The sequence below is a fragment of the Pteronotus mesoamericanus genome, unplaced genomic scaffold (genome assembly GCF_021234165.1).
Source record: "Pteronotus mesoamericanus isolate MK-2021 breed Mesoamerican mustached bat unplaced genomic scaffold, CSHL_Meso_final contig_25, whole genome shotgun sequence".
Taxonomy (NCBI): Eukaryota; Metazoa; Chordata; class Mammalia; order Chiroptera; family Mormoopidae; genus Pteronotus; species Pteronotus mesoamericanus.
This window is the reverse complement of record NW_026555105.1, coordinates 29,529,255-29,673,433: the sequence shown is the minus strand read 5'-3', so window position 1 is coordinate 29,673,433 and position 144,179 is coordinate 29,529,255. Positions and strand designations below refer to the sequence as shown.

The 144,179-nt window shown below is 38.3% G+C and overlaps 1 pseudogene; it reads right to left on the bottom strand.

Annotated features, from left to right (window-relative positions):
• Window positions 1-136,076: 136,076 nt before the first annotated feature.
• LOC129070972 (keratin, type I cytoskeletal 18-like) lies at window positions 136,077-143,310 on the bottom strand (annotated as a pseudogene).
• Window positions 143,311-144,179: the final 869 nt, after the last annotated feature.

The window sequence follows — 144,179 nt, the reverse complement described above, 5'->3', positions numbered from 1 at the left end:
AGATGTGTACTGAGGAATATTGGGGTATAATGAGATAACATCTGTAATTTGCTGTAAAATAATTCAGAGGAAAAAAGGAGGGAGGGAAAGAAAAAGATTAAACAAGCATCACAAACCCTCAGTAACTACTGAATCTAGGCTGGGTTAAGGAGAATCGATAACATGCCCTCTCTACTTGTAAAGGTATGTTTGAAAATAAACACAGTAAGAGTTTATTATAAATAGGGAAAAAGAAACGATGACAGACCAAAGAGAAAATTGTTCCTTAAGTAATGTAAAAGCATCTTTTTAGTTTAGGATTTTCTCAAGGCCTGGTCATTGTCAAATAAATTATCTACAAGTCAAAAACATGAGAAATTCATGCTTTCAGGTACTCAGGTCTTAAGAACCTCCTTTTGTCATATGTACATTGGTGGGAGAAAACAGAAGCTTAAGTAAATGGACCAGAAATTGGAAATAGCACATTGTTTTATTTGGTACTTGACTGTTAATTACTGCTCTTAGCAGTGGCCATGTTGGGCATAGACCAAGATGGAGATTCTGAGGTCCCAGGTTCTATAGGAGTTTTTTTCCTCATAAATCCCTGTGTGACTTTCAGTTAACATCTCTATGCTTTCTATGCTTTCGTTTTCTCATCCACAAAATAACATGGTTGCATGATATCAGAGCTAAGGCCTTAATGTATAAATTCAAGATTACTTTAGCAAATCTGCTTCTGTAAAATGGGAGATAAAAAAGGTCAAAGTTCTAGATATAAATTGACAAATCAGTAGAGGGGAAATTTATTAAGCCCTTGTTGAATTCTCAACACAGGAAACCCAAGTGTAGCAACATTGGCTCTTAAGAAAATCTAATTGACAAATGAAATAATATAAAAAAACAAACAGATTCAAAAGAAAATGGCCTTAGCCACAGCATAATTATATTAAGGGGGGAAAAAATGCCTGCTCAAATATTTTGTGTATTTGTTTTTCCTAATACAAGAAAGAATGAAGATAAAGGACCCTTACTTATACATCAAGAAAGTTCTAAAATAATTTGTATTCCCTTCACAATTATTGAAGCCATGTACTTTCAGCGAAATTAAACTGTTTGAAGTGAGAGGGTTGGGAGAGCAGAGCTGGATTTACAAGACCACCCAAACCATTCATTTGCTTATATTCTTCTCTGGAAAGTTTAGCAAATGTTGGTGTTACAAATACATGACTGATTTCAGAAAGATATCCTACCTTGAGGCAGCATTTGATGTACAAAGCTAAAGTCCATTTAATTCTGGGGTTTTGCTTTCTACAACTTGGTGTGTCCAGATTTCTTTCACTTCTGGCTGCTTTATTGGAAACTTGAGGTCTGTGAACCACACATCACCAAGCAGGCAGAACTTCTCTAGTTTTCCCTGAAACAGTTACTGGTAAATCTTATTATGAAAATAATAGTTTTTTAAAAATTCATTGATTATCTTACCCTAAGCTTTATATTATAAAAATACTCAGGCCTCCTGGGGTCTCATGTTTCATTTTAGATTAACCTCTGCATTTCAAATCTTGTCCTTCTTTTCTCATTCAAATCATCCTATCCCTTCTTAAGAATCAGCTATGAAACAGTGAGAAATGGTGACTAAGCTAGGGGGAAAAAAACATATTCCTCTGAGAAATCTCAAAAAAAGGAAGGAGGATTTTACTCATTTTAGTGGGGTCTCTTAACTGTCATTAATATATTATCAAACATAACAAGATAAAATAATGATACTTATATTTGGCACCTATCATTTGCAATGTTAGTCAGAAAAATGGTCACTTTTTTCTTAAAAAAATTTTTTAAAGAATATTTTTGAATTCTATATTGCCACTTTCTGATCTTCTGAGATAACTTTTCTCCAGTCAGAAAATATATCTCCAATTTTATAATGAACATTAGTGAGATTCAACATCCATCCATTTATTTTAAGGTGCTCTTTTGAGAATGTGTACAATTCCATCAAGTACATCGTAATTATGCATAATCCCATGTCGTTTCTCTTTTGAGGCATTCCAAAAAAGTTGTTGAGCTTCAGAAAAATTATTTGTGCTGCCTGATAGAAGGTATTTATTGATTCTCAGCAGTCTTACTAATAACTGTAAAATAAAGAAATAGGGTTGGCTTTCTGTTATTTAAATCAAAGGTTTTCAATATTGAGGCTTTGTCTAAATCACCTAGAGAAATCATGAAAATGCACATTCCACCACTAGAATTTCTGATTTCAAAGTTCTGGGTTGGAACCTTAGAAACCACATTTCTAACAAGTTCCTGGATGATGCTGATACTGATACTGCTGGTCTGGGGATCACACTTTGAAAACAACTGAGCTAATACATGTGGTCAAAAGGTTTAAATAACAGAAAACTATAATTATTCCATTCTGTTCTATAGACCATCAAGCCATCTAAACATTTTGACCATCTACCCATTTTGGAAACCAAAAACTTAATGTAGATCGTCTTTGGTATAAACAGAATCACGATAGGTTTGAACTCATAGGTTCAGCTATAGTAGAGCACTATCAACTCAAAATTAGGGAAGGTATTGCTTAATTTTCAGTAGAAGGAAACTTGTTTGATTACCATGTAATCTTGGCCACTCAAGGTGCAAAAAGAATCAAGAATTTTTGTAGGGGGATAAGGAGGGAGAGTAGAGTATTCAGTTTGCCTCCTCACCCCAACTGTCATTGACTGACAAAGCATCTTTAAAAATCTGAAGTTTCAGAGTGTGATCTAAAGTCCCACCGATGTGACCCAAGGAAGTGAGGTTCACAACTTCAGCTACGACTGCTGACCTCTGTGGATGATCAGTTCTGTCTCTATCACCTCTGGGTCCTGGGACATTTTTGCTGGCCCAGGCCTCTACTTTCGTCACTGGACCCTTTCGTTGTCCCCCATACTGAGGTGATGATGACATCAAGCATAAAGAAGTCTTTCAATAGTGATTTCCTGTATCTCACTTATCCCAGCTCAGAAAAATCTTGCCATTCAAATGAACTGGCGTCACAGAGGGGGTGGAAGAGGGAAGAATTGGGGAGGCGATCTAGGACGGGGGAAGGGTATCCTTTCAAAAGCTCTCCCTGTGAGAAGAGGAGACAAGAGCAGGAAGAGGAGGAGCCCAAGGCTGGCTATTTTTAAATTGAAAGGCAAAGCCCTTTGGTCCCCTCCTCTTTCTCTCAAGCCCCCAAACAACTTTGCCAAAGGCATGAATTGCCTGGGCAATTCATTCTGTCTGCATTTCCTCTGTACTCAAATCAGCCAGCAAGTGCAGCCAAAGCCATGCTGAGAAATGGGGACCTTTCCTTCAAAATCTGCTACCTCCTTTCACAAAGCTGTCACCTCTCTAATGATGTCACTCAGGGAAGGATCCAGGACCAAAGAAGAAGGAAAACTTACAATGGCCTGGGGTGGAAGTTGAGTTTGACACAGAGAACAACTCTAGTTCGTGCCGGAAGGAGCAGCGTCACCACCGTTTGTGGTCCCATGATAAAGGGGCCAGTTCACTGAGGAGGCAGATGGTATTTTAGCAGCTCTCATCCCTGGGGGTGGCGGGAGGGAATCCCAGTAATGACTGTGCCAAGTGAATTGAAGGAAAGAGAAAATTAGCCCTGGTGGTGATATAGAAAAGTCTAGGACAGGACAAAAGCAACTCTCAATTTACCCTCTGGCCTACTTACTCTTGCATAAAAGGGGTGTTATCTGTACCAGGAAAGAGAACTGATGCCTGTGTTAACACTTGTTGCCTCTGTTTTATTTTTAGGCTCTTCCATCATAGAAAGGAGAGCAGGGCCAGTTGGACTTCAGGCGTCAGACCACACTTGGTTTTCTCAGGTTTCCCTGCACACAAAGGCCCCAAATAATTTTCCATCAAGACCTGGCCAGGAGGTACAGCCAGCTCTCAGGGTGGCTGCAGAGCTTGAGTATATGAGCTTGGTTTTCTGTCCCCAGTGGGGTCTATATCATCACCCCACTTGATTTTCCCATCCAGTTGGTGCTCTTTTTTTTTTCTTCCTGCAGAGGCAATGCTTAGGTATAAGGGGAAAAGAGAAATATAATCAAAATGATGTGACCAATCTAAGAAAAAATAAATAGTTCCAAGATCCAAGACATAGTCTCTGGTGAAAATGTTAACACAATGATAGGATATTAACACAGGCTTCCTGGGACATAGCACCTGTGTTTTCTTCATTTTTGTGGAGGAAATGCAGCTGTCAACCTGCAACACCTGGGAAGTCTGGGAATGCCCATGGTTATACATCTGATCAGTTTCATGAAGGGGCCTCCCATTGTGCTGGCCAAAGGGAAGTCCGCCAAATAGTCCTGAGTTCTAGAGAGGGTGACATAGCCAAGGACACTCAAGCACACTGGTTTCCAAATTCTTCAGTCAGTCCCCGGCCCGCTTCAACATTGTTTGCAAGAGATGAACCATTTACCATTTTCTTCTCAACAATTATTTGCTTAAATGAAGTCATTGAAAAATAAAGTCTTCTGGAACAACATGGCAATAGAAACATGTAAACTGAAATATGTGAGACGCTCCAATAGAACATAACAAAAGTCATCCCTGGACTCAGAGCCTGAGGCCTAACTATGTGCCATGGGCTGTGCTAAATTCTTGCATTTAACTTATTTAATCCAAGACTTAGAGAGCAGATGGCAATGTTTTAGGAAGAAATGGAGGTTGACTACCTAATATGAAGAAATAGAAGAGATTGAAAAGGAATATTGCCATGGTTATAATTCAAAGTTATTTATCTCTGTGTCAACATCCCAAATAATATCAAGGAATACCTAAGGCAGTGTTTCTCAACTGTTTTTTCAGCCATGACCTACTAAGAAAGTGAGCTGTATGTCCCAATGTATAAGTACACACTACCCCTCTATATAATTACCCTTACCAAAAGTGAAAGAGTAGTGCATTTTGATACTTTTTGTTCTACTTAATTTTTTAATATACTTGTTGAAACCTATAAGTGTGTTAGTAGCCAGGGTTTTAAAAATACTGCTTTAAATTTTGGGAAATAACAGTTTCCCAAACAGTTAAATATATTTGGGAACACACTCGTGTTCCTAACATTCACTGCAGAAATCTCCACAATCTATAGTTACCCAATAACTGCTCATTCAGGACACTCAATCAACTCTATTAAAATATTCTTCATCATATTCCTTTCTTTCCTGCTAACATCCATAACCTTTTCTCCTGAGCCAAAATCCTGGTACAGATAAACACCCCTTTTATGCTTTTAATCAATGCTTGTAGCTCAGAGAGAATATTCAATGTGCCTTATATTTTATTTCAAAAGATACACCATAAATGTAAAATGACTGAATTTAATTTTGACACATCTGGACATTTGAGAATTTAAATATTTATTTTCAACTTGTGGAAGATGGCGAAGAAGTGAATGGGAGTCACACTGACCTCCTCCTCCCAAGACCAAACTGGAATTGCGACTAAATAGTGGAGTAATCACCTGGAAAACAATGGAACGATAGTGGGAGAGGAGCCTTGGAGCCACGGATAGACAGTGGATTCAACTCTCACACATCCCAACGGGTGAGAAGTATGGTGGAGGCTCGAGAGGGTAGGCTGGGTGCCCACAGGCACCAGCACCAGAGGATCATTGAAACAGCTAGTCAGCTCCCCCCGAGAAGAATGAGGTCTGAATCATAAACAGGGACCTCTAAACTACAGCAGCTAAAACCAGGAAAATACAGACAAAATGCAACCCCAAAAAGCTTAGGGGTGCTCTCTGCCAGGGACACGTGGCTGGGTATGCAGAGACATTTAAAGGGCCAATGCAAAAAATGCAGTGGCAGCCGCCCCCCTTGATCTCTGGGTAGAGGCGGCAGCAGGGTGGGCTGGTGCCTGGGAAAAGATTGGTGAGGAAAACTTTGTAAAGAGACCTGAGACGGGGGCCGGTGGAGCCCCAATGATAACGCACCACCCACTCTGCAGCTACCATCTCGCTCAGGCATGAGGGAATCAATGAACCTGCCTTTTGTGCACTCCACGCACAGCTTACGTGTGTGTGAGCTGGGGTGCTAAGTGCAGACTGGCTGGGAGAGCCTTGAGGAGAGACTGGAGATGGAGGCATTGGTGAAAGAACGGGGAGGAGGAACTGGGGAGTACCGACTCCCTTCCGGGTCCATAGTCTCAATTCTGAGCAGGCAAGGCACGCCCCTAAAGAGGCAGAAGCGGGGGTGCAGGAACCAGATTGCTCACGTTTGAAACGCAGTTTGTACAAATAGTGGATCCTTGGCCGAAAGGATCACAGAGCTGCCCAGAGACCCCTGAGGAGAGACTGGAAATGGAGGCATTGGGGAAAGAACCGAGGAGGAACCGGGGAGTCTCGACTCCTTCTCCTTTCTGTAGTCTCCATTGTGTGGGAAAAGGACACACCCCCAAAAAGCCAAAAGCCGAAAAGCACACACTAGACAGCCCAAAACCACCCAGTGCAGGTGCGCACAATTGTGCCGAGTGGCTGGCGAGGGTTGGTGAGTGTGTATATGAACCTGCGCAGGCTGGCGAGGCCTCCCACAGGTTGGAACCGATGGGACCTTCCAGGGAGTGCACAGATCGGTGAGGGCAGGTGTAAATCGACCCATGTGGGCCCAGAAGTACAGAGCAATCCGCAGAAATAGTGGATCCCGGGCGGAAGGGGTGACAGAGCTGCCCAGAAACCCTGGAGACAGGATTAACCAGAGAGTCCTGGAGCTGACTTCCGGCCATTTCCATAGTCTCCATTTGGCGAGGGCAAGCAATGCACCCAAAGAGCCAAAAGCGGGGAAAATACACAATAGAAGACCCTAAACTGACCAGTGCTGGGGTGCCCGCCAGCCTAGGGGGCCAGACGAGTATGCGAGGTCACGAAGAAGCCCCCTGGGCTGGGGCAAGCATGCGCGAGCCCAGGCTGGTGGGGGATCCAGCCGGGCCAGGAGCACGATCTAGGAGCTGGCAGGAGAGTGCAGAGAAATTCACAGAAATAGTGGATCCCAGGCCCCAAGGAGTCACAAAGCTGCCCAAAGCAGGAGTCAGACACAGACAGTAGACCCCTGAAAAGCTCAAACCAATGACCCAAGGTCATACAGGGTCAACAACTGACATCATCAGAGGAAGGCCCAGAAAGAAAAGTAAAGAAAAAAATAAACAAAAAAACAAACAATTAAATAAATAAATAAAAAGACCCGCCTACTACCATAGAAGTTTAATCCACAAAGTCAGGAAATCTAGAAGGCCCAATTGAAGAGAAAGCAAAAATAAATAAATAAATAAATTACTTAACAGACTCTCACAAAAATGGGAAGAAAAAGAAGTTCCCCCTAAATGAGTGGAAAAGGGGATTCCCCACAGAGAGAGCTAAATAAAATAGAGGAAAGGGAACTATCAGATATTAAATTCAAAACAACGGTTCTAAGGAAGCTCAATGAGCTCAGCCAGCTCAAAGATAACTATGAGAAACTGCAGAGAAACTATCAGGATCTTACAACAAACTATATCAACCTGGAAAAGGACATAGAAACTATCAAGAAGACACAAGAGGATATGAAGAATACCATTTCTGAATTGAAGAACACAGTAGAAGGAATCCAAAGCAGGCAAGATGAAGCCGAGGATCAAATCAGTAAGATGGAGGACAAGGTAGAAAGAAGCTCCCAGAAAGAACAAGAAATGGAAAACGGCTCAAAAAGAATAAAGAGGCATTTAGGGAAATGTAGGACAACCTGAAACATATTAATATCCATATAATAGGGATACCAGAAGGAGAAGAAGAGGAGCAAGGGATAGAGAACCTCCTTGAAAAAGTAATGATGGAAAATTTCCCTAATTTGAGGAGAGAAATGCTCTCATGGATCCAGGAGGCACAGAGGACTCACTCAACAGGGACTCAAAGAGGTCCACTCCAAGATACATCATCATTAAAATGGCAACTATCAAAGACAAAAAGAGAATCCTCAATTAACAAGGGAGAAGGAGAAAGTAACATACAAGCGGGCCCTAATACTCCTAGGAGCTGACTTTTCAACAGAAACACTACAAGCTAGAAGGGAATGGCAACAAATATTCCAAGTAATGAAAAGCAAGGGCCTACAACCAAGGCTGCTCTATCCAGCAAGGCTCTCAATTAAAATAGAAGGGGAAATAAGTTTCCTAGACAAAGGAAGGCTAAAAGAATACATCTCTACCAAACCAGCACTCCAAGATATGCTAAAGGGACTGGATTAAGAAAATGAAGGAAAAGAGTGAGAAAGAGAAAAACACAGGTACAAAGAGAAAAAATGAATAAGTTTCTATCAGAAGTATCTCTCATGTGAATGGACTAAATGCCCCAATCAAAAGACACAGGATAGCTGAATGGATAAGAAAACATGACCCACACACATGCTGCCTACAAGAGACCTGCCTCAGAGCAAGAGACCTACACAGATTGAAAGTAAAGGGATGGAAAAAAATATTCCAAGCAAGTGGGCAAGAGAAAAAGGCCGGGGTTGCCATACTTGTATCAGACAAAGTAGATTTCAAAACAAAGCCCATAAAAAGAGACCCAGAGGGGCAATTTATAATACTTAAAGGAAGAATCTATCAGAAGACATCAACATTGTAAACTAATATGCTCCCAATATAGGAGCCCCCAAGTATACAAGGAAATTGTTGGACGGCTTCAAAAAAAGATATAGACAGCAACACACTGATAGTAGGGGATTTCAACACCCCACTGTCAAAAATGGACAGATCTTCCAAACAAAACATTAATAAACATATTGTGCAGCTGAATGACACACTGAATCAAAGGGACTTAACTGACATATATAGAACCTTACATCCCAAAGAAGAAAAATACACATTCTTTTCAAATGCTCATGGCAGTTTTTCAAAGATAGACCACATGATAGGACACAAAGCAAGCCTCAGCAAATTCAGGAAAATTGAAATAATACCAAACTTTTTCTCAGACCACAAGGCCTTGAAACTCGAAATCAACCTGAAAGAGAAACTTCAAAAACTTGCAAACTCATGGAGACTGAACAGTAAGCTATTAAACAATGAGTGGGTCAATAATGAGATAAGAGAAGAAATCAAAACATTTCTGGAAACAAATGAAAATGAACAGACAACAGTCCAAAACCTATGGGACACAGCAAAAGCAGTCCTGAGAGGGAAGTTCATAGCAATACAGGCTTACCTAAAAAGATAGAAACATTTCAAATAAAAGACCTAACACTACTACTTCAAGAACTAGAGAAACAACAACAAATAAATTCCAGAGCAAAGAGAAGGAAGGAAATAGTCAAGATTAGAGCAGAACTGAATGACATAGAGACAAAAGAACAATTGAGAGGATCAACCAATCCAGAAGCTGGTTCTTTGAAAAGATAAATAAAATTGACAAGCCTTTAAGCAGACTCATCGGAAGAAAAGGGAGAGGACCCGAATTAATAATAACAGAAATGAAAGAGGAGAAATAACAACCGATACCACAGAAATACAAATGATCATCAGAAACTATTATGAACAATTATATGCCAAGGAATTTGAAAACCTTGATGAAATGGGCAAATTTTCAGAAAAGTATAATCTCCCAACACTGAAGAAGGAAGAAACAGAAAGCTTGAACAGACCGATAACAGCTGAGGAAATTGAAGCAGTCATCAAGAAACTCCCGGCACACAAAAGCCCAGGGCCGGATGGTTTCACAGGAGAATTTTACAAAACATTTAAGGAAGAGCTAACCCCGGTCCTTCTCAGACTATTCCAAAAAGTCCAAGAGGAGGGAAAACTCCCAGACTCTTTTTATGAGGCCAGCATCACCCTGATTCCAAAACCAGATAAAGACCCTACAAAGAAAGAAAACTACAGGCCAATTTCACTGATGAACATAGATGCTAAAATCCTCAACAAAATATTGGCAAACCGCATCCAGCAATACATTAAAAAGATTATCCACCACAATCAAGTGGGATTCATCCCAGGGATGCAGGGATGGTTCAATATATGCAAGTGAATAAACGTAATACATCACATAAATAAAAGAAAATACAAAAACCACATGATTATCTCGATAGATGCAGAAAAAGCATTCGATAAGGTACAGCACCCATTTATGATCAAAACACTCAGCAAAATGGGAATAAATGGAGCATTCCTCAATGTAATAAAGGCCATATACGAAAAACCTACAGCCAACATCATACTCAACGGGCAAACACTAAAAGCTTTCCCACTAAGATCGGGAACACAACAAGGATGTCCGCTCTCAACACTTCTTTTCAACATTGTATTGGAAGTTCTAGCCACAGTGGTCAGACAAGAAAAAGAAATAAAAGGCATCCAAATAGGAAAGGAGAAAATAAAGCTCTCATTATTTGCAGATGACATGATAGTGTACATAGAAAACCCTGTAGACTCTATCAAAAAACTCCTCAACCTAATAAGTGAATTTGGCAAAACAGCAGGATACAAGTCAATATTCAGAAATCAAAGGCATTTTTGCACACCAGCAATGAAATAGAAGAAGAAATAAGAAAAAAAATACCATTCGATATAGCAAGAAGAAAAATAAAGTACCTAGGAATAAATTTAACCAAGGTGGTAAAAGACCTGTACGTAGAAAACTATACAACATTGAAGAAAGAAATTAAGGAAGATACAAATAAATGGAAGCATATACCATACTCATGGATTGGAGGAATTAATATCATCAAAATGTCCATACTACCCAAAGCAATTTATAGATTCAATGCAATCCCTATTAAGATACCAATGACGTATTTCACAGAAATAGAACAGACATTTCAAAAATTTATATGGAACCGTAAATGACCTCAAATAGCCGCAGCAATTTTGAGGAAGAAACACAAAGTAGGAGGGATCACAATACCGGACATCAAACTCTACTACAAGGCCACTATTCTCAAAACAATCTGGTACTGGAACAAGACCAGATCCATAGACCAGTGGAACAGAATAGAAAGCCCAGAAATAAGCCCAGGTCTCTATGGGCATCTAATATTTGACAAAGGGGGCAGAAGCATAAAATGGAGCCATAATAGCCTCTTCAACAAATGGTGTTGGGAGAGCTGGACGGCTACATGCAAAACATTGAAATTGGATCATCAGCTGACACCATACACAAAAATAAACTCAAGATGGATAAAAGACTTAAATATAAGTCACAACACCATCAAAGTCCTAGAGGAGAACATTGGCAGGAACCTCTCATATATCCCATGCAGCAATTTTTTCACTGACATGTCTCCTAAAGCAAGGGACATAAAGGAAAGAAGAAACAGGTGGGATCTCATCAAAATAAGAAGCTTCTGCATGGCTAAAGAAAACATCAGCAAAATGAAAAGGGAGCCAACCATATGGAAAAATATATTCGCTAATGATACATCAGATAGAGGTTTGATCTCCAAGATATATAAAAAACTCACTCGACTCCACTCCAAGAAGACAAATGATCCAATCCAAAAATGGGCATAGCACCTGGGCAGGCACTTTTCTAAGGAGGAGATACAGAGGGCCCAGATGCATTTGAAAGGATGCTCAGCATCACTAGCCATCAGAGAAATGCAGATCAAAACCACCATGAGGTACCACCTCACACCGGTCAGAATGGCCATCATAAACAGATCCACAAACAGGTGCTGGCGAGGCTGTGGAGAAAAGGGAACCCTAGTCCACTGTTGGTGGGAATGCAGACTGGTGCAGCCACTGTGGAAGGCGGTGTGGAGCTTCCTCAAAAAGCTGAAAATGAAACTGCCTTTTGATCCAGTGATTCCCCTGCTGGGACTATACCCTAAGAATCCCAAAATGCCAGTTCAAAGAACCTATGCACCCCAATGTTCATAGCAGCACAATTTACAATAGCCAAGTGTTGGAAGCAACCTGAATGCCCATCAGGAGATGATTGGATCTAAAAAGTATGGTAAATTTACGCAATGGAATACTATGCAGCAGAAAGAAAAAAAGAACTACTAAACTTCGCAACAGCATGGATGGCACTCAAGATCATTATGCTTAGTGAAATAAGCTAGGGGACGAAAGACAAATACCATATGATCTCATCTATAAGTGGAACCTAACCAACAATACAAAGATGCAAGGAAAATAAGACCAACAACACTGAAAGGAAAAGAAATCAACAGAGACAAGAGGGAAGGAGGGAAAGAGGGGCAGGGGAAAAGGAAGGGAAGGGGAAAGTCAAGGAACATATAGCAAGGACTCATGGACAAAACCAAAGGGGAAGAGTTGAGGGAGGGAGGGAGGGGAAGGGGGCAAGGGAAAGTGGTGGGGGGTAGGCAGAGACAAATGTATTTGAAAAAAATTAATTAATTAATTTTAAAAAATAAAAAAATAAAAATAAATAAATATTTATTTTCCTATGATTTGGTTCTCACAAATAAAAAAGATAATATAATCAGGGTAAATCCTTTACTTGTGTTTATGACGGACACAGAAGAAGAAATGGCAATTTCCCTTTTCTTACCAGGACATCTTAAATAGAAAGCTTGTCTGTGACAGTAAGTGGCATGATTCCAGATGCACACAGCAGACATTTTGGGTTAGAAGGAGCCATTTATGTAAAGCCAGTACTCTGACCACTTAGCCATATATGGAGAAATCACACCATTTCATAGAACCATTGCTAATAGGACTGAAACTGAGGTATATCCTGAAAAGCAATGACTTTCTTCTGACATAAAATCCTGAGATTAGATCATATCAGTTGTAGTTTTATCACTTGGAGAACAATGTCAGGGAGTTTCATCCGGGGACTCTGGTATTCTGCTTTGTGGAAAAACAAATGTAGTAGAATCTTATTTTTAGATCCTTTTGATCATACACCATTGTTCTTAATTCAGAACTCCAGCCATAAAAGTATATTATGTAAAGGGCAAGACAATGAAATTAATTACAATCCTGGGTTTTATCCCCAAAATAACTTCAAAAACAGTAACTTACATTTTGAAATCTAACTATAAGCCATGGGCTGTGCTAAATTCTTGCTTTTAACTTATTTAATCCTAACATTAACTTTATGAGGAGCTATAATTATTATCACCAGGTTATAGAAGAGGAAATTGAGCCTCAGGGATATGAAGTGAATTTCCAAAGTTCACGCAACACTGTGTCAGAACCACAGCTGGACTTAAAACCAATGCTTTTAAACTCTTTCTGTATTCTAATTCTCCCAAAGTAACTGAACTAAGACCATTATATTGGGATAGAAGAATAGTAACACAGCTCTCATATGAGAACTCAACTACATGGAAAATGCTTCAATAAGCACAGAAGTATAATGTTAAGTAACTGAAAAAGTTTTCATAAAAATCTCCATTTTCCGTATATCATCGCAGGACCCTCGACCAGCTTCTGCCCTCACTCTCCGTTCCCCACAAACAGACATAAACAAGGAAGCTTCCCAATGTTTTAGGAAAGTGGTTCTCAAATGGTGTCCCTAAGATGAATAGCATGAATGTCACCTAAAAAACATGTTAGAAATGAAAATTTTTATATCCCACTTGTTTTGATGGATGGAAGTTTGATAATTACTTAGGTGTGGTAAGACCAATAGATCAGGAGATCATTGCCATTGTAAAAATACTTTAGTATCCTCGTAGACCCTAGAAAAGAGGGGTAGACCAAGTCATTGGCGTACTAGGGTCAGTTAAGAGACAGGGGGAGGTAGAGACAAGAGTCAGTATAGTGGTTGCTGAGGGAAGGAACAGGCGAGGCAGGGGATGCAGGTATCGTATTAGCTAGTTTAAATAACTTCAGCCCTCTCTGGGGCACAAGAACTGTTCCTAGTTGTCAGGTACCTGTCCCCAGATGATTAGGGTAGATGTATAATAGCCCAGAGTGTAAATTCTTAATAAATAAAGTCATGGGGCTTGGTTTTTGGATTGAATCATTTGTATATATGCTCAGGGTTGAGCTATCTTCAGCAATTGGCTAGCACCTGGAGGAAAAGTTCCCCCAGAGTCAGCAAAATCCCAGATATCAAAGCATCAGAATACAGAAAATACAAGACATGTTTAGTACGTTATTCTACACCTAATGATTCAAAAACTCTGAGCATTAGGCCAGAAGTCTCTCTTTTCACAAGCCTTCCTAGTGACTGTGGTTCACATTATAGTGTAAAGTCCACAGTTTTAGGATTTATATGCCTATGTTCCACATAGCACAAGGATCAATAGCATGCGGTGCAGACTTGAATTTTTCCTCATTTCAAAACTTAGTCATTTTAAGTATGGATATTAAATGTATATCTATAGACTACTTGAAGAAACTACCTTTGAAGATATTAAATACACAGGAAGACTTCAAATAATACCATCTACTTTCTTATGACCCTGAAACAGCCATCTGTCCAAATTAGAATAAAGGCAACCATTTACAGCAACAAAAGCACAGAGACGCTCCAGAGATTCCTTTGAAACTTGATGTTTAATCTTTAGAATGATCTGAAAGACAGTTTGGGGGACAAGGGCATTAGTTAGCCTTTAGAGTTTCACCCTAGAAAACTCCTTGTAATTTATTTTTCTAGAATTTTTCATAAACATCTGAAGAAGTTTGACTACCTACAGTTTCTCTTGTGATCAAATATAGAAACTGTGTGTAGTTTAATGTACATTGGGAAGAATAAAGAACCCAACTTGTTACTCCCAAAACTTTTAAGTCTGCGTTTTGAAAACAGATTGATGCGGAAGAAGGGAAAAGGCAGAAGTTTCATGACCCAGACTCACCTATGTTTTTATTAGTCTTATGATCGCAGGCAAATGAATAAGCCTCTGTGGGTTTTCGTTTATCTCATCTGTGGTGCCAAGGTGCTGGATGAGAGGATATTTCAAAGCCATTGTGATGTCATCTATATTTAGAAGCAGAGAGAAACTTCTCAGGAAAAATCTGTGGGAGTTAAGAGAAGTAAAGATTTTTCTCCCACCTTCTAAATCATTCTAGCCAGGCTAATAATCAAATTAACAGACAGATTAACAGAAGAAAATAAAAATTTTTAATACATGCACACAGGGAATTCACATAAGCATGACATTACAAAGATAGTGAGGCAACATTAGGAATATATGACATTTTGGACAAAAGAGAAAGGAGAGTAAGGGTCTGAGATTTCGAAAGTGAGAATGGGCGATTCACAGGTAGTAAGAGTACATGGCAGGCAAATTTTTACTAGGCAGCCCAGAAACCATGAGAGACTGGAGTAATATAGTGAATAGTCCCCTGGTTGATGTCCTCCCATCCATCATACTCAATTCAAATTTGACTAAGGCAAACATTCTAAGGTTCCTTCTTGAAGCAAGTTTTTCCATCTGAATTTCTTAGGCAGGAAAGGAGGGAAAGGGGAGAGTAAAAAATTCTTTCTGAGTCTTTTGTCTCTTAATAACCAACTTAAATCAATATCCAAAAAGGCAAAACTTTTGGTCCCCTTCAGATCCTTTGAAGGCAATAACACTTTTACCATAGTCAAATAGGAATAAACTTTTTACCTACTCTGAGCTCCAAAATATTCACTGCAATTATTACTTGAGATACTCTGGTATACACATCTCTCTATAACAGAAGACCTTAATCTTAGCTACACATCAGAATCATCTGTGGGAAATTTGAAAATGCCAACATTCAGGTATTGTTCATGAGTGTGTGTCTCTTCTATGGCTTCTGTGCATCTTGGGCTCTTTCTGTCTCTAAAATGTGTGCACATATTCTCCATTCTAGCAGTAGAGAGATGCATACCCTATGATTGTAATGCATAAAGAAGAATTTCCAGGTTCAGCCTGCCCTGAAAAAGAATTTTATGATATGTAGAATAACAAATGTAGAATATTTTATACTAAAATATTCCATCTTCACCCAAATGCAGTTGTCCTTGGTATTAATCTAAATTGATTCAAGTCCTTCCTCCACAGGTTAAACTAGCCATCATCTACAGATGACTCCCATAATAGAATAGTTTCTTTAGTTTACAATAAAACACCAGTACTTGGAGTGGGGAGGAACTCTGTACCAATTTTAATGTTGTTGTTGATGGTGGTGAGGATGGTTTTCCCCCCACCACACACACACACCCATCAAAAGGGCTAAAATAAAACCACAGTCAAAATTAGGGCCTGGCAAGGATGTGGAGGAACAGGAATTCTCATACTCTGCTGGTTGACCTGTAAATGGTACAACAACTTTGGAAAACTATTTGTCAGCAAAAGCTGAATACATGCACACCTGAAAAACTAGCAATTATAACTGAGATTCATGTATATATTTACCACAGACTTGTGTAGGAATATTCATAGCAGCACTGTTCATAATAACCAAAACTAAGAAGAACCAAAATTTCCATGGCATTTGAATCAATAAATGTGGCTATTGTGGTTAATTTATTCAATGAAATACTATAGAGCAACTGGAATGAATGAATTTCAAACCACAGACATGACATGAGTGTACCTCATAAATATGTTAAGTAAATGAACCGGACACAAAAAACTATAACCTATATGATTCCATTTGTAGCAAATAAAAAAACACAGGTAAAATTAGTCTAGAAGTCAGGATAGTGGTTATCTTTGGAGAGAAAGGGGTGGTAGTGACTTGAGGGAAACATAAAGAAGTTCTGGGATCCTGGTAATGTTTTCAGTCTGAGTGTTGGCTGCATGAATGTTTAGTTTTTTTAAAATTTATCAAGCTATATATTTAGGCTATGTGTACTTTTCTGTATATGAGTTACATTTTAATAAAAATCTTGTATTTTTTAAAATCACTTTTAATGTGAGAAAGTATCTAATCAGCATAATCTGCTGTAGATCCCTCTTTGGTAACTTCAAGTCCATCTGATCTAAGACTGATGAATACGCTGCTACGGAGACACTACAAAGAAGCAGAGAAATCCTAGTTATATTTCTTCCTTTTCTCCAAATCAACTGCACCTAAATCAAAAGATTGCTGTCTTTGATGTTGAGATATTCACAGGTCACCCACAATACTGTCAGCAAAATTCATGAAAATAGCAGCTTTGATACTGAATTAAGGGTTGTAGGAAACTTTTCCTTATAATGTAATGAGTGGCTCTTTATCATGCCAACATCCCTGAGCAAGGCATTTCCCATTCAGTGTATCATAGCAGTCTGTCACCACCTTCAATGCTTAGACTAGGGAGCGGCATCACAGGCCAGAGTGTTATAGTAGGAAAAGAAAGCAAACCTGGACCTAGCGGAAGCAGTCAATGTGTCAGTGAGCACTTTCCATATTTGACAGCCTTTTGCTGTCCCAGCAACTCCATGAATCTGGAAAATAGTCATTTTTCCCATTTCTCAGTTGAGCAAATATGACCATGGATTTGGCCAGTTACACAGCTGAAGATTGGCATAACTTGGTTAAATACCCACACAATGACTTTCCATCCAATTCTCTTTCTCTTGCCAGACCTTCTCCTATGAGCCAAAGTAAGAATAATATCTACTTTGTTGGGGTCACTCTTGAATAAAAGAGATGATTTTTTTTACAGTATTCTATGACTAAATGTAGTTTACCTGTCCAAGTCACACTTTTATGTTTTCATTTTAGAACTTAAGAGCTAAGTACCTGGAAGCATATCTCCCCTGCCAACCTAAGCAAGGCCTTGCCTTTGCCCTTGGCATACATGAACACAGAACCAGTCATGAGAGGGGTTCCCAATGGTTTAGAATATAAACTTCCTGCATAAGAACTGCTCCAAAACCCAGAGACTTAAAGTTAACATACCAGATTCTATTAAAATGATCTACAATGGATATATTTGATAGGAAGAAGAGAGACCACCAAACAGAGGCTACTGAGGCCCATGGGAGGAAATATTCAATTACATATTAAAGAAGTAGTCCCTTCCCCAACCAGAAACAAAATCAGAAACTCTGGAAGTGGGGCTTGGCCATCTATATTTCAGCAACCCTTTCAGGTAACTCTGCTGTAGCTGAAGTTTGAAAATAACTGTGTTAAAATAGGAAAGCATTAGGAAATATATGAGAACTGTTTTAATCACAGTACAATATGACAACCCAAATTTAAAGAATAAAAGAAAGATGACCATTACCCTCTGAAGTAAAACACAACAAAGCAAAGAAAGCAAAATGTGGGCAATAATTCATGAGGAAGAAGAAATAAGTCCCAAAACCTGAAAGACAAGTTTTTTTTTCTTGAAAACACATTTTTGCTCTCATTTATATTATTGCTAGTTGTGAATACTTGATAACGTGAAAACAAGAATGGAATTATTTGTCAGGGAGATACCTTGAGGGGTAGCTGCAGCTGACATTAGGAGTTATGCACTGCTCCTCCTTCCATTGCATTCCAGATTTAAAAATTTTTTTTAATGTTGTTCAATTACATTTGTCCCCATTTTCTCCCCATTGCTCTCCCTTGCCCTACCCACACTCACCTGCCACATTCAACTCTCCCCCCCAGTTGTCTTTGTCCATGAGTGCTTTAAACATGTTACTTGATTTGGCCCTTTCCCTTTTTTCCCCATTACCCCCCTCCAGATTATATTTTTATTTCCTGCCTTTTAATCATCCTTTTCTTATTCCCCTTAGTGAGGACTAAGACCTGCCTATAGCACCCCAGACCTCATTGACTCCCTTCTAGAAGTCCTGACCTTTAAGGCATTGACATTCCAAATCCTTCAAACCCCATAAGTACAAAATTCCATTTTACTATAGCATTTTAAATAATAGATTTTAACTCAAAGAGTAAATTGCTTTCACACACACATTCTCTGTTTAGAAAGCTGCAATGCTGTCCTTATAATTCTGATGTGATATCTAGTACATGGGAGGCATTCAATAAATAAATCCTTATTCAATAAATATAGGTGATTCTCCCAATTACTCTATAAAGGAAGCACAACAACTATTCTCATTTTGAAGGTAGAAAACAGGGACTGAGAGGATGCAAGTCTTAACTTGTGCTCCAAAGGAATAGTTAACCTGAGCATCTGTGTTCAGGCCTGTGCTCATTACACATGCATCAACACACCACCAGTGACAGCAGTGAAAACCAAATCATTCACAGCAATATTGCGGGAAGTACCAAGCAACTGGTTTCAAATGCCTGAAATGGTTTCCTGAGGCCAGGGAGCAGCATGCTCTGCAATCCAGCTGGGGAGTCTATCTTGCTGACCTCTTGCACCAAGGAATTCCTCTGGTTTCTATTTCCAACTTTTCAATTATGTAACCCTGTCCCTGTGATGGGAGATTTGTTAACATGCTTGAGAATTTGTTGCCCTTCTCTTGAGTTAAATCATCAATCTTTGAACAAGTAACTTTTCACATCAGCAATCTAAGTCCTCTTAAGTCACAATCACAGGACTTAAGTCCTAAGTCACAATCAGTAATCTTTGGGTGGATAGTGAACAGAGGAGTAGGCTAGAACTTCAGAAGGAGAGCATCGCCCATTATCCAGGAGGGAAAAGGAGCAAAGCAAAGCTTGTTCAGGGAGTGATTATCCTGTTTTTAAATTCAAAAGGCTTTATAAACACAAACCTCAGTTACAACATAGAGAGGCATAGATAAACTAGTGGGTCCCACAGTGAAGGCAATGCATTTAGATTTGGTGTGACACCCAAGAATCAGCATGTTGAACTCGCAACACAGCTGTCTCTAATGCAAAGTTTCCACAGACTGCTATTTTAGACAGAGTAAAATTAATAGTATTTTACATGTAGGCCCAGACATAGAAACCAAGCCCAAATCCCCGATATGTGCGGCAAACATAAAGAAGACATTTGACAACTCAAGTTTCTCAGTGTCACCATCTTATTTGACCATGGGACAGTGGTTTTCTTTCTTCCTCACAGTATTGTGCCCATCATTTCATTGTCCTTAGGTCATTCCCAGCTCCATCTCCTGACCACTCTGTCTACCATAGAGAACTCTGCAATCTCTGTGTTCCAGGCTCCCATACCAGCTAGCATGCAGCCAGTTTCATCCAATGGGAGAGTTTGCAGGAGGTCAGTGAGCAGAAGGAAGGGAGAGGTCAGGGTAATTCTCCCATTCTTCTCCTTCATAGGCAGTATCTCAGACAGCAACTGTGCTTTGGTTCCTGCGAGAGAGGCCCACGGTGTCTTAGCTTTTTTAGGTGGCCTCAGCTCAGAGACACTACCTGCTTCCTTGTACTTCTAGCGCTGGAGGTGATAACGGCTTTCTGCTTTTGCTACTCTCTGCATTTCTTCACCAGTCCCTTTTTGGCATCTCAGATCTTTCGTCAGCTGTGTACAATTCCCTTCCTTGTTTTAATTTCCTCTGATTTCAAATTAGATCAATTTCTGTTCTTCTGACTGACCTCTGACTGCTTCCTAGAGTTGCTTTATACCATCCAGCTAGAACAGCAGCCTTGGGTGTCCCACCACAGCATCCCAAGAAGAAGTGGTGGGGCCCTCATCTTGACTTCCAACATCCACTTTTCACTCATTGACTCTAGCTTCCTGGTTGGTCATGCAGGGTCTTTGCCTTCTTTCAACATCTCATTCTTCTTATCTACCCAAAGCTCTGAAATCAGAGACAAAACAGAGCATTGAGTTTTGGCCTGTCTTCTTCCACTGTCTCTTTCTGTTCCTCTTACCTTCAGAATCTGATCTCTGATAGAAATCAGTAAATTAACTAAAATTAAGTAAGTACTAAAGCTGTTACACTTTAATAGGGACCTTCATCGTTCAATACAGAATAAGATTCAAAGGGAAATTTCAGCAGAGGCAAAGGGACAAATATTTTAAAACAATGAAACCCTTCTTAAGGCACCTCAAATCATACTTTGGAAGGAATTGCCTATTTTAATAAGGAAAGATGACCAGTTTAGTTTAGGATAGGGAGAAAGGGAATTTTGAAGGGGATGTGGTAGAAGAATAGAGAAAATTTTTCCAGCCACTTTATAGAAGCTGGCCTTCATTGACTACTTACCGGATACAAGACACTCTCCTAAATATTTTAATTCTGACACCATCCTCTGATATGTATTACTGATATTTTTAAACAAATAGTAGAACAGAGAATAAGAAGTTTAAGTTATTGACCCAAAATTATATAGTTGCTGAATAGAGGGGCCAAGATTCAGGATAACTATAGGAATTCCATGCTCCATCACCTAGTATATGTGAGTCAAACCAAGGAGAAATAAAGTAGACAGTAAGAAAAGCTATCACATTACAAATAATAGAACATAAAACAGGATCTCTCTTTTTTTCTTTCATTTTTTTCCTGAAGTTTTCCTGATTTTGCATTTTGTAGCACATGGTGTATGTGTTTATTCTAGGAAAAGCTAATCACTCAGTGAAGGGGACACTGCAGAGGTGAGTGGCTTTAAAGAGGAGGGGACAACATAATTAGCAACATGGAAGGAATCTGTTGTGTTATCACAGCCTGGTGGTGATTTTTTCAGGCATGATGACTTTGCAAGACTGGAGACATGCTTCCTCAGGAAGAGGGAGAGTGACAGAAACATTTCCTCTCCCTAGAGATGGGACTGAGCCAAAGCATGGTCAGGAGGGAAAGACTTCACCAACACAAAATTTAACCCATGGTCCTAACAATGAAAAACTAATAACTTAAAGTATAGCTGACAAGTTCTATTCTCAGAATGTGAGCAATGATCCATGGAGAAATTTCTGTAGCATTTATTTTTCATGAAAATACTAAGGAAGTTACCAAAAAAAAGTAGTAGTGATAGTAGAAATAAAGAAAATTATCTCAGAAACATTGCTGTGATTCTAGTTTATGTTCTCAAATAAGGATGTTGGAGTGTTTCTGAGGAAGATACATTTGTCCAAATCCATCTGGGAAATTGACCACAAACCCAACTCAACTGTTGTAAGAAAAATAAAAATTTTTATTAACTCAGTACACATGAATTGTTTCAAGAATTATTATACATATCTAAGAATTCAAATGATATCAACAGAACATTCAGGAATTACAGTCTTTCTTGGTAGACTATCAGTTGGGAAAATATGTGAAGTATTTTACAAATAGATTGGAGAAGAATCTATAAGAGCAAATTTTTTTAAATGGAAGTAAAGAGACTTGATGGAAAAGAACCAAGAAAGATTTGTTCATTTGTTCATTCATTCATTCATTCATTCATTCATGTGATAAGCATTTATTTGAGTCTCTAGCAACATCAGATTCCTTCTCCTATGCATGGAAATGCTTTACCTTTTAACTAATTCTAACCCAAAGTTTACATGCAATAAAATTTAATATTTTAAGTTAAAATTGTGAATAATAAACAGTTTAGAGAAGTGTTCTAGTGTGATACTAACTGATTTCAGTTCTCCACATTTCTTCCCCATACTTACACATAGATTTAACAATAGCTTTTGATAAGTATTCTTTTTTCCAGAACCATCCTCCAAATTAACTTATTTTTCTGCCAAGAAAAAAAATTTTTAAATCTGTGGAATTTTTAAAATACTGTTTCACAAGACATTAAAATATCTCAATCTTCTCAGTGTTATTCAATTAGTATCAGAAATATTTATATATATATATATATTTCAAGCATACTTTTCTTCATTGAGTCAAAGAGAGTAAAGTAGATGGCAAAAGAAACAGGGCAAAAAGGAAATACACAGTCTTTATTCTGCATTTTTCTTTTGCATCATATCATTTGTGTCTTCAAACATTAAGCAGCTCCAGACAGATGTGCATCTATTTATTTTGGCACTGCCAGAGTTATTGTATGAGCCACTTTTGCTTGGTAAGTTTAAGGAACAATAAATAATAATAATGGGAAAGAGCAGTTTGATAACGACACAGTGGAAGGTTGGAGGTCATGTGGCAGTTGACCCCCAATTGTAAAACTCACATTTCACATCAATTACAGAACTAGATGTAGATTAAACAAGAAGGGAGACCCCACTTCTTTTTTTAAATATAATTTGAATACATTGTGACGCCTCAAAAGAGAAAAGCACAGTGTTTTCTGTCTGCCCATATAGTGGGGATGGCAATGCCAAATTTGCCATAAGTTTCTGCTGTCAGAAAACTGTGCAGCCAGAATCAATCATAGGAAATTATGTTCAGCTGAAAACATGTTCCCTGTCATGTTACCTTAGCATCCTTCTGATTCATAAACAGCTAATTCTACCTATGATGCAGGATTTGAAATGACACTTTCCTGATAAAGAAAACTTGATATTGAGCAAGATTTACTAATTTTCTTAATAAATCCCCAGTCTTATGCAATTCCAAGTGAGAACCCCACTCCTTCAAAATAAAGCATCAAAAGTTATAAGAATTTTACCATCCCCCCCTTTAATAGACTTGCCTCACCCATCTCTGCTGCAGGTTTCTCTAATGAGGTCTTTTAGTGAGTAATAAGGATGTTAATGAAGAAGTTCGTTGCCCATACTGCTAAGGATTTGGCCTCTTTCAATAGACAATAGAAGTGATCAGTATTTCTTTATTATGTGGATAGTGATGGGGATGTTTAACTTGAGGAAGGTAGAAATTTAAGGTAGAAGTGCCACACTTCTGTTCCAGCTAAAGAAGGATTAGCCATTAGCCAGGGATCATGCCATTGCTAATGAGCTTTTAAACATGGTCAATTTTTTTTTAATCCTCGCCCAATGAAATGCCCATTGACTTTAGAGAGAGGGGCAGAAAGGGAGAGAGAGAGAAGGAGAGAAACATTGATTGGTTGCCTCTCACACATCCCCCAAGACCAGGGACCAAATCTGCAACTTAGGCATGTGCCCTGACTGGGAATTGAACCCACGAGCCTTCGATTTTCAGGATGATGCTCTAACCAGCTAAGCCACACTGACCAGAGATAAACTTGATCAGTTTAAAAATTAATTTTATATTTGATACCTCATTGGCAGGAGGGTGACTCAATGTCCAATGAGTTTCTAATATATGCAGAGTCCCATAATAATCAGCTATGGCTATAAATGGCTGCTTAGCAGAAAAGGCCCACGGTTTGATGCAGGTGATCATAGTTATACAGATATGTTATGACTGGACTGGTTCATGGGTTTTCTCCAGAGGTTCCCAGGTATCAAGGTATCCATCTTCTCAGCCAATATAGAAGACTCCAGGCCAGCTCAGAGACCAGTGCCCTGAGGTGTATCTTTTTGGAGCACAGGATGACTGAAGGAAGGGTCCAATCATGACACTTTCCTTCCAGATGGCCACGTTCCATCCCCCAATGGTGAGGATAATGTCCTTGTAAAAAGGTGACCTCTGAACAGTGTGGATGGAACCATCATGGACAGTGTAGAGGCTCACTGGCTTCTTTGAGTATCACCAGTAAATTAATCCAGCTCCTGTTCTCCTGCCAGAGTGGTTTTCTGATTATTTGGTTGGTCCAGGATAAAGTCACAACAATTAGTAGGACACTTAAGTCTCTTTGCCACTTGGATCTAAATGACCTTCCTGGCCCCTCTCCTGTTGTTGCCTTCTCTATTGCTATGGTTTGGCCATGAGATGTCCCTGTTTCCTCATTGTCCCCTGGTCTCTCAGGCTTCCATGACAGCACAAGAAAATTCTTGAGTAAGAAAAGAAAGAAATGGAGCCTAAGGTAGAGAAGTAAAAAGTTAAAACATATCAGAAGAACAACTGAAGGTTGAGTTGAAAATGGATTGCAAGAGTTATTTGGAACTGGAAAGGACCACCTTCATCAGCCTGGGTCTAATTAAAGCATCAGACATAATGCCATTCATGGAGATGATGTGGGAATCCTTCCTGTAGGGGCATTTTGGGAGCTTCATGGGACCTTATTCTCTTTTTATCCATTATTTTTTATGTAAGGTGAACTAGCAAATTTAACATCAAATAGGCTTATTTATACATAGTAGGCTTTTATTTCATTGTCATTAAATTTTTTTAATTATAACAATTAAAAAGTCATTTTATCCTTAGATGGTAGAATTCCAAGTGTTTTGACTTTGCCATTTTTTCATGGTAGAAATTAGGCAAAACAGAGGCTTGTTTCCCCCAGGTCCTCCTCTACTCCTGTGTTGGATCTGTAGTTCCACCTTAGAGATGTTTCTGATTCCTTCAGCTCTTCCAGATCATTCTATGCTGGCTTGGGGTTGAGTGATTCAGGACTCTTTCCTGAAGTTTTGGGTATATAACTTAGGTGAAGGGACAGTTTGATTTAATAATTTATTGGAGTAAAAATTTCTTAGAGACAGTGTGTTCAAGGAGAGAAGAACTATTGGAGGAAATGGGAAGTTTGCTGCAAAGGCAGTTGGAATTAAAAAGTTAGGAAGCCTTCTTTCAATAAATTAGACAGAAACATATAGCACAATTGTTCCCATATACATAATGCATTCAATAGAACACATTAATTGATTTCCCCTGAGCTAAGCTATGGGTTTAATAGTGCCATATGATAACCCCCAAGAATCAAAACTGTGTCAGAAACAGCTACATTTCAACAAAATCATTTCTTCTACCTCCTGGGTTTACAAACTACTTTTCCCAGCCTCTCCTGCAGTAAGAGTAGCCATGTGACCAAATTCTAGACAATGGAATGAAAGCAGAGATGCTGTATGTTATTTCCAGCCTGGCTGTAAAAGTCTGCCAAGCAATTCTCCAAATTCCTTCATTTCTCTTCTAACATCCAAAAGCAGAAAACTAGCCAATCAAGAGATCCTTTGCAGCAATTCACAAAATAAGAGCCTGGGCCCTTGAATGACTTTGCGAAAGGTCCACTAGTCAGGAATATTTACATTGTACAAAAAAAAAAATACAAAAATTAAATTGTATTATGTTAAGCTGTTGAGATTGTGATGTTGGTGATGTGTGTTATGACAAGCTAGTGCTTCTTACTCTTATCATTTTCCCACAAAAAATACCAGATTTCGAAAATAGAAAAAAAAGTCTACAAAAAGATATTTGCAAGACACAAAAAATAATATATTTCAATGTGAGAACTTCTTACAAAATTATAAGGTGCTAAGCAAATGACAGTGTTTGCTCTTATTATGCTTAACACTCAACTAGGGTGGAACTACTTCCAAAATTACAAAGATTTAATATGATCCCATAGAATTGTCTTAGTAATTTCTCTGAGGTACTAGTTATTTCCAAAGCAACCATGGTTTTATTGACCATACAGAAATTAGAGTCTAGTATTAAGAGTGCAAAAAATAGAATCAGTAGGCTCACAGTTGACAGTAGCAATTTACCAGTTCTAGTTCATGCTTCCTAAAAATTCATGTTCATTTTTCAGAAACAAGATTGAAGATTTAGTATATGACCATTTAACAATCACCATAGCAATAATTGTTTCAGTCAAGAATCTTCAATGGAAGCTAAAACTAGTGAGTAAAAGTTTGTTGAGAAATAGTTCATCAGATAAAATCACCATTAGACAAAGACCACAGTAATAACTATTGCAGGCAAAATCTACCAATGGGTGCTAAACTCAATAGTGAAAGTTTGAGGAGAAACAATATATTTTCACAGTCTCCAATATCTCCCCCAAAATACTGATCAGTTATAATAGGAAAAGTAGTAACTCTACATGAAGAAATCCAGCAGACACCATTTTAACAAGTGATCAAGGTTAACATCACCATCAATAAGACATCAATATGATGATGTTCCCCTGATATCATGCAGTAGGAAGGACACAGTGTCAATTCTGTGGCAGTCTTGACACAAATTAATAACACAATCTAATCAGGAAAATATGGCAGACAAACTGTAACTGAAAGAATCTTAAAATCAAATAACCAGCACTTACTAAAAGTGTTGAGGTCATGAAAGACAAGGGAAAAAAATTAGGAACAATCATACGTTAGAGGAGACTCAGAAGATACAAAAAAATAAAAGCAATATGGTATCCTGGATTGGATCCTGAAACAGAGAAAGAGCATTAGAATAAAAAGCAGGTGAAATTCTAGGAAGATCAATAGTTTAGTTAAGAGAGTTGTACTAATGTTAATTTCCTGATTTTGACCATTGAACTATATTTCTGTATGTTGCTAACATAAGGGGAGGCTGTATACAGGGTATACTGGAACTCTGTATGACTTTTGCAAATTTCTATAAAACTAAAATTATTTCAAAAAAGGGAAAATATATAGTCTCAAGTATTTCTCCATAAAATATTTAACTATAAAGGGAACAACAATAACTTTACAGTAAAGGAAACTGGTAGGTACCATGTGAAGGAAGTAAAGATAATATCACCATTAATGGGACAAATGGAAATTAAATACCTCCAGATGTGATACACTGTGGAGGATTTATCACAAGTTCTATGATATTCTTGCAAAAAAAATTATAACATGAATTTAATCATGAAGGAGCCTCAGAAAAATTCAAGTTGATAGACATTCTACAAAATGGCAGGCTTATACTCTAAAAATGTCAAATTGTGAAAGACAAGAAAAACTGAAGAACTGTTTCAGATTAAAGGGGGCATAAGAGGTATGGCAGCTACATGCATCAAGCAACCCTGAATTAGATCCTGAACAAGATTTCACTTTCTTTGGCTATAAAAGAAATGAATGGGACAATTGATTACATTGGAATAATGTTTGCAGATTAGACAATAGATCTTTATCACTCTCAATATTCTGATCTTGACCATTGTTCTATAGTTATATAAGAGAAAGTCCTTGTTTTTACAAACTCCAATACCTAGTGACATATATAGGAGTGAGATATCATGTAGCAGAGGCTAATTTTTATTACTTATTGGGGATGTACTGATAAATACTATTGTAGTGACATGAAGGGGAGCATATGGAATGGTGGCAAATTGCCTAAGAAATCTTCATGGAAGAAAGGACTTCCTGGGCATTGGATAATGAAGAAACATAACCAACCACAGAGGTAGGGTGTGCAGTTCCTAGGCAGGAACAATGTTTTGGGAGAAAAGAAATGATGGGAATGCCCATGTAAGTTCTCTGAACAAGGAAGGGAACAGGTCTACTAAATCTGTAGTGTTTCTAGGATGTCAGAAATCACATGCAGCTTATCTCTTTGAAGAACATGCTGTCAAAGTCTTTAGGTAAACTGATGAAGAGTCTTGGTTTTTAGGTTTCTTTATCCATAGAAAAATAACGAATGAATGCAAAGGTATTCTTTTTTTTAGATATTAAATGTATCAAGTATTCTATGGGGAATAAATCATCAGTCTACTAAGAATGATTTAAAAGTAGGAAAACTATAGGCACATTTTCACTTGTGTGAAGTACAAATGAGAACAATATATTACTAGAAATAGGGAGGTCATGGAATTAGCATGTATGGAGTGGCATAATAACCTATGGATAAGTCTAACTAAGAGAGCTATTTTCTTTCTATCATATTCAACAAAACTGTCCAGAAATTATTTTAAAGCCTACTGCCTAGATAACTTCCTAGACTCTTATCATTGTGATTTACCTTTCCCAACCAGGAGAGAAGAAAATTTTCTCCAGTAAATGAATGGATAAATAAACATGCTACACCCAGACAATGGAATATTATTCAGTGCTAAAAAGAAATTAGCTATCAAGCTATGAAAAGAAATGGAGGAAATTTAAATGCATATTACAAAATGAAAGAAGACAATCTGAAAAATCTGTATAATTCCAATTCTATGACATTCTGGAAAAATCAAAACTATAAAGACAAAAAAAAGATCAATGATTGCAAGGGTAAGGAGAGAGGTATAAAAAGGAGGAACATGGAGGATGTTTAGGGCAGTAAAACTACTCTGTATGATACTAAAATGGTGGACACTTGTCATTATACCTTTGTCAAAACTCATAAAATGCACACTAAGAGTGAATTCTAATGGACTTTGGGGGATCATGATGAATCAGCTAATGTTCATCAGTTGTGACAAATGTACCACACTGATGGGGAATGTTGGTAACAGGGGAGACTCTGCATGTGTAGCTTGAGGGTTATATAGGAAATCTCTGTACCTTACTCTCAATTGTTTTGTAAACCTAAACTTTCTCTTAAAATTAAAGCCTATTAAAAAAATCGCAGGCACACTTACCCCCAAAAGAATATATTCTCTTAGAAAACATTTGTCTTTTATCACCAAACACTGTTGATTTTTTTTAAGTTATTTAATTATCCTGGATCTTTTGTAAATGCTACACAAGCTTCAAATTCTGAATTTGAAGATTATTTTTGTCATTCTGAAATAAGTTTCAACTATGAAATATGTAATTCTATATAGGAGACACATTGGGCACTTTTAAGACATTCATCTCTGGAAATGTACTCCAAATCCACAAGAGTAAGAAAAACAAGCCTTGACAGGAAGCACTCAAAATCAGAAGAGACCTAAATGATTTCTACTTACTTTTTAACACTTAACAAAGAGGATTGACTACCCAAAAAGGCAGCTCTTGCATTGCTGACACCACCAGTACCCTTCGCTGCTTCCCCTGGCAAGTGACTACAAGAGACCCTGGGCTGCTGGGTTCCAGGAACTCCTTCAGCCTCAGAGCACATGGTGGGACCCAACGGGAAGCTCAGTGAAGCTGGAGCAACAACAGCCATGCTGCAGGACACACCATGGCCCATTGCACAATTACATGGCTGCCCTGGGGTTTTCTCACTTCAGAATCATGGTGCATACCAATGAGGCTGAGCAGGAATGACAGCTAGAGTCCCAGTCTTTGTGTCTGGACCACCAAGCCCTTTGGGCTAAGGCCACAGTGGGCCATGGCCTGCCCCTTGTATCTCCCAGCTGTGCACCCTGGTGAACCAAGGAGCCTCAAACACTGTGCATACCACCCTTCTCTGCAGTGATCATGACAGAAATTCTCCAACCTAATGACACGTGGACTTGACTGAGACCCAGCCACGGCAGAGATGCTCCTGAACCCTGGGAGCTAAGGTCACTTTCCCAGTGAAAATATGGGTCCAAGGCCTCCTGGTTCCAGGGTTTCCCCCTGCTACTCTGTAGCAGTAAGGAACACAGACTGCCTGTCACTAGGCAGGCCAGCTAAGCCAGAAAGACCTGCCCTAGGGCCTAGAACCCAGATTTCGAGAGGACCTAAAATGCCTGCTCCTGGATGTCAGGGACAGAGGCCGGGCCTCCCATAAGAAACTCAGCACCCACGTCAATGTCGTACCTCCAGGCATCCAGTCTCTTTTTCTCTGTTTGAGTTCAAGGGCCTCCTGAATTCTTAGGCTGAACCCCATGCAGCTCTGAGGACAAAGACAAGACAGAGCTCAGACAGAATCACCTTAGTCATGTCTCCCTGTAGACTCCACAAGAACAACTTGATACCCAACACACAGCACTGGAAACTCAAAGTCCCCAGAGAGGCAAGTTTATGCCTCAAAGACCATTTCAACGTGCATTCAACACTTCTTGGTTCTGTCTGTTGTGGGCCCAGCCTCCCCTAGTGCAGTCTTGGCAGAATTTGGCAGGAACAGCATTGCAACCTGAACAAAGACCTGAGCACCACCCGGCCAGTCTCCTGGGCACAGTAAGGCTGAGTGGGCAGGCACAGGCCTGGGTGGGCTTGACAGCGACTCTCCTGAAATGGTGTCACCCAAGAGAGAGAAGCAGCCAGGAGTCAGTGCCAGGCCGCTGGGGGCTGTCAGCAGTTCAGAGTGAGTGGGACACAGCTGCTTCCCAAGTGAAGCAAATGACCACTTGAAGAAAAGTTTCCAAATGTTGCACAAGGACAAAGCAGCTTTCTGGATCCTATTTAATAATCATAGAAATCACAAAATAAAATTTAAAAAGTGCTGCTTTAAGATATGAACATTCTTTCTCCTCTAGGTCTCTTATGCCTTTGAGTAACAGAAGCACTTCCTTACAGTCATAAAACCAAGACTATGGAAACAAAAAGGAAGCCATGGAAGCCCCCCTCATCTGTCAGAAGGAATGTCAGGCATATCATCTTTAGGCTGAACTTTGCCCTCAAGATTCCGCATTCTGAGATTTAATTCCAAAATCACACTGCATCTCTAGGCATTTTCTGAGAAGACTTAGCTGTGTTGAAATTTTTATTCCTGAGGACACAGGTCATGCTATATTCATTTATTCTTTCCACAGATATTTACTGAATGGCTACTAAGTGTCAAGACTTAGTCTGAGGCTGAGAGTATAGCAACAAATAAGGTACATGAGATTTCCTTCACTTGAGATTACATTTGGGTGAGATCAGATCAATAACAAATAAGTAAATATATGTAAAAAATAATGAAGGATATTGTAATAAGTACTGGGAAGAAATTGAACAGTGATAAAATAGAGAGGAACTTGGTAAGGCGACTTTAACTTCAGGATCCAGGAAAGGTCTCTCTGAAGAGTAACATTTAGCTGAGACTTTGAGTAGGAGGTTGCCATGGGCAGGTTAAGCCTGACATGTTTTGAACTATCCAATGGGGAGTTGTCAAGTAGGCAGTCGTACATACATGGAGTTCAGAAGAATAGTAGTTAATGTCATGAAAACAAGATGAGATGATCTGGATTGGTTGTTCAGAGCCTTACGTTCACCTTGGATTCATCTGGTGAACTTTAAAAACAATTCTCAATGCCTCAGCTTTTTCTTAAACTAACTCCATCAGAATCTCTATGGTGAAACTAAGCATCAATACTGTTTAAGGCTCCCCAGTTTATTCCACAGTGCTTCCAAATTTGAGAACCATTGTCATGAATATTCATCTAGAAGAGTAGTCTTAACAGAGTATGATTTACCCTCAGGAGAGATTTGGCAATAGTTTCTGGAGATATTCCAGATTATCACAACTAGAGAGATCGAGTGGGGTATGATACTGGACTGGCATCAGAGAGGTAGAGACCAAGGACTCAAGGCACAGGACATTCCCTACAACAAAGAATTATCTATTCCAAAATGTCAGAGTATCAAGGTTGAGAAACCCAAATTATATTAGGTATAGAATAGTGGTTCTTAAACTTGAGTGTACATCATAAACATCTGAAGGGCTTGTTAATTGCTGGATCCTACCACAGAGTTTTTGATACAGTTATTCTGGAGAGGGACATAAAAATTTGCATTTCTTATAAGTTTCCAGGTGATGCTGATGCTGATGCTCCAAGTACCACACTTTGAGAATCATCGATGCAGGACATTGGTTCTCATACACAGCTACATATTAAAATCACTGGGTGATTTTTAAAAATACTGATGTCTGGGTCCCATCCCTAGAGGTGGTGGTATAATTTATCTGGGGCATGGTCCAGATACTAAGACTCATGTGTAACCAAGGTTGAAACCACTTATCTAGGAAAACAAGGTAGACACAAAAAGACAAAAAAGCCATGGTTGGGCCTCTTTTACTCAAGGATTAGATGAAAAAAGAGTTGGAAAAAACACAGCCAGTAAAGAGGGTGGAAAAGTAGGAGAGTGTGCTGTTGGAGAGCCAAAGGGAAACTCTTCAAGACGGAGAGAATTGCCTGCTTAATCTAATATTTTATATTCTTTTGAATGTCAGCCCTCAAGGTTGGTACTAGCTGTCAGCCTATGATTGGAATTAAAAACTTTCTAAAAAATATCTTTCTTGGCATGTGCCTCAGATTTCAGGTCTCTCACTTAACTCTATTCAAGGACCAACCTGAAAAACTACCCTTGACAGTACTGAATTTCATAGAATTGTGTGCTGTCAGCCCCCAACAAGATACTATAGTTCTGCTTCTTTATTTTACCAGTGATAAAATAAAGGCCTCAAAAAGACAGCACCTTGGCCACAGTCATGCAGTCATGGTGGTAAGAAGGATTCAGGCTTCCTGATTCTCCTCATTACGGCCTTTACAGTCTGCAAAGAAAATCTTAGAAGTAAATGTCTGGAACCAGTGCCTTAAAATCAAAAGATCTCTTCTGTTTGCAAGCTCGGTTCCATTGTTCTGTAGCTTGCTTGTGCCAAGAATTCTCTTAGGCAGAGCCAGGCCAACGTTGGGGTTCCCCTGCTGACTCTCCCAGGAGGAATGTGTTAGCTAACAAGTCAACACTGGTGTCAGGCAGGTAAAGGCCCACGTCCGATGGATCAAGGACCTGGAATCTTTTATTAAGTCATTTGTTTCCTTTGTATCAGGCCCAACTCTTCGACTAGAGTTCTGGACCACGCCTATTACGCCCTTGCTTTGCAGTGACCCTTTTCTTGGTGAGGTCACATCACTATCCAGCAGAGTCCCGCCTAGCGTGAGTTCTGTGACAGACAGGAGTGAGCAGAGCAAGTCTGATAGGAATCCCTCATATGGCCTTTATTTCTCAGGCGGAGCATGGAAAGTACCAGTGAGGGAGTTTTTTTCTTCACTAAGATCCATTTTATGGTGAGAGAATAAAGGAATAGGGGTTTGGCCGAGCACATAATGGTGCAAAGCAGGTACCTCGGTCTTTTTTCATAAATTTTGTCTCTAGTGGGGTGGCAGGCTTGCAAAGTCCTAAAGAATAAACTACCTGAAAAACCCTAGAGGCTCCCATTTACAGTAAAATAAAAATTCACCCAACTTTCTAGTAACCTGAGGATAAATCAATGCAGAATGACCTTAGAAATTATTTGGACTAGTGTCTTTGCAAGTCTATGTCACTTTTCTCTAAACCAGCCCAAAAGTTACAGGCTTAAAATGACAACAATTTATTTAGCTCATCATTCTTTAGGTCAGCTGACATTTCTGGTCTGGAACAGCTTAGCTGATGTGTTTGTTCTTTTGGTCAGCTGGTACATGGTGGATCTGGGATCACCTCGCTCACATGTCTGGCTATTGGCTACAGCAACAGGGATGATTGAGCCAAGTGTCTCTCCTCCTCCAGCAAAGTCCGGACTTCTTCACTGTGTGGTTTCAACATTCCAAAGAGCAGCAAGAAAAAGCCAATCTCAATGCTCAAGCATTTTCAAGTCTCTGTTTTCATCACTCTTGCTACCATCCCATTGGCTGAAGTAAGTCACACCGCTTATTAGAGTCAGAGGCAATTCTATAAGACAATCAGCCCTGCCCAACACGTTTCCCTACATCCTTGTCTTCTAGGATACTCAGATGGCATGAGTTGTTCAGTACTATTAGGAAAGTAGATACAGGTTCTAACTGCATGATTGTGGACACAGCATTCTGGAAAGGATGCAGGAATAGGTAAATCATACTTATGTCTTCGGTTTTTAAAAAAATGAACATGTCAAAAACACCTCATAAATCCAGGCCCCAAACAGAAACAGAATAATAACACATAAAATCAAAAGCTTAATCATATAAAAAATGTAATAAAAAGACTTAAATATTCAATAACTTAAGTAAATTAAGAAATCCACAATGAAGGAAGTCAGGTTGGGATGTTAATGTAACTGCCGTGTTCAGGTTGTATTGCTTTACCCAGTTCTGTGGCTTCTGTATCTCTTGTTGACCTGTTTATCAGGCAGGCTAATGACAGGGAGTTTTTTAATACAGCTGAAATATTTTTAAAATATTTTCCTCCACTTTGCTCTCATGTTCTCTTTTTCCAGATAATCAAAAGAAAATTTCTCTGGAAGTATAAAATAGTTTTAAAGAATACAAAATTGCGTGCCTATTTTCTTTTCTTTCCTATTTTTGTTTTTCTATCTTCTTTCCTTAAATTTATTTCTGGACCTAAAGTAAAATGCAAGCTGTTGGATAAATTTGGCTTTTTCCTCTTTAAATATCTCTACAATTAGTTCATTGCATTAAATATACATTTGAAATGAACAGAGGGGTACTACACTTATTTCTACTGTAAAATACAATATGTGTATTTACCAGATTTCCTTATCCATGCCATAAAACTTTTCTTGTTCACTGGAAATACTATAGCTAATCTGCCTTCATCTGAGATATAAATGCAGCAGTAGCTGATAATAAGCTACAAGCATGTAGGCCACTTGTCGATATCAGGGGCCACCTCACTCCTTAAACACTGGAATTTAAAATCGTGACAAACTGAACACACGGGATTCCATTTCCATTGGTCTTTCATCATAAACCCAAGTATAGGCTCCAAAAGGTCCTAGGAGTGAAACTCACATTAAGGGGAAGAGGTGGAACAGACCCAAGTTGACTGAATCCTCAGCCTGCCTTACCATGTATCAGAAAGGACAAAGAGAGGATTCTCTCTCTTTTCAGCTAATTCTAAGTCAGTAGAGAATGTCTCCTCCAGTCCATTTCCAAAGGTTCAATACAAACCTTCTCCCCATCTCCACTCCAAAGACAAGTCATTGCTCCCATTTCATTCCCTACAGTGAAGATGAATCAAAACCCTGTGGATTAAGCACTAAGGCTTTCAAACTAGGGCCAAATGAGGACCCAGGGTACATAGTTTCATACAGAATAGAAATCTGACACTCTTCAAAAATACAAATTCTTTCATAAACCTTTTTAATACAGTGGTACTTCAGTACCTGGCATTAATTCATTCTGGAACTAGTGACAAGTGCCTAAACCAATGAGTACCAAACGATGAGGTATTTCTTTTGCCAGGCAGCACTGTGACTCATACAAGTTCTAGCAAGTGGGAAGAGTCTGGAGCAAGCACATGGTGTTGAAACATTTTTTTTCTCATCAAAATGTGACAAATACAGGGTTTGATGAGTTCTGAAGCCAGCACATTCCGAGGTATGGCTGTACTCACAACTGGGCTCAAGATATATTTGCAACACATTTGTGATTCCTGGGAATAAGCTTATGTAAACATAATCCTAAATATCCAAGCTAAATATACACATATCCACATACATTCACATGTGTATAACCATATCACAATGCTTGTAGTAAGCACTCTTGACTCTGCACCCTAATTTTCTTTAACAGGCTGGTGTACTATCCAGCTGCTGTAGATATTTCACCATTGTCCCTATTTGGATAATTGCCCTTAGCCAAACCAGATCCACCTTGCCTGCAATGTTACTTTCCCTGCTCCTCAGGAATATGGAGAGGCAACGAAAGAGTTACTGAAAGTAAGTTTTTAAAAAATACCAGTTTTTTTGCTTCAAGATAGGACCAACTATAATGCAATTCATGAAATTGATGAGGCTGAAGCTCAGCTGCGGATGAGACCACTCACTTCCTCAATGCCTTTTCCTTCTCAATTCCTCAATTCCTGGCCCATCCTTCTTGCTTCACTCTCTTTCTCCTGAGAGCACTTCTTCAATAAGTCATGTGAATGAATTCCTGTTTTAGGCTCTGCCTCTAAGGAATCCAACACAAGATAACACCCAATTACTGACCTTGAAAATTTTCAGCATGGATGCTGCTCTTGGTATTAATCCACCTCTATCTTTTACTTTAAAAGCATTTGCTACTGACTATATTCTTGATAACATTTCCTCTCATCTCTCCACCTCAGCCTCTGTCACTCACATAGGCAGCAAAGTCGGTTCCCTTTGCTCCAGCTGCCTGACACACTCCTATAGAAACTCAAAGCTCATTGCTCTCTTTACAACAATGTATAGATCATATTACGTACACCCTGCCAGAAAATAAAAGTCTTTAAAAATGATGCTTTGGAGACAATAATCTCCCTTGAACTTGAAACCCACAGACAACTGTCACAGGAATGGCTGGCCCTGGAAAACTTTCCCATAACAAGACCATTTTGTGAAATCAATGAAGCTGACACAGTCTTTGATAAGCTATCTCTGAAGGGCATAATATGTCAAATATTTCCTTATCATCTTCCCCTGTATGCTTTCAGAGAACATTCAATACTCTTTTCTTTTCCTCCCTCACAAAATTTATTTTCTGCCTTTGTATAGAAGTGTGACCCCCTTAAGCACACTGGGTGTGGAAAAACTTTAAATAAAATAAAATGAAAAAAATTAAGTAACCATGCCCCATACTACATAACCTCAGCTAAACCTCAATACAGAAGGAAGTCTGTCTCTTGGAATTCAATGAATGTGCACAATCACTATGGCTCAATTTCCTGTTAACCCTTTCTCTCTTTTCATCAGACAAAGACATGAACAAATTAGACAATATGGATGTTGGCTCATTTCTTACTATAATGATTATACTTCTCAGAGCTAATGTTTACTGAACACTCTCTGTGTGCCAGAACTGTTCTGTTTGGCACCTATGATTTCAAGCAAATACCACAATTACATTATCAAGGGATACTGTTTGTACACTTTTTACAGATGAGAAAACATTGTATCCCAGGGTTTCATCTGGAAACCCTATGCTGTACTGATCTTTCTTCTCTTATATAATTTTGATGGAAAATGTCCCTTTAAAAATTCTTTCTGATTAGTAGAATACTGTGCTATTTTTATAGTCAGGTTGTACTTTAAGAGTACATTATACTGCTAAAACAAGAACCTTTAATAAGGGCTAACTATGTGCCTTTTAAGTGCATGATCTTTAGTCATAAGAGCAATAATGTATTTTTATTACCTTCATAGAGTTGGGGAAACTGAGGCTTGGAGAGGTTACATAACTTTCCCACTATTAGATTCAGGTCTCCTCCTAATATCTGTGAAGCCAGAGCAAGAGAACAAGTGAGGGCTCTCACCTTTTCTTTCAATCATCTTCAAGGCTACCACAAGGGGCTGAGCATGCAACAGGTAGAGAACTCAGGCCAGCTGTCCAAGCTTTATCCACACCTATTATGCTCTAAACAGTTGGCATGCCTCAGGTCTAAAGGTGCATGCAGTGCCATTCACTCTCAGGAGGACACACTAGGGGAACAGGCCCCTGCAGGCCCTAGAGAGAACTCAGGACAATTTGTCAGGGAATCCTAATACAGGTTACATGGAGCATGGTCTGAAAGAGAGAGTGTGGTCCTAGGTGGGCATATGCTCCAGATCTTTGGATTTCTTGCCTTATGGGAAGAAATGTAATCAAGGAAAACCAGGGTATGGCTTACTATAGCACAGTGCCTAGGGCAAGAATCCTGATGGCCTAACTCTGAGAATGGAACTTGCTCCACAGCTAAGAAATGATTGAGGCAGAGTTTGGCTCGGGATTCTTAGAAGCCCTAATTGTTCAATGGCACCTTTCTACAAGAGCTCCAATTTCTCTGGTCTATGTCTTAGTTCAGTACAAAATAGAATCATGGAGCCATCCCACAGCTTTTCATGATTTAGATAAGAATATCTGTATTTCTTGGATGATTACATGAGCAAATAAAGCTGGCCTTTTAAAAGTTTGAAAGGGTAAGTGATCAATAGGCGATTCTTAGTAGAATTCTTTCCATACTTAGAATGCCTCTCTCAAGAATTCAAGACCCAGGCAAATAATTAACATGATTATGCATGCCTGCCCAACTGTAGTAAAAAGGAGCAGGAAGCAGGGGTTCAAGGCCTTTACCTTAAGGTAAATTAGGAGAGTAGGAATAGCTATTGAGAGTTAGCACCTAGCATGGTGCTTGGAGCATACTAGGTGCTCAATGAATATGCCATAAAAGAATACACAAATTGATGCAGCATAAATTTATGAGTAAAATTTAAGTATTTGACTCTTCTCTTTCTTGGACCAGAATTTGTCTCTTCTTGGTACGATGCATTTAATATATGTTAGCAATGCAATCAATGTCAGTCGGTTTACTTGGTTTTCAATCAAAAATTTCACATCTCTATGTCTTAAAAGAGGCTTGAGTTTCTTTGAGTAAAGCTCCAGTATTTCTTGGAAATCTCAGGTACAAAATCTTTTACCTTAAAACTTTAGCTATTTAAAGACTAGCTGCCTCCCTTCATTACTGTGTGTGTGAGAAACTATCACAAGTCTTCCTCATCTTATTTCCCTCAGCAACCACCCAATCAGCAACTTAGATACAGATCCAGAGATCTAAGACTCACTTTCCTCTCTAAAATGCCTATTTTGTAATATGATGAGTAAAAAGCTGATTATGTGTTCTTAATTTCTGTGAAAAATTATGTTCAAGTACGTGGTATGTGTGTGTGTGTGTGTGTGTGTGTGTGTGTGTGTTTGTGTACATGCACACAGAAAGAGAGAGAGAGAGACAAAGTGAAAAACATCTTTATTTTTACATAATTATTTTTGAAAAATGTAAATAAGGGCAGCATTGCATAGGTCAAACGATACATAATCACAGGCTTCATTCCTCCCTTGGCATCAGGTATGACCTTTACAAATGAAGGCAGCAAGGGACTTGGGCTACCTGAAGGCCTGTCTTTGTTACAACCTACGAATTAAAATATTCTTCAAACTAGCCCATGCACTGACATAGAGTCATCCAGACCTCCCTCATTTGGTTTACTCAGAGGCAAGAACACCCAAGCTCATGGATATATTGCCCACCTCCAAAGGCCCATCTGGTCGTACCCCTTATATGAACAGGCCCTTAAAGGAAGTCCAAATAATTTTATTTTTAGCATCACTGCCCTACTAAACAAAAGTTTGCAGAGACTACAAATGTACCAGTTCCAGATTATCCATTTTGGGGTCATCTGTGTTTATTCCAAGGAAGAGTGAATGGCATCACCTACCCCAAACAGAGAGGACAGTTATGACCCTGGGCAAAAGCAAATATTCTTTCCATGAATATTTAACAAAAAGCTATTACTTACCAGTGTGTGGATCTTTGGGCCCTGGCCAGTGTGGCTCAGTTGGTCGCAATGTCATCTTATAAACCAAAAGGCCATAGGCTCTATTCCAGTCAGCGCCCATGCCTGAGTTGCGGGTTTGGTCCTAGGTTGGGGCATGTATGTGAGGCAACTGATCAATGTTTCTTTCTAACATTGATGTTTCTCTCCTTCTTTCTCTCCTTCCCTTCTTTTCTCTCTAAAATCAATAAGCATGTCCTCAAGTGAAGATGAAAGAACGGAGGAAGGGAGGAAAGGAGGAAAGGAGGAAAGAAGGGAGGCAGGGAGGAAGGGAGGGAGGGAGGAAAGGAGGAAGATCTTTGGGAATTTAAATGAAGGTCTGGTGGTGGTGAATATAGGGTATATTTATTTTAAAAAAAGGAAAAAGAAAGAAGAAAGATAGCATCCAATTGTATCTGCAAACCATACACCTTATACAAACATTTGAAGAATACGCATGCATTTAAAGAATCTTCAAATGTGTGTCTGCCTCTAGCAAAAAGTCCCTGGAAGACTTCTCTTTAGTAACTTGCATGGGTTGATTTATTATATGTAATAAATGTATTACATTATATAAATATATGTATATATATATGTGCACAAACACAAGGAGTTAACATAGTTGGTCAAGAGCTCACATCCCAGTTTCCATCAATGGTCCTGGACTATGTCTGTTGCCTTGGTGTATGATAGTGCCACTTTTCATTATCAAAAACGTTTTTCCAACTTAGACAATGAACTGAACCCTACATTCCCACCAGACATGTCATTCTAGTTCTCTGTATGATTCTACACGTCTTCCACTATGAGAGATCAATATGAAACTTCATTTTCTGAGGTCTAATTCCTTATCTGTAAAGTGAGGATGGTAACAGCTACCTCTCAAGACTGCTGCAAAGATAAAGTGTGATGATAAATTTTAAATGTTTAACCTGCTGCTAACCATTCTTTTTTAAAGGCATGTCGTCTGGGAAAGAGTTTTATAATGGGATTGAACGATTATCATGACAAATCATTTCATCCATCTTTGGATATTTTAAGTAAAATATCATTGACCCCAGAAATAACTTCATCACGGCTTCCACAGTACAACACAGGCACATTCAATGATGGATTTGATCCATGCTATAGTATCCCTCAAAGACCAGGCTGCCAGGAACTCACGAGGTGGGGCAAACCTGCCTCAGGTCTCAGGGAATAGAAGACAGGGAGATACTGCCCTCCAAACTGTGATCATATTTTTAAAATGTTCAAAGATAGATTCTGTTTGGCTCCTCTGCTTCTCTTCTGCCCCATCTCTCGCAGTTGTGAGGGATCAGCCTGTGCCTGACCTGTGGTCAGCGTGGACTTGTGCGTTGGCCACATGTGGAGTTCTGATCCTGCCCCAAACACAGTTAACTTTCCAGGGGACTTTTCCAGCTCCACATTTTTCAAAGTGAAGCTCCCATTTCTTCTCCAGCAGTGGAGGACATGACCAAAATTTAATTTCAATTATGGCAATAACAAATTTATGAGGACCCAGTCCTTGTATTCTGTCTGAGAGTTGTGTCAGACATTTTATTGGTCATGATGAATACATTTCACCAGCCATCTAAACAAATGAGAGAGACCATGGGTTTTCTGCAAAAGACAGAAGATCAAATGAAGATTGGAACTGTCTGACTCCTCAGCACATAGGCAGAGAAAACATATCAGTTGGCATTTGCATAATTCAGTGAGATTCCCCATTTAAAAACTGACAAGGACAACTGAAACAGAGTGTTGATTAGAAACTAGATGGAAGGTTTATAAATTTTAAATTATCAGTCAGTAATAATTCTCAAATTGTAGGGAGAATTACTTGGTATTAGCTGGAGATTGTGGATTTTGTGCGTATGGATAGGTAAATACAATAGCTAATATGTATTAAAGATGTCCCATGCACCAGGAATTATGATAAGCACTGTATTGCATTTAATTTTCTTATTCACTTAATGAATTGTGAATAAGATTTTACAAGTGAGTAAAATTGCACCTACTTTACAAGTGGGGATTTGAAGCTTAAGAGTAAAGAAGTAATTTTTCCAAGGTCATGCAGCTATAAAGCTCCAGTTATGAACTACAAATGTAACTCTAGAATCTATGGTTTAACCATTACTGTACCAGGGACCCTTGCATATACAAGGTCTTTCCAGAAGGTATCCAGCCATGTTATATGAAAAACAGAGATGTTTATTGAAAAGATACAAGATACAAGAAACATTTTACATAGGACAATTATACCTCAGTCCCCTTCAAAGTAGGTACTTTGGGACTTCAAATAGTTCTCTCAGTCCCCATCAGCTGCCCCGTCATATTTTCCTGAATCTCATCCACAGCCTGAAATCTCTTCCTTTTCAAAGGTGATTTTAGTTTTGGGAAAAGCTGGAAATTACAAGGTACCTTATATGGACAGTAGGGGGGCCAAGTCACCTGGGTGATTTGATGTTTCACAAAAGAACTCTATACAAGATATGGTGCATGATTACATGCTTTATGGTGATGAAGCTGCCAGTCACCAGTTGCCCACAGCTGCAGCCTTCTGAATCATCTGAATAGTTTCCATGGAGGAATGTTCAGTCTCAATGGAAATTTGATGTAGATTTGTTGCTCTACTCGCTCAGTCATTCTGAATGTGAAACCCATGCAGCACGCATGCTCACTCAACGGGGTCTACCACCCCCACTTACTAGTACAGTGAAGTCATCATTGTTCAGGCATATGCATTCCAGTCCACTCTCCTTGGCTGCAGGGTACATTGATGTCACAAAAACCATTCTCTTTATATTAACAATGGCTGGACTTTTTCCAGACAGGCCTCGTATACAAATGTACACATAGTGACGTCACATTTCTTATCCTGATGAGAACTGGCCTGTGGCAAATCACCAACCCTCCTCAATAGAAGCAGTGGGAATCTTTGCTGGTCTCAGGAAGAGAAGCCCACTGAGTATGGAGCATAGCAAAATCTGGAACAAACCTGAGTCAAGCAAACAAATAATCTGCTAAGGTATCAAACCACTGGACTAGTCCAGGAATTAAGCTGTGAAGCAGAAATGAAAAAACTAACCCCATTATCAATCTTAAATCTTTATAATAGAACCAATTAACACTATTGACTGCATAATGTGTGCAAGAAACTATCCTAACCATTTAGGCATGAAATCATTCATTTAATTTTCAACATCGTCTCTTATGACCATTTTGCAGATGAAGAAACTGAGACATGGGGATGTGAAGTAACCGGTCCAAGACCACAGAATAATAGGTAACAGAGTTGGTATTTGAACTCAGGAAGTCTAGCTTAGGAAAACAAACTCATAACCTTTCTGTACAGTTATGCTCAAAGCTCTCATTTTAGGGGGGAATATATATTTTTGGTTGAAATTTTGCATGAAATCCAAAAGAAAAGACAGCTCAGAGTCCAGACTATGAGTGCTTTTGATTATAAATAAATACCGTTTTTCTCTTTAGGTCATAAGGAACTCTCTGCAACACTGGGGAAGAACAAGCTTTATAGTCCATGGTAGCCAAATCGCTATCTCTGAGATTATGAGAGCCGTGAAGTGCTGCCAATATTGATGGCAATGAATCATATTCTCAGTCTACTTTCCAGTTGCCATCTGGAGCTCAAGTGAAGTCAAGATGGGTGGTATCTCATCGTTACATATCGATATAGCTCTTCTGAAAAACTGGGAACATTACCCGAGGCATAATAACCCTCATAAATAATCTATCAACTCGAGGACATTAAATGTAAAGAAAGAGTGACCTCTGACCTCCATTCCCTTTAATGGTGCTTCATTATGCTCACAAATGGAGGCAAATTCTTAATGGGGGAATCAATTCTGCCACTTGGAAATAATTAAGACACATACATCAAACAACAGCTTTTTTTATTCTTTCTAATTAAGTGATCCATCCCAGAGGAGTGCTGAATTGGTCAGTGCAAATATAAATTACACTAAGCATGAGTGTTTTAAGATCAATGTAGAAGTCTCAATGCTTCCCCTGCATTCTGGCTTTACTTTCCAGACATTAAACCACTGCCCTGACTATGCCATTAAGAAACTAAAAAGCTGAATTCAGTTTGTAAGAAGACACTCAGAATCCCCCCAGGTGGCCAAACTTTCTGCCTGTCCTATGGATGAAGGAAACAAGCACAGTTACAAGGCTGACATTGTGGGAAAACTCCTCAGCATTCCATCTGCAGCTCCACACCGTCACCTTGGACTTCAAAATATCAGTGGATATAATATCTGGCTTTGAGATTAGTGGCTCAAATTTTGAAGGATATGTTTATACATTTTGCTAAACTGCCTTATCCTTCCTGAGATATCACCCTTGATGTGAAGGATTTATCAAAAGCCCATGGATGGGTTTTTACCCATTGTCTAAGGTCTCAGCCATCAGTACAATGGAACTCTTGGCTGTTAGGAGGCCAAACCCATCTTGTCTAAAACCTTTGTCTAACTTCTGAATCAACTCAGAAATTACATACAATATTGACTAATCAAATTCACCATGTTTCTCTTAGGAAACTAAAGCAGACTGAAAAAGAAACTAAATATATACAATATACTTTATGTTATCTTTTTTAATGGCATAAAATATTAATACTATTTTACTTTAATATGACTTTGGAAGATTCTTACAATCAACAAATGACCTATCTTCAAAAAGCATCAGGGAAGTATACAGGAGCATCTTATTATATCTATGTATAGAAAGCAAATAAAAGAACACTGAATTAAAGGCAAGAGAATCTATTTAAACCCTGGCTCTGTCACTTTTACTTATGTGCTTTTATGTCCACAAAGGGAGGGACTTCCACTATTTATTTGCAGCCCAATGGCTATGGCATTGCCTGCCATGTAAATATGTACTCAATAAGTATGTAATTATAAGTATGTGCCTGAACAAATGAGTCAAAAAATGTCTTGATCTGTGGAAATCACATCTCTGAACAAGCTTGGAAGACTGCTGTCTTAGGCTGAGTTTTCCAGAGCAGACCTGAGGAGAAGGTATGTGTATGAGTAAATTGTTAAGAAAGTTCTTTAAAGAAAAATTGCTATGTGAGTGGGAGAAGCAGGTGGGGAAGAGAATGTACCAAGCAAGCATGCAATGTCAGGTGACATCCTAACCCCAGCCTGATCCCTTATCCCATGGGGAACTCTGGAGCACAGATCATGCCTCTCAGTCTAACCCTCTTCAGAAAGAAGACCTGAGATTTCAACCTCCCTTACCCATCAGTTAGAGGGCATGTGTTGCATTGAGAGGTTTAAGGAAGCAAGACTCTGAAGATCAAGGTACAAAAAACAAAGCCCCAGAAGCTGGGGGTGAGCACATAAAACTACTAAAAGTAACCCAAGGGAATCTGCTCAGTGTCCTGTAAAAGTCTTCTACAATTGGTTTGCAACATTTTGTGCTTCTATGGATCCAAACTGAGGTGTAAGACATCTGAAGATTAAACTTTGTAAAGGATGTTCTCTCACACTTTTACATTTCATTCTCAAAACACCACTACGTGATAGATGGAACATGAAGTATTATTATCCATTTATGAAAAATAAGGGATCTTGGTCCAGAAGAGAAAAATGACTTGTTATTGGTGAAACTAAATTAGTAAAAAATAAGATTATCTGTTATAGGACAGTAGCTAGGGGAGAGCTGAATTGTTTGCTCAAGGTTATAGGCACTGGGAAAGGTGGAGATTGGATGCTTGCGGTAGGCCTTGGAGAATGAGTGTGACATGAATTTGTGACAGAGAGAAAAGAAAACATTCTAGATGGGAGAAGACGAGAGGAGGGAAATGCACAGGATAACAATCACAGTAGCAAAGAGAGAGACCTCATGGGAATGGGGTAATTATAGACATTGAGCCAATACTATGGGGGTCTCAGAAATACCAGTCAGAGTAATTGAAAATTTAAAAACTACTACCAGAGAAAAGTCAAACAAAAGAAACAAATAAGTTGCTGAGAATGGAGTCCAAATATGATGAAAATCTTCCATAGTCTAAAAGTTCAGAGCAAATTGTCAATTTCCATGTGTGAGTTGATGAAGATCTGTCAATGGGGAAGACAATGTAGATATGAGAGTTGGGGGAAAACATCAGTAGAGACCCAACTGGTGAATGGGAAAGCTGAAGCAGAGGGACAATCTGACAAAAAACATCCCGTACTTTGGGCTGATGAATGAAATTTCTAGATTCATAAGTTGAATACTATCAAATTCTCTCTCAACAAACTCATGATTTTTCACTTTCTTTCCTGGTCCTATTTACCTCAGACTCAGAATGACTTGTCTAAAACCTAAAGTGGCAAGCCAGAATGAGAAGAAAGGTTTCCTGTCACCTGTCCCTGAAGGTGCTCCTTTCTCACCACAGACCTGGACATGAACTCCTCCATTGCTGTGGACAAAGAACAGCTGACAGCAGCTACTGTGGACATTTGATAAATCTGTAAGGTTATATTTCATTTTCTGGAAATACATTTTGCACCTTACAAAATTTCAAATGGGAAATGTAGGTGAGCCTGCTTTATAGATTGCAATGGAAAATGTTCTTGATTTGTTTGTGTTTTAGTAGTAATATCTCACCTACAAAACACTTTTAAATTACCCATTTTATTTTTAATATGTTTATTTTTGTATCTTCCTTTTGAGGGTTAATATTTCATCTTGTGCATCTCTTTATGCAAATTGTGTTTAAGCAGTGCATGAACAGCCATTATATGGATACACAATAATTGAATCATCATTCTTCTTACACAGAGAACAAGAAACTGCTGCCAGTAAAACTGTGACACTTAAATCTATATTGATTAATTATTAAAAGAACTATTTTATACATATTTTACATAGAACAATATGAACAGTAACCAAACTGAAGTTCAAACATGCAATAATAATCTAATAATTCCTCACTGCCATGTGACTGACAATTTTGAGATGCATACAATTATAATACTCATCTTAATTCTAATAATATTAACATGCAGTTATATATATCTTAGAATCAATGAAATACACTATCCATGGACTGAGACTGAATCCTTAATATAATCTGAAGTTTGAGAGATTATTGAAAGGAGAAAACAGTTACAAAATATGTTGTTTATTGAGTTGTCTATGAATTATCTGCAACCATTTCTTATAACAATAGTGATTCATAGCAATATTTGCTCAACTCTTATACTTAATTAATTAAAAATGATCATTGGTCTTATTATGAAGACAAATCCTTCAAAGAGAAGCTGTTGATGCAAGCCTAGATTGTTTCATATTTGTACACAAAGGAGCTAAGATCATCTGTCCACACTATTTCAACTGGTTACACACATAGAGAACAACTGTCATGAATTTTCTGGTTGGAAAATTCCTGTTGACAGTCTAAGCTTCTGGCTGAAGAAAGTTTGAGTCACCAAAAACAGTGGGAACTCTTCCTTCATAGTAAAGATGTACCCAAATAATACATAACCAGCTCAGTGTTACTCCTTTTAAAGAAATATCCAAGTCTTTTTGTCTTCAAATTCAGGTTCATCCTATCTAAACTTTTGTTGGAATATGATAATTGTTCAATTAAAAAAAAACTTTTAATCCTTATCCTGTTTGAAATCAAAACCATTGAATTCTAGAATAATTGGCATCCAGCCTTGTTTCTTTTTCCTTTATGAGACACTCAGCATCCTGTCTCAGGCTTATACCCACTACTTTGATCCTTTTCATAGACAAAATTGAGAAGTATCAGTGGGTCTAAGTGTCTCATTTCAAGTCAAATCTTTATAATAATAATAATAAGGGAAAGGAATAATCACACTGTATTCCCAAGTTCAAAAACATTCTGTCATTTTGAGGTTAAGTTAAAAATAGATAAGCCTTAACTATACTTTAGCAGAGTGACTCTATTACATACACCTTCAAAAGACAGTTTCTCTTAAAATGAAAAAAAAAACATAATAAATCATTATTTTCAAACACCTTTTCATATATATCCCAGGTCTACAGTTTGGAGGGAGGACTCAGAGAAGGTTACTGGATGTGTGTGGCCATTAAGTGTTGTATGCATCCAACTTCACAATCCAAGGTGGAAAAAGTGAGTAAAGGTGATGAAACCATCTCTTTTATTTATAGGCTTGGAATATTCCCAAATATATTTTAATTAAATTTACTCATGGTTTTTCAGTGAATCCTGCAGGGGAAAAGGATTTCTATAGGAGAAATCTGTCTAGCAAGAGCTAGGGCCTTACTGGCAGGATCAACCAATCCATGGTTAGGTGGCAGGAAGGGAGTCATTCTTCAGTCCTCCCATCTCTTCTTCATGTCTCCCATGGACTAACCCAAGTAGATTCAGAGGAGGTCCATATAAGTCAGAATAAGGTGAATAATATGGCAGTGAATCCAAAGGGGCAGAAGAAAGATGCCCAGTAAGTTGTGGAATGTCAGGTTCTTCCTTACGCTAAGGTGAAGTAAATGATTTGTCTCTTATGCCTCTTAAATCTTTTACTGATAGGCTCTTCTTAGTTTATGGCTGACCCATGACAACCACCAGGAGTTCACCATCATCCTTTGCTGCTTCCTCAACTGCCGTTGACCCTATATGGTCCCCACGCAGGTTTGCCTTTCTTGAGTCTCAGTCCATATTTCAGATGGGCTCAGTTCACACATTGCCACTTCACATCTTTCTATATCCTAATTCTTCAAAGAAAACTACTCTTTGCTAAGTAGTAAGCCAGCCAATCTAAAAACTAATTCCATGCAAATATCTAGTACCACTATTTGAATATAATCGTGGATACTAGAACTAGAAGAGCTCTCAGAAGTTATTTCTGGCTCTGTCAGAATATTTGATATAATAATGTGGATTTCTTTTTTATGTAGGAGGAAACAAAACCCTAACAATATAAGGTAACACATAAAATGCATTTTTGCTAATAAAGACCTTCAGAAAATGCAGTGTATCCCAAAATATAGACATTAGGTAACATTCTAATGAGGTGGCATTCACATAGCATCAAGAACATGAATCATACAGTAAAAAAAGTGATTCTTTTTACACCCATATAACAATTTATCATATCAGGAAGAAAGACTTGGTTCAGATTGTGACATCTTAATCCCTCTTTAAACACTTGTCACACTCCCTTTTTCACAAAGAGAAGCAAACGTCAAGCACAGACTCCAAGTTCAAGCAATGGTTGAGGGATTTAATTTGATAATGTCTTACTTTCCTTGAATTTGTATTTTGTGTCATGTGACTTACTTTATGACAAATGATAATGACCTTCAATTTATGTTCATGACATTATAATTCCCTTTTTAGCACAATTTTAAGTTTAAACAGTAGTCAATTTAAAGAAAAATATATGTAAACAGTAGTATGTTTTCTCTAGGTGACATAAAAATAAAAGTGATAAGCGAAGCAATTTAGTTTTGGATACTTGCTTTTATTGCAAAGCAGTGTTTTATCTATAATCCTATAATAATTTACATAGGCATGAATTTTAGATATTTATGTGTGTGTATATATGTATACATGTGAATGTTTGTGTATACACACACACATAAATATGACAGACAAAATTCTAACATGACTCCCAATATCCTCTGGTATACATGCTCTATATTATTATTTCCCCTTGATTGCAGGCAAAACTTGAAAATATTACAGAATATTACTTCCATAATTACATTACATTATGTAGTAAAAGTGATTTTGAAGATGCATTTAAGGTCACTTGATTATGATTTAATCAAAAAGGAGATTACCTTGGGTAGGTTTTACCTAATCAAGTGAGCCTGCTGAGGAGACAAGAAACAACAGGTTTCCTATAGGCTTTCCTGTAAGGCTAGAAGCAAGCAACCATGTTGCAGAAGGAGAGAACCACATAGCACAGACCTGAGAGCAGCATGTAGACATCAAGAATGATCTACAGCCAACAGATAGCAAGAACGCATAAACCTAAGTCCTACAGTCACAAGAAATAGACTACCAACAAACAGTGAGCTTGGAAGAGGAATCTGAGCATCTGATGAAATCAGTTCCAGCTGACACTTTCATTTTAGCCTCATAAGATCCTAAGCATAGAGCACAGTTAACTCACATCCAGACTTCTGACCCATGGAAACCGTCAGATAATAAATTTGTGTTGTTGGAAGCTGCTAAATGCATTGAATATTATAATTTGTTACACAATACTTGTAGATATAGGCGAGGTCTGTCCAGTAAGTATCCAGCCATGTACTATGAAAAACAGAGACATTTATTGAAAAAGATGCAAGATACAAGAAACGTTTTTACATAGGACAATGACACCTCGGTCCTCTTCAGAGCAGGCAGCTTGGAGCCTCACACAGTTCTTCCAATTGCCATTAGCTGCCCCTTCATATTTTTCCTGAATCTTATCTGCATTCTGAAATCTCTGCCCTTTCAAAGGTGATTTTAGTTTTGGGAAAAGCCAGAAGTCGCAGGGCACCAAATCTGGCCTTTAGTGGGGATGAGTCACCTGGGTGATTTGATGGTTCACAAAACACTCTGCATGAGACATGATGCATGAGTAGCTGCATTTGGTTATGAAGCTGCCAATTGCCCACAGCTGCAGCCTTCTTAATCATCTGAAACATTTCACGGAGAAATATTTAATCTCAACACAAATTTTGATGCAGATTCCTTGCTCTACTTGCTCAGTTTTTTTTAATGCTATGGCCAGACTATTCACATACTCACTCAATGGGGTCTACCACCCCCACTGACTAGTACAGTGAAGTTGTCATTGTTCATGCCATGAGCACTCCAGTCCACTCGCCTTGACTGCCAGCTTACATCAATGTCATGCAAATTGCTCTTGTTATATTAACAATGGTTGGACTTTTTCTGGACAGACCTCATATATTTATACATAAATAAATAAATAAATAAATAAATATATACACACACAAACACACACACACACACATACACACATATACTTACATATACATATCTACTCAAATCCTTGTAACAGTAAAAGAGTTTGAGAGAAGTAATTGCAGGAAAACCTTACAGGAGTCTTCAGGTTATACAAAAACTATAGCATTATGTATGCTATATAGGTAGTATTACATAACTATATAACTACCTATAAAAACTATTCATTATTCATGTGTGAAGTAGAAATCATTGAACTTTCAAAGAAGTATCAGGAGTCTTCCAGATCAGTGCTTGTCAAACTTCTCTGTGCATACAAATTCCTGGAATATGTTATGAAAACACAGGCTGTGATTCAGTGGAAGTGATTTGGAGACTGAAATTTTTCATTGCTACCAGGCTCACAGGTGATGCCATACTGTCACTGTGAATAGTAATTTCCAAATCGCTCTCCTTTTTCCTAATAATAAGGCTTTATGTAAGCCACAGAAAGTGGTTTCCTAACCAGCTTAAGAGAATCATCAAAGTGACACAATGTCCTTGCCATTACCCAACATAGCCAAAGTCGTTCTACTCATGGTCCATTCAAAAAGTGAAAGGGCATTGGAATAACCAAGACTGAATTTAGCAGTCACTTCTCTGACACAGAGCAGGTCACCGTGAGACCGGAAGTTCGGTTGAAATATACGCCCAAGATTTGCAGTCAAGCTTAACCTCTATCCAAACTTCTGAGACTGTGAAATTAGGCTGGAAGTCTGCATTTATTATAAGATTCCTGGTATTTCCTGTTTCCATTCGGGCTGACAGTTTGCCAGCACAGCCTCTCTCGTGGTTTTTGGTACTTCCACATTACCATCCCAGCTAGAATCAAAAGAGGAAAAGAGCACACAAAAGGAACAATGTGCAAAATGTGGGAAATTTTATTATGCAACCTTCAAAAATGTTTCATTTGATTTTCCATGCAGTGGTTAGAAGACAGGTAATTTATTCAATTACATAAAATCATGTGCCTGGTTTGGCTTCCCTCCCCTCTCACCTTCTAATATATTTTACTGCATAATATGGAAATGAATTCTAAATCTTGAGACTAGATGGGAATTTTTAGATATTATCTGTCTGGCTATTTGTAATAAACCAGCTACCACTTTATGTAAACATGCTCACAGATTTGCCTGAAGTTTGGAATAAACTGATAGTATCTCCAAAAGAGCCTGGATAGTTTTACTGATTAGTGATCAAGTATTCTTGCTCATGCTGAAAGAGGAGAAGCAGGAAAGACCTGGAGGAGGAAGAAATCTGGCCAAAGTTGGGAAAAAGGGAAACTGTGGTTAATGAAGAAGTTGAAGACTACAAAGATAATGGACTTCTCAGGCAGCCTAATAAACCTTCGAGTCCAGAAGCTGATTCAAGTAGTAGAGATTTTTCCAGACTAAAAGAGAAAACACAACAAAAGTTATCCTCAGAGAAGTACAAAGCCACACCCTATTCTGAAAATTACCAAATATTTCATTGTTAAGGGCTACATTATCCACATTGCTTATATTTGAAGTATTTGGCATTACACTTATGGAGAATGTCTTTACTCAATGGGTGGATTTTGTGGCAAGGAAGAGCTAAGAGATTAAAAGAAACTGATTTTGATATTTCGTAGTAGATGCAGAGAGGAGTTCCCTTGCCATTCACCAACCTTGGATGGCAGCAGCCTGGAATTGGATTCCAGGGTCTTCTACTCCATGCACCTCTTTCAAGGACATTTTCCATATTTGAGATCAAAGCTTTGGTAGCCTCAAACCAAGATAAGGCTATTCTTTCATGCCACTTTTTGAAAGGTCCCTCTTTTTCTTCTGAAACAGCTTTGGCACTATGTACCATGTTCACTATCAATGCCCAGTTTCCAGGTGTGGCTTAGGGAAACAGATCCCAGAAGGTCCTAATACTGAGGAATGTGTGGCAGGGAAAGTGGGGATAATCCCACCTGTAGTTCAGGAATATAAATAAATATACACCCAGACACACTTACACGATATACAAAAGATTCATAAAAGTATATATAATACTTAAAATATACATATATGTTTATATATCTCTTTATGAATGTATGATCACTCTGTGAGCCACTTAAGATAGACATGCCTAGAGGCTGAAGTGCTTCTCAGAGGAAATGGTCACAGTGCCAGGAAGGGCCAGTCATTGAAGCAGGAAAACCAAAGTATAGGGTGTCACTCTAGAGCATTTGGGATGATAGACCTCCTACTCTAGATGGAGGGTCTGACGCTTGAGACAAATAGTCCAAACACTTGGCTGTAATTTTTATGTGATAATTATAACCATTTACAAAAATTAAAGTTCCATTGACAGTGTCTAAACCAGAGTTCCCTGAGGAAGGTCCCCTATTACCCATCCATTTGGCACATGCCCAGGCTGCCATGTACCCTGTCCTGCTCCCTAGAGGAGACTTTCCCTCTGCATCACACTGGCTAGCACAAAATGAACTCCCCAAATCTCCACACCTGCCTGCTTCCAGCAGAGTGCAGAAGCAAGGAGAAACAAAAGCACTTAGACAAGCCACAGTCTCTGCCTCTAAATACTTTTGTTTCTACACCTCTGATTAACCTCAGTTTAAAACCAACAAGCTGTTGCAGTGAAAAGTCCACATACCTTGGTTAGCAATTTGAAATCCTACTGAAACTCCATAAAGATAGCCATAAAAGATTCATGGAAACAAAAACAAATAAGCAACAACAAAAAACAGTACCACTGTCAAGTAATTGTGACTGACTCTGTGTCAACCAATGATAAACAGACCTCAGAACTACAGGGCTTCTCTGGGATTCCAGCTGTGTGCCTCTGTACTTGCCTCTTTACCCTCAGATTTATCCCCTACTCTCATCCTGCTCTGTTTTGAACACAGAGCTGGCCCATGTAGGGTAAGTTTCCCAGGCCCCCTTGCCCATTTGGTTTCTAATTAGGTTGGGGCAGTGGGGAGCACTGGCTTTGGAGAATGAACAGGAAGAAGAAAGAAGCCAGAGTATTTCTTCTCCTTGCTTTTCTTTGACAGATTTCTCAGACAGAGGCTGCATCTCCTCCATGACTACAGCTCCTGCCTGATGAACTTTCCTGCTAGGATCCAGATCCCCACCTGCGGCAACCCCTGAGTTCTGCTGACACTGCCTCCCTGCTGTGTCCTGCATCCCTGGGAGTGCAAGTGGCTTTCTACATTGTTCACCTTTAGATTGTCTTGCCTTCCCTGCATTTCAGCTCCTCCAAAAGCAGTCTAGTTCAGTTCCTATATTAAATTCTATTAAACCAGTTGTTGGTTTGGTTTTCTTTTAAAAAAATACAAAAACAAAAACATAGTGGATACCATATACTTACTTGTTTTATGACTCTTCAAGAGAAGGGATGAGCATGCCCAAGATTTATTTCAGCATAGTTTCTTCATTTTTGTGATCATGTACTGAGATCCTGCAGAAAAGTTGGTAAACTTTAATAAGATATATTTGTCTATTTTCCCCAAGTTCTACCTCCTAAATGCAGAATATTTTTGCATAAAATGAAGGACACCTTCTAGGACATAACATAGCCTCTGAAGGCCAAAGATGACACAGCTAAGCCCATAATTCAACCTCCAACATGAAGAGGTGAGATTGTGCATACCAAAGTTGAGGCCAATCTCCAGAACCCAAGTGGCTCCCACAAAACAGCCACATGAGCCAATGACTTTGCTCCTCAAACGTCAATTTTGAGAAAAGTATATTGACCCCAGAATCAGGCCATCCAGGCCCAGCTCTGCTCTCAATACTACTTAGTATTTACACAGTAATTTCTATCTTCAAGGAACTATGCAGACATTAACCAATTATTCTGGTTTTGGCCCCATGCCGGGTAACACTATCAAGATTTGACAAACTCTTTGTACTCTCTGCAGTTCTGGAGAAATGAAGGTTTGTCTATTTCAATCAAAACTGAAGCCAAGTTAGGACTTTCAGCTGAAGGAAGCCTTGGCGATTTAATATTTAATACAAACATCCTGTTCTCATAAACTGATCTTGTTTAACAGAAAAAAAAATTGTCATTAGAACACAGCTGAGAAAAAGGGAAAAGGTTATAAACTTTGAAAAGAACAAAATAGTTAATGTTTGGTGCTATTAAAATGTTTTCAACAGACAGTGCTGCAGCTGTGGCTACTTGGGAGGGGGTCTTTTGCTTCATCTCCTTTCATCTGCCTATGGGTGCCTATTATTAAAGGTTTACATTTTGTTTATGCTCTCCATGATGTGCAGATATTTTCTTTCCCTTTTGAATTTCCTCCTTCTGGATTCCCCTTTGAGACCCCTTTGCCTTTCAGGCATTGAGCTGATGAAGAACAAGAGAGAAATTCGTCCTAAAAAATACAGCTTTTTGCTTAAAATAAGATCAGGCACTACGTAGGAAGCTGCAATGTGAACTTCCCAACCCTGTCCTTTCTCTAGCCTGATAGCTAACTGAAAGGACAACCCTCTCCCTCCAGGCCTTCCTCGCTGCTTCGTCTACAAGTCATGCTTCCGAATCAGCCTTCTGGGATGGAAATCAAGGCAACTGGCCACCAAAGCGAGAATTTCACTGTGGCAAGAATATCGTCACTTTTCATCAGACTTCAAAGCATTAGACAATTGGAGTATAACCAAGACCCACCAAATACTGTTGGCCATCTGATCTTGACTTAAAAGCCAACCACATGGCATTTGCACTTTTCCTTGACTGACAGGTTCTTTCACACACCAGTCTTGATTTTCCCGCCCTACTTGTCTGAGGGACTTTAAATAGGTAATTTTGACTTAAAAACATAAAACTACATGATCATCCCTAAAGTATAAGAGGTAGACCCTAAAAAAATTATGCCACAATCAAAGAAAGACAGAAAAAAATGGAGACAACTTATGTTTCAAATAGCATTAGCCGTCAACAAGTTGCTAAGCAGGCACTTAGTAATTAAAGTTTCCACCAGATACTCTAGCACTGTTGCTGGCTGATATTTATAAAAGTGAAAAAAAAAAAGAGGTTTATAAGAACCCTAGAATAATTCCCTCCCATGGATTCCTATGCCCAGGATTCCATTTAACAATGTTTAAAATCATATTCTCACTTAAAGGATGAATCTAGTGATCTCAGTTTTCAGTGATTTCCTCTTGCTTTTTACAACTCTTCTGTTATTTAGTCATTCTCTTTCTCTCTCACTCTCCGCCACCCTCCCTCCATCATATATATGTATATATATAATATGCTATAATATATAGTATATATTTGTCATATAACATATATACATTCATACTGCCTTATTGTATTATTTCACTACATCATTTATGACTTTGTGAGTACACGTTTTGCTTTTTTCACATAGAAAAGCAAGCAGAATCAAAGATAAGGATGGGATACCTCCTGAAACTGTCCAACTCCAAGGTGGGAGGATGGAGGTTTTACCCACCAGATCCTGTCCCCCACGGGTTGAATATTATGCAGGAATATTACTTCCCCAGCTCTTCTGAGTGGCACTTACAAACCAAACAAGCTCACCCTCCCATGGCTTGGCAGAAGGCCCTGGGGGAGAGCAGAAAAAGCTACACAGAACACCCTTGAAGTGAGATGCTGACAACCAAAGTTGAATCCTTAGTTCATGAAATCATCTCCCACATGTGGACTGAAATAAGAGGTGTGCTGTGGGTCTATGATGCCGATACCAGAGGTATTTTCTCCGTGTCTATCATGCCAACCTGGACTACAAGTTCTTCTGTGCAGAGGCAGTTTTCTCTGACTTGGTGCCACGCTGTGCCCCTAGCACACCACCAGGTACTAGAAGGAGGTGCAAAAAATATTTCTGATAGAAATAAATTCAGAATAAATCAATCATATATTCCCCAATGTGTCTTTCTTCTTTTCTTATCTTTCTCATTCCTAATTTCACCTACCATCCTTCTCATTTTTTTGTAACAAAAAAACAGTTGAACCATGAAATTTAGAAAAAGAACATTGAAACTTACAATGCAAAGATTTGGGTTTGAGTCTTGCCTCAGCCTTAAACTAACTAAGGAGATCAAAACATTGAGATCAAAAATCTCTAAGCTTTGATTTTTAAATTTATAAGGTGCTTTCCTCCTGAGGTTAATGTCTAAATGAAACGTCTGTGTGCATAGAAACCATGCAAATGTGTATATCCATAAGGGACCTTCCTCCTTCTCAACCCATAGAAAGCTGCTTCCTAAATATCTACTCTTAGTTTAAAAGTTCTGAGCAATTCTAACTTTCAGGGAGACACAGAACATAGGAAAGTGATATAGTCTGACCAGGGGCTCCTAATTGTTAATGAACTTTGATCCATTTCACAACTTCTGGTCAAGTATACATATTTTTAGAAGAGTAGACCTCACTTGTCTCTTTTGGTAAAAAAAAAAAAAAAAAAAAAACCCACTATCATTCAAAGAACCACAAATCAGCCACTTTTCTCAGAACCCTTGCTTACTTCCCTAGCTTAGCCTTCCTTTCCTATTATGTCCACTGTATCAGCTACATACTACCACAAATAATGATTACATAACAAACCATCACAAAATGTAGTGGCTAAAGGCAATAACTACCATAAAATAAGATATGTATCAATGGGTGAATAGAAGGATAGGTAGAAAAATAGGTGGTGAAACAGATATAGTAATATGTGAAGTGGTGGCTATATGGTGTTCACTGAAAAAATATTCTACTCTTACTATATGTTCAGAAGTTTTGATTTTAGAAAATGTTGAAAGAATAATCAAGAACTTGTCTAGTTCACAAGTATATGGGTTTATCTGCTCTGGGCTGGACTCTGATGATCTTGGTTGGGCTTGCTCATTCATCTGCCCCATCACATGGTAGATCCACTGGGGACTGTGTGGTCTATGATGGCCTCACCTGGAATGGCTCTTCCTTGTGTTTCATCTTCCAGCAGGCAGGTAGTAGGTTTGTTCACATAAAGGTTACAGGAATCCAGAGAAGTGTAAGTGTGAAAAGTTTCTTGAGTCCTTGGCTTGAAAATGTCACACTTTTACTTTCATGGCAGACTATTGGCCAAAACAAATTATAAGGCCAACCCAGAGTCAAGAGGTGGTAAACAGGAAGGGTAAAGATTTGGGGCCATTTTTGCAATCTACCATATAGCACTTGCTGGTTGCTAATCATTGTTATCACAAATCAATTGGGTCTCTATAGTCAGACTTACATACTTACTTAATTTTGATCATTTACCAGCAGTCACATGCATAGGACTTCCAAAATCTAGAAGACCTCAGACTCCAGAAGAGAGAAATGGTTCTTTAAGATCTGTAAATTGGTCATGTGAGGTTGCAGGCCAGGGAAAGTTAGTAATTGCACTAATGTAGCAATAATCAGTAAGTGAATGTGCTACTATTCATACCCAAGTTTGATGCCCTGCTACCCTCAGCCATCTCCACCTTTCAATCCTATGGTTTGCCCTAAACTCAAAGATCTCCCTGTGCAACCCCTTTCCTTGTGTTTCTTGAGGAACACACTCCTTCCTTACTTCCCTTCACTTGCTGCTTGTGGTCTATCCTTTGCAAACTAAGATGAGATCACTATCACATGTTTCCCAGAACTTGAACCTTCCCTCTGCTCAGCAGAGACTTCAGGGTTCATTCAGAGCCAGGCTTCTGCTGTCTTCTGGTCATCCTCCTATTCAAAGTAATTAGCCCAACATCAGCACTGCAGTCTTGGGTCAGAACATAAACTGCCTCTTTGTGCTGAGTCCTATGAACAAACATGCCTGGGGAGAAAAACTCCAACTTCATTATCATCATACTAACAGGCCACTGGTTCAGACAGTTAACTGGCTCAGACAGGCAAGGGCAAATACAACACTCTAAAAACTGGGAAACCTAGTAAAGCATTGTCCTCTTCAAAGCTCAGGCATGTGGAGGGTCTTTCAACAACCTTACATTACCAGTCTCAGTAAAGAGAAGCAGACAGTGAGATTACTTCCAAATAAGGAACACTGAGTTATTAGTAAGCAAGCTATGGAATTAAGCCTTTCTTGTTAGCCACTTGCCAAACTCAAAGACTATGAAATTTATTAGGTTTTAATTAACCTCGTCATTACATCATTAGTACCTTCCCCACTACTGCCTTTCAGAAAAAGCAGAAAGGTATAAAATATGGTGTTTACTGATTATATTACTTGATTAAAGATGACAACTAGACCTGCCTAGGATTCTTAAGAGCTGAGGAGAGGGTGAGTTAGAGCAAGGAATTAGGAGGGGTGAGAGGTTGGACATCAGAGAAAAAGCAAACACTTTAATTTCAACATAAATGAAATCACAGACTCTTTGCTCCATTCTGTTTGGAATAAAAGATATTAGCATGGCCTGTAATGGGAACTCCTTAGTTTATTAAAAAATAACAATAATAAGGGGGAGAGGGAAAACAGGGAGGTGAAATATTTGTAGCAATGATTCATTTATAGCAAATCATAGGTCAAAGTGATGTCAAAGATATAAACCACACCCACCCTAAGTATAAATCAGATGTCTATGTCCACTGAACCTCCATTTATACTCAACAGAAGAGGCTGGTATAGTTAGTGACTTATTGAGCTCAGGAGGCATGCTATCCTACACACACCTCCATTTTTTCTTCTGTTATACAAGGAGTTAAAAACTAAGTCCTTTCTCAGATGCCTTCCATCACTAACATCTCAAGATCCAGACGCCAACATCAAATATTTGCCTTCCCCATCTCAGGGCCCATACCAGATGCTCTTACCAGTGCTGGCTGAGACCTGACAATAATCCTGGAAGGTCAGCATCATTCTAGCTCTTGTTCTCCTAAAAAACCAGCTAAGACTTACATTGGTTTCAAGAGTTGCTGGATTCCTTGTTATTCACAGCTGGTGCAAAAAAGAGTAGCCAGCCATCTCTGGGAGCCTGTCAGATACCCAGAATCTCAGGACCCACCTGTACCTACTGGATCCAAATGTGCATTTTAACAAAACTCCCAGAGGATATGTATCCATGGATACCCATGTCAGGATGTAAGAAGTACCCTAGGTCACAAAGCCACTAAATGTTAAAGGCAGAATACAAATTCAAACCCTGTAATATTACATCTTGTTATTTTTCAACCCATGCCACACCCATGGTTCCTCCTTCCAGAAGGCACTGGTCCCTGTTTAGCTCTTCTTATCAGCCATGGTCATGATGCCAAAAAAGTCTCCAGATACTCTCTGCACTCTCTCTTGGAAGGGGTCTTTAAACTGTTACACACCACTAGAGTCATTCATTCATAAATTAATCTTAAATCCAAAATGACAGCATTGCCAATGGCCTTGAAAATGATAGATAAACCAACTTTCCAAGGACTTTAAGAATAAGATCTAAAGATGAAACCTAAAATAAAAGCAGTGTATTTATTTTTTCTGTCTCTTAAAAGATTTTAAAACACACACACACACACACACACACACATGCATGCATGCACTTTTGTTGACGATAAGGTGACAGAAGGCCATTACAGGCACCAGGAAGGACTTTCTTAAGGAGAGTTGGCATTGGCTTCTCTCTTGATGCTTCAGCTTAGAAGACATCAGAAGGGACCTCCTCTTAGCTGGGAACAGTGATGGTGTGGAGACCCCCAGGCAGACCAGTCCCCTATTAGTTGGGTTACTCTGGAGTTGTAAACACCATGCTCTCCCAATCTGTTTTCCGAGATGAACTGTATATAAAGCATGTGTGTGGCGAGAGATGATAGCTTGCTTGAGGCTTTCAGCGATCGATGTTTACAGACTATAATGGAAACCACAAGTTTCTTCTTTAACTCAAGTCAATATACATTCCCTCAACCACAGGCAAATAGGAGCAGGGAGGGGGTTGGGAGAGGTTCACAATGAGTCATCATTTCAGATGTTTTAAGAGCTTAATGAGCATCTAGAAATGCTGTATTAGCCAGCAAAAATACAGTCTTTTTTTCCCCCACCAAGTTCAGCCACGACCCTATTTAGACATGGAATTCCTTGAGCAACTACTTCAAGTGACTCCTCTCATGGAAGGTGAGTGACTAGTGTTTCTACCACAGAGTTACAAACAAAAACATATGAAACGCCCCACAACTAACTTGAAGTTAATAACCTTCCCTCATTTTACATCAAGCTTGAAAAGGGGAAAAACTTATTTCTCCTAGGTTTCATTAATCCTCTGGAAAACCCAACCCAGGGGTGCTTGGAAGAAATGACAGAATTTGCAGATCAACAAAGCATCTATCTCAGCCAAGATTCCCAGTGCTAACAGACAGATAGTAAATATAGCTGGGGTTCTAAAGCCACAGCTGTATGCCTCTGCATCTCTCAGATCTATGTGTGTGATCACTGAAATTTTTCAGATCATCTAAAATAGCAGTCTCTGTGTGATCTTGGCAACTTGGGTATTCCTGACCCACTCATATTTTACTTTCAGAGGCCACATGCATAATATGAGTAAAATAATGGGGAAAAGTTCAGAATTTCCCAGAGCTATCTGAATATATGTGTGTTTTTACATAGATATTTTAATGCTAAATTAAATAAGTCCTTAGTATTTCAATATCTCTTTGATAATGGAGAAGAAACAGTTTTTTCCAATTTTTGGCCTAAGTCCCAAATAAATAACACTTTGTCTTTTCACTTTTCTTTCCCCAGTCTTTTTAATGACATAGGTCATATTCTGGTTCCCAAGCCAACTATAAGAGCCGAAGGATCCCATTTGCCTTTAGACCAAAATTTACATCTTTTAGTTTACTGATGCCAATTCAGCATAAACCTAAAAGGTGATTTCAAGAGTCACTCAGTTTCATGAGAGATTTTCTTCTTGAATTTACAAAAAATAATCATTTCTGAAACTGTGCCAGAGTACATGACCTTGAGATCTCATGGCCACTTCTTTATGTCCCTAAAGATGAGCTTTAAACCTACAGACTGTTACAGAGCAGACATCCACTTAAAGATTGAATTGTAACTCATGTAGAATTTGTGGCAACTGAAAAAAAAATCCTAGTATATGGAATTCTTATGATGGATGCTGATAAAATAAAGGATTAAAGAAATAAATACATTTTTAATTCCTTTCTAAATTGGGTCTCCTTTTACTGAATAAACTCCTCTGAATAAAGCTAATCCACCTTTTAAAAATATCATTTCAGTATATTTATAATTCAGTCTTATCAGAATATATTACTATTTAGTATAGTCTTCTGAGTACTTCCTCAGGATAATTTTCTGACTATTAACTCAGTTTTCAGTCTTTTTATTTTCTTTTTCTTAAGCAGAAGGAAGAGAGAAATCAAGTCATGAGTCCTTTGGATAGTGATCCCTAAAAAGGAAGTTGTAAATATATACAAGTTGATGTGTGAAGAGAACAGTTTCCATACTTGTCCTTTCATTCATTCATTTGATCTTCAGTAGATATTTATTGAGAATCTATTGCTAAGCTAGATGCTGGGGACTCTGGTGTACAAAACTGACAGAGTCCATGCATTCATGAAGCTTCCAATTTAGTGGGGTTTTAATGGATGGGCAAAGATGATTAACTAGCTAATTAACAAGACAATAAACAAATTAACTAGTAGGAAAAAATATCAAATGGCACTACATTCTATGTAAAAAATTAAAAATGTGTAAACTCTATTTGGATTCTGATTGGAAAATTAATTGTAAAAGCAACTCTAATTGAAAAAATTGAACATAAACTATGCACTTGATGATGTTAAAGAATTAATGTTGACTTCTGGTCAAGATGGAGGCATAAGAAGATGCACTCCACCTCCTCACGCAACCATAGAAAGAATTACAACCAGATCTCAAAACTAAAAATACCCAGAACCATCAGAAAATTGACCTATATGGAAGTTCAACAACCAAGGATTTAAAGAAGACATATTCATCCAGACTGGAAGGAGGGACAGAGTTGTAGAGATGGGCAGAGAGGTGGTGCCCTACAAAAAGTTAGCTGCAACAACAGCAGGGGAACAGATGAAGGGTACCTTTGGGAGTTAGCGATCCCAGCTCCAGGTAAGAATGTACAGCCTAGGGTTGTAGCACCAGGAAGATAGATCCCCATTACCTCTGACTATAAAAACCTGCAGGGGTTACAACAGCAGAAGAAACTGCAGGTTTTTTGCTAGTTAAAGGGCTAGGATGGTCTTAAAACTTAAGAAAACTTACCTACTCTGGGATTCAACACCAGGGAAGCAGCTGGAAGGACACCAGTTATACATGGGAAGGGGGTGAAGTGACTGGAAATAGGATGAGTGCCAGGCAAACCACCAGAAGCAAGAAACATTGTCCCCTCTAAGAGCCCTCCCCAAAAGCACTGAAGTGGGTTGCCCCACTCTGGCAATTACCTAAAGTTCTTCCCTACACAATTTACAGGTGCCTTTTCTACAAAGGCCACACTACTAAGACAGAAGTAAAAGCAGCTCTACCTAAAACACGGAAACAAACATAGGGAGGCTGCCAGATTAAGGAGGCAAAGAAAAATGTCCCAAATGAAAGAACAGAACAAAGTCCCAGAAAAAAAAAAAAGCAAAATGAAGATATCAGAGTTCAAAACACTGGTTATCAGGATGCTCAGAAATCTTCTCAAGTACAGCAAAATATAAAGGAAGAAATGAAGGTCATACTAAGTGAAATAAAGAATAGACCATAGGAAACCAAAAGAGAAGGGAGGGAAGCTGGGATTCAAACCAACAATTTGTAACATAAGGAAGAAATAAACATTCAACCAGAACAAAAATAAGAAACAAGAATTTTAAAAAATGAGGATAGGCTGAAGAACCTCTGGAACATCTCCAAAAGTGCCTACATCTCAATCATAGGGATGCCAGAAGGAGAAGAAGAAGAGCAAGAGACTGAAAACTTATTTGATAAAAACAATGAAAGAAAACTTCCCTAATTCGGCAAAGGAAATAGACATACAAGTCCAGGAAGAACAGAGTCCCAAACAAGATGGACAAAAAGAGGGCCACACCAAGACATATCATATCTAAAATGCAAAAGGTTAAATCTAAAGCCCTGACTGATGTGGATCAGTGGGTTGAGTGCTGGCCTGTGAACCAATGGGTCGCCGGTACAATTCCCAGTCAGAGCACATACCTGGGTTGTGCGCCAGGTCCCCAGTTGGGGGTACATGAGAGGCAACCACACATTGATGCTTCTCTCCATCTCTTTCTCCCTCCTGTCCCCTCTGTCTAAAAATAAATAAATAAAATATTTTTTAAAAGTTAAAGCTAAAGAGAGAATCTTAAAAACATCAAGAGAAAAGCAAAGAGTACCTACAAAGGAGTTCCCATAAGACTATCAGAAGATTTCTCAAAAGAAACTTTGCAGGCTAGAAGGAACTGGCAAGAAGTATTCAAAGTGATGAAAAGCAAGGACCTACAACCTAGATAACTCTATCCAGCAAAGCTATCTTTAAAATGGAAGGGCAGATAAAGTACTTCCCAGACAAGGAAAAGCTATAGGAGTTCATCAACACCAAGCCATTATTATAGTAAATGTTAAAGGGGCTTTTTTAAGAAAAATAAGATCAAAACCATGAACATTAAAAAAGGCAACAAATTCACAACTATTGACTGAATCTAAAACAAACAAACAAAAAACAAACTAAGCAAACAACCAGAGCAGGAACAGAATCATTGGCTATGGAGATCATTTGGAGATTTATCAGCTGGGAGGGAGAAAGGGAAAAATGGAGAAATGGTACAGGGATTGGGAAGCATAATTGGTAGGAACAAAATAGGCAAGGGAAAATTGAGAATAGTGTAGGAAATGGAGAAGCCAAAGAACTTACGCACATGATCCATGGACATGAAATGTGGGGAGGTGGGATTGCTGGAGGAAAGGCGGGTACTTGGTGGATGGGCCAAGGGGAGAAAATATCAGGACAACTGAAATAGCATAATCAATTAAATATACTTAAAAAAGAATTAATGTTAATTTTTCAGGGTGATGGTGGTTTTTGTGTTAATGTTAAGAAAGATAAGAACAGTTTATAACTATTAGAGACACGTATGGATGTGCTTATAAGTGAACTTGCAAAAATATGCTTGAACAATCTCAGAAAAGGAGTTGGAATAGAGAAAACAAGAATGGCAGAAAGGCAGTGGTTGTTAGAGCTGGGTGATGGGCACAACAGAGTCACTATAGTGTTTCCTCTACATTCATGAGACAAATATATCCTCATAAGGTGATAATAATAATTATTATTAATAATAATAATTATTATTAATAATAATAATGCTATATGGCCTGGGTGTGAAGAGTTCACATTTCCTAAGCCCTTACAATATAAAAGCTACTTCGCATACATCATTATTATAGCCACTCCTTAGGAACAGACTAGAGCCCCACCCAAAATTTGGTTCGGATGTCTAGAATGATGATGGCACACACACACCAAATGACATGAAAAGATTTATTATTTTGTCATGAAACTTTTGGGAGAGAAACTTATCCTCAAGCCAGTCTGACGCTAGCTTGTGTCTTCATTGTGTTGGAGGAAGGGCAGAATAAGACTTCCCATGTGCAGGCAGGGAGCATGGCCAGAACCTCACATCAGCTTCAAAAGGAGCACCAGGCTGTCTCACCAGTGTTCCCAGATTTGGGTCTTAAGGGAAAGCGGAGGGTGATCAGCAATCACACATCAAAATTTAGAGTCAAACTATTATAAGTCCTTTATTTAATCAGCACCACAACCCTCTAGGTTAGCATAGTAGTTTACAGAGGACATTGAAGACTTAGCAAGGTTAAGAAACTTGCCAAAATCACCAGTGTAACAATATTAGAATCAGAACCCACCATCTGAAGCACCCACTCTGCTTTATTTTTTGCTTCCTTTTACATGGGGGACAAGGCACTTCCACACCCAAGGATCACATTTGAACCACACTTTAACCCAGAAAAATCTGTAGAGTCTGTAGAATTTATTATGCCCATATTCAATAAAGGAAATTAAGGCCCAGAATAAACAGATAAAATCAATAAAAATGGCAGAAGAAAGAAGCATAAAGCCTTCTCTGCTGACAAGCTATGTTTCCATTACATCAATTAGGTTTTAGTTGCAAGTAGCAAAATGGTTTAAACAGTAAGAACTGCATTGTAACCCCTAACAGATGTGGGGCAGGATCTGGGAAGAGTGGACTCAACAGTTCCGCAAGGCCCCCAAGGGCCTAGCTTCTCTCCAGGCTTCCACTCTGTAACCTTGATACTGGTCTCACCGACAGGTTGGAGGCAAGATGGGCACAGATGCACATCCACATAGACAACATCAGAAAGAAGAAGAAAAATTCCCTGAGATAGAAAAAACTTTTCTTAGAAGCCCTCCAGCAGATTTTCACCTGTGTAGTTGGCCAATGGTCTGGGTCCTATGCCCATCCCTGAACTACTCACTGAAAATCTTAAAGCCTTGTTATACCGCAACAGACATTTGACCTCAGGCTGAGAAAACAGTAGAACACACTGGAAGTCCACAAAAACCCAAGGGGGTAGGTTCTACTTCATTGAGGTAGGTTGGGCCACACAAGAGTGCAAGCCTAGTGATGCCAGAACTTTGGTTTTGTCACAAGAGAGAAATCTAGATTGTTTTACATCCAAATTTATAAATGTTGGCCACAAAATTAATTTTTAAAAATGAATTCAGGTGAACATTCTATTGCTCAAACAAAACAGGTCTATTGATTAAAAGGGGAGTTTGGCTTGCCAATGTGCAACTTCTAGGCAAAAGAATCACAGAGATTCCAGTTCAGAGTAACAGCTGAGATTTGCATTTGGCACAGGCTCTGAAGTGACACTGATGCTGCTGGCCCATGGATCACACTTGGAGCACAATGTCTAATCCTCTTACTCCATTTTGCTCTTTTCCACCCTATAGAGTGACTATTTAAGGTCCAATATTTCATAGTCCTGTTTGGAGCAACTTACGCCTCCTCTCTCGTCCTCTCATTGAGCATCCTATCTGCCTCCTGACACCTCTCCTTCCCTTTTCCGGCCTTCAGCATATTTTAGGGAACAAACTGGATTCTCAGGTTGGCCATCAATGCCTTTTTCCTACCCCTCTCTCCATATGAAATGAAATGAAATGAAATGAAATGAAATGAAATGAAATGAAATGGAATGAAATGAAATGAAATGAAATGAAACACACCATGATATAGAAAAGCAGAAAGAGCTTCAAACAAGCTGGCTCATTATTTCCCCCTACAAACTAGGGAAGGGCACAAACAAATAAACACAATGTTGCAGAGGGAAAGCCAATGCAGGCTGGGCCTGGTTTCCGCCAAGCAGTGACCTCTTCCTGTGAATTAAATGCCCAGAGCCTCACAGACTCATCTGGTCCTGATTTTCAATCGGCAGTAAACTGATATGTTTCTTTTTTCACTTTCATTATAGCTTGTTTTCATCTAGTTTATATTTCCAAATGCACTGGTTTTCAAGCCTGGACTGTCATATTTAAAAAAAAATACAACTTCAAAAAATGTAGGCTAGCCGACCCAAAGGCACCAGGGAGGGGGCCCAGCCTTCGGCTTGTGGGAACTCCTTGGAGAGTTTCTATTCTCTGAGCTAAGCCCGTTGGGAGTCACCAAGTGGGGCTCAAACTGCCTGTCTTACCCTTGTGTGGAGAGACATGCTGAGCAGAGAAAAAAGAGAATGGAGAAATCCAGGAAGGACTCCACCCCTTGCACACTCTGACCCATTCTAGGAGGGCAAAGAAAACTTTGAGAGGGTGAAAGGCTGGGTAAAAGGGTCACCAATCTTACAGCAGAGACTTGTAAACTTGCCAGATGATGGAGAAAAGGCCTAAGTCTTCTAGCCAGTGAGAGTAGCAACCCTTGGTTTGTGCACAGAAAGTAACTGCCAAAACCCTTCCCTCTGACTAAGTCTCAGAATTAGTCAGCAAATGGAATGAACAGAGTTGAGATGAGCTATGGACATTCTCAGCACCCATCCCAAGGTACATGGACAACACACCCTCCTGCTGGATGAAAACCATCCAGGGTGACCCTCACGGATGCCTGCCAAGCCTCCGGCTGCAGGCCATCAGTGGAGGGTCTGAGCTCATTCCCTTGGGCAGGTGCCTCCCTCCTCTGAGCTCTGGGCAGCTGGGTCAAGGCAGTCTTTCCTCCTCACTGCAGGAGGTATGACTTTGCCCATGGGAGAGTATAGTCAATGATTTGCAAGCTCTGCGGAGTAGAACTCAATATCTAATGGCTGTTTCCTCAAGATGCTCAGGCTGCACTCAAGCCTGGAAGAAGATATATATGGTGGTGAATTGGAATTCATTACCAGGCAGCCTCCATTTTCTGTACCTCCTTTGCACAGTTCCAAGATAGGCTTTCTCCTTTACAGAAATGATTCACAATATAAACTCAAACAGGCTTTTCTTCCAAGTTTAACTTTCATGTAGCAATGTATAAAAATAAATATTTGAAGTGTTGGCCTTCCCAGTCTCTCTGAAGTCTCTTTGCTCCTGGCTGATTCCAAGTCTCATCTTTCTTCTTCTCTCCATCTCTTCTGACAAGGTTCTTGTCTTCCCTGAGTGGTAGCCCTCTCCCTTTTGAGTATGCTTTAAATATTTTCTGTCTGATCTCTTTGTGAAGCTTCTGTTGGGTGTCAGGTTCAGGAAGTCAAAAAATTTCCCCCAGTTCTCATCTTTTAGTAAATTCCTGTCTCTCCCTTCTCTCTTACTCTGTTTTCTTTATTTTTACACACATGCTTCTTCTCACCATTATCTATCTTCCTCCCTCCCTCCTTCCCCACTTTTCTTCCTCTCTTGACTTTCAGAAATCCATATATATAATTGTAAAGAACTCTGTTTTATCAAAAAATGAGGAATTTTTTTAAATAAATACCATACATTAAGTATGAATTCTTCATAATCAGTAGTAAAACTGATTAACTTTTCAGGCTTTGCTGGATATTGTTTTAGAGAAATTATCTCACCTTTTCCTCAAATAATTTTATGAGGGAGGAACCACATTGTGCCCACTTGGAGGTTCAGAGATGGTTAGGCAATTAGGCTGAAGTTGCCCAGCTAGTGGGTCATGTAACCATGATTTCCACCCTGGCAGCAGGGCTCAAGGGCCCCTGCTTTAAAAACATTCTACATTAACTCCTCCTCCCCCTCAAAAGTTCAGGAAAAGATCTGACGACCTTTCCTCCAGAGTTGAGGATAAGGTACCTAAGCCCACAGGTTATAGCTCAGGTACCTGGGCTCTGGAAAACGTTCAGAATTCTGCCACACAGGGACACACTGTTCTATCTGGAATTGAGGTGTCTATCAGAAATTAAGATGTCTTAAACGATCCAATCAAAAAATGGGCAAAGGACCTGGAATGCAGACTGGTGCAGCCACTGTGAAAAGCAGTGTGGAATTTCCTCCAAAAGCTGAAAATGGAACTGCCTTTTGATCCAGGGATTCCCCTGCTGGGACTATACCCTAAGAACACCAAAACGCCAATACAAAAGAACCTATGCCCCCAATGTTCATAGCAGCACAATTTACAATAGCCAAGTGTTGGAAGCAACCTAAGTGTCCATCAGTAGATGATTGGATCAAAAAATTATGGTACATATATACAATGGAATACTACACAGCAGAAAGAAAAAAAGAACTACTAAACTTCATGACAGATGGATGGAACTGGAGAGCATTATGCTAAGCGAAATAAGCCAGGGAGCGAAAGACAAATACCATATGATCTCACCCATAAGCAGAACCTAACCAACAATACAAAGATGCAAGGAAAATAAGACCAGCAACACTGAAAGGAAAAGAAATCAACAGAGACAAGAGGGAAGGAGGGAGGGGGGGCGGGGAAAAGGAAGGGAAGGGGAAAGTCAAGGAACATATAGCAAGGACTCATGGACAAAACCAAAGGGGAAGAGTTGAGGGAGGGAAAGAGGGAGGGGGCAAGGGAAAGTGTTGGGGGGAGGCAGAGACAAATGTATTTGAAAAAATAAATTTAAATAAAATTAAAAAAAAATTAAGATGTCTTATAACAGAGCAATCATCCTCAATCTAGGCTGCATTCAGGCCTCAACCTTTTAAAAATCCCAATGCCCAGGTCACACTCCAGAGTTTGATTACATCAGAATACCTGAGGGGTGAAAACCAGGCATCAATAGTTCTAAAATCTCCCCTGGTGATTCCTATATGTTGTCAAGATGGAGAATCATTAAAATAGTGGAATGTCAGGCAACCTCAAGCAAATTAGTAGAGCTCTTTTTTTTTTTTTTTGAGTAGCAACGCTGTCCTACCATCTCTGAAGTCATGGTATTAAGCAACCAACTTCATGCTTTTCCTCTATATCAAGTCAGCTAGGGAGAAGCCTGCCTCACAGCATCCAAAATGCCAGATGGCTGTAAAGAAAAGCATTCTGAATTTGAAATTGATGAGACCTAAGTTTAGATTCTATCAATCTGTTGTGTGCTGATTGTGTAACTTTTTTTAAAAATTGTGGTAAAATACATATAACAAAACGACCATTTTAATTGCTCAGTTTAGTAGTATTAATTACATTAACCTTGTGCAGCCATCACCACCTGCCATCTGCAGAACTCTTAACTGTGCAAAACTACAACTACACTCATAAAGTGACAATTCCTCATTCCTACCTCCCTCCAGCTCCTTGCAGCCACCATTCTAATTTCCCTCTGTGTGAATGTGACAACTCTAGGCATATCGTGGAAGTGGAATCAAAGTATTTGACCTTTTGTGACTGGCTTATTTCACTTAGCATGATATCCTCAAGTTTCATCCATCTTGTAGCACATGTTAGAATTCCCTTCCTTTTGGGCTGCATAACATTGCATTATATGGTTCTACACTTTGTTTACCTATATCTCTTGATGGATACTTGGGTTGATGGACACTTACGACTATTATGAATCATGCCATTATAAATACGAGTATACAAATATCTTTTTGATACCTTGTTTTCAATGCCTTGTATTTTGCATATATACCCAGGGGTGGAATTGCAGGATCATTAACTCTGTGACTTTAAGCAACTCATTTTAATTTTTCCAAGCATCTATTATTCCTCACTGGTAGAATTTGTTTTTACTAACCATGGTTCTAGGTACTAGGGGTACTGCAGCAAACAGGATAGGTGAGGTCCCTATATAGAAGTAAAAACAATATCTACTACCAGCTACTCTAAAATGAATGAGATGACTGAGGTTTTCTCACTTTCATTAAAAATTTGATCTAAAAAAAGTTTTGAAATTCTCACTGGATATGAGAACTTTGTACCAAGAAATAACATGAGTTGAAGTGTGAGTCTGAAAATGATAAGTGAAAAAAGAGGAAGCTCCTATATTCTATCTTTGAAGGAAGAAAACCTGAGTCCTGGAATTTTAATTAGATAAGGAAATTATTAATCCAAGCTCCATCTTTCCCCTTGGGCGTGGCATTAGCAAGAACTCAGAACCAAATTAAACATTTCAAATATAGTTTCACAAAGAAAAAAGAAGCAAATCTATCCCAAAGCTCACACATGCATAAATATCCTGCATTTTTCGTGAATTTCAGGAAAACTTCTGAGACAACCTACAACTATACAAATCTATGAACTCTGCAAGTCAAAAATTACTATATAACCATAAGAGAAAGAGTCCCAAATGATTAAGAAATTGCTAGCACATCCAAATTCAAGAGTAATGAATGATTTAAAGACTTGTCCATAATTCTTTGTGAAGAATGAGTGGTGTATTAATTAATTAAATTCCCTTAATTAATGTGATGATTTCCTAAAGCAATAAGAAGGAAAGTAGAATATAATAATAAGAGTCATACATGGCCGTGTACTAGTAATTCTCTGTTCAGGAAACTTTTGAGAGAAAAATTATTTTTAAAAATATATTAAAAAATACAACAGATAATATAACAAACACTTGTGATTCAGTCTTTGGTTTTTGTTTTTGTTGTGAATTACCCTAGTTGAATGAAGTATAATTTACATGCAATAAAATATGCATTTTAATTTGCATTCAATTAATTCAAATTAATGTGTATACCTGTGTAGCAACCCACACCAATCAAGTTAGCAAACATTTTCATCCCCTGAGAAGTTCCCTCATGGCCCTTTGTAGCCAGCCCACTTCTAGACCCAGGCAAACACTAACCTGATTTCTATTACTGTAGATTAGCCTAGAAATTCAATTAAATGGAACCTACACTATGTACTTTTTATTTGGTCTGGCTTCTTTTTCTCAGTATTTACGCATGCTGTTGCATATATCAGAAGCTCATTCCTTTTATTGCTAAGTATATTCCTTTGTACAAAAGCATCACAATTTCATCTGTTCTCCTGGTTTGTTTCCAGTGTTTCACTATTACAAACAAAGCTGCCATAAACATGTACAAACCTTTTTGTGAACGTAGTTTTTATTTCTTTGGAAGAAATATCCAGGAGACAAATTGTAGATTCATAGAGTGGATGTTTAACTTTATAAGAACCTATGAAACTGTTTCCCTAAGAGGCTGTGAAACTTTATGCTCACATCAACAATGTATGAGATTTCCAGTTGCTCCATATCTTTGCTTACACTTGGTATTGTCAGTCTCTTTTAAACTTTATCATTCTGGTGGATGTGTAGTAATTGCTCATTGTGTTTTTTATATGCATTTCCCTCATGATGAATAATGTTGAACATCTGTTCATGAGCTCAGTGACTATATTAGTCAGCATGGGCTTCCATAACAAAACCATAGACTGGGTGGCTCAAACAACAGAAACAGATTTTCTCACAGTTTTTGAAGCTGGAAGTCTGAGATCAGGGTGCTAGCATGGTTGAGCATTCCTCCTGGCTGGCAGACAGCCATTTTCTGGCTATGTCCTAACAGTGGGAGATGGGGGTGATGAAGCTCTCTGGTGTTTCTTCTCATAAGGACATTAATCTGATCAGATAAGAGTTCCATCCTTATAGCCTCATTAATTCTTATTACGTCCCCAAAGCTCAATTTCCAAATACTATCATACTAAGTATTAGGACTTCAACATATGAATTTTAGAGGGACTCAAACATTCAGCCCATAACATTGGCTATTCCTTTAAGTTCTATTTTGAAGCATCTAGTCAAGCCTTTTGCCAATTTTTGCATTGGGTTATCTGCCTTCTCATTATTGAATTGTGTTACTTATATATTATATATAAAAGTCATTCATCAGACATACTTATTGTAAATACTTTGTCTTAGGACATGCCTGTCATTTTCTTAATAACACCATTTAAAGAGCAGAGGGCTTAAATTTTATCACATACATTTGATCTTTTCTTTTCTTTTAAAATACTGCCTTTGACACCTAAGAAATCTTTGCCTATGCCTGTTATGAATTTTTTCCCACATGTCTTCTAGAGATTTTATGTTTTGAGACTCTGTGTTGTTTTATATTTTTAAGTTTTTATGTTTAGGTGTAATGTTCAATTTGAGTTAATTTTTATCTATGTCATGGGATAAGGACTGAATTAAGTAAGTTAATGCATTTTACACTAGGTGGAATACTCAATAAATGTTATATTTCATAATATCTCTTTTATTAGCAATTAAGGATTTTAAAGGTCATAGTTACCCATTCATTGCAAAAGCTGAAAAGATTTACCTTGGAGGGGGGTCTTGAAGGGGACACATCAAAACTAAGAGCTTTTTCTTTGCAAGAAGCCTGCCGTAGCTGATACTCCAGGTCACCACCAAAATCCTCTTGGCCTATCTCTAAGGGCGCCTGCACAGAGTTCCCATAAAGATGGACCCAGTTCCCTTTGTCTGTCTGTGCCCAAGGCTATTCTCTGGGTGTGGCTCTATCAACACCCAGAAAGTCTTAGATGGAAGATAACAACTCAGGAGCAACCTTTGACACAAGAGGGACTATAGCTCATGAATGGATGCTTGGGCTGCCTCATCCCCCAAGGAACAATTTTCAGTTGTATTACTGTGACTCAGTGGGTCCCCAGCAGGATTGAGCCTTATGGAGATGTTCTATTCCTTTACAACCCTTTATTGGCTTTCATCCCTCCTCTTGGCACAATTTCCCCACTCCCTCAAAGTGCTTCCTGAGATCCACTCACACAAAAAATCTACTTATCCAAAATTCTCATCTATGGGTCTGCTCTTGAGGGAACCAAAACAAAATCAGAAGCTGGCCTTAGAAATGCAAAGCTCTGGACACATGTTGAGTACCTCCAGTAATAAGTAGAGAAAGAAGTGAGAAAGAGAGAAATGAGTCATTCCAAATCAAGAGCCCAGGTTAGAAATAAAGTAAAAAGACAGTTGCTCAAAGTAGTTTTTCTTCCGAAACCCTCTGTGGTATCACACCCATAAGGTTCAAAAGTGTTTGTTCTGGAAACTTCCAAGTATTTCAAAGGCCTTGGCAAAAAACACCTTGCTCAAGGTATCAGTCTCATGAGATAGCGGAGCAATGTCTGGTGTGGCGCCTGCTTCTTCTATGAGAAATAAGCCACAAACCATCAGCCAAAGCTGGGAGGACATTATCCCAAACACGACAATTTTGCAATACAGATGGTTTTCTTTGAAAGAGCTCTACAAATACATTTCTCTCACTTGGGAACTTCAATAGAAGATAATTATTCTTTTCTGCCCCATAATATATATTAAAAATGTTCAAATGTGGTTTTCCAGGGATTTCTGCCAAATATTTTTAGGCACTAGATCCAGCTTTACTTAATTTTATATGGCCTGCTTCGTCTATTATAAAATACCCTTTCATGCAGTATGAATTTTGTTAAAGAGGCTAAAATATATTCCTGTATATTAAAAACCCAATTTAAAAAGCTTTCAAAGGTAAGGAGTTTTGCCCTCAGGCTTGTCCTCCTGAAACAGACTCTTCTCCATGCTGTCACTGTCACCATGAAATAAAATTAAGACGATCACCTTCCAGGAAAGGCAATGCACATCACAAGAAGGCTATTTTCAGGCAAAGAGTATACTTTATTGCCACCAGGGTATACAGTATCTCAACCACTACGTTTCATGACCTTCTCTGTTTTTATGAGCTTCTGCCAACAACTAGTAATGAGCACAAAAGCCTGTGCGAAATTCTGCATTCGTTGGTGTGTTTGTGTTGGCTTCCTTCAAATAGGCTGATTTCCAATTCTCATTCTCCACCCCACCTTAGTTATATTTATACTGTTGTGCAGAACAAACTTGGATCCGTATTTAAATATGAAATGCTTTGTAGCCATTCCTGCAAATCTCTTTATCGGGGTCTCACACATTAACGCCCTTCACAATTGACCTACAGGCCGATTGTTTCACATAACGTTTCCACGGGGCTGCTTTCACGCACTCACTGCCCTGTTTTTACTTTTCTTAGCTTTCCTGGACAATCAAAAGGAAGTGGAACAGAGCCGGCTTGCTGAAAGCTGGAGCTGCCCCAGTGTCTCCTCCTACCTTCTGTCTCAGGTTTTGTTTTTCTGCTTCTTTTTATTTTTTTCCCCATTATTTTTGGTGGTAGAGAAGGCAGAGCCAGGCTATGTAGCTATACCCTCTTGATCCTGTGTCAAGTGCTTTTTGTCTCCTGGCTCAGAGTCAATTGAAGATTCACTGTGACCAGTCTCAGGAAGCCAAACTGAGCCACCTTACTTTCATAGAAATTGTGTTTCTGTTGAGTCACAAAAGCAAGGCAAAGGGAGTGCGTGTGAGTGGGGGGGTGGAAGGGGGCAGGGGCAGTAGTGTTGAGAGGGAGGATTTTTTAAAAAAACCTATTTTTAATGTAATGGAAACATACAACTTGGAAAATATAAATTTCTACACCTTCTTTAATTTGGGGGTTGCATTAACTTAGAAAGTCACAAGGTTCCACACTACTCTCTTCCCATTTTTTCCTTTGAAGAGAAGGTTTGCAAACTGCACAAACTGAAGCAGAGAGACTTAAGATGTCCAAGGCAATTTTTTTGAAAAAATGTTCCCACAAGATGCTATTGCTAGTTTTCTTTTCTGTGAGCTAGAGATTAATTGTTATTTATTGAGTGTTGACTGTAGTACTAAATATACAATGTATACACGTAACAGACAGTAATAATGTCTGTTTCATATGATGGTTGTGAAGACTTAAAAACTATCACAAGTAACGCACAGAGTCTGACAAGTAGTGACTGTGTAGAAATGTCAATGATCAGCATCATGAATCATGAATCATGATGAGATTTAAGGGGTTCACATAATAACAATGAGTGTGTCTACTATGGTTGATATAATGATCAAGTGTCCAGGTATTGGAGTTGAATACATCTGCCCACAAATCTTCACTCTGCCGTTTCCAGACATGTGATGGTGGGCAAGTTATCTAAACATTTTTAAAGTTTTTATTTATTAATTTTAGAAAGAGAGAGGAAGAAGGAGAGAGAGAGAAAGGAGAGAGAGATAGAAGGAGAGAGGGAGAGAGAGAGACATCGATTTGTTGTTCCACTTATTTATACATTCACTGGTTGATTCTTGTATGTTCCCTGACCAGAGATGGAAGCCACAACCTTAGTGTCTCAGGATGATGCTCTAACCAGCTGAGCTACCACTCAAGACAAACCTCTTTAAGCCTTAGGGTTCTCATCTATAATATGGGGCTAATAAATTATCTACCTTAAAGCATTGCTATAAGGATTGTACTTATAAATGTACTTAGCACAATGTTTTGTATATCAGTATATGGTTTACATATCAATATATGGTACATATTATTAATGGTACTTGCTTATTTAATATGTTTAATAAGGATATAATCCAAAATTGTCCCAAAAGACTAATGTATATCCAAATATTTACACACCTTAAAGACACAAATTACTTTTATAATAAATTGGTTTGATGGTGAGCACATTCTTTAGTTCTAGGAAAGCTTTCAAACCCAGGTGTTACCATGTCACATGGAAAGTGAACAGAAGGAGAGCCAATCTGCCAGAAAAACTAATTCTGGGGTGAATTTTCCCAGAAGAAAATTGGACTGGGGGAAATAAAGATGGCAGAGGAGTGAGTGGAAGTCACACTGACCTCCTCCCAGGAATAACCTGGAACAAACAACTGAACAATAGTGAGAGAGGAGCCGTATAACCTCGGAGACAGAAGAATCGGCTTTAGCGCAATCTAACTGGTAAGGAGTGCGGTACAGACTCCAGAAGGCAGGAGGGGCGCCCATGGGCAGCAACACCAGAAGGATATTGAAATGGCCAGTTGGATCCCTCTGAGAAGAGCGGGGTCTAAACCAAAAGCAGGGATCTCTAGCCCACAGCACCAGAGCCCAAAAAGTACACAGAAAACAGACAGCTGCAAAAAGCGGCAGGGTTGCTCTCTGCCAGAAACAGGCAACTGGAGATGCGAAGAGCCTTTTAAAGGGCCAACGCACAATTTTTATTTGCAGCCACTTACCCTGGTCTCCGGCAAAGGTAGGGGCAGAGTGGGCTACAGGTGCCTGAGGAGAGACTGGGGAAGGAGGCTTTAGTGAGAGAACTGAGAGTAGCCAGTGGGATCTCGGTGCTGACTCATCCCCCAGGCAGCAGCAGCCATCTTGCTCAGACAGAGACCACTCCCCTTGAACAGCACCAACATCAGAGGTCCCAATAGTCCCATCCCCAGGTGGGATTTCACCTCACTCTGTGCTGTCTAAACTGCCTGCTGAGTGCAGAGTAGCAGCCACAGACAGTAAATCCCTGGTTAAAGGGGGCACAGAGAGGTCTGGCGACACCTAAGGAGAGAGTGGGGACAGAGGCTTTAGGGAGAGAATGGAGAGAGTAGCCAGTGGGATCCCAGTGTGGACTCTTCCCCATACGGCTGCAGCAAGAGAGGACAGAATAATCTCACCCCCAGGAGGGACTCCACCCCACCCTGAGCTGTCTAAGGTGGCCTGCTTAGTGCAGAGTGACTAGATTAACAGCTGAAGGAGACGGCCACATATAGTAGATTACTGGAAGTCTCCAACAGACTACCTAAGGTCAGACAGGGAAGACATCTGACATCATCAGAGGCAGATCCAGAAAGAAAAAACAGCAGTCGCCTACCATAGAAGTTCACACCACAAAGTCAGGAAAGCAAGACCCATCAACTTAAGAAGTAGAAGCAAAAAATAAGAGTCTCACAAATAATGAGAAGACAAAGAAATATCCCCTACTCAAAGGGAAAGGAGAAATCCCCAGATAGAGAACTAAATGAAATGGAGGCAAGTAAACTATCAGATATTGAGTTCCAAACAACAGTTCTAAGGAAGCTCAATGAGCTCAGTGAGCTCAGAGAGAATTACCAAAAACTACAGGGAAACTATGAGGAACTTACTGCAAACAATATCAGCATGAAAAGGGACATAGAAACTGTCAATAAAAGACAAGAGGAAATGAAAAATACAATTTCTGAGTTGAAGAACACGGGAGAAGGAATCAAAAGCAGGCTGGATGAAGCCGAGGACCGAATCAGCAAGCTGGATGACAAGGTAGAAAAATGCTCCTAGAAAGAGCAAGAAAATGAAAAAAGACTCAAAAAGAATGAAGAGGCATTGATGGAAATGTAGGACAACCTGAAACATAATAATATTTGTATAAAAGAGATACCAGAAGGAGAAGAGGATGAGGAAGGGATAGAGAGCCTGTTTGAAAAAGTCATGATGGAAAACTTCCCTAATTGTAGGCGAGAAAAACTCACAAAAGTCCAGGAAGCACAGAGGGTGCCATTCAAGAAGAACTCAAAGAGGCCCACTCCAAGACACATCATTCATCATTAAAATGGCAAATATCAGAGACAAACAGAATCCTAAAGACAGCAATGGAGAAAGAGGTAGTAACATATAAGGGAGCCCGATTATGGATAGCAGCTGACTTCTCAGCAGAAACACAAGCCAGAGGGAATGGCAAGAAATATTCCAAGTTATGAAAAGCAAAGACCTGCAACCAAGACTGCTCTACAAAGCAAGGCTCTCGATTAAAATAGAAGGTGAAATAAGGAATTTCCCAGAAAAAAAGATGTTAAAAGAATACACCTCCACTAAATCAGCATTGCAAAATATGCTAAAGGGACTGCTTTAAGATGAAGTAAAAGAGTCTATGAACACCCAGTTCCTTCCACACTTGCCAATACTTGATACTACCAATATTTTTTAATACGTATTAATATGATTGTGACAATGATGCGTTATTTTAATTATTATTTTATTATTTGTTGAAACTAAACCTGTTTTTGTGTATTTCTTGTCTATTTCTATTGTTTTTCAAAAGCTTTCAATGACTTTTTGGTATTCGTTATCCATTTTTTGATTAAATGTTTGTAGAACTTTTTCCCAAAAAAACAAACAAACCATTAACCCTTTTTTAGATGTGTTGCAAATACTTTCCTATTATATTACTTGTCCTTTAAACTTTTTATATTCGTATATTACTATACAGTCTTAAATGTTTAATATAGTCATATTGTCAATATTTACTTTATACCTTCTGGTTTTGAATATTTTACTTCAGGTCATGTAAAATATTAGTTCTATTTTTTTCTAAAACTCATTATATTCTACATATTGATTTTTAACTCACCTGAATATTTCTTGTATAATGTGCTAAATAGAGCTCTATATTTGTTTTATTTCAGATATTAATGGTCTATGCACATTATTTGTTGAATAAGTCTTATTTTACCTATTGATTTATCAACAATCATATATTACATTGTTAGACAGATATATACTTTTGTCTCTTGAATTCTCGTTATATTTCACTGATCTACTTGATTATTTCAGTGCTGGTGTCATGTTGGTTTAATTGCTGAGACTCTATAATGGTTTTAAATTTGTTAATATTTTATAATTACTTTGACATTTAAAAAACAGATAAAATTAATATGCATTTAATAAAGAAGAAAAAGAAAGAGAGAGATGGAACTCCCCCCTTTTGAGACAACATGGATGGAGCTGGAGAATATTATGCTAAGTGAAAGAAGCCAGTCGGTGAAAGACAAATACCATATGATCTCACCTATGAATGGAATCTATTAAAAAAATAAACTAACAAACAAAATAAACCACAGGCAAGGAAACTGAAAATGACCAGAGGGGATGGGGAAGGAGGACAATGGTGGAAAGAAGGAGAAGGAACTAAACAAAGAACGTGTATGAATGACCCATGGACATGGACAACAGAGTGGGAATTGACTGTGGGAGCAGGGGGCAGGGTGGGATGGGTGGAGGAAGGCAAGGGGGAAAAATTGAGACAGCTGTAATAAAATAAACATGATTTAAAAATAAAATTAATTTTAAAATAAATAAATAAATAAGTAGAATTATAGTCATAGTTAAAATGTGAAAAATCCAGTCAAACAATAAGTGGTTTTATAAACACAATGTTAAATAATTAATAATATGTTTTAACATATTTTCTCTGAATTTTAATAACCTTTTATTTACATGCTTTAATACCATGTTTCTTTAATAATATGTTTTCTATAAAATTTTTCTATTTTTTTCTCCTTTGGATCATATACACATCCTAGGTTACCAAAATTCATCACGCAAGGCTAAATCATCATTTTTATCTATAATGCTTATATATTGGTTATTAATATCTGAATTATATTTAGCAAATACAAAAAGTGAAAATAAAAAGTGACTCCAGTGGGAGCTGTCATACTCAAGTTTTTGCTAGAAAATCTGGATTTGTAATAAAATGTCAAGGAATTTTGAGATGCCTCTGACCTGAAAAAAGTGAATTTAAAAATACAAAAACATAGAACTATTTTTGAGAAGAAAAATCTCCAATTGCCTGAGTTCATAAGCACAAACAGTCCTCACTAACCTTTTCTCTTACAATTCTTATTTATATTTTCTATTTCAACCTGATCTTAAGGGATTTTTTATCTTCCATAAAAATATGCCTGAATCTTTATCTCCATATCATATTTGAGATAAAATAAAAAACTATAATAGACTTTTAACTTTGTTCTAAAAACAAAAAAACTTATAGTTTGTATCTTACATTGTTAAAATTTCTGATATTTATTTTAATTAATTTCTCATATTAATATCTAATTTTGTTATGTAATTTAAATGACTTCTCTGGGTATTTTACAGAATGCTGTATTTTCTTTGTTTTTACCTAAAAAAGTTGAGAGTTCTTCCATTTTAATAATTATTTACGTGGATCTTGTAGCCAATGGTGGAATGTTATATCAGAGCACTGTATAACCCAAAACCAGATTATGGAACATGTGACCAAAATAAACTATAATAACTAAAAAAAAGAAAGAAAGAAAAAGAAAAAAGAAAGTTGGATGGAACATTATTGAACATATGCAATCTTCCAATTGTAAGAAACAGACCCACATTGGAGTGGTGTAACACAAAATATGGTTATTTACGGCCCACATCATAGTCCACAGGGAGAGTCTGCCTCTAGTCATTTAGGGACCTAGATCTTCCTGTCAATTGGCTCCATTGTCTTTTAAATTCTTCAAGTCTTGCCCTGGCTGGTGTGGTGTGGCACTCAGAGGAATGAGTGCCAGCCTGCGAATCAAAGGGTCCACTGGATCGATTCCCAGTCAGGGCACATGCCTGGGTTGCAGGCCAGGTCTCCAGTTGGGGGACATGTAGGAGGCAACCACATACTGATGTTTCTCTCCCTCTTTTTATCTCTCCCTTCCTCTCTGTATAAAAAACTAAAATAAATAAAATTTATAAAAAATTTTAAAAACTAAACAAACAAAATTAAACATTTTTTTAAAAAATTCTTCAATTCCAATTGAATTATTCCCATCCCTCCAGTAGAAAAGGAAAGAGGGAATATTGAAGGATCATATAAGACATATTAGGGGCCAGTCCTGGATATACAATACATCACTTCTGCCTGAATTTCATTGGCTAGAATCCAGTTATATACTGCTCTCTACCTCAAGGAATACTGAGAATTATAGCCTTTCTAGGTACCCAGAGATGTACCATATCTAGATACCCAAAGACATGGTACTGTCTTTGCCTCACGAGGGTTATAAGAGCTCAATTTGCAGCTGTCAACAAATTTTAATTAAAGGACATACCTATAAATCCCCATGAAAATTACTTATGCAGGCTGAATACTTTATCTTTCCAAAGGATGACCATATAATTTTTTTTGTCCCACCTGGGACAATTTTGAGAGTAAAACTGTGTTAAAAATACATAAAATAAAATAATATTTTGAAATGTTTTAAGTTAACCAACATTGGATTGAATTTATTAGTAGAACTAAAAATGTCGTTCTGCTCAAAACTCTTTTGAAAAATAAGATTTTTAAAAATTAACAGAGTATAACATTTATTTTTTTATTTAAATATAATATTTATTATCTGAACATTAAAAAGTAACACAGGAAAAATAATTTCCCTTGATATTTATTTCTATATGTTAATCAGTCTTTTATACCATACTTTTCAACATTATTTCATAATTTTTCTTGTTTTCATAAAATGCCTAAAATCTTTCTCAAAACTGATGACTAAAGTACATGGAATATTTTATTCTTTTAAAGAGAAAATGTCTTTACATTTGCTGTGTTACCTGCCAAGCTCACAGTAAATTCTGCTAAATAAAGACTGTCTTAGTTGTTCAGGCTACTTATATCAAAATACCACAGCCTAAGTAGCTTAAACAACAGATATTTATTTTTCACAATTCTGGAAGCTACATAGTCCAAGATCAAGATGCCACCCATTTCAGTTTTTGGTTAGGGCTCTCTTCCTTGCTTGTAAAGAGCTGGCTTTTTTCTGTGTCTTCACAAGGCAGAGAGAGAGAGTATCCTGGTATCTCTTCTTATAAGAACACTAATACTATTGGATAAGGGCCCACCCTTATGAATTCATTTAACTTTAATCATCTCCTTATAGACCCTATCTCCAAATACAGTCATAGTTGGAAGATAGGACTTCAACATAAGAGTGGGGCATGGGGTTACATAATTCAGTTCAAACCAAAAGTTATTTTCAATGCTACTACTTTTTATTGAAATATATAAATATTTCAGCACAAATAATTTCACATAGACTGACTTTTGCCTCTCTTTAGAGTACTTTTCTTAGGCAATATTTTTACAGCAATGCTTTTCAAAACTTAACTTAATATTATTTATAATACTTTTTAATGTTTTGCCAAACACAGATGCTACAGAATCATGGAATTTTTCTATTTCACTTTATTCCAGTAAATGAAATACAACTTTGCCCAGTTAAAAACTAGAAACTCTATCAATAGATTCATCCCACAAGGGTTTTTCCATAGCATAATCATAGTTTCAAATGGAAATCTTACACACCATTTGAGCTCTCATTTTTTAACATGTATAATGTATAAAAATAAACTTGAATGTCTTCCTGTCTGCAAGCTTTATTGTCAATAATTTCAGATCTCAGAAGAACAAATTGGGAGGTATCACAATACCTGATATCAAACTATACTACAAGGCCACTGTAATCAGAACAGCCTGGTGCTCATATAGGAAAAGGCATATAGATCTATGGAACAGAAGAGAGAGCCCAGAAATCAACCCATGCCTACCTGGTCAATAAATATTTAACAAAAGAGGCAAGAGCATACAATGGAGTAAAGACAGTCTTTTTTAATAAATGGTATAAAAATTGGACAGATACATGAAAAAAAAATGAAACTAGACCATCAACTTATACCATACACAAAAATAAACTCAAAATGGATAAGAGATTTAAATGTAAGTTGTGACACCATAAAAACCCTAGAAGAAAACATAAGCAGTAATGTTTCAAACATCTTTCATGGCATCATTTTTGCTGATACATCTCCTAAGGCAAGGAAAAAAAGGAAAAATAAACAAATGGGACTACATCAAACTAAAAAGCTTCTGCACAGTAAAAGAAACCATCAACAAAATGAAAAGGGAACTCACTGTATAGGAGAACATATTTGCCCATGATACATCTGATAAGGGGTTAATTTCCAAAATATATACAGAACTTAATACAACTCAACACCAGAAAGACAAACAATCCAATTAAAAAATGGGCAAAAGATCTGAATAAAAACTTCACAAAAGAGGACATACAGATGGCCAATAGACATATGATAAAATGCTCAACATCATTAATCATCAGGGAAATGCAAATTAAAACCACAATGAGATATCACCTCACAACTGTCAGAATGGCTATCAACAATAAATCAACAAACAACAACTACTGGCGAGGTTGGAGAGAAAAGGGAACCCTAGTACACTGTTGGTGGGAATGCAGACTGGTGCAGCCACTGTGGAAAACAATATGGAGTTTTCTCAAAAACTTAAATATGGAACTGCCTTTTGACCCAGTGATCTCACTGCTGGGGATATATCCTAAGAATCCCAAAATACTAATCCAAAAAAAAAATATGCACCCTTATGCTCTTTGCAGCATTATTTATAGTAACGAAGATGTGGAAATTGACTAAATGTCCTTCAGTAGATGAGTGGATAAAAAAAGCTGTGATACATTCATACAATGGAATACTACTTCACCATAATAAAGAAGAAAATCTTACCTTCTGTAACAGCATGGATAGACCTAGAGATTATTATGTTAAGTGATATAACCCAGTCAAAGAAAGACAAATACTATATGATCTCACTTATATAAAGAATCTAACCAACAAAATAGAAACAGAGGCATGGCTATGTGGAACAAACTGACAGCTATTAGAGGGGCGGGGGGTGGAGGGACTGAATGAAAGAAGGTGAAGGGATTAGCCAAAGAACATATATGCGTAACACATAGACACAGACAACAGATGGTGATGGCCAGAGAGAAAGGAGGGCGGGGGCAGAGAGGAGGGGTGCCAACGGGGAGAAAATGGTGACATCTGCAATAGTGTCAAAAATAAAATAAAGTTAAAAAACCTTTGAATGTCAAAGACACTCAGTTTATGAGTATATGCAGCAAAAAGGCATGAAAGAAATAAAATATAGCAAAATAAATAGACACATAAAAATTAATTTCAGGTCTCTAAAAGGTTCAACCCCTGGAATTTTCTTGACATTCTATTCATTGAATAATTTGAGTTAAAGATTCCCAACTGGTTTTGAACAAGATGTAACCAAATTGAGAAAAACCATTTACAAATAGTAGTTTGCCTTCTCCAGAATGAACTTGCAAAATATTGACTTAAATGCTGTGAACTAGGTGGGCAAAAAAACAATCAGACTGTGAATAGAACCACTTTCAGTAATCTCCTGTGTGAAGCATGCCCTGGAAGAATCAATGAGGACTGCCCCTGGGCCACGGTATAGTTAGCTGGTATACTGAGTGTCTGGAAGGGGCAGAGTCCTGAGGTCTTCTCCCAGCACCACATGCAGAGGAAGTTAGCCAATAGTACCACTCCTGCCAGCATGCATTGTACATACTGTCCTAGGAAGGGAGACGTTTATTTTGGTGCATCTGGAAAGAGTTCAGAAAGGAAAAATGGGTCATCTCTGTTCCATTCAGATGTGACAGCTTATTAAAAATGCTGTTTATTCCACATGTGAGATCACACACTGCTAAGCAAGACAATGGGAGAAGTGAAAGTATAATGTACAGGTCTTCCAAGTCTACCTCCTGCTGTTTTAATGTAAATATTGATAATAATTCTTCACTTAAGGGAAAACATCAGGGACAAATAGCCTAGATGAATAACAGAACAACATGTGTAAACCGGGAATGTCCCAGGTAAACCAGTACATACAGTCACCTAACTTCTGTGCCCCTTCACAGTTATAAAATATTCAAAGCTTTTTCCATTAAGATAAGAAAAGTATCCATCTTTCATGTACTTCATTGGAATCTACTTAGCAAAGAAAATACACTTTGAAACTCATTGCTCCATCCTCAAAAGGGGCTTTGCTGACCATCCACTGCAGTCTTCCAGAGCCATCCTCCCCCAAATTTCCAGTGGAGGGAGAAGACATGAAACAGGCTAAAATCCACTGGAGCCCTTGAGTCTGCAAAAACAACATAGAGACAGGTAATGAAAGTACTTTTAACACTTATAAAGCCTGAGAGTGTAGGGTGGGGCAGCAGGTGTATAATGGGGTATGGTGGCTCTGAGTGCAGTAGCTCCGTCACATAATCTCTGCCTATAAGTATCCCACATGCCGTTTGGATTCTAAAGTAGGCAAAGCCACGAAACACCTGTTCGCCAAAATCTAGTTTAAAACGTTAGAAGGTACACTCCCTGCACATGATCCCAAAAGCTCAGATCAGCTAGTTTTAGGATGAATTAATGAAATTCAACTTTAAGCCTCAGATAGCAAATCCAGATATTATTTATTTTAAGAGTAAGTTTAGACTGAAGAGAGAAGCAGTTTTTAGAAAAAGCTCTAAAGCAAGCATGCGACTGCTGTGGTTTACATTTGCAATTCTTTCCCTCAAATATACCTTCAAGCAGCTTTCAGGGCTAGGTCAATCATAGATTACATTTAATTAAGATGATTTTTTTTTTAAAGCTGTCATCAGGAAACTAGGAGATTTCACCAAGTCTTTCATTTACCTGTCTGTCCACTCAGCTATTCATTCACCACCCTTTTGGCAAGCGCCTTCAGGGACAAATGGCACCTCAGGCTCTGAAGAGCCACATTTTCCAGAAAAGAACCCTGTTAAGGCTGTGGGCCATTTCTTAGACATAACCTAGAGAACATTCGCAATACTTAACAATAGTAGAGCATGGTCACCCACCAATCAAAATGACACCCTTCTATAGACTATAGTATTTGTATTCCCCAAAATTCATATGTTGAAACCTAATCCCCAAGGTGATGGTATTTGGAAGTGAAGCCTTTGACACATGATTAGATTATGAGGATGGAGCCCTGGTAAATGGGATTCATGCCCTTATAACAAGAGACACAAGAGAGCTCCCTTGTCCTTTCCATCCTGTGATGACACAGTGAGAAGACAGCTAGCTGTCTATGAACAAAGAATTGGGTCCTCAACTGACATTAAATCTACAGAATTTGCAGGTGCTTTTAACTTGGACTTCCTATCCTCCAAAATTACAATAAATAAATGTTAGCTATTCAAGCCACACAATGTATAGTATTTTTGTTCCAGCAGTGGTGCACATGTCCAATGGAATATGACTCAGCTATAAAAAGAATAAAATCTTGCCATCTGCAACAGAATGGATGGACCTAGAAGGTATTATGCTAAGTGATATAAATCAGACAGAGAATGACAAATGTCAGACAATTTCACTTATATGTGGAATATATAAAACAAAACATATGGACAAGCAAAACAGAAACAGATTCATAGGTACAGAGAACATATGATGGTTGCTAGAGGGGATGGGGATTAGGGGAATGGGTGAAAAAGTTGAAGAGATTGGTAGTTACAGAATAGTCATGGGGATATAAAGTACAGCATAGGGAATATAGTCAATAATATCCTAATAATTATGTACAGTGTCAGATGAGTACTAGATATCTGGCAGTGAAAACTTCATAAGTTATATAAATGTATAATCACTATGTTGTACCCCTGAAACTAATACAATATCGTACATCAACTATAATTGATTTTTTTAGGGAGGTAGTCTTCCATGTGATCATTCAGGGACTTGGGCTCCTTCTATATTGCAGCTTGACCCTCCTCTAGGTCCTAGGGTTCCTCACCATTCAGCCAGCACATGGGAGAAAAGATAAAGAGATGGTTCTTTAGAGGATTTTATAAGCCAGGTCTGGATAGTACCTATTATTTTGGTCACATTCTGTTGGGGAGAGCTCAGGCACATGGCCACATCAGGCTGTAAGGGAAATATAGTCCACCTATGTCCCAAAGATGGAATGGGAGCACAGATATGAGCAAATCTTTGCCACAGACTCTTAACTGACCCTATACAGAAGCACATCACTGAGAGTTAGCTCTTTCTGTTCTTTAGTAAATCACTCCATTCCAAAATGTGGTCTGTAAAAGAACACACCCACTTTTTCTTTACTGTTAAAGAAGAAATAATAAAAAGGTATTGCCCATGCAGTGGAGTACCCAGAATCTGATTCTTACATTCACTGCAGCTTGCTAAAGAAAAGGCTCTGTTAGAGGCAGAAAACCTGGTTCAGAATAGACTATTGTCCCACCACAATATTCTGCACTATTTCCATTCCTTCTACAAAATTAGCCTGGAATTAGGGGGCAATGAGTCTACAAGTAATCATTTGTTGTCTTTTGTCTGATGAATAGCAAACTTAGCAGTTTACCAACTGCTAATTACTCTTACGATTTTGGCATCACAGATATACTGAGGGGGAAAACACTTCCCTGCTTCCTACCACCCCAATGGATTTTGTTTTCCCCTTTCAATTTCCTTAAAGAGCCCACAGGAAAATAGACTTATAAAAGTATCAAATTAATAGGTGAGTTTATCCTACATTTTTCTTTTCCTGTGATACATTTCAAATTTTAAAAAGACTAGACAGAAAGTGAGAGCAATCCACCCACATTCCAAGACATGCTTCAGTTACTAAATCATTTTAGAGCATTGCCAAGCTGCAGAGACCATGACTTGGACCAGAATCCACCTATTCCAATATGTTCCAGTTAGTTAGTTAGTTAATAGTGAAAACTGACCAGCCATTAAGTAGTCAATGGACTTTACCACGGAATCTGTATGGAGGGCACTGTGGCATCTTATTTGCTGTAAATTGCAGCTCTTTAAACCACAGACCACGCCTCTGAACAGCTGAGATTACAAAACAAAGCCCTGGAATGCAAATACTCTCATTCACTGTTTTCACATTTCTGTTTCCAAAATGTTTGGCTACATTTTCTTCCTTCCCCCCACCCCTAGCTCTTTCTTAAGGACAAAGAAACCTAATTCTCATAAAATGATTGGTTTTCAAAATATGCTAAGCATTTAGAGATTTATTAGAAACAGTTTTAGTTCATCATTAATCTAAAGCAAATTATTATTGATTTACAACGGACAGCTCATCTAATATCCTTCAGGCAGTCATAAAGAAATAGTCTGAGCATTAAAAATGGTTGATGTCTTTCTGGCAATAGCAGCTAAACTCAGTCAATGACAACCCCTTCCAACCAGATGAAAAATAGCCCATTCTCATTGTGTGTTCTGCTCACTTATGTGTGGTACAAATAGCCTGTATTCATATGCATTTATTCTCATATTGGACTCATTTATCAGAGAGCTCTAGATACCCCATTCACACCAGAGTGATTCCAAAAGAACACTTGCTAATAATACCATGTCCTCTTAAACTGGACATGTTTTGTTATTGAGTTTTTTACTAAAACTCATGAGGGTTTTATTACTTTTAAGCAATCTCAATAATTATAGTTTGAAGTCTGCCTTGCACTTACTGGCTAAGAGCAGCAATTCTTTCATCAAACTGCCCAGTTTCGGTCCTGGCTCTGCCATTTGAGCAAGTTATCTTCTCTTGGTAAACCTGTTTTTTCCTCTGCAAAATGGAAATGTCAAGAGCACCTACAGCAAAGACAAGATTTAGATGAGGTTTCTAATTTTGTCACAGTACCAGTTATATAGGATTTCTTTAATATAAGCTATTAAGTCAAATATTAACAGCTTTGTCTACCCCCTGCCTACTAAAGAGAATTATGCTTTGCCAGCTCACTTGCTGCTTCTCCCCTGGTCCTCCCAGAAGGGCCAGCCTTGCAAGATTAGAGCAAAGAGGAAAAACAAAAGGATGCAGACCAAGACAGACTTGGGACTTTTCTACAACAAGCTCTGAAGAGAAAGGTACTGATGTGGTGGTACATGAGGAAATTTGTTGAAAGGTAAAGCAAGATTTGAGGTTATGTTCTTAAGGTATGTTCTTACATTCTTCACGATGTTAAAAAATGCAAATAAAGGATATGATTATTTCCAGTTTTTTTGGATGCTGGATGTGTGTGTTTGTGTGTGTTTAATTGCTATCCAGATTAGACTAGACCACTTGGATTATGGAAGTATGTGTCATTACTACTACTTCTGCTATTACTATTCTTACTTAGAGTTATTACATATTCCAGTTTAAACTAGATGCCCTGCTTTTAATCATTAATAGCACTTGCTTCAACTTTCAAAGATATTCCAGTTTATACAATAAAGTTCCTGGTCACCCTCCTATTTTTATTACTGTTACTGCTGTCACTGCTATCACTTTTAAAATCTGCAATTGAAATAATATATGCAAAATTTTAATTATACATCATTCTGCTTGGAGAAATGATTTTCATAGATTTTATTAGCAAATTCCTCAGGCATCTGAAAATTTACTTGCCATAAAGTGTCAATTTTGGTGTGAAAAGTGAAATTTTGGATACCATCTAACCCTTACTTATCCAAAGAGTTCATTCTTATACCTAAATGGTACCTTCAAATATCTTCCACTTAAATACCCTTTCACCTTTAGATCCTGAGAAGACAAAGGGCAGATATCAAAATGAGGCTACATCAGGTTTCTTACATGGACACTTTATCCATTAGAACGTGAAATCTAACTTAATATAACAAAACCGTTTTCACTTCCAGATCTTCAGGGCAATAAGCATATGGGCAGCGGGAACAGACATCTTCCCTAAGCATAAATACCCATCAACCTCACATTACTCACTTACTGCCTTGTTCTTCAAATATTCCTCAGAATTACAGTAAGCAGAAACTGATCAACTAGTTCACTACAGAAAAAAATAAAAATAGTATTCTAAATTACCAATAACATTGCTTGTAAACTTAATGCTCTATATGTTAGTTTTTCCTTCCAAAAAAGACAATGTAGAAGAATAGGAAAAAATACAATAAAAAATAAACTATTAAAAATTTCAAGTGTCAGTATTTACATTTTATGTTAAACATCTTAGGACACAAGTTGAAGATTACTTATTTTCAGGCCCTGGAATTGAACGATCATCCTAAAACATATGAAGCACATGAAGATGACATTACAGAATTTAATTTTTAAGGAAAAAGAGAGGGAGGGAGGGAGAGGGAGAATTCACTATGAATCTCTAAAAGCAATTATAGTAAAATATTCATTACTCTCTACTTGGAAATTGTTATAAAAACTTTTTCAAGTATTTCCTCACAAAGGAAATGGTTTAAGATGTAATATGGACATATTTTCTAGCCAAATGAACACACTTCTCTCCCAGGAGAAGGGGAGAGTGTGAATAAACAGAAAAAAATCTTAATCTTGCTGAATGAGCAAGGTACAGCACACAAGCAATAAATTTTTGCAGCTGTTTCTACTCTTTTTAAGAGTTTATTTTATTTATTTTTAGAGCGAGGGAAAGGGAGGAAGAGAGACAGAGAAACATCCTTTTGAAAAACATCATTGCCTCTCGCACACCCACAGCTGGGGCCCCGGCCTGCAACCCAGACGTGTGCCCTGACCGAGGATGGAATCTGCAGCCTTTTGGAGTATGGGATGATGCTCCAACCAGCTGAGGCACTAGGCCAGGATGTTCTTTCTACTTTTCAAGATATCCTCCATCTTCTTTGAATATCTGTTACATCTCTCTCTCTCCCTGCCCACACCCTCCCTCTCTCTCTGCCTCTGTCTAGATTCCCAAAATAGCTTCCTTACTTCAGTCATCTAACTATCTTGGGATTATCTGTGGTTATGTAATTCCATAATCATAGTCCTAGTTGATATGTCACAATTCATTTAAAGTGGATCTAAAGCTCAGCAAGAACTCTCAAGAGGTGTTCATGAGAATGGTCAGTGATGGCTTCATTGTCTAAGGATGAATTTAACCAGTTTTTCAATGTTTTCAATGAAATAAACCTCCCATTTGCAGGTGAAATAGATCTGCAGATGGGAGGTATATTTCAATGACAACAGAAACTCAAGGTAAAAAAAAAAAATGCCCTAAGAAATCAAATGCCTCTAAAATCTAAAAATATCTCATTTCTCCCTGGCTGGGTAGCTCAGTTGGTTAGACCATCATCCCCATATGTCAAGATTGTAGGTTTGATCCCAGGTCAAGGAACAAAAAACAACCAATGAATGTATAAATAAGTGGAACTACAAACTGATATGTGTCTCTCTCCCAACCCCATTCTCTTTCTACCATCAATTAAAAATAAAATTATCTCATTTCATGGATAAGTATGGACTGGAGGCACTGAAAATGTTTCTTTGGCTTTCATGAAAAAACAAGAATCAGAACATTGCTTTCCCGAAGTTATAATGAAATACCTAGGCAACACATCAAAGTGAAAGCAATGTGTTGAACCTATGTGTGGGTAACTGCCACAAAGTTCCAAGTTCTGATCTGCAAATATTTTGATGAAAATATTTCTAGAAAAACACACAAATTATTAAAACTGACATAGAATAAATAGCAAATATGGGTAGTCCTATGTCTGTTAAAGAAGATAATTATATAATTAGAAATTTACCAAATAAAGTGAGCCTAAATCAAAGAGAATATTAAAACTTAGAAACACTTTTCTTATTAGTAGAATTAAGAAAGAAAAAGGTGAGGCAACTGTAACTGAACAAAAATTTTAAAAAGAATATAAACAAATATGATTGGATCTATTAAATACACAAATCTGTGTATATGTTTCCTATTCTATGACCACCTTTATCTCTATTTAAATTATACCCAACTCCTCTCTTTTTACGTCATTTCTAGAAAAGTTTCGTTAATTCATTATTCTTATATGCTATCTTTTTGTTGTCTACTCTGAACCCTCTAGTTTTATTTTAGACTCATCATGAGAACATTTGGAGGATGATTCCATTGTGCTAAGCTGTATTTTTCATTGTAAAGTTTTTAATGTCATAATTTGTCTATCAAGAACTTTCAAAATCATTCTCAGGCCATTGCCACAAAATCACAACATTTACCTAATAACCTCCAGTTCCTCTAATTCAGTTTAAAAAGACAGTTGAATCTTTCATACTAAATCTAGGAAAACATTGCAGAATCAAACTTTTGAAAAAAATTGTATTGGAAAATTATCTATTAGCCTTCAGGCTGTCTGTCAAAAGGGAAATGACATTTGATTTGGTTCTTTTTTCCTGCTTCCTGAAAGCTTATCTGGCAAGATACATATTGAAGAAAAGAAAGAAATCCAGATAATAAAAAGACAGACTCCAAGAGAAAAATTTCTAAGGTGATGTGGGACAATAGCTGTCTCAGACAGGAACTGGCCTAAAATTCAAGGTATGTAGATAAGCTGTCCTTGGGCTGGGTGGAGAAAAATAAAATTTGAATAAGAAAAAAATATTGTCAAAAGAAAAAAATTGTGGTACCACAGGGAGTAGGGTACTGGGAAAATTGCTGAGGGTGGAACCACAAATGGCAGATGAACAAAGTTAGGTGGAGCCCAGAAATAAAGTGAAAACTTTAATAGCAGACTTGCTGGTATATAGATCTCATTTTTATGTAAGACCCAAGGAATTTCTTTCATGACCCACACCCTTCCTAACAATCAACCTGACACCAGGTTAAGATGCAGGTCATTTCAGGTTCTTTGCATTTAGAAGCATGTCCACAATAGAAATAGCTATGTTGGAACCTTAGTCAATAACTCCCAGCTTCTGACACCCTCTCTGCAGTGGAAATTAAAACAGAATAAATATTCTTTTCAATAAGTATTTTAATAGAAAATTGGGCACTGGACTGTGAAACTTCACTAAAGTTCCCCCCAAAAAGTCCTCAACACCCTGTCCTTAATGAATTTTTCCTAAGTGATGCCTCTTCCGGAGGTAGAGAATTCTGAGATCAAATCAGAAGATTCCAAATAGTTGGAATGATTGAAAGTAAACCTATGTTTCTAAATCATGAGCTTTTGAGAAATCAGCAGATCTTGGTGTTTATCATTGAATATTTTCTGTAATAACCTATGCAGCTACTCTGTGATTTAAAAGCATGTCTTTCATGCAGAATACAAAAGCAACCATTACAAAAATCCCTATACTTGCAGAACCAGAGAAAATTCCATTCAATTAATCTATATTTTTTAAAAAATAGAAGGAAAAAGAAGTCAAATCAATACATCATGGCTGGCCTCATGTTGAGCTAAAATATAACCACATGTATCATATTAAGTTGTCTGAAATTTTTTTTAAGTTTAAGGAGAATAAAGTGAGATTAGAGCAAAAATGTGTGTTGTTCTCCTTTATATCCCTAGGCTCCAGGAGGGCAGGGTTACATGGAATATGAAAGCTGCAAATTAAAGACCTGGACTTTCCAAAGATAAATTCCAAAATGCATGTAGCAATAAATATTTGCTCAGCAAAGAATAAGCAGCAGAATTTCAGAGAAAACAGGCAGACTTGGCCAACAGCAGAGCAGCAAGGTAGTATAGAGCTTATCTTTTTTTCATTCCTGTCCTTTCTTTAAGTTTTTATTCTTAGAAAGCAATTGGCAATTCCTGACTCCCTTTCCAGAGGAGAATGGATTTCTTAGGTGAGAATGGTCTTTGAGCTACTCAAAATGTGTCTGTCAGTGTCTTAGATAAGTTCTTTGGAAGCAGAGCCTCAGTCAGGGTTCTCATGCAAATTATATATTGAGGGAGGGCTCATAGAAGAAACCTGTGGGGAAGCAATGGGAGTGAGCCGGAGCAGGGGAAGAAGTCAGGCAAAGATGTGCTTTCAGAAGTCCACACTTAACCTGATCCCCTTATGAAGCTCTAGAGAATGAATGGTGCCATGTAATTGGTCTAGTTCATTGGACAAGGAACCAACACTCACAGTAGCCCACCAGCCTGGTGATAGGGATCTGGATGGGCCATGTATAGCACTTTCTATAGCAGGCACGTGTGGTCATTGGATAAATGTAGACCATCTTCCAAGACAATTTTGCTCAGTATCTGAGGGGCCATGGTTTGATATTTTTTTTTCCTGTTGGCAAAAATGTATATAAATCTCTCTCTTTATGTTAGGGGAATATGATGTATATTTTACAGATAAAAGAGGTTTGTAGCACCAAATTAATATGCCACATCTTTCATCAAAATTTTCCAAAGTCTCTGCCCTGACCAGTGTGGCATATTTGGTTGGGTGTTGTTCTGCAAAGCGAAAGGTCTCTGGTTTGATTTCCGGTCAGGGCACGTGCTTGTGTTGCAGTTTGAGTGTCTGGTTGGGGTGTGTAGAAGAGGCAACCAATCAATATTTCTCTCCCTCTTTCTCCCTCCCTTTCCCTCCTCTAAAATAAATAAATAAAATCTTTTAATTTTTTTTTCCAAAATCTCTTCTCCTGGAAATATTTGTGGTCTGTCCAGAATCTCTTTAGGGAAATGTCCATGACATTTAGGTCGGTCCTACTCCTAGTTCTAGAAATGACCAGCTGACCTTTCTATTACCACCATATTATCCCCTGAGACTAGTTCAGACAAAGGAACATGAACCTAGCAGAACCACTAAGAATTCTCCCTAGGACTTTTAATGGGAGATATTACAAAAACATTACCCTCTTTTTGCAAAGATTGCCAGATGTAAGCCTAGACTTTTGGGTACCATTCGTGCCTAAGAATGAAGGTGACCCACAAGAACCAGAGTTAAGAAAACAGATACAATTACACCTGAAGTCAGATAAAACTCTGAACTTTCAGATGTCTGTAAATTACTGTGAGGGCTAAAATTAATAATAACACTTGTGCTGTCACCTTCTGAGTTGTTCCAGCTGGACTAATAATCAAATTAACAGAGACAGATTAACAAGAAACAATCAAACTTAATACATGCTCAGGGGAAATTCACATAAGCATGAAAATTCTAAAGACAACAAGGTAAAATTGGGTATATACAAGGTCTGTCCAGGAGGTATCCAGCCATATAATATGAAAAATAGAGACATTTATTGAAGAAGATACAAGACACAAGAAACATTGTATATCCAATAATGACACCTCGGTCCCCTTCAAAGTAGGCACCTGGGGACCTCACACAGTTCTCGCAGACACCATCAGCTACCCTGTCATATTTTCCTGAATCTCATCAATGGTCTGAAATCTCTTCTCTTTGAAAGGTGATTTTAATTTCGAGAAAAGCCAGAAGTCGCAGGGTGCCAAACCTGGGCGGTTCGGGGTGGAGGCTGAGTCTCCTGGGTAATTTGATGTTTTACCAAAACAGTTTGCACAAGATGTGATGTATAAGCAGGTGCATTGTGGTGATGAAGATGCCAATCATCAGTTGTTCATAGCTGCTGCCCTCTGAATCATCCAAATAGTTTCCACAGAAGAATGTTCAAGCTTAAGGAAAAATTTGATGCAGGTTCCTCTATTCAGTCATTATGAATGCGATGGCCACACAGTACACATACTCACTCAATGGTGTCTACCACCCCCACTAACTGGTACAGTGAAGTTGTCATTGTTCACACATGCACATTCCAGTACACACTCCCTGGATGCCAGGTTACATCAATGTTGCACAAACCGTTTTTGTTATATTAACAATGGTTGGACCTTTTCCAGACAGACCTCATATGTAATTTGCACAAAGGAGAAAGTGGGAGCAGGAGGTCTGAGATTTCAAAGTAAACAGACAATTTACAAGTAGATGAGGGAGAGCGGAACACACATGGCAGATAAATTTTTCCTAGGGAACCCAGAAACAATAAGACAGACTCAATCTAGTAAGAGTACCACTGCTTAAAGTCTTCTTGTCTAATACGAAGGTGAATATGTTAAGGTTTCCTTCCTGAAGCAAGTTTTTCATGTGAATCTCTTATGGAGGGAAATGGAGAAGGTCAAATGTTCTTTCTGAGATTTTGTTTCTTAATAACCAGCTTTAAAAAAAATCAATATCCCAAAAGGCAAAATTTTTGGTCCTCTACATTACCTTGTAGTTACTTTTAGTTGAAAGAATACTGATCAGTAGAGTTACTCATCAAATATAGGATAAAATCTAAACTCTTCTGTAGAAAAAATGTGGCTCTCAATTGACCCACATAAATTCTTCTCCTATTAATCCCCTGCCCATCTCAATTTATATTCTAAAATTAGTGAGCAGCTAACCATTATCCAGCTTCACAATGGTTTCATTTCATGTCACCAAGCCTTTGAAAAGCCTATCCCCATTGCCTGGAATGTTTGTCTCCTATTTTATCTATCCTTCAGACTTTTTCTAGATTACTCAATCCCCAACCTAGTATTTTCTAATGGTCTTGGCTTCCTATAAGGTGCTTTTCCTCACCTACCCCCAATGCTCTGCCTTTGATGGGTTTTGTGGTATTGTATAACTGGACATCCTGACCAGACTCTAAGAGTCTTCCAGGAGGGACATGTTTTTTCTTTTTGCATCCTCAACCTGAAGTGAAATACCACATATTAAACAAGGGCTCAATTAAGTGTTTGAGAAACACAGAAAAAGACACACGGAGGGAGGAGAGAAAAGAGTAAGGATTACAGAAAGTTCCAAACTATTCTTGAGCTCCAAGAAAAGTATTTTCACTTATGCAATTTCATGTATTTTTATTGAGCAATAAGAGAGGTATTGTGAAGTAGAGGCTTATGTTCTTCCCTCAAACATTGTGATCTTTAAAAACTTGTCTCACCTACTTAAGAATTAGACCATACCTTCCTAACAAATTACTTTTATGTTAATTTGATTTCTGCTCCATAAAAAATGCCTACAAGGCAAGCACTCGAAACTCCATATCACTTTTCCAAGAGCTCAGAATACATTGCATTCCACTGAAGTTAACAAAATCCCCTATCATAAAGGACATAGTCATGAACTGCTTAGCTTGGCTCTCAAGTAAGTTCCTTTGCAGTCTGGTCTGATCCATGAAATGAGAATTTTATAAATTCCCTGATAATATTATTAAGAGGAATTAAATCAGATGATTTAATAAATATTAACATTATTCTTACCTTAATTACTAGCACTTCTACCTATTGTGCTGTGAAAATTTCTTGCCTCCTCCTCCATGTTTCTTCTACCTGGGATATCTGCCCCAGCTTTTGCTCTCTCATCTCCTCTCCATCTCTCATACCAACCTTAAAACCTACCTCATTAAGATATCTTCATAACAATCAGCAAGGCTTCAAATATCTTTTTTAATCCTTGTAGACCTGAAAAAATAAAAAATAAAAATAAAAATTAGCCTTAAGTTCTCTGTCAACTGCGAATAAATAGAATCTTTTCATTGGTGAACTGGAGACTAAATTATTGCCTCATGTCTTAAGGTGGTTATGTTTTTTGTTTTTATTTAATCGTTATTATATTTTTTCCATTACCATCTAGTCCCTTACACCCCCTCTCCCCAGCAATCATCCCACTGTTATCCCTGTCCATAAGTCCTTTTTCCTTTTTGCTCAATCCTCCCCCAACCTCCCCTCCTAACTACCTGTCACCTGCTCTCCATCTATGAATCTGTCTCCATTTTGCTCATTATTTCAGTTGGTTCATTAGAGTCCACATATGAGTGAAATCATATGGTATATGTCTTTCTCTGCCTGGCTTATTTCACTTAGTATAATGTTCTCCAGGTCCATCCATACTGTTGCAAAAGATAAACTTTTCTTCCTTCTTTACAGCTGAGTATAATTCCATTGTGTAAATTTCCCATAGTTGTTTTATCCATTCATTTAGTGATGGACCCTTGGGCTGCTGCCAAATCTTGGTGATTATAAATAACACTGCGATGAACATAGGAGTGCTTATATTCTTTCTAATTAGTGTTTTTAGTTCCTTTATATATACTTTCAGACGTGGGATTGCTGGATCAAAGAGCAGATCCATTTTTAATTTTTTGAGGTATCTCCATACTGCTTTTCATAGTGGTCACATCAGTCTCCCTTCCCACCGAGAGTGCAAAAGGGTTCCCCTTTCTCCACATCCTCACCAGTACTTGTTGTTTTTGATTTATTGATGATAGCAATTCTGACAGGTGTGAGATGGTATCTCATTGTGGTTTTTATTTGTATTTCTCTGATGATTAGGGACACTGAGCATCTTCTTTTTTATGTCTATTGACCATCTGTGTGTCCTCTTTGGAAAAGTGTCTATTCAAGTCCTTTGCCCATTTTTTAATTGGCTTGGCTTTTTATATTCCAATAATGAACTAACAGAAAAGGAAATTAAGAAAACAGTCCCATTCACAATTGCTTCAAAAATAATAACATACCTAGGAATAAACATAACCAAGGATGTAAAAGCCCTGTACTCAGAAAATTATAAGACACTGAGGAAAGAGATTGAAGAAGATACAAATAAGTGGAAGCACCTGCTATGTTCATGGATAAGAAGAATTAACATCTTTACAATGTCTGTACTACCCAAAGCAATCTATAGATTCAACATAATTCCTATCAAGATTCCAATAACATATTTCCCAGAACTAGAACAGATATTTCAAAAATTTATGTGGCATGACGAAAGGCCCTGCATAGCAATAGCAATCCTGAGAAAGAAGGACAAAGTTGGAAGAATCATGCTACCTATATCAAACAATACTACAAGTCCATAGTAATCAAAACAGCCTGGTACTGGCATAAAAACAGACACATAGATAAATGGAACAGAATAGAGAACCCAGAGATAAACTGACACCTTTATAGTCAATATTTGACAGAGGAAGCACACAGAGACAAGGAGCTAAAGACAGTTTACTCAATAAATGGTGTTGGAAAAAATGGACAGATACGTGCAGAAAAATGAGATTAGATTACCTTCTTACACCACACACAAGAATAAATTCAAAATGGCTCAAAGACTTAAATGTTAGACCCAAAACCATAAAAATCCTAGAAGAAAACATAGGCAGCAAAATCTTGGACCTTGCTGATAGAAATTTTTTATTAGATATATCTCCCCAGGCAAGGGAAACAAAAGGAAAAAATAAACAAATAGAGTTCCAGCTGAGAAGAACACATCTTCTTGCTTCGCTTCCTTGTACAACAAAAAGAAGGATAACAAACAACTTAAAAACAACAGGAAAAAACAGAGCTGCCAGAAAAATCAAACTGCTTGGTAGTCTGACAACCAGGGAGTTAAAGAAATATTCATCCAGACCAGTAGGAAGGGCGGAGATGGGCAACCAGGGCAGAGAGGACCGTGGCAAGGTTGTGGACCATGCTGGCAAGGCAGGGGCCAGCTGTCTGTGCAGTTACACATTCAGGGGCAAATATAGCCAAGAGGAACAACCGGGGAGTGAGAAAGACCACAAAACCCACGGTTTCAGCATGGGAAACTAAGGAATCAAAACCTCTGTCTATAAAAATCTGTGGGAGTTGCAGCAGCAAGAGAAACTCCCAGTCTCACAGGAGAGTCTGCTAGAGAAGCTCACAAGGTCCTAGAACATACACAAACCCACTCACCTGGGAATCAGCAACTGAAAGGGCACAATCAGCTTGTGGGAAGTGAGGGAAGTGACAGAAACGAGCAAAGTCCAGCAAGTGGCATTGTTCCCTCTCTGACCCCTCATAGACATACAGCACTACAATGCAGTGAACTGGATTGCCCTGCCCTGGCAAATACCTGAGGCTCCACTCGTTACAATGTAACAGGCTCACTGCAACAAAGAAATATGGCCCAAATGAAAGAACAGATCAAAACTCCAGAAAAAGAACTAAGTGATGAGAGACAACCTGTCAGATGCAGAGTTCAAAACACTGGACCTCAGGATGCTCACAGAATGACTGAGTTTGGTCACAAAATGAAGGAAGAAATGAAGGCTATACAAAGTGAAATAAAGGAAAATATACAGGGAATCAAGAGTGAAGAGGAAACCAGGACTCAACTCAATGATTTGGAACAAAGAGAAGAAATAAACATCCAACCAGAACAGAATGAAGAAACAAAAAATCATAAAAATGAGGAGAGGCTGAGGAACCTCAGGGACAACTTTAAGCACTCCAACATCCAAATCCTATGGGTGCCAGAAGCAGAAGAGAGAGAGCAAGAAATTGAAAACTTATTTGGAAAAATAATGAAGGAAAATTTCCCCAATCTGGAGAAGGAAATAGATTTCCAAGAAGTTGAAGCTTAGAGAGTCCCCAAAAAATTGGATCAAGGAAACATACACCAAGGCACATCATAATTACATTACCCAAGATTAAAGATAAGGAGAGAATCCTGAAAGGAGATTCTTTATAAGAGAAATCCTTAAAAGGAGACAGTTACCTACAAAGGAGTTCCCATAAGACTATCAGCTGATTTCTCAAAAGAAACCTTATAGACAAGAAGGGGCTGGAAAGAAGTATTCAAAGTCATGAAAGACAAAGACCTACATCCAAGATTATTCTATCCAGCAAAGCTATCATCTAGAATGGAAGGGCAGATAAGTGAGTCCCAGATAAAGTCATCATCACGAAACTCATTATATTTTCTTAGATAAAGGGACTTATCTAAGAAAAACCTATGAACAATAAAATGGCAACAAACACAACTATCAACAACTGAACCTAAAAAACAAAAACTAAGAAAACAACTAGAACAGGAATAGGATCACAAAAATGGAGATCACATGGAGGGTTATCAGTGGGGGGGGTTACAATGGGGGAAATGGTACAGAGAATAAGAAGCGTAGTCGGTAGACACAAAATAGGCAGGGGGAGGTTAAGAAGAGTATAGGAAATGGAGAAGCCAAAGAACTCATATATACAACCCATGGACATGAACTAAGGGGGAATGAGGATACAGGAGGTTAGGGGATAAAGAAGAGGAAAGAAATGGGACAAATGTAAGAGCATAATCAATAAAATATAGTTTAAAATAACATAAAATAAAATTTGAACAGCTCATCCAAAAGTAAATAAACAAATGGGACTTCATCAATCTAAAGAGATTTTTCACAGCAAAGGAAATTGTCAACAAAATAAAAAGAAAACCCACAGAATGGGAGAACATATTCACCAATACATCTGAGTAGGGGCTAATATCCAATATTTATAAAGTACTTACAAAAGTCAACACCAGAAAAAACAAGGTGGTTGTGTTTTCTTATCAAGTCTCATCTGCTAGCGTTCCATAATATTTTCATATTGACGTCTAATTCAATAGGCTAGATACTCTTTTGTTTAAAAGCCAAGCCACCAAATTCCCCCCCACCAACTTTTATCAATTAGAATGGCTTCCCAAAGGCTTATAAAGGCCTTGGGAAAGGTCAGACAACTTAGTTTGCTAATATCACCTCAGCATATTTCAAGACTTTAAACTGGGAAATCCAGATGTAGTAACATGATGAATCCCAGTTAATCAAATGGTTAACAATTTACTACAATGTTCCTGTCCCCAGCCATCTGCAAGTGGAATTTTTCTGTAAATCGTACCTACTTTCTCCCTGGTTTAGTGAGAAAGTCATGATGCTCAAGTCATTGTGTGACAAATCCCTTTCTTTCACACCAGGAAATGTTAATTATCTGCCAGGTTTCTGTAATCCTTCTCCACACTCCTGGGAGTGGGGAATTTTAAAGTGACAAGTGAAGGTGAGGTGTGTCCCACAGTAACCTCAGGAGAAAGGCCCCTTTTCACTCACGTTGCTTCCTCTCACCCTTGGGGTAACAGGAGTGTCAGGGAGCTGTGGAGGAGATATTCCAGGCCTGGAAAGTTAGAGTCAAAGCCCACTGGGAAGAATTTGCTGAAAACTTCAACTCTTTTCTGCTGTTGCTGAATTTTCTCTCCCTGGAAATCATTGAATACTAAACAGGACACCCATATGGAAATTCTTTGTGCAATTCAAAGACTCTAACTGCCTTGCTTTGTGGGGAGAATAGAATGTGGTTTATAAGAGTAAACTGGTTGGTCCTCCCAACTCTGATCTTTGCTACCTCTCCCACTGGTTCTAAAACAGTACTAATTATTTACTTTCCAATTCCAAATACCTACTTTGTCTCCAAATACTATCAAATCGAAATTGGTCAGAAACATTTAAGAACTCTGTTATTACTGAACTCTCATACTCTTAGTATGAGATGATCATGTTGATGATTACTTACTGTGTTTATTTATTAAACACCCATTATATACCAGTCATTTTAGAAACTCTATATACATATTCTCTTTTTCAGTTTTTTTAAAATTTTACTGTAAAAGGTAACAATTACTAACTCCCCATTTTACTAATGAGGAAGCCAAGGTTCAGAGAAGTTCAGCAATTTACCTAAATACACAAAGTGCAAATAACAGCAGTGTTGAGTTTTAAAGAGCAGAATGAGTTGATTTTTTTTAAGACACTGTGGCGGCTGAATTGATAGGAGACTGGAGAACAAGAGTAGAAGCTGGGAAAGAATTGCAATAATGCAAGCAAGAGATGAGCCGTGGATGTAAAAGCATTTTATGGAGGTGTGGTCTAACAGTGCTTCTCAAATTTTAACATGCATGTGAATCACTGGGAGCTTGCTAAAGTGTTGATTCCAATTCTACAGGTCTGGGATAGGGCCTGAGATCTTAAATTTCTAACAAATTTCTAGGTGATGTTAATGTAGCTGATCCAAAGACCACAGCTAAGAAGCAAGAGTCTACAGAATCTGATAAATTGTATTTGGAATATGCTGCATGAAAAGAGAAGAATCAAACATTATTCTTGTTTTTTTTTCTTTGAAAAATTACAAAGATGATAGTGGCATTTGTTGGGATGGGAAAGTTTATCACCACTTCTGCTAAGTTACCTTTCTACTGTTTGACAGGTTGGGAAAACTTCTCAGGAGAACTGACTAACAACTTACTTTGGAAAATAGCCACATTTGGGATCACGATAATGTAGAAGCACATTTCTGGCCCAGTAGAAATCTGACACATGAGCTAGGATAAATCCAAGCTCCTAGTAAAATCACCATTTTCTGATGACTATGCATACATTGCCAAGTATTGGTTATAAAGGATGGTCTATGGGTCATTTTTCCCCAAAGACATCAGGTGCTTTACAAGAGTGGTTTTAAAAAAATAGGTCATAACACAGCTGAAGTCAACAGGACAAAAGAAGTGATTCTTATACTTTTGCACATACTGGCCAACAGTCATCCACTTGTCCCTAAAAAGCCCACAAGCTTTGTATTCCTGGCAGAGCCTGTTGAACTCCACAGTCAACAATTCATCTTCAGACTTTATCATGAATTCTGGAAAATGATGCCTGACCATTGACTTGATGAGCAACTGCTAAGTGTGCTTACAAATAAAGCGTTTTTATATTTACAAATCTGAAAACTATTTTGGAATTCTCTGTCCTTGTTTAGAGATGTTATAAAAAGGCAACTGAAAATTATCTGGCTCCAGATGTGCATCATAAATTGAATCTGACTGTATAGGTTGTGGGACATCCCTGGTTGTTCCTAGAAATGGAAAAACACAGCAGGTCCAAGAGTCCCTGTACTATTCAGGCTCTTTTTGTGTCCCTTCTCCTCTGCTTCTCCTGTCTCCCAGAGCTGGTCAACTGGATCTCGTTGCATAGCTAAAAACTGGAGCTATGTTTTGTTTGAGTTTAAGGCCTTCTCAAAGTAGTCTTTCCAGTAATCCCAAAGTATTTTTGATTTAGAGGGGCACTATGAGGTGGAAAATATGATTTTTCTAGCTTGAAGAAGAATTATAAAAGGCTTATAAAAAGCCCCAGGAGACTCCTTGGACATCAACCAGCTCTTACCAAAGAACATTGTGCGAATGAATCAGAAACATATGGATTAAGCTCCCCCTAAATTAAGCATGGGTTTAACACATGAAGGAGTTGGAGCAAGGGTTAAGTATGACAAAAAGACTTGGAGTCTTTGTTAAAGCATTTTGTTAAACCATTTTAAAAATCCATTTTTAGAACAATAAAAAAGTTACTTATATTTAAGTTCATCCCAATTTGAAGTGTTAAGTATGTTCTAGTGTACAGAGTTGTTCCTTGACCTGGGTCTTCAACAATGACCTGATAGATGAGATAGAAAATATTGTTTTCCTGGGCTTATTTTATACAATTTCATTGCATTCTATTCATCAGCTTTGGCAGAGGCTAATGGTTTATAAGTATTATCTCTCCTTAAGAGTAAAATCTAGGAAGCGTTTTCTACAATCATGATCTAGTGTCATTTTTTCTAACCACAGTACCTTTTCCAGTAGACTTTGAGAAAATTAAAGAAAACGCATCATTATTTGGCAATTGAAAAATAGGTCTGTGCTTAATTTTTATGGTCTCAGCATCAGCAGAATGTTGAGCAACAAAGAGATGGCCTCTACTAACTTCTTGATTCATTTTAATAGCAATTACAGTAAAAACAAACAAAAAAAAGTGACCTTGATAACTTTCCCTGCTTATATCCAAGGTCAAGTCCAACTTACATTCTTTTCTAAAAATGCTGCTTTGTCACACTGCCAAGGACAAAGGAAGGTTGGGTCCAACTATATATCTTTTAAAATCTTAGGAATGTTTTAACATGGAGGGAAAACGTTCTCACAGTAACCACATAAGATGTCTGAATTCAATGCCTGCTATATTCCTGGACTTTGAAAACAATGAGCTGTCTTTTAAGCCTAATTTTTTTTTTATTTAATCCATGAATCTGCTTAGCAAACACTTTTAATAAACAACATTAAGTCAAATCTAAGTTAAAATCTGACAAATTCCCATTTTTACTGTCTTAACACAGGCAGGAACTCATTTATACAATTAGAATGCAAAATCACCAAACTCCTTTTAATGCTGTCTTTCCCCACCCATTATGCCCATCTCTCTACTTTTTTTTTCAATTCTTCCAAGTCCACCACACCCACTGGCCTTCATTCTGTTTTTCAAACACATGATCTCATGCCAATCTTAGGACCTTGACAATGGCCATTCCCTTTGCCTAAATTAAATACTGGGTCCTCAGGTCCTCTTAAGTTTGTTCCTTCTCACCATTCTCGTCTCTGTTCTAGTGTCCATCCCTTGCCTAGATATCCAATAATCTATTGAACTGTTTATTTTCTCTGTTGAAAAATTATCACTCTCAAAAGTGATCTTGTTGTCACATTTATCGTCTAGTTTATTACTGTTTCTCTCTAAAGCTGTGCAGTTTCATGAAAGTAAGGATCTTAATCAGGCTTGTTCACTACTCTATCCATGGGCATCCAGAGCTCCTCACCTGTAGTGAGTTTATAATCCCGCTGAGGCATTCCAGTGAGGCAATGACTGTCTGGTACAAGGAGGACAAAAGTAGCCCAGCTCTCAGGTAAAACAATACATTGGAAGTGCCACTCACACTAGAGCTCCGTGCAGGATCAGACTTTACCTGCAATCTTATCTTTGCTATGCCTCGTCCCATTTCCTGTTCTGCTTCTCTCATTCCATTTCTTTCTCAATAAATAACTTTTCCCCAAATCCCTATCTCAGGCTCTGCTTCTAGGGAACCCCACCTAAGACAAGCAATAAATAGAAGTCCATAAAATCAGCATCTACCCCACCAATATTTGTATGCAGCATCCAGTTAACAGCCAGCCTGTGTTTATTAACAACTGCTACCATGTGTTCTGAATGACACAAGGGAGGGAAAAGGTGCAGTTTTTACAACAGTGGTCCCAGAGTCCTTGTAGTTATTGACAAGCACCGATGTATTCATTTACACACCAAGCTTCATTTGTAGACTATATTACTGACATGCTTCATACAAATATATGCCAACAATAACAAAGAGTTGTGGATATTATAATACTAAAATTCACTTTACTATAAAATGTTCAATTCAGGGTGATTTACTTGAATTAGTCATTTTATATTTAATCACTTTCAATACTCCTGGGTACATAAGATTGTTTAATGTTAAAGAAGGAATCTCATACTTTTAAAAGGTGAGTATTATTGATTTAGAAAATAAGCTCCCAAAATAAAAGAAAGGAAAAACACTCTGTCTAAAGAATCAACCTAAGGACCAAGAGTCAAAAACATGCCTTATCTGCCTCAGAATCTCTTTTCTTATCCACTTTACTAAGTATTTTCACCTAATTTCCTTATAACTTGGAAATTCATTTGGGCTAATGAGCATCTAATTAAAAATGCTAATTTATGCAAGAGAAGAAGAAGAAGGAAAAAAAGAAGAAAAAGGAGGAGGAGGAGGAGGAGGAGGAGAAGGGCTAGAGAGACAGAAACACAAGTACAGAAGGGGGAAATGAATAAGTAGCCATCAATAATAACCTTATATGTCAATGGATTAAATGCTCCAATCAAAAGACATAGGGTAGCTAAATGAATAAGAAAACATGGCCCACACTGATGCTGTCTACAAGAAACACACCTCAGGAAAAAAGACCCACACAGACTGAAAGTGAAGGGTTGGAAAAAGAAAATATTCCAAGCAAATGGACAGGAAAAAAAAGTCAGGGTAGCAATACTTTTATTAGAAAAAATTGATGTCAAAACAAAGGCCATAAAAAGAAACCCAGAAGGACATGTCATAATACTCAAGGGAAGAATCCATCAAGAAAACATAAAAATTGTAAACATATATGCACCCAACATAGGAGCACCCAAATATATAAGGAAAATCTTGGAGGACTTGGAGGAAAGATATAGACAGCAACACACTGATAGTAGGGGATGTTAACACCCCACTGTCAACAACTGATAGATCTTCCAAACAAAATATTAACAAGTATATGGAGGCATTGAACAATGCCCTAGATGAAATGGACTTAACTGATATATACAGAACCTTTCATCACAAAGAAGCAAAATACACATTCTTTTCACATGCACATGGAATATTTTCAAAGAGAGACCACATGATAGGGCACAAAACAAGCCTCAACAAATTCAAGAAAATTGAAATCATAACAAGCATTTGCTCAGTCCACAGGAGCCTGAAACTAGAAACCAACCTCAAGGAAAAAACTCAAAAACATTCAAAATCATGGAGACTGATAGCATGCTATTAAACAATGAATGGGTTAATAATGAGATCAAGGAAGAAATAAAAAACTTTCTGGAAGCAAATGAAAATGAACACACAACAGTCCAAAATTTAGGGGACACAGCACAGGCAGTCCTGAGAGGAAAGTTCCTAATGATACAGGCTTATCTGAAAAAGATAGAAACATTTCAAATAAACAACCTAACCCTACATCTACAAGGAACTGGAAAAACAACAACAAACAAAGCCCAGAGCAAGTAGAAGAAAGGAAACAACCAAGATTTGAGCAGAATTACAAGCATAGAGACTGAAAGGACAATTCAAAGAGTCAATAAAACCAGGAGTTGGTTCTTTGAAAAGATAAACAAAAGCAAAAAGTCTTTTAACCAGACTCATCAAGAAAAAAAGAGAGAGGACCTAAATGGATAAAATCAGAAATGAAAGAGGAGAGATTATAACTGATACAACAGAAATACAAAGGATTGTAAGAAATTACTATGAAAAATTATATGCCAAGAAATTTGAAAAAAGTGGATGAAATGGACAAATTTCTAGAAAAATATAACCTTCCAACACTGAATGAAGAAGAAGCAGAAAGTCTGAACAAACTGATAACAGCTGGTGAAATTGTAGCAGTAATCAAAACACTCCCAGCATACAAAAGCCATGGACTGGACAGTTTCACAGGAGGATTTTACAAAACATTTAATGAAGAGCTAACCCCTATCCTTCTCAGACCTTTCCAAAAAATCCAAGAGAAGACTCCCAAACTCTTTTAATGAGGCCAGCATCATCCTAATCCCAAAACCAGATAAACAGACAACAAAGAAAGAAAACTACAGGCCAATATTTCTGACGAACGTAGACGCTAAAATCCTTAAAAAAATATTGGCAAACCATATCCAGCAATACATTAAAAAGATCATACACCATGATCAAGTGCGATTCATCCCACAGATGCAAGGATGGTTCAATACTCACAAATCAATACATGTAATACATCACATAAACAAAAGGAAAGACAAAAATCACATGATCATAACAATAGATGCTGAAAAAGCATTTGATAAAATCCAGCACCCATTTATGATAAACACACTCAGCAAAGTGGGAGTAGAGGGAACATACCTCAACATAATAATAAAGGTCATATACGAGAAATCTACAGTCAACATCATATTCAACTGGCAAAAACTAGATTTCCCACTAAGGTCAGGAGCAAGACAAGGATGTTTGCTTCCACCACTTCTATTCAACATAGTATTGTAAGTCCTAGCCACAGTGATTAGACAAGATAAAGAAATAAAAGGCATCCAAACTGGAAAGGAGGAAGTAAAATTGTTACTGCTTGAGGATGATATGATAGTGTATGTAGAAAACCATATGGACTCCACCAAAAAACTACTTGACCTAATAAGTGAATTTAGCAAAACAGTGCGATACAAAGTCAATATTCAGAAATCAAAGGCATTTTTTGTACACCAACAATGAAATGTCAGAATCAGAAATCAGGAAAAAAATCTCACTTGATATAGCAACAAGAAAAATAAAGTACCTAGAAATAAACCTAACCAAGGAGGTAAAAGACCTGTACTCAGAAAACTACACAACACTGAAGAAATCAAGGAAGATGCAAATAAATGGAAGCATATACCATGTTCATGGAATGGAAGAATTAACATGATCAAAATGTCCATACTACCCAAAGCAATTTACAGATTCAATGCAATCCCTATTAAAATACTAATGACATATTTCAGAGATATAGAACCAATATTTCAAAAATGTACATGGAACCATAAATGACCCTGAATAGCCACAGCAATTTTGAGAAAGAAGGACAAAGTAGGAGGAATCCCAATACCTGATATCAAACTGTATTACAAGTCCACTAAAATCAAAACATTCTGGTACTGACATGAGAACAGACACATAATCGATGGAACAGAATAAGGATCCCAAAAATAAATGCATGTCTATAGTCAATTACTATTCAACAAAGAGGGCAGAAACATAAAATGGAGTAAAAATAGACTTTTCAACTAATGGTGTTGGGAGACCAGGACAGCTGCACACAAAGTTTGAAAATCAACCACCAACTTACACCATACACAAAAATAAATTCAAGGTGGATAAGAGACTTAAATATAAGTCATGACACCATAAAAGTCCTAGAGGAGAACATAGTCAGGAAACTCTCAGACATTCCATGCAGCAATATTTTCACCAATGTGTCCTCTAGAGCAAAGGACATAAAGGAAAGAAGAAATAAATAGAACCTTATAAAAATAAAAAAGCTTCTGCACAGCTGAAGAAAATATCAGTAAAATGGAAAGGGAACCATTTGGGAAAATATATTTGCCAATTATACCTTGGACAAGGGTTTGATCTCGAAAATATATACAGAACTCATGCAACTCCACTCCAGAAAAACAATCAACCTTATTAAAAAATAGGCAAAAGACCTGGACAGATACTTCTCCAAGGAGGACATACAGAGGGCCCAGAGATATATGAAAGGATGCTCAGCATCACTAGCCATCAGAGAAATGCAAATTAAAACCATAATGAGATACCACTTCACACTGGTCAGAATGGCCGTCATAAACAAATCAACAAACAAGTGCTGGAGAGGTTGTGGAGGAAAGGGAACCCTAGTACATTGGTGGGAATGCAGACTGGTACAGGCACTGTGGAAAACAGTATGGAATTTTCTCATAAAACTAAAAATGGAACTGCTTTTTGATCCACCAATTCCACTGCTGGGATTATACCCCAAGAACTCCAAAACAACCATCCAAAAGAATCTATGCACCGCAATGTTCATATCAGAACAATTTATAATAGCCAAGCGCTGAAAGCAACCTAAGTGCCCATCAGCAAATGCGTGGATCAAAAAACTATGGTACATTTACACAATGGAATATTATGCAGCACAAAGAAAGAAGGAGCTCCTACCCTTTGCAATAACATGGATGGAACTCGAAAACCTTATGCTAGGTAAAATAAGCCAGACTGAAAGACAAATACCATATGATCTCACCTGTAAGTGGAACATAATCAACAAAACAAACAAGCAAGCAAAATATAACCACACATGGAAATAGAAAACAAATTGACAGTAACCAGAGAGTAGGGGGGAGAGGGATAAAGGAGGAAAATAAGGGAAGGGCTATCAAGGAACATGTATAGAGGACACATGGACAAAGCCAAAGGGAGTAGGTTCGAGGGTGGGAGGTCGGGTTTGGTTGGACTGCGGGTGCTCAGAGGAGGGTGGGAATAGAGACAGCTGTACTCAAACAGCAATAAAAAAAGAAAATGTAAAAAAATGCTAATTTCTCTGGAAAGGTTAGGGTCATTAATAATTCACATTTTAGTAAAAAATTGGCAAGCCATTGTTTCAATAAATATTTATTTAGAGCACACTATGTAAAGAGCCCTAAGCTTATCCAACCAGGGATACAAAGTTTCATAAAGGACAAGTCTTTTAACAACAACAAAAAATTAACCTTTCTTCTTATCACCTGGCTAAAATAAGTTACAGCCATGAGGAAACAAAATTTGGGATTGAAGAAATTCAATGAGGCTGGAGCCAAGCTATTTGGAAGTATGAAACTCCAAGAGCACTGGGGGAGTTAGAACCTTATAAGAACTTGAGCTGGTGAGAAAGAGGTTCCAAAAAATGAAAAATGCAAAAGAAACCTTGCTATAGACAGCAATGTTGCCTAAGTCATGGTACATCAGAAATGAGCAAAACACTCTTTCCTCCCTCTCCTCGCTGTGCCAGAGCTCTGATTTTAAATTCAGGTAAATACTATTATTGAGCTCCCTTATTTGTTAAATACATGCTATAGACCTCCAACAGGACTCCAATCGTTCACTTCAGGTACTATTGTATAAGGTAATGCTGTTTTTTAGACCTACTTATTATGTATAGCTTAACTTGCCATTCAATTTATAGAGCACTAGGTCTCTGTCCACAAGCTTGTGGTGATACTATTCATTACAGATGAGCTATGGCTTGGGAAATAGGCCAGCATTTTCCCCTACGAAGTAACCTTTATATTGGCTAATAAACATTCCCATGTTCAACACAGGGATCCTTTGTTACCATATATACCTCATTGGTTTTAGATCCTATCTGGAGGTTTGAAGGGAAAGTTAGACATTCATCCAAAAAAGAAAACAAATATTAATCACCTATTAGGTTATCCAGAAAGTTCATGTGGTCTTTTTCCATAAAATAAAAGACACATTTTTCATTTTCACCAATAACCTAATTGATTTGGGTATTATGAGAATGCCGGCTCTCTCCCATGTGGTGTAACATTGATTGTTCTCATTTAATGTCTTGATTTGATCGCTATCAACTTCAACTGGTCTACCCAAACATGGAGCATCATCCAGCAAGAAATCTCCACCACAAAACTTTACAAACCACTTTTGACACATTTAATCAGTCATAGCACCTTCTCCATACACTGCACAAATTTATTTTTTTGCATTTTAGTTGTATTTTTACTTTTCTTGAAATAATAAAGTGTAATATGCCAAAAATATTGCATATTTTCTTCCATCTTCAATATTAAAATGGATACACAAAAATTCACCACTTTTGATAAGGTTTTTTTAATGCAAGCTGATATGACAGTTGTCATAATACAATCTAATAAAATTGTTTGAATGAAGTTAAAATATCTAAGCATTACTAGAGCCATCTTACAGGGAAAAACACAAAAACTTTTTGGCCAATACAATACTGTGCACCAAGTGCAATGCTACGTACTGACCACATGAAGACATATTACTTAAACATCTCACTTCCAGGAAATAAAACTTTGGGATTCCAAATATTTAATATTAATTCTTCTTAGTAGAACAGGAAAAGTGTCAAGAGGACCTGATGTCTATCTAGTCTTTAAAAGAAAAGTGAAAAAGGAGGTAAAGATAGCTCAGGTAGCCAGAAGAGCCTGTGCAAACATGTAAGTATGTGGCATAATGGAGAGTGGTGAAGAGATTAGTGAAGTTGAAAAGTATTGTCTGCCTACTTTTTCATGTGGTTAGGGCCACTGCATATTAGATATGCTCTTTTATGAAGTGCTTATTCAAGTCTTCTAACTATTTTACTACTGGGTCATTTGCCTTTTCTGGACTGATGTATGTGATCTCTTTATATATTCAATACGAGTCCTTTTCCCAGGATATATATTGCAAATATCTTCTACTCTACGGGTTTATTTTTGTCTCTCAATAATGTCTTTTGAAAAGACAGAGAATCTTAACCAATTCATCAACCTTTCCCTTTATGCTTATAATTTTTTAGGTCTTGTTTAGAAAAACTTTGTATAACTATTCTATTCATAATTGCCAAAAGTTGTAGGCAACTCAAATTATCATCAAGAGCAAATTGGTAAATAAAGATACCTTTGGTGGAATATTATAGAGCAAGGAACATGAATCAACCACAATCACATGAACAATATGGATGAAACAAACACAATGTTAACTGACATGGTAATATACATACTCCATGATTCCATCAGTGCAGGTTCAAAAAGAAAGACTGACTAATCTGTGAGCTTAGAAGTTAAGATAATGGTTAACCCTGGAAAGGACATTGAGGGGCTTTGGGTGTGCAGGTTCTATTCTGCTTCATGATATGGTTATGGTTGCCAATTTTGTTGGCATGCAAATTTTGTAAGACTTCATCAAGTAGCATTTACATATTTTTACATTTATGTTTTATGTTCATAAAAATATTTACATTTAAGACTGTAAGAAAAAGCCACCTGAGAGAGAAAAGTTAAAAAAAATGGCTGGAAAAAACAAAGAATTCAGAATGTGAAGAGCCTTACTAAGAAGCTTAGGGAGTTTAATAAGTATTTATGATCTTTGGAAAGACTCACTTGCTGTGTGGAAAACTAAGGTGAGTGTAGACATGATGGAAGGCAGGGAGAGCCATCTGCAAGATCTGCAACAGTTCAAGTAAGAGATGAGGAGGCCAGGTTGGAAGGAAAGACAAGGACAACAGAAAGAGACCTTTGGGTTTTCCCACTGAATGTTTCTTTAAACTCCAGTCACCAGTGCTCTAAGACCAGAAGCACCTGTCCAAAATGTGGGGGGCAAAGACCTTCAAGTCTTTGACAGATGTTGAGTTTTCAAACAATGAGAGATCTTGATAAACAAACGTGTCTCCTGGATTTATTAAATCCAAGCATTTTTGTCTGGCTCTCATCTTGAATTTTAAGACATGAGTGCTGATACAAGTCCACATATGGATTAGTGGAAAGTTATAAAATGGACACACTATTGTTTAGACACACTTTTTCTTTCTTCCTTTCCCCCTCCCTCCCCAGCACATTATTCAAGTCCTCTTGCTGGGTGGTTTCTACTTGTCTCATTAATTCCCTATTCTTTCTGCATGCTCGTTAGGAGAAAGAATAATTCCTTTTCTTGGAAATGAGGAACTCTTGAAGGCAGGAACTGCACAGGGAACTCAAATAGGCAGCCATGGTGCAAGACAGAGAGTGACCAGGGCCTCCAGGCTCACATAGTGCCATGAAATCTTCCACAGGCACAGGTTCAGGACCGCATGGGTGCTACCTCCCAGAGACAGAGTTGGGGGGTGGTATATATGGGGAAAAATACCTTGCTTCCATCAGTGTTTCCTCCAATATGTTCACCAGCAAATATTTCCTGGGTATCTCTGGTTGAGCCACCCATTCATTTGTATGCTCCGTGGGAAAGGACAGGAAGGAAGCATGGACTCTATCTTCATGCTTGAAGTGAAATCATAACCAAAAGACTTGGTATGCACCCCACTCTATGCTGCCTCAAGTCTTATGAAAGTAGACTCTGCTTACCCAATATTCCCCAAAGAAAAAAGAGTTAGCATGTAGAAACTTAAACATAGACTCTGCAAGAGCAGAACCATAAATTCAAGGAGACAAAGATTTTCTGGGCAAGCAATGGAATTTGTTTCCCTCTTTCCTTTATGGCATGTTTGTTTCTCAAGGTCTCTTTTTGGAGCTGATATCTTTATACTCTAGGTTTTATATGGGATGGTCTCTCTTTGAACATTTTTTCTACTTTCTTCTATGTTTTGTTTCTTGTCACCTTATGAAAATGCTGCAAATGTGGTCCAAAACCAAATCCAAATTTCAAAATTTCACCTCCCTGAGTCTGCTGTAAGGATTTTTCCTAGAAAACTGAGAATTCAAAATCAAAGTAACCCTGCCTAGAAGAAAAAAAAAAAAAAGCAACTTTGGCCCAAGAGTATAGGTTCTCCACCTGTCCTTTCTGAAGAACCATTGCTCAGCCTCAGAGGCTCCCACATATGCTGGAGAAAAATACCACTGCTTTCTTACATGGGGAAATATGGCCGTCTTCACTGACCTGGGACAGTTCCTAAGTCTAACTCAGGTCACATGCTGACAGTTTCAAAGTAGTACAAGGTAAGAGTGATTTAGAATCTTGAGAAGGAAGGCTTCTCTCGGGCCAGGTTAAGCCTGCAAAGTCCCCAGGATTGAACAGTGCCAACTCATTCATAAATTATATAACTCTCTCATTTCCTCACCCAAAAGTCATAGGGCCACCATTCATTTATTGGGCATCCACTTAATCACTTCTGAGAAGCAACCTCTGAGTGGTCTTATATCTTATTTATCACCAATGGGACCAACCAGGTCTGCTCCCCACCATAAGATATACCAAAACAAAACTGTGTTTCACTGAACTGAATTTTTCATTCCAGAGAAGGTGAAGATTGGTATTTTCACCTGGATCATGAACTAGCCATCTAAAGTTAGAATATTATTAGTATTTCCAGTCTTGGGTTGAAGTGGCACTCGAGGTTTTCCCATATTTTTCTTCCTTCTGTTGCAGCTATTTTGAAGGCTTATTTATATTATTTTATGAAGTGGTGGAAGTCATACATAAAAGTGTTTCTTAGACACATCCACCAAAGTTGTCCTTCTAGCATAAGGGAACATTGTACTATACAGGAGACGTGAGGGGCAAACACATTATAGTCAACTATCATTACAAATTTTTTTAAATATAATATTTATCTTTCAGGTTCATGTACTTATGTACTAGTCTAAATTATCTGTGCCCCCTTCCAATACAAAATGAGCACTACAAATTATGTAACATCACCTTCAGCATCATGTTCCATTCTGTAGATAATCTTGCACAGCTTTGTAAAACAAAGAGAAACTTCATTAGCTCCTTTCAAAGAGGGAAATAAAAACTCATTTTAGTCAATGTTAATTAGGTTTTTTAATTGAGTTTACAGAGACATTTTCATAAGATGTCACATATAAATTGAAGTAAAAGAGACAGAAAGAGACAGAGAAAGAGAAAAAGAATGAATGAAAGAAAAATGAATCTTGATTCCTTACCCAATTCTTTAAGAAAAAGAAGAAAATAATTCTGAAAAGATTCTGTATTTCATTCCTCCTTTGAAACATTAGGATGAAATAAGACTTTGAATTAAAGTAGGTGCCTGGTTTTTCAGCACTTGTAAACCCAAGTCTAATTCTGCAGGTAATTTTAACTCATATCTCTTTCTGGGACATTTTACAGTGTTCTTATCATGGGAAATCTGCCCTATGTTCCAGCTGAGCCCAGCACTTCATAAGGAGGCAGATTCATACTCACTATTCTAATTTATCCCCAGAGTCCTTTGAACAATTTTCTTTGTTAAGTACAGAAAAAAGCAATTGTCATAACGCAAAATGGATTTCTACATAGTCAAAAGACGTCAGCGTGAAATTTAGGATAAGGATCATTTAGGTCCTGGAAGATTCTAGGTCTAGTTGGTACTAATCATTATAAAAGTAACATGGTTTATGATAAACTGTGTGGAGGTTCATATGAGTCATCACAATCTATGTACATACCTCAATAGCACATAGCCCATCATCACTGGTTTACATATGCCATCAGCTGAGGTCCTGTTATCTCAACTTTTATTCAGCCCCTCCAGCCTCTTCTCCCAAACAAAGACTTGAACAGAATCAAAACTACACCTACCTGTACTGTTTGCTCTGCCAGAAAGTCAATTATAAGTTCTCAAGAGCTCTACAGTGGCACATGGCTTTGTTCTTCCTTTCTTCCTATCTTAAGTCAAGGTCTAGAGTCAGAACCCAATATGGAGATTCACATGGAAGCAATGTATTGAGAAAAGAGAAAGTAAGTGAGGGAAGCAGGACTGAGAAAGGGAACCAAAGCTAGGGTGTGGTCTAAACTGGATTCTAGTCTCAGTCTGATCCTACAGGGAGCTCTGTAGCTTGGATTGCATCACAGAGTTGTCCCCTTTCCCTTTTTGAGGCAAAGGGTCCTTTCACGCTCCTGAGTCAGTCAGTCTCTGGCTATGAGCCACATCCAGAGGCAAAAAAGTTGCTTAACTTCTCAAGCAATTCCAGGCTAAGCAACTCCCATTTGGCCAAGGGCAATTCTCCAGAGAAAGAGACAGCTGTAATCCATTAACAGCCAATGCTCATAGCACGAAGAATATGGGAACATCATCCTGGCAAAGGGGATCTGGGTGGGTCAGCTACAGCATCCCTATACTTACCATCCTAATTCATCTCAAAAGATACTCCTTTGGACAATGCTTGGACTCCTAATGCTTGATTTAAAACAATTCCAGTGGAACAGCATATAATAAGTTATTAATCCATAATGTTTACTAAGAGCCTACCATGTACAAGACACTTTTCTAAATGTATCATATGTACACAATAATCCTATGAGGTTACTATTACTATCCACATATTACATGTAAGAAAATGAAGGGACAGAGTAATTAAAGAAAGAGCTAGTAAATGGCAGAGCCAGGAATAGCACCTCATCCTTTCAATCTTGCATTAAACTAAATTCCACATGAAATTATACCAAAAAGTAGCAGCAGAAGAGAGAAAAATAAGCTCGGTACTAAAGTGGTAAATTTTATTTTTATAAGATACCACGCCCAGCTAGGTGAGAAGAAAACCTTTTGAATGATGGATATTAGAGCTTGAGGACAGTTAATACTCTTCTGTGTGTGTGTGAATTTCAAAAACATGTGGCAGTTTTATCTACTGGGTTGATGTTCACCATTTGAACTTTCATCATTTAAATCCCATGAGAGCACTGTTGCATAAGACAGGACTCTATGCCAAATGAAATAATAGCTAACATTTGTTAAGTACTTTCTGTAAGCCAGGCAGTGTCTTAAGCAGTTTACATGGATTATATCAGGTAATTCTCAGAACCACGCCATGAGGCAGTCCCATTTTTAGATAAGGAAACTGAGGCACAGTGAAATCACTAATATGCCCAAGGCACATAGCTAGAAAGGATCAGGGCCAGATTTCAGAACAAGTAGTCTGGTTGTGGATCTTATGTTTCTAACTACACTATATTATTTCCAGAAGAGCTATGGATGGTTAGAGCTAGAAGTCATATTAGAGAGTCCAATTTTTCCAATTTAAAGATGAGAAACTGAAGCCCAGAAAAAGTTGGTGACTTGTACAAGATCACACAGACCCACGACTCTCAATTTTCCTAACAGTGTTTTCCATATTTTGACAATATTTTTTTCTAAAGAAAAAATATATAAACCAGAGGCAGGATCTTACTTCCCAGTAGTTCAGGGGTATGATTTAAAATGTTTAAAGTATCTTTCTTTCCATTTGTCTCCTAGGAAGCAGATGATATAAAGACTTACTTCTTAGGAAGGTAAGAAAGAAATATCAATATCTGAATAGCCTAAGAAGAAATTGCTCCCTGACTCTGCAGACTATCATGAAATACCATCACTCATGTACATAAATGTGATATGACTTCCTAGTTGCTATTCTAAGCTAGAACCTGCAAACTCCAACCTGGCAGTACGTCTTTTAAGGGGAAGGAAAGGAAGCTAGGAAGCAATGTTTGTTAAATATCTATTAGATGCTAAACCCATTGCTAGTAGCTCTATGCATGCTTGGTAAATTATCCATCAAAATAATCTTTAGAATCAGAACATAAAGTTTGTTCAGAAGGTATCCTGCCATGTAATATGAAAAATAGAGATATTTATTGAAGAAGATACAAGATACAAGAAACATTGTACATCAGATAATGACACCTCAATCCTCTTCAAAGTAGGAACCTTGAGACCTCACACAGTTCTCCCAATTGCCATCAGCTGCCCTGTCATATTTTCCTGAATCTCATAGGTGGTCTGAAATGTCTTCCCTTTCAAAGATGATTTTGGTTTTTTGGGAAAAGCCAGAAGTCACAGGGTGCCAAGTCTGAGCTGTAGGGGGGCTGAGTCACCTGGGTGACTTGATGTTTTGCAAAAAATTCTGCACAAAACATGATGCATGAGCAAGCATGTTGTCATGATGAAGCTGCCAATCACCATCTTCCCATAGCTGCAGCCTTCTGAATCATCTGAATAGTTTCCACAGAGGAATGTTCAAGCTTAATGCAAAATTTGATGCAGATTCGTTGCTCTACTGGCTCAGTCATTTTGAATGCGACTGCCACACAGGACACATGCTCAGTCAACACCATTTACCGTCCCCACTGATCAGTACAGTGAAGTCATCATTGTTCACACATTGACCATTCCAGTCCAATCTCCTTGGCTGCCAGATTATATTGATGACATGCAAACTCTTCTCATTATATTAACAATGGCTGGACTTTTCCCAGATAGACCTCATATGTATCAGTTATCATTTACCATATAATAAACCAACCCAAAATTTAGTGGTTTAAAACAGAACCATATATTATAGCTGATGAGCATCCAGGTCAGCTGGGTGGTTCCGTAGATCCATGCCAGGCTCTGCTGATTTCATCTAAGTTCAGTCATTTTCCTGTGGGTAGCTGCTGTTTTGGCTGAGGGTTGGCTGATCCAGGATGCCCTAAGCTGGGTTGGCTTGTTTCTGTTCTATGTCCTACAAAAGGATATCTCATGCTTGTTCACATGGCAGTAGCAGAAGAGAGCAAGCAGATGTACATAAGACCTCTGAGACCCAGGCTCAGAATGGGCACACCAACTCCATTCTATTGACCGAAGCAAATCACAAGCTTGGCCCAGATTCAGTGGCAGGGGGACAGAGTCCACTTCTTGATGGGAAGAGTTGCAAGATCACAATGTCAATGGCATGGATATAGAAACTGATAGAAAATCCAATCAATCTACCACAAATATCCTAGAATATTATAGATTATTTAAATTGCATGTTTTCACCCAAAAACCTGTCTCCCTCACACAAATTGTCTATTCATGAAGATATTTAGGTTTGCTTCATTTTACTTACAGAAAAATTCAGGAGAGGTACCACTGAGTTTTAAGATGGCATATAGAATTTTCAGTTCACCCAAGTAAGACAAATGACCATCTAATCCCACCAAAGGTCTTTGCCTTTTCATTCTAAATAACAGGAGGACACAACTAAATCTATCTCCCCTCTCCCTACCCCCTATATCACTTACTGGTTGCAGGAAGAAGTAGCTAGTCAGGAGTTTTCTGCTCATGGGTTTTCAGCTGGGTTTGGTAAGAGATGAGCCCAACAGCTATCATCCTCAAGGGAAGGTCCATGGCCTCAACCAAAATAGAAGCACATCTTTCCCTGGTGTTTTGTTTTACAAATAGAAAAGACACAAGAGAAAAAAGAAAACTCTAAACGAGGGGTTGCAGATAGTTTTTATTCCATATGCCAGCTCCAATTGGTTAGTGGATGCTGCCAGAGTGCTATTTTGAGAAGGAATATTAGGCCTCAGGCAGTTCTAATACAATCAGTAAATTACAAGAATTTTCCAGCTGGTGGAGATAGTGGCGCCTTTATCCTAATCCACACTAAAATGAAATATAGTCGAGCACTGACAGATTCCCACCATAAGGTTAAACTCACAGGGTAAACTGACTCCCATCTCCTCGGCTTCTCTCCCAACACTTCTTTCTCTCCACTTCTAGCTGGGCTATTTTTGAGAAAGGCAAGTAAAGCCGGGTTTCAATCAGCTATTGGGTTTTATGCAGGTTAATCCAAAGATAAATAAATGGGCTCATACCAAATCCAACACCAAGGAGGAAAAATCAAAAACACAAAAATAACTCAAAGTCATCACAGCAGAATAAACCCACCTTATGCTCACGCCAAGGCTACACTTACATGTTTCTCAATATAACATCATCTAAATACAGAGACAAGAACCGCCTGAGGAACAATCCATAACAGGGGACATAAAAAGGTCTCCCAAAAACCTGGGGTTCGAATTCTGTTTTTGACCCTTGCCATTATGCAAGTCTTAACATCCCTCCCATAGGCTCAAAAAAAGACATAGTATTACTCCATGTTCTAATAACCCCCATCTCAGGCTTTATGGTGAGAATTAAACAGGCTAATATGTAAAGCACCCAGATTACTAATTGGCATGTAGTCAAAGGCCCTAAAATGTAGCTCTTATTAGCAACAGCAAGAATTTTGTTCCATTTCTATTATGTGCCAGTAACTGTCCCATGCTACGTGTAAACAATAAAGAAAAAAACAAAAACATGAAGACCTGCTGTGTACTTTTGGGAAATACAGAGACCATTTTGAAGGCAAGGTGAATACACATGAAATAAATAAGAACAGTGAAAACCAGTACATAAAATGATCAAGTAGACTTTGAAAATATGGGGAGCCTAGCTAGGATCATTGCTTCTATTTCCTGCCAAAACAACAAATTGGTTTCTCACACATGTTAACAGTTCCAACTTCTTAAAACAGTTGTTAGAGATGACTTTACTATCCAAACTTGTTTCATCTGATTTTGAACATTTTTATTTGTTACTTTGTGAACCACCAAATCATTTCATATGACAGATATAAAGGATCATCCATCATTAGGTAAAAGAATGAGGCCCTCACCTATCCCCCTAGTGCTCCATCTGATACTTTTCATGTCATCATCCACACATCATCTGGCATATCATGGGCCCTTGATGAGGTAGAATAGAAGTGACAACAGGCCAAGGCCTGACACTTTCCAAATTTTCCCCGAGATGCCAATGCTTCTGAATAATCATCCTTTCTTTCCATTACTGAGATGTCATTACGTAGGCGAAGCATGTTCTTAGTTGCCCACAGTAGGCTAGAGGCAAGAATACATTGTTCAAAGATAAATCATGTCTTGTTAAATGTCAGAATTCATGTGATTCAGCCAGTGCCTCACCCAGTTGCAGGCTGGAAAATTCATCTGAGCTAGCACCTCCGTGAATAGTGGGGAGGGAAGGTGATCACTGAGCCTCACTGAGGAACAGGAAACAATGACCGAACCATGGCGAAGAAGGCCTTTGTCATGTCATAAAGAAGCAGTGATTGCAATTAATTGCTGATAAAATATGAAAGAGTCTCTTGTTGCTGGAGGTCAGGTGCTAGGACAAAGTACAGCTCTTTCTGAGAAGCTTGGGAAAGGCATGCCTCTGAACTGTACTTGTCAGAAGATACATTAATTAATCCATGTTGTGGGCACCATGGAGGAGACAATAGTGTAGAGCCCTAGAGAACTGAGAGAAAACCCTAAATGTGGGCATCTCTCCCCAGGTTGATGTTAGCCCAGAGCAACCTCCCTGGGCTAACATGGCTCCTCAAACAGATGGCTGCTCTTGAATTATTTCTCCAGCCAGATTGCAATGGGACATTGACGGTGAGAGAGCAAACCTCACAATTGCTTGGTTGTCACAAGAGTGAGTAAATAGATGAGGATGATAGGTAGATGATAGATGATAGATAGATAGATGATAGATAGATAGATAGATAGATAGATAGATAGATAGATAGATGATAGATAAAGATAGATAACAAAAAGGAGAAAATCTTCCAGATGCTAGCATAAGTAAACATTCAAAAATCTTTGGAATATACTGTAGGTTTTTGGAAGAAGTCTAGGTGTTCTTCACTCTAAGATGTCATTTAGGTCTTGCTAATCCAGATATGTAAAGGAAAAGAAGTAGTAGTAAATATATTTCTAGGGTAGGTTTTCTAAGTGTCTTTGAAGTCTAGAGTATATCTTCCCTAACAGTTCACCTCAAGGCTCAGGATGTCTTTGTGCTATGCTTGTATGGATGTCTGTGTTTGTATTGTATACTGATGATTGGTAGTCATAAATAGGCATGATTTTTCTTCAGGACATTAATATTCTCGGTGATTAAGGAAGTGATGAAAATATATAAGGAATCAATATATAATAACAAAATAACAATTTAAAATAAAGTTTCAAATTTAAGTCATACCAAATATAATTTAATATTCTTAAATGACTAAGACAATGGTTTCCAAAAGTTGATCGTGAGCTGGATAAACCAAATTAATCAGGGGTTTTATTAAAATACTAATTCTCAGACCTCAGCCTGTATTAACTGAAAAGAAACTCTTAGAGAAAGGCCCAGACACCCAAAATTTTAAAAACAACTCCAACTGACTCTGACAGAAAACTCATGTGGGTGATAGCTTTAGGTCTTGAAACAACTGAATTAATCATTATGCCCACTGTAGGAGACAGCACTGGACAGTGACTGGGGGAAACTGGACCAAGTTAAGCCTTTGCTTCTAAGAAGCTCTTTGTCCTATAACTTTGGTCCCCCAAGTGCAGGCTGTGAAACAGCAGCATTGGCATCTCCTGGGACCTTGTTAGAAATGCAGAATCCCAGGCCAACCCTACTGCATCAAAATCTGCATTTAACAAAGTCTTCATATAATTCCTGTGCACCTTAAAGTTTGAAAAGAACTACCTAGTCCAAGTCATTCAACCTTCTCTGGGTTCCACTTGGAAACTGATACACTTGAACCAGATGGTTTCTACATCCTCTTATAACCCTGTTGTTGCATGATGACCATTGGAGTTAAAATACAAAGGAGGAATAAAATGGAAAGTTCTGCATAGGATGCCAGAAAAAAAAAGAATTTGAGATTAAATAGAAACACATACACATTTTTATAGAAATCACTTGTCTGAAAAAAAATCCAAATCCTATGATATCCATACCCTCTTCTGAGACCATGAGAACCTGGTCAAGGAGAAGCAGTTCCTTGCTGGGTATGGGAAACTGAGAAAGTGAGAAAGGGCAAGTCCAGAGGAGAGGAAGGACTAGAATCCAGGTGTCTCCACTCCCAGCTCTGGACCACCCTGTCTTGTTGTCTCAGCTGCATCAGGAAAAATTAAGAAAATAAGAGCAGGACATAATAACAAAGACAGCAGGTGATTATAGGAGGTAGTATATGGACATGGCTCTTCAACCCCATTCTAGAGCCACTCTAGTCCTTAGATTACTATTTCAATGTTATTAAAATTCACATGGTTAGAATTTAACACTAGGACCTCCATATTCTGACAACCATCTCTCTTAACTCCAGTGCTGTAGTTCTCTTTGGGGAGCTAATGTCAAAATAATATACTCTTCTAGTTCCCAAGTGTCAGATTTCCTTAATCCTGATTGGCACGCTTCCTTTCTAGATTCCAGACCTTAGTTTCCTGTCATTTATCTTTTTATGAGTTCAATAGGTAAGTTATATATATTCCTAATGAGAAGATTCCCATGACAGGAACTCAGATATTAATACACAAAGTTATATACAAATGTAAATTTATTTATCCCTTCTAGCTGCACAAGAAATTTATAAACATTCAAATATCACATAAATATGCAACACAAAATGTGAAATTACTTTTTCTCACAGGTCTCCTGAAATAATCACTACCAACAATGTGGCATATATTCTCCATTGTTTTTAATTTTTCTTATAACTTTTTTTTAAAAAACAGGATCATATCACACATGACATTTTTACAACCTGCTTTCTTCATTTTACATCTCTTGATTATCTTTTCAAGTCAATTTATAAAGTTTTCCCTTCTTCCTTGTAATATCTCCATGATTTTCTCACATTTTCCCAATCATGGACCTATCAAGGAACACTTGGATTATTTCTGATTTTTCTTTATTACAAACTATGCTGCAATTTGAATATGTAATACCAGGCATGCCTTCATTAAATGGCAGTCTGGTTTATTTTGATTACTGATTGCTGAATTTTGTCCCAATGCATCTTTGGTCTTCAGTTGCAGTAATGGTATGGTAGAAGATGATTTATTGGAGAGTTCTAATTATGGAATTATGGCTCTCACTGTCTAAGAACACTGCATATGCTCAAAGGGGATTCACCTTTGCTCCAGGGGCCATATACTACATGCCCTTTATCCCAATAAGGATGCTTTGTCTTACATGGCTCCAGGTGCTGGCACTGGGACAGTTTGCCCAGCCTCAAAAGATCTGGGAAGAATGTTAGAGAAAGAAACAGAGGAACAAGAATTGCAGATGGAGATATACAGCATGAAGAAATAATACCAGGTAATGAGCTAAAGAATAACTAGATGGGGTAAGGGAAGAAAATTTTTTGAAATTTTTTAAAATACATAACATAATCACATGGTTTAAAATACAAATATGTATAAAAGCTCATGAAAACTGACCTCCCACCCTGGGCCCTAATCACCCAGTCACTCTCACCTTTGACAACCAATGTTTCTTGTGTAATCTTTAGAGACAATTTTCATATAAGTGAAAAAATGTGTGTGTATGTATACAGATATGTATATATTTACATATAATATTTTCCCCACTTTTACACAAATGGTAGTACCCATCTTTTTACCTACCATAAATATATTTAATATAGTTGGAGATTATTCCATTTTAGCATATACTTTTTCATTATTCCATAATATTTCACTGTAAAAATATATTTTAAGTGTATAGCCAGTCCTTGATTGATAAACATTTAGTTCTTTTCCAATCTTTTGTCAACCAATGCTGTAGTGGATATTCTGGACATATTTTATTTCACATTTATACAAGTGTGTCTATAGGATAAGTCCCTGGTCTTCTGTTCACTAGGTCAAAGAGGACTTAAAATTTTGATAGATATTTTCAAGTTGTAGGGCAGAGGTCAGCAATTTTATCTATAGAAGGAGTAAAAATAAATATATTCAGCTTTACAATCTGTCACTACTAAAGCAACCATAGACATATATGAAAGAATCAGCATTTCTTCAATAAAACTTTAGTTAAAAACATAAAATTTGAATTTTATATAATTGTCACATGTCACAAAACATTATTTCTTTATTTTTGCCCACTATTTAAAAATGTAAAACCTCTTATTACCAGTGCATAAACAGGCATTAGGCTGAATTTGACTTGGGCCAGACTGCGCTGACCTTTCCCACTGACATTTCCCCTAACTACACATGAAAGTATATGTGTCCACACCACTGCCAACACCAGCAGATATCTAAATCTTGCCAATTTAACAGGTAAAATTGTGTCTCAATTTAGTTTTACTCTGCCCTTCTCTTTTTATAAGCAAAGTAAATCATCTTTTCTTATGAATTTCTTTTGTATCAACTGACTGTTCTATACTTTATTCATTATTTCTTTGATTAGTCCTTTTCTTATAGGTTAGTATGCCTTCTTTATAGAATAGAGAAATTAAAACTTTGACAAAATTGCAATATTTTCCCCAGTTTTTCATTTATCTTTTGACTTTGCTGTTGGTGGTTTAACAGGTAAAAATTCTTTATTTTTAATCAATCTTCTGTGTTATGTCTTACAAGTTTCCTGTTATTGTTAGAAAAACTTTTTCCATCTATACTTATAATTTTTATATTTTCTTGTATTTTTATGGGTTTTTTTAACGTTTAAATATTTTATTCATCTGGAATTTATTATGCTTATGTAAGGTGTAATGTGCTATTGAGTTGTCCTAACCTCATTCACTAAATATTTTTTTCCCTTATTTTAAATCCAAATTTCATCTTATATTAAATTCCCATGTGCATTTGAGTCTGTTTCTAAACTTCCTATTCTGTTCCAATGATGGGTGTATATTCATATGCAAGTACCATGCTATTTAATCAATGAATTTTTTAAAGTTTTATTTATTTATTTTTAGAGAGGGAAAGGCAGGGAGAAAGAGAGGGAAACATCAATGTGTGGTTGCCTCTCAAGCACTCCCTACTGGGGTCCTATCCCACAACCGAGGCATGAGCCCTGACTGGGAATTGAACCAACAACCTTTTGGTTCTCAGGCCGGTGCTCAATCCACTGAGCCACACCAGCCAGGGCTTAATTAATGAATTTTTATAAGATAAGGTAGTCATTCCTCATTGCCTTTCTTTTTCAGAATGTTATTAATTATTATTTTTTTAAATTTATTTACTTTTTAAATACATTTGTCTCTGCCTCCCCCCCACCACTTTCCCTTGCCCCCTCTCTCATTCCCTCCCTCAGCTCTTCCCCTTTGGTTTTGTCCATGAGTCCTTGCTATATGTTCCTTGACTTTCCCCTTCCCTTCCTTTTCCCTGCCCTCCCTTCCCTCTTGTTAATTAATTATTATTGATTATCTTTCTACATAACTTTAAAATAATTCTGTCTAGTTATTATTACAATTACATAAAATTTATAGATTAATTAAAGAAGAATTGGCATCCTCATCATATTTTCTTCTATGAAAATGGCTTCCTATTTTTAAGTTATCTTTTATGTTTCTCAGATTATTCATAACTACCCCAAAATTGTTCATCCATATCAAATATTTTTTTAACCTATGATCTTACATTAAGTAAATGTACACTACAAAGGGTAAGTGAAAATTATCCATGGAAAAAAACTAGTTCAAGACACCAAGACATGAACCCTCATTGGAGAGAGATGATCTAAATAATCTAACTCACACTGAAGTTTATAATACAATGAGATTTTTCCTCTTCATTTACTAAAAAAGAATTAGCACTGACAGTACTTGACATAGAATTTTCTAATGGTAAGAAGATGGATGGATGGATGGATGGATGGACGGACTGAACAAATACCAGATTATTGAGGGAGCTTGAATCTCTCTGCATGTCTTCTGTCTATTCCTCACATGAAACACAGCTTTAATTCAACTCAACCAATATTGATGAAAAAGTCAAGAACATCACAATGGCCTTTCAAGATTTCTTCTGATTCCAGGATTTCACAAAGGCATATGGAAACACAAAATATTGCTTGATTTTTCTTTATTTTTTCTTCCTTATTAACTGAAAAAACCCAAAGCAAATTTTAAAAATTAAAATTTAGTAAGAAAGAAAGAATGTTGTTCTTAAAAGCTTTCTCTTCTGTGGTTTCCCTTCATCTGATCTCTCTCCCACTGGATCATAACCCAACTGGCAGAGTGTTGCTGCAGATGAGAAGAAAAAAATAAATTACTGGGTTAAACTCCTGATTTAATTTATATTTCCTAACTAGTCTGTGGAAATGCTGCATGTCTTATAGGGCAGAGGACGGGATATGTGTTGGGGGCAGGGGTAGACAGTGGGTGGATATTTTGTTTGCAGATTTCTAGTAAGGCATCTTGGTTTCTCCATGAAAACTGAAACATGAGCTCAATTCAATAGCACGTTTTCCACAGAAAATCGAGGGCCCAATCCAGAATCATTACTCTGCTCCTTCAAATTTGAGCCATTATCATATTTATTAAACTCTCTCACAGCTGTGTTGGAAACTCCTTGGACTAGAAGCAAACCAGCCCAGGTGGAGTCCTATTATAACTAAAACCCTCCCTCATGTTTCCATTCACATCTTGAACTATACAATTTGTCTTCTAAAATTTCCTCTTCTTTAAAGCCAACTGTAGTAACACATGAAAAGAAAAAGGAAGAGACAAACAGGTAACCTCCCTGACCAGTATGGCTCAGATGGTTGGGCATCATCCCACAAAGCAAAAGTTTGCAGGTTTGATTCCAGGTCAGGGCACAGGCCCAGAGTTAAGGGTTTGGTCCCCTGTCTGAGTGTGTGTGTGAGAGGCAACCAATGAATGTTTCTCTCCCTCTCTTTCTCCATCCCTTTCCCCATCTCTAAATAAATAAATAAAATCTTTTAAAAAAACAGGTAGCCAAGGGTGACTTCCGGTGATTCGTCCTTCATTAGATGCTCTGAAACATAATGCACAGATTAAATGTTTATGATCCCCAACCAAAAAAAAAAAAATTATATGTTGAAAGCCTAATCCCAATGTGATGGTATTTGTAGGTTGTGGTTTTGGGGAGGTAATTAGGTCATGAAACTGGAAACTTCACTGTGAGATTAGTGCCCTTATAAACAGAATCAAAGATAGCTCTCTCATCCTTTGCTTTCCACCATGTGAGGATACAACAAGAAGCTGGCAATCTGTAGCCTGGAATAGGGCCCTCACCAGACCGTGACTGTGCTGGTACATTGACCTCAGATTTCCAGCCTCCAGACCCATAAGAACTAAGTTTCTGTTGTTTATAAATCACACAGTTTAAGATATTTCATTCTAGCAGCCCAAACTGAATAAGACATAGGGGCTCTAAGTTCCAGTATAAGAAATGCTGACATATTAGGACCAAGGCTGCCTATTGCAAACACCTGCAACTTCTGTTTGCGGACTTTTTTATGGAGAAAAAGCTAATGCTCTCAAAATCAGCCCTGAACCAATGACTAAAAGAATTTGGTGGATAAATATCCCAACTCCTTCACCCCTCAAGTGGGACTACTCTGAGACATCCTCTATACTGAGTTCCATTGTTCTCTTAGGAGGATTAAACCCCAGTTTCCCACATTGATAGATATTTTGATAACACACCACTTATTGCCCTCCTTTACCTCTCTGCCTCAGTTTCTACCCCCAATAGAATTTCCTGGGATCACCTCCCAAATAAACTATTTGCCCTGGACTCCTTGTATCAGGGTCTGTCTCTGGGGAAACACAAACTAAGGCAGATCATGTCACCCACTGCAGTGCCATGTACACAAATTACTCTTTCAAAAAATGACAATAAGCAAATGGACAAAACAGAGTGATCTAATGTAGAATTGTAATAATGCTGAAAGGAAGATAAATGCAAGATTTCAGAACAGATAATTCCTGTCTCCCTACCCTGGCCCTGTTCTCTTTCATCTTCTTGCTCGCTCTTCATTTGCCCAAACCTTCTAGTCTAGTCTTTGTTTTAGGTGTCACAGACATATATATATATATGCATTGTCACCTCTGTATCTTTGTGCATGCTGTTCTCCTAATTCAGGATGGGTTCTCCACTCCTTCTCTATCTGTTCAGATTGCACCAGTCCTTCAAAACTTGTTTCAATCTTTGTTGCTTCCATCTCACTACAACTAAGTAGTGAGCCTGTAATTCACAGCTCACTACTTAACCATATACTTTTTTTTTGTAGTCTCTAACTATTGCATACGTGATAGTCTTGTCTCCCTAATTAAACTGAACTTTCTTTGGGAATAATAATCACATTTTGTACCTCTCTAGTACTCCCAGGGTCTAAAATAGCATGGCACATACGATTAATAGTCAATGTGTGATTTATGCATTTAAGTAATAAAACACAACATGTATATAACCAATAGTAATGAATCATCTTTAATGGATTTTAGAAAAGCCTTTCTTCTCTTGCAAACTGCCTGGCAGACAGAGTTATCTGAAGCATCCTTCTTGATGATCCTTTCCAGGGATTCAAGAAAAGACAACAGGCCACAGCAACACCTTGGTTTATACACACAACCTCCCCTCATTGGTTTAAAGACATAATAAAAGAAAATGCTTCTCGCTCATATATAAAAAGTACTTAAGTGTAATTTTGACAAAATGTGTCCCAGGGGTGACTGAAGTCTTTTTCTCCCTGTTGTGATTGTTGCCATTATAAATAGACAATCATAAGAGAATCAAAAGGGGGAACCTTTTAAAGACTTACTCAAGGGCCTGATACCCTCCCCACTTTATTTTTCTTAGCCCTAATGCCAAAGAAAAACAAACAGTTATCAACGTACTAATGGTGTTTATTCGCCCATCTGCCTTGGAAGGGTGGCAGTGTGCCAAGCCCTGAGACAGTTCACTAAAGCACCAAGTCAACCAAGGTCAATTCCATCATCGACTGCACCCACGACTGACATTTTGAGGACAGAAGAAATGTTCAGGATTCTAAATTACTTTTTGCCACCTCTGTGCCTTTGCAATACCTGGGCAGTTTTACCCAGACCCAGTGAAGATTCAATCCCCCCCTTTTTTTTTCCTGCCTGTCAAGTCATGACCACTTTTATGTTTCTCAAAAAAACAAACAAACAAACAAACAAAAAATGGCTTAGGTGAAGATGGTCAAAAAAAAGCAGAATGTCTCTTTGCTTCTGCTTTGTTCAGGCTTCTGTCTCCCAACTGCTCACACTGGAGCTGCCCTAGTGGGGAAGCAAGCCATCAGTCACGTGGTTGGAATCACACAGGTCCCCATGTCTTTTCTACACCATCTCTCACCACATGGCAGCCAGGAGCTCCTCAGGAGCTGTGAAGAACTAGACTCGTGTTCCACTGTGAGGTCTTTCATCTTCAGACAAGTCATTTCCAACCAATGCAAAGATCAACTGTCCTGTGCAGGTGGGAGGTCCCTGAAAGATCCCAAGAGAAGAAATGAGCACTTCCTGATGTTTTTCTGTCTCTCTTCCAAACAGCAAGAGGAAGTAGCTCTGCTTTCTCCTCTCCTTTCTCCAAGTCTTAGCATTTTTGGCACCTACACTGGAAGACACGCCCAAAGCAATCTTGTCTGCAGCAAGATTATCCTTCACTGGTGATATAATTCTTAATGACACCTCAGTGTATCAGCTGCCCAGTGCTTCTTCCAATCCACTGCAATGAAACCTCCCTAGTGTTGACAATAGACTTCTTCATGATAGCTCCAAAAAACAAACAGTAATTAGAAAATGGAATTGAATATCTTTTCAGACTGAGTTCCACTCATTTAGAAGCAGCTTTCAGGTACTGGAGTGAATGTGGATCCAGCTTCTTCTTTTGCTAAAAATCCTCTTGACACATCAAAGGATGCATAGAAGGATGACGCTGGGAAGGTTTTAGTATCATCCCTCTTATTTATATAGAACTTCTTTTTTTCCTGTAACCCTCATGCTTATTATTTTATTTGATTCTCAAGGGGTAAATAGGATGGCTCAGTAGTTAGGAAAGCTGATTGCAGATGCCTGAGTTGGAGATCAAGCTCATAAACTTATTGGCTTTTGACACTGAGCGAATCACCTGCCCCTCCCCAAGACCCCATTCTCTGTTCTGCAAAATGTGGATAATCATCATACACACCTCACAGGGTTAATTTTATATATATCCATTTGGAACTATGCCTGGAACACTATGAGGGCTAAATAAATAATAATAATAATAATTCTTATCATCATCATTTGAATATTAGAGCTGAGGAAATAAAGGCTTCTACATCTGGATTCTATGTCTGGACTAAGCAATTCCATGGGTGAAGAGATCATATATTGTTTTAGTTTGGGTCTCCTCAGACACAAACCCTGAGACAAATATTTGGGTGCAAGTGGCTTACATGGGAAGTGAAGAACCAGTCGAGGCAGGAAAGGAAAGGAAACAATTAAGGGTGTGTTTATGGGCAGGTCTTTACTGTGGGCAACTGGGCACAATCCTACTAGGGACCCTCTAAATGACTTCACAAAACACATCACACACCTTGGAAATGTCCCTCCAAGGGTGGAGGCAACTGGAGAATATAACTGCCAACCTCATGCCACATTGTTTGGGGTGTGCTTCTGGGGCAGTCACCCCACAGTGAAGCCTTCCAACCCACCCTAGGCATAGGATGAAAAGCCGAAGAGGGCCAGATGACTTTGTGCTTAAAGATGCAGGAAGCCATGTGCATATCCTGGAGTCATCTGCAAGTGGCATCCTGGAGTGGCCAAGGGAACGAACAGGGCAATGACATCAGTGACTTGGGGATACAATGACAGTCACAGAGTTCCTTGACCATCCTATGCATTCAGACAGAACCAAAGTCAAATGAGCCCAGCCTAGGAGAACACATCCTGAATTACCTTCTGGAGAAGAACACTGGTGTTTCCCAGTAAGTTGTTCCAAAGCTTATCGAACTTTATGACACCCACACTCATCAAAATCCCTTTGGGTGAGTTTTTTCCTTCTACATTGATTTCCAACAGGTAGAAAAGAAAACAGTAAAGTTTACAACATATTTTAATTGGTAAAGTAAAGGACACTTTTAAAAAGTCACGACATGCTTTAGACCCACTTAGGTATGTGGAAAAACAAATGTTCTGTGAGCTACAGTACTCTACTCTGAAAAGGTGATAAAATATTTGAAAATGTCTATCTTCAAAAAAGGTTGACTGACCCCTCTGCATAGGAATAGCTCCTGGGTCATATTTCTGGAAAAAGTAAAGTTTTGAGCAACTATTTGTCAGGTTGACAAGCTAACATTTAAAAGACATGATATACACCTGAGTCCCTCAAGGCAGGTATCAAACTAAGTTCCTTTACTTTTGCCAAATGCCTCCCCTTCACTCCCTTCCTTCCTTCGGGCAGGGCTTTTATTTCATCTTATTACCCTTCTTTCCAAAGGAGGGAAAATCCAAATAAATTTATAAAAGCTAGAACTTTCATTCACCATCCATTTCTAAATAAAGAAGGAGCACTAAAGGAAAACAAGCAAACTTATCACAAACATTTTCTTTGATTTCCAGCCAAACCTCCTAAATGTGAACAAAATATAATTAGTGATGAAGAGATGGTAGAATCTGTTTTTTATTTAGAAGGTGAGTGAAGCCCATTTATAAACAGGCATCCTTGTGTCCTTTTGTGCGGAAAGACGTATTTTCTCTATATTTGGGCAGCGCTCACTGGAGTGACTGAAAACCACCACCTCTGTGGATGAACCTGATATAGACCAGAGAAGGTTTTAGTCAAGGTAACTGAGGCCAGAGATCCACAACGAAAATGTGCTGTATAACTTAATTTTTCAAACTTACACATTCATTCTCCTACAGCCCTTTCTTTGGGTGATTTATGTTCAGTTGATTTTGCTACAGGCCTGGAATGTTTACACAAAGGCTTAATAGACATTTACTTTGGAAGTTACATTGTGAGATAGAATCAAGGAATTGGCCCATTGCCAGAGTCAGAATGGTAGGCCACCTGGAAGTTAATGATCGTTTTGTGAAGACCAGAGGCATGTAACAGAAGGTTCCAGAGAAGTGGAGACTTCATGTAATAACCACATTGCCCTCAGACATACACCTTTGAAATGACTGAGGAGAAACTCATGTGTAAATAGAGACATCACAGATAGAAATGTCCAGGATTATAATTCCTCAGTACTTTAATACTTTAATATCATATTTTGTACTGCATCTTACAGTTTATATATGTTTTTATGTAACGTCCAAATCAATACTCTCCAAAAAGATACCGGTAACCTTAAGTGCTAGTCTATTTTATATTTGATTCATGCTAAATTCACGTCTGCAGCAAATGTAAAAGACTTATTACCCTCACTTTAAGATGCGGAAACTGAGCCTCAGAAAGGGCCAGCAACCCACTTGCTCAAGATTACATGACACATAACTGCTAAAAGCCACAGTCCCCTTAGTAACGTCTCCACTTCTCCACAGCTGCTTTAATTAAGCTATTCTTTTTTTCTGATTCAATCAAACCCCACTTATCAAACAGTATTAACATCACTGGGCCGAGCCCAGTGAAGAATAAACATAAATGTAATCTCCTTGAGAGTATAATCTAATTTGAGAGAAATGTGTTTCTTTAAACTTTGCTTGTTTTTACTGAAAATGGGTAATTCTTTGTAAGGAACTCTCTGTAAGAGACATCAACATATGGTACATCCTTCCATATGGCACAGAGTGAGGATGAGTTACAGCTTTAAAGAAGGTGCTCAGAGGCATTCTCCAAAATGGTATCTGACAGATACCTGCAGGAGTAAAAGGAGTAAGCTATGCATGTATCTCAAATACCATTACGGGTAGAGCAAACAACAAGGGTAAAGTTTCTGGAGATGCACTTGGCTTGTTCATAGAATGGCAAAGAAACTAACACGGCCAGACTAGGAAGAGGAGGCATACAGGACACAGGCCAGAATTCACATAGGGCCTTATAAGTCATAGTAAAATATTTGACTTTGCCAATGAGTAAGATGAAATGCCATTGGAGGATTCTGAGCAGGTAAGTGACCTGATTTGACTTCTGCTTAAAAAAAACAAACAAACAAAAAAAAAAACGGTTATTATGGCTTCTTTGTGAAAAAAAGACTGTAGAGGGGACAACAGCTGAGGCAGGATATCGGTATTAGGAGATGATGGATGTGGTGAAATGATTATTCAAGATATAATTCGAAGGTAGATTCCAAAGGATTTGCTGGTGAATTGGATGAGAGGTGGGAGAAAAAGAGAAGAGTCAATGATTGTTTCAAGTTTTTTAACTTGAGCCCCTGGAAGGATGGACTTGCCACAGCTGAAGTGGAGAAAGCCAGAGGTAGAACAGATCATGAGGGTTAGATTAGAAGGCCAGTGTCTATCCTATTAAGTTCAAGTTGCCCATTAAATGCCTAAGAATGGATGTTGAAAGACATTTGAATATATCATTTTGGAGTTTAAGTGAGACATCTGGAGTAAAGATATAAATACAGGCATCATGAGGATATCGAGGGTCTTTAAAGCCACAAGACTGAAGGAGATAACCCAGGATGTGGATCTAGATGGAAAAGAGGACCAAGACCTGAACTGGTGGGGTGGGAGAGCCCAACATGTAGAAGTTAAGGAAATAAGGAGAAAACAGCAGAGGATGTCAAGAAAAATAAACTAGTAGAATAGGAAGAGGATACCAAATGAAGAAAAATATTTAAAAGAAGGAGGTATAAAGAGAGAGAAGAGCATATGTCAACAAAAAAAGAAACTGCACAGTAGCTTTATTTATATATTCCCAAAATGGGAACAACCCAAATGCCTAAGTAGTAGAATGGATAAACAAATCATGGTATAGTCCTACAAATGAATATCAGCAATGCAAAAGAATGAACTACTGCTACCCCCAACAACATGGATGAATCTTCAGACATAATGATGAGCAGGATAAACCACACACAAAAGAGGACAAGCTCTCTGAGTCCATGTATATGAGTTCAAAGAGAGACAAATAGGTATTTAGTAGGAATGAGGTCCTAGCAAACTTGCTGGAGGAATAGAAATGTTCTCCACCTTGACCCCGGTGGTGGTTACACGGTTAAATACAAATGTAACAATTCATCAAGCTTAGTCTTCAAGTCTGTGAATTTTACTGTACCCAAATTATGCTTCAGTAATAAAATGGGGGTGGAGGAAGGAGGGCATAAGAATGGTAATAAGAATGTAGAATAGAAAGGCAAAAATAGAATAAATGATCTTTGCCCTGGAAGAGCTTATCTACCAGACCAAAAATAGAAAATGCAAAGATTTCCTCTTCAGAATGAGAGGACTGCATATTTATGTGTTTTTATGCTCTTTGCTACAGAACTTTCTCTTGCTCCACCTTTTATCATGCCCACTTCAGCCAATGGTCACTTCTGCTTGTCAACTGAACTTCACATACCTTGGAAGAAGCAGGAGAACTTGTTGAACAAGTGGACTTGGTAACCAAAGTTTTTGTATGGCTGGCCCTTTGCTCTGTCCTCCTTGTCCTGCCCTCCTAGTCCCCAACATGCCCCCAAATGCTGCTTGCCTGAACAAACACCTTTGCAGCACCTTTTTCTAGCACCTTTCTGTTAAGCCCTCCACAGACTGGGTTGCCCCTCCCCACCAATGCTCATTTTTGCCTTTTACTTCTGACCTACATTTTATTCTGAACTTCTGCAGTTGTTTGCATCTAATTTTAGCAGACTTCAGGGTTTCTAACCCATGGTCTTGCTTGAATCGCAAATCCCCGGCACTCCACTGTTATCTGATGGGACACCCTGGATAGGTTTCTCCCAGCAGCTACAAAATTTCCTTTAAGGTTTGAGAATTCATGGGGTTTTATGCTGCCTTAATGCCTCAGAACTTTGGTGTTTTCTACCTCAAACACCACTTTGCAGTCCCAAAATCCTACAGGTGGTGGTCTTCTGGATGGATTGCATGGAGTTGCTGTTGTCCAGGGTATTGCCAAGATCCAAGTCTTCCAAACAGAGAATCCTAAAGGAAGCAAGGGAGAAAGAAGTAGTAACATATAAGGGAGCCCCAATACAACTAGCAACTGACTTCTGAACAGAAACACTACCAGCTGGGAATGGCAAGAAATATTCCAAGTCCTGAAAAGCAAAGGCCTGCAACCAAGACTGCTCTACCCAGCAAGGCTCTCAATTAAAATGGAAGGAGAAATATGGAGTTTCCCAGACAAAAGAAGACTAAAAGAATACATCTGCACCAAACCAGCATTGCAAAATATGCTAAAGGGTCTGCTTTAAGAAGATGAGGAAAAAGAATCTATGAATACCCAGTTCTTTTCCCAGTCACCAAGACTTGATATTACCAATATTTTAATACTTATTAATCTGATTGTGACAATGATGTGTTATTTCAATCATTACGTTATTATTTGTTGAAACTAACCTGTTTTTGTACATTTCTTGCCTATTTCTATTCTTTTTAAAAAGCTTTAAATGACTTTTTGGTATTCTGTATCCATTTTTTTATTAAATGTTTATAGAACTTTTGCCCTAAAAAAACCCCCAAAAACTATTAATCCATTTTTAGATGTGTTGCAAATATTTTTCTATGCTATTACTTGTCCTTTCACTTTTTTTATATGTATATTAGTATATAGTCTTAAATGTTTAATATAGTCATATTGTCAATACTTTATAGCTTCTGGATTTGAATATGTTACTTCAGGGTAAGAAAAATAATATTACTTTGAATTTTCTCTGAAAACTCCTTAGATTTTACATATTGATTTTGAACTAACTTGAATATTTTTTGTATAATTTGTGAATAGGGCTCTATATTTGTTTTATTTCAAAAAATAGTGGTCCATGTAACTTACTTGTTGAATAAGCCTTATTTTCCCCATTGATTTTAAACATTAATTTAATCATATATTCCATTGTTAGACAGATATATGCATTTGTTTCTAGAATGCTCATTTTATTTCATTGATCTACTTGATTATTTCTGTGCTGGTGTCATGTTGTTTTAATTGCTGAGACTATAATGGATTTAAATTTTTTAATATTATCTAATGGATCTTGGCATTTTAAAAAATAAATAAATAAAATCAATCTGCATTTAGAAAAAAATAAAGAAGGATCTCCTACCTTTTGCAACATCATGGACGGGATTAGAGAATATTATGCTAAGTGAAATAAGCCAGTCAGTGAAAGACAAATACCATATGATCTCACCATATGGAATCTATTCAACAAAATAAACTAACAAACAAAATAAACCACAGGCAAGGAAACTGAAAGTGACCAGAGGGGATGGGGAAGGAGGACAATGGTGGAAAGAAGGAGAAGAGACTAAACAAAGAACATATATGAATGAATGACCCATGGACATGGACAGCAGAGTGGGAATTGAGTGGGAGAGGGGGTGGGGTGGGATGGGTGAAGGAGGGCAAAATGGGAAAAATTGAGACAACCATAATAGAATAAACATGATTTAAAAATAAAACTTTTTTAAAAAGACAAAAAAATCCAAGTCTTCCCCTTCTTCCAGCAGGTGGTAGTAGGTAGGGATCTCAGCCTCCAGTTTGACCTTGATGTTCCTCAGGGCCTTGTACTCCTGGGCCTGGACCTGCCACTCTACCCACATCTGACTCCAAGTGTAGCAGGATCCCATTGAACTATTCCACCTGCATGGCAAAGTGCATCTCCGCCTCTTTCAGGCTCTTCTCCTAAATGCCCTTCAGATTTTTCTTGGAGTCCAGGTTGACCTCCAAGGACTGGACTGTATATCTCCATTCCATGAGTGCAATCTGATTTGCTCCTATCTCAGCAGTCTGCTAGGTGACCACTGTGGTGTCCTCATTCTGCTGGGACAAGTACTTCTCCATCTTCTGTTGCCAGCTCATCATACTGGACCCAAGTGTGCACCAAGATTTTGCTGAGGTCCTGAGGCTTGGGGACACCCAACTCCACAGTCAATCCAAAATTGGCAATCTGGTTTTACAGACGACTGACTTACTCCTCTCGGTTCTTCATGAAGAGCAACTCCTTGTTGAGATCCTCAATCTCTATCTCCAGCTGCAGCTGAGTGATATTGGTGTCATAAAGGACCTTTCAGAGCCCACTGGTGTCACTCTCCACAGACTGACATATGGCCAGCTCCATTTCATACTTGACTCGGAAGTCATCAGCAGCAAGATGGGCATTGTCAGTCTGCAGAATGATACAGAACTTGTCCACAGACCTTGCAAAAATATGAGTGTCAGTCCCTTGATGGTCTTAAAATAATGTCCCCAGCCCCCAATCTCTTACCAGGGGTCCCTTCTTCTCCAGGTGTCCCTGGAATTTGCTAGCCAATCTATTATTGTTGGCCTCCAGGCTTCTCACTATATCCAGGTCGGAGGCCAAGTGGTCATTCAAGCACTGCATAGTCTCCTTACTTTGGTCGACCCTTATGCCACCAGACTGCTGACCATCCCCACAGCCAGGGCCCTGAAACCCCAGCAACCTTGCAAGCTGGTAAAGAGGGACATGGAGATCTAAGAGTCTGAGCCCCCAGTGCCTGCACAGATGCTGGCCTTGCTACTGGCTGGGTGACTGCAAGGAGCTTTAGGAAAAGCTGGAGGAGGCCCTGAAGCTTATGTTGTTTAGGAGGAAGGCAAGAGGCCAAAACTCAGGTTCGAGCTACCTGGATGAATAATTTTTCCCCTACTCCTAAACATTTTAAATTATATTAGATTATCAGACTGCTAATTATTGAAGTCAAAACTTCATAGTCAGGAATTAGAAATGTCTCTATCAGAAAGCTGAGAAGGAAAAAGTGTTTCTACTGCGAATAAGGTCACAAATTGGACACATAAAAAGTCTGTCCAGAAAAAGCCGCATCATTGTTAATATAATAAGAATGGTTTGTGCTACATTGATATATAACCTGGCAGCCAAGGAGAGTGGCCGAGAATGCTCGTGCATGAATAATGATGACTTCACTGTACTAGTCAGTGAGGGCAGTAGACACCATTGAGTGAGCATGTATGTGTTCTGTGTGGCCATCGCATTCAAAATGACTGAGTGAGTAGAAGAATGTATGTGCAACAAATTTTGCATTAAGCTTGAACACTCTTCCACGGAAACTATTTGGATGATTCAGAAGGCCACAGCTGTGAGCAACTGCTGATTGGCACCTTCATCACAACAATGTACCTGCTCATATATCACATCTCGGGCAGTTTTTTGGCAAAACATCAAATGACTTCAGTGACTCAACACCCCTACAGCCCATATTTGACACCCTGAAAATTCTGGCTTTTCCCAAAACTAAAATCACCTTTGAATGGGAAGACATTTCAGACCATTGATGAGATTCAGGAAAATACAACAGGGCCCTGATGGCAACTGGGAGAATTGCATGAGGTCCCAAGGTTCTTTGAAGGGGACTGAGGCATCATTTTCCTAGGTACAATGTTTCTTGTATCTTGTATCTTCTTCAATAAATGACTCTATTTTTCATATTATATGTCAGGATGCCTCCTGGACAGACCTCGAATCTTCTTCCATTTGGAAGCCTGTGCCCAGTGGCAAAGGGGGCTCCCCACCTCCACAAGGCTGTCCTAACTTGAACTGCCTGTTTTGGCTGCCTTTTAAGAAGTCCCTTCTAGGCAAGAATTAAAAATTACTTCAGAGCCAACATGCGATCCTATACCGAGACATGGCTTCCACAGTGACCCATGTATAGCTCTGTCTACCAGACCTCCCCATTATCACCTCCCCGTCCAGGTTCCTGGAGTGGCCACAGGGAAGTAGATCATAAGAGTGATGTGTGGAGCTGATTTCATATTTCCAAAAGTAAAGAGAGTTAAAGGAGAATGTGGCTCAGGGTTTAGAGCAAGTATCCAAAAATGAAGCTCAGTAGTGAGAGGCAGGGGATGAGAAAAGTTGATGAGGTTTCTACAACTTGTGTTACCATCCTTGTGGTATTTCCAGGACGAGCATCACAAACCTGTCACTCGAAGTTGCACAGGGCTTGTGTTTAGAAAGGTCCCACACTTGGTCTAAAGCTCTGTTTTTACCATCTTAAAATTGTTAATAATTTTCAAACAAACACCCCACATTTTCATTTTGCTCCAGGACCTGAAAATTATATAACCAGTCCTGATTGTTTCAGGTCAGTTATCGGCAAACTAAACATCACTAGTTATTTTAAAATACCCTACCTTGAGCCTTCTCTGCAGATGCAAGTTGGTAAACTGAGGGGCACAGATCACAAATGTCTATGGAGATGGCTGTTTTCAGTGTGTAATTATTGGATTTCCAGACTGGAATCTTCTTCACCAAAACTGGGAAAAAAATAAAATAAATAAGGAAGTCTCTACAAATTGAAGGTCATGGTCATGGTAAAGAAATTAAAACTTCAAATAAAATGTTCATCTCTGACTTGGATACTGCATTAAACATGTACTTACTGCTAGGAAAATATTTAATCAGTCATAACACCGATGGGTGAAAAACACATGTAACCTGAAAAATCCCTAATCCATTGTTTATAAGAGGTAAAATGTGGTAACATGGCTGAACTGAGTTACAAATCAACTTCTGGCAGTGATACAATGAAGGAAAAGGAGAAATTTGGGTAATCCAGTGAATATTACTGCTTCTCTCCGTTCTCCCAAAAACCTTAAAGATATGTTTCTATAGGGGCCTATGCAATCCCTTATTATTTCTCAAACTTTCTCTGTGTTCTCAGATCAAGCCCTTCTAAATTCTCTCCTCCTCTGTAAAGTCTTCTCTGGTTTAGGAGCAATTCAGAGGCTGTTTTTTGTTTTTGTTTTTGTTTTTTTCTTTACAATTTCTTCTCTTTCAATACATCTCTGAGCATGTAAAGGCTCTCTGGGCCCTTGTCAGCATCAGAGCCAAAGGGGGTTGGAGCAGAGTAAACAGAGAAGGTGGACCTTAGTAGCTGGGCTCAGCGCCTGGCTGCAACCCTTTTCATCACCCGCAGAGTACTCCCTGTCATGGAATTCACCACCACTGCCTTCCCCACTGCCTTCATTCTCCTCCAGGTCTATTTCCTCCCCTGCCCCTTCACTCTCAAAGATGACCTCTCCACCTACTTCCCTGGGAAAATTGAGAACATCTGATGAGAACTCCCACAAGTTTCCTCCCAACTCTTTGTTTTCTTTGGATCATCACCCAAACTTTCTTCCTTCCCGCCCATCTTGGAAGAAACTTTCCCTGCCACATGGGCAGGTTAACCCCTTCACCTGCCTCCTATGATGCTTGGGCTTCCTTCTCATGACTACGGTCTCTGTTTTTCCTTTTCACCAGCTACTTGTTCAATTCCTAAACATGTACTCAAATCTTCTCATCAAAACAGAAATAGACACACAAACACATATAATGCCCCCTCTTGATCTACCCTCCTTCTTTGTTGTACCACGTCTTGCTTTGAGTCTTCTGCTTCCTTTTCTCTCTTTACCCCTCATTAAAACCAGATATTGTCTGAATGCTGCCCAGTACAAAGTTTAGAAGTCACCAGATAAATGGGAGTCTCATTCCTCAGTCTCATGTGTCTTGGCTCTTTTGAAATTATATTCACAAAGGTCAAACAAAATCAAAGGCCTCCGTTTGCTGCCACGCTTTCTGCATTCCCAGTGGCACTCTCACCTCTCAACATGGACCCTTGTATTCCTTGGTTTCTGTGATGCCTGTGTCCTAATTTTTCCTACTGCTCATTTGAAGTGTCCTTTAGGGTTTTCCTCCCATTCTTTGGTCATCACTTAACAGCGATTACTCCCCAAAATATCAGCTTTGGCCTGTTCTCTACTCGCTGCACTACTTCATCCCATGAGGATTATCATTGTTTCCCATACTCACTGTGTGTTTCCCAAAAGCATATCACTACTTCAAACTCACTCCAAAATCCCAGACCACATCTCTAACACCTGCTAAACACCCCAGCCACCTGTCAAATATTCTTTTAAGTATGTCAAGCCCGAGGCAGCTAAAGCAGAACTGCTGCAACACAAGGAACTTTGTATAACTTTTAGGAAGCTTCTTATATGATTCTTGCTAGAGGTAGGGACTGGTGTCAGTCTAAGGCTCCACAGGCCTCCACATAAAAGCAAAAGCTCATTCTACCTGGCTGGAGGAAGAATGTGAGAGAGGGGACAAGGCCAGATCCTGACCCAAAGCAGCCAAGTTGAACCAACTTCTGTGCTTGGCACCAAATGTTGCCTCCTGGTCCTCCTAAAGTTTACATTGTGCAAGACACTGATAACAGATACAGACATCATCCAAAATTAGACAAACATTGCTTGTAAACCAAGAGATAGAAAATTAAGTACTTATTTTGGCTGGAAGTCAAAGCGCAGTGGCATTGCATGAAGCAGGAAGTGATGGGGGTGTCTGGCTTGGGCATAGTGGATTAAGAAAAGCTGTGACCTCTTTTCCACTTATTGTTCACACTGTAAATGCTTTACTTCCATCAGTTAAAAGATGCACGTGGACTCTGTCCTTCCAATTATTTGTGAGTTTGTTAAGCATCTGTCTGTAATCAAGATTCACTTATCTTTCTAGCATGTGGGCCTGGATCTGCTTTCCCAATCATGGCACCCCAACTCCCAAGGTGCTCTTGAGTGACACTCTCCTGGAAGACACTAATGCTAGTGTTTCCCTCCCTGAGTAAGGAAGGTTAAGAAGAGTTAATAAATTTTGGCTATGCATGTGTCCAACTCCCACAAGAGGGGGAAAAAAAAATCTCTCTTTTGAACAAAGGAGAATAAAGGAAAGCTCTCTTCTTCTGCCAGGAGCCTAGACTCCCCATCCAGGGCCTCCTGCTAATTCCAGGCCTCACCCTGAAATCAGGGAGGCCTGAGGGCTCAGGATGCTCACCAGCCCTCTGGGCATGAACTGCAGCATTCACAGCTTCCGAGTATCCTAATCTATTCCATATTCCAAGAGGCTCTCCAAAGGGAAAGGTAATCATTCTCATACAAACAGTCCTCCATGCTTTCTTTCCCACTCATATCCGCTTGGAACTGAGAGCAAGAGGGGAATGAAGTTGTGTCCTCCCTTGTGGTACCTGGCTTTGGCCTTTGCTTTACAGAGGCCATTGTACATGGCAGTAAGCCATGTATAAAGCAGCCTGTCCAGAAGAAAGCAGGGAGCTATGGAATTGCCTTCTCCCAGCTTAAAAGGAATGTCTCATCAAAGCTATGCCAGAACTGTTAAAGAAAGAGAAAGAACAAGGAGAAAGAGCTTTTTTCTTTTCTTTTTTAATTGATTTGAGAGAGAGAGAGAGACATTTATACCAATTGGCTGCCTCCCATATGCCATATGTGCCCTACTGGGGACCAAACCCACAACTTAGGTATGTGTCCTGACTGGGAATCAAACCTCCAAACTTTTGGTGTATGGGATGACTCTCCAACCAACCAAGCCACACCGGCCAGGGCATGAATACCTTTAAATATGAACAATTAAAAGAAAGCCTTCATGGAGAGAAACCCAAATGAATTCATTATGTTCCTCTAAATACCATTTCATATCAATTCAAAACTGCATTAGCTTCCAATGAGGAAGCTAGAATTAAAAGCAGATAACCCATTTGAGAGATTTCCAGGTCATAAGATAAAACAAGTACTGTTCCCACTACTCCTAACCATTTGTCTGACTACTAAACCTAGATTTTTTAACTCTGCCATATCCAATTTAACAGGAAGTACTTACTCTACTTCTAGAATATCTCCCAATCATGCCCCTGTTCACCTACTTCATTACTACCTTATTTTTTTTAATCCAAGGCACTATTATTTCTTGGCTGGAATATTACAATTTCTGGTCAAGTAGGCTTTCTACCTCATCTGTCCCATAGTTCATTCTCCACATCACAACTGGAGAGTATCAAAATACCTAAATTACTTTCCAAAGGTTTCCCATTGTTCTTTGAATGAAATCTAAGCTTTTCACCTAGCCTGCATAATTTTCCC